Source organism: Myotis yumanensis, unplaced genomic scaffold (genome assembly GCF_028538775.1).
Source record: "Myotis yumanensis isolate MYYU_CA2020_CCGP unplaced genomic scaffold, mMyoYum1.0.hap1 SCAF_6, whole genome shotgun sequence".
NCBI classification, from domain to species: domain Eukaryota; kingdom Metazoa; phylum Chordata; class Mammalia; order Chiroptera; family Vespertilionidae; genus Myotis; species Myotis yumanensis.
This window is the reverse complement of record NW_027223757.1, coordinates 97,500,601-97,622,968: the sequence shown is the minus strand read 5'-3', so window position 1 is coordinate 97,622,968 and position 122,368 is coordinate 97,500,601. Positions and strand designations below refer to the sequence as shown.

The following is a 122,368-nucleotide window of genomic DNA, read 5'->3' as shown; positions in this document are numbered from 1 at the left end:
TCTAAAGTCAATTAAAACAAAATAAAAATAATAAATAAAACTTATACTGACTGAAGGACAGACTGGAGAAGGAGAATAACAGCAGGGCGAGCAGTCAGGAGGCCACTCCTGTAGTCACAGGAAAGAGGTGGCTTGCTTGGGGGCAGAGGTGGAGAGAAGCAGGCAGATTTAGGATGTGTTTTAATGTCTCAAGTGATGAGAACTCATCTTTCTAATTGCTCAGTTTAGAAACCTTAGAGTCATCCTTAATTTGTAATATCTGACATCCAATTCATTCATCAAACCCACAGGCTCTTTTTAAAAAATATATCCAGAAATCAGCCCTGCCCCCACTTCCACTACTATCTTCCTGGTCAGAGTCACCCCTGACGGGTCTCCCTGCTTCTGCCGTCCTGCCTATTCCCTCAGTCTATGCTCAGCACAGCACCCAAAGTCATCCTTTTATTTTGTTTTTTATCTATGCCGGGCTGGGGTCTCTTCTCCGAGTCCAGCACGGAGAGAGAGAGACGCTGGAGGTGCTTTTGGGATTAGAGAAAAATGAAAAGACAGACACAAAAATAGAACAAAAGCTTGGGCTGGGTGTGGCGTCTGCCTTCTAACTCGAGGGACAGGTGCAGAGAGAGCGCCAGCACCGGAAGGAGTTTATTAAATACTCAAATAACAGGAAGTTACATCACATCTGGGTGGGCCCTGAGTTCCTGGTGACATCATGAGATCCATCCCCTTAACACTGGGCGGGAAGGGCAAACTGAGTGACGTCCCAATCTCTTGATTAAGTCCACCCCCAGGGCGTGGTCCTGCCTTCGCTCTGAGTTTCAGCCACGTAATTAAACCGAGTGTTTTTTGCCAGTGGCGCTTAACATTTATCCTCACCCGAGGATATTTTTCCATTGATTTTTAGGGAGAGTGGAAGAGAGAGGGAAACACAAAAAGAAACATTGAAGTGAGAGAAACACATCAATTGGTTGCCTCCTGCATGCACCCTAACCAGAGTCGGGGCCAGGGAGGAGCCTGCAACCAAGGTATGTGCCCTTGACCAGAATCGAACCCTGGACCCTTTGATCCGCAGGCTGATGCTCTATCCACTGAGCCAAACTGGCCAGGGCCAAAGTCATCCTTTTAAAATGTAGGCCAGGTCAGGTGACTTCTCTGCTCAAAACCTTGTAATGACTTCTGTTTTAGTCAAGAGTAGAAGCCAGTTCCTTAAGATGACCTGAAAGATCCTGCCCAATGCAGACCCTCTGTGCTTCGCTGCTCACCTCTCCAGCCCTGGCTGCCTCCCGCCACGCTGGCCTCCGTTCTGTGCTCCTCAGGGACGTCCAGGACCCTCTGTGTGGGAGTCCCAACCGGTCCCTTCTGCCGGGAGGGCTCTTCTGGAAATCCATGGGGCCAAAACCCTTTCTTTCTTCAGGGCTTTGCCTTAATTTCATCTCATCAAGGCCTCATGAACAGTCTCTTTAGAACAGTGGTTCTCAACCTTGGCTGCACATTAGAATCACCTGGGAATCTTTTTAAAAATCCTGATTTCTGGGCCTCATCCTCCGGAAATTCTTTCTTTGTTATGGGGTGGGGCCACAACATTAGTAACAAAGAAACAGAATTTCTGGAGGATGAGGCCCAAAAATCAGGATTTTAAAAAGATTCCCAGGTGATTCTAATGTGCAGCCAAGGTTGAGAACCACTGATTTAGAACTATGACCTGCTCTCCTGATACTTTTTACCTTAATGTCTATTTTCTTTTTTCCATAGCATTATCTCCCCTGCTACCGATACAAGCAGAGGTCCTTGCTTTACTTGGTTCTATCCCAAGACCCTAACTAAGTATAAGGGTACCTTGCACATCCCATGCACTCAAGAAATACATTTTTAAAATAAATGAATGAAAATAAATAAATAGATAAATAAATAAATGAGTGAAACAAACATGGCTTGCTGAGGTGGAGGAGGGATGGAGAGACTCTCTCAGTTTTAGCCCAAGAATAAAAAGATGGTGTGATTTGTTTCTTTCTTTTCAATTTTAGCTATTATTTGTATTTGGTTATTTAAATTTATTTTAAATTATAGTGTAACGCCCAGGACGCAAGCCACTGTCACAAAGAACCAAGAGACGCTTCTCATGCAAAAGGCAAAGGGTTTATTTAGTTTCCAACATGTTGGGGCTTACAGCTTACTCTGAACGCAGCAGAGCAGCGGCTGTCAGCCCCGACTAAGAGTTTAAGCACAGGTTATATACTCCTCTAGCAAACGGGGGGAGCAAACGGGGGAAGCAAACGGGGTCATTCTTCTGGGAATCTTGGCGCCGTTGTGAATTAATGCCTGTCTGGTTTCTTATCAAGTTGTTTTTCAGTTTACTCCCGGGCTGCGGCCATCTCCTGTAACCTCCCTGGCTGCAGCTGTCTCCCATAAAAGTTGATTGTTTCATCTCCCCCTTCTGACCTTCCTGATTGCCCTGGTGCCGTTAAATGTAACGCTCTGGTAACGCTCTGGTGCCGTTTGTTCCTTTTCTGACCTTTCTGACCTGATTATATTGGCGCCTCTCAATAGTTGACATACAATAATATTAGTTTCAGATGCACAACATAGTGATTAGACATTTATATACCTCACGAAGTGGTCACCACAAGTCCAGTACACACCTGACACCACACAGCGTTATCATATTGACTATGTTCCCCATGCTACCCTTTGTATTTTTATTTTTTTAAATATATTTTTATTGATTTCAGAGAGGAAGGGAGGGGGAGAGAGAGATAGAAACATCAGTGATGAGAGAGAATCATTGACTGGCTGCCTTCTGCACGCCCCACACTGGGGATCCAGTCTGCAGCCTAGGCATGTGCTCTTGGCCAGAATCAAACCCGAGTCCCTTCAGTCTCTATCCACTGAGCCAAACTGGCTAGGGCCCCATGCTGCACTTTAAATCTCCCATAACTATTTTTATAACTGGAAGTTTGTATTTCTTTTTTTTATTGATTTTTTTTTCAGAGAAAGACAAACATCGATGTGAAAGAGAAACATCAATTGGCTGCCTCCTACACGTCTCCTACCTGGGGCAAGCCCTGACAGTTTGGTGCACAGGAGACACCCAGCCAACTGAGCCGCACCTACCAGTGCTGGAAGTTTGTATTTCCTAATCCTTTCCCCTTTCCACCCCGCCCCCCTCCAGCCCCTCTGGCAACCATCAGTTTGTTCTCCGAATCTGAATCTGAGTTTGTTTTTGTTTTGTTTGTTCATTTATTTTGTTTTTTACGTTCCATATACAAGTGAAATCATATAGCATTTGTTTTTCTCTGTTTGACTTACTTAATTTAACATAATACTCTCTAGGTTCATCCATGTTGTCACAAATGGCAAGATTTCTTTTTTTTAAATATATTTTTAAAATTGATTTTGAGAGGAAGGGAGAGGTAGAGATAGAAACATCAATGATGAGAGAGAATCATTGATCAGCTGCCTCCTGCACGCCCCCTACCAGGGATCGAGCCTGCAACCTGGGCATGTACCCTTGACTGGGATCGAACCCGGCACCCTTCAGTCTGCAGGCCAACATTCTACCCACTGAGCCAAACCAGCTAGGGCAGTTTTTGTACATATTAATTTGAGATGTTTATCAGAGATCTCAGAGGGAATGTCCAATAAGCAATTGGATTCCTGAGCCTGAAGCTTAAGGAAGTTGAGAGCAACAAGAGACATGTGGGGATCTTCATCAGTTATGGATGGCATTTAAAGTCATGAAACAGCCCGGCCAGTGTGAGTCAGTGGTTGAGCATGGACAGGAGGTCATGGTTGGATTCCCTGTCAGGGCAGGAGGTGGGGTTGCAGGCTGAATCCCCAGTAGGGGCGTGCAGGAGGCAGCCATCAATGATTCTCATCATTGATGTTTCTATTTCTCCCTCTCCCCTCCTCTCTGAAATCAATAAAAATACTTTAAAAATTTTTTAAAATATATTTTATTGATTTTTTACAAGAGGAAGGGAGAAGGATAGAGAGTTAGAAATATCAATCAGCTGCCTCCTGCACACTCCCTACTGGGGATGTGCCCGCAACGAAGGTACATGGCCGGAATTGAACCTGGGACCCTTGAGTCCGCAGGCCGACGCTCTATCCACTGAGCCAAACCGGTTAAGGCTAAAAATTTAAAAATATAAAAATAAAAGACATGAGGCATAGGTAATAGATACAGATAAAGAAGGGTGTCAAATAATGGGCCCCAAAATATTTCAACATCTAGACTTCAGGAGGAGACACCAGGAAGAGAGGGAAAAGGGGAGCCACTGAGATGGAAAGGAAATCTGGGGCGAGCCCTGTCCCTAAAGAAAACGAAGGCAAGAGGGAGTGGCCATTTGTATTACATGCTGCTGGGAGAGAGAAGGGTAAGGACGGACACTGACCTAATCAGTTGACCCTTAGCAAGGGCGACTTCAGGCCATGTGGGGACAAAGGCAGGACCGAGTGGCTTAAGGAGACTGGGAGCGGACGGGCTGGCAGGCACGTGCTCCCACACCTGCTAAGCCTTAGCAGCTAAGGGGTAGGGTTAGAAGTGAACCAAACCTCGATGTGGGTGTATATATGCCAGAACTTACCAACGGGGACGCTCTGCAGTTTGCCTGCCAATTTATTGTATGTGCATTCTATTGTATACTAACCTAGTACAGCTTTTACCAAAAAAGGGGGGCTTAAGCTCCACCGCACCATGTTAGGCTTGGAGTGGACACCTCAACACCAGACCGACAAGCCTTGGAAGGCGGATTGCGCCTTTCTGTCCCTACGCAGACGTAAGGGGCTGGTCGTAAGTAGCAACCACTTTTTTTAAAAAGGTGCGTCCAGGCCTTCCTTCCTGCTAGTCAGAAATTAGTGATGCGGCGTCAGGGAGCCCCGGAGCGTGGCTTGCCAGACCTTCAAAAACGCTCTGCCAAGGTCGGAGCCCGCAGACCACGCCCGCCCCGCAGGCCACGCCCCATAGTCGCAGACACGCCCCCAAGAGGACGCTAAGGCGCGTACGTGCGCCGCCCGGGGGCGGGGTCGGCGTGGAGATCCTCCTCTATTCAGAGGCCCACGCTACCGGAAGCGGAAATAGCACCCGGCGCCGCCAGAGTAACCTTAACTGCTACCGCGATGCCGAAGGGTCCCAAGCAGCAGCCGCCGGAACCCGAGTGGATCGGGGACGGAGAGGGCACGAGCGCCGCAGGTGAGGCTCGTGGGCCGGGAGGCAGCGAGAGGGGAGCAGAGTGTACCTGCTTTAGGAGAGGGCCGCGGCCGCGGGCCCTGCGGGCTACTGCGCGTGCGTGCGTGGGGCGGAGACGTTTGCCCCGGCGGCGGCGGGTTTGGGGTGGAGGCGACGGGAAAGGTGACGCGTGTCGCGCACGAGCTGAAGTGGGACCGGGTAAGAGAGGAGGAGGAGCATATGGAACCGAGGGGCGGAGGGGAGGACTGAGAAAGCCCTGGCACCACACTGTACACCTCGCAGACAGATGAGCTGGCCTGGACCTCCCGCCGCCGCCCGCGCGACCGCAGGCACAGCTCCTTCTCTGGGGGACGGCTCCTTCCTGGCTCTTCCATAGGCGCCCGAGTGAAGGTGCTGGTGTTGGAATGGGGGTTAAGGTTTACTTGGAAACACCGAGTGTTTGTTGAACACCTGCCTTTAATTAAGTTCTATATATACTGTAGTTTGGAGAGGGGAGGAAAAAATATAAAAGACATCCTCCCAGGCTGGAGGACACTTCAAGGCGGAGGTAAAATGGACACAATTCATCGCAGTAGGTACACAGTGATTCGTTTTACAAGCATTATTGGATGCCTACTGTATACCTGGTACTGTGCAGAGGAACTGGGAATGTAGTAATCTATATCTATATCCTATATAATAAAACCCTAATATGAAAATAGACTGAATGGCAGAATGACAGGTCGCTATGATGCACACTGACCACCAGGGGACAGACGCTCAACACAGGAGCTGCCCTCTGCTGGTCAGTGTGCTCCCACAGGGGGAGCACCACTCAGCCAGAAGCCAGGCTCATGGCTGATGGCTTAGGCCCACTCCCCTAAGCCGGTGGACATCCCCCAAGGGGTCCTGGACTGCAAGAGGGCGCAGGCCGGGCTGAGGGATACCCCCGCAGTGCATGAAGTTTCATGTACTGGGCCTCTGGTATATATATAAAAGGCTAATATGCTGAGTGTCAGACTGTTGGACCATTTGACTGGGAGGTATGACGTGCACTGACCACCAGGGGGGCAGACACTCAACACACAGGCATGGAAACATGGAACAGACTGATGAATCTCAGGGGAGGGGGCAGGGCGGGAAGAGATTAACCAAAGTTCTTACATGCATGCTAGAGGCCTGGTGCACCGGTGGGGTCCCTCGACCTGGTCTGCGCCCTCTCACAATCTGGAACCCCTTGGGGGATGTTGGACTGCTGGTTTTGGCCCAATACCCCCAGGCCAGGCTGAGGGACCCCCATAGGGCCGGTTTCAGCGTGATCCCCGCAGGCCACGTGCACTAGGCCTCTAGTAAAAGATAAGCCTTGCTGGCCTGGCTGGTGTGTCTCAGTGATTAGAGCATTGGCCTGTGTAGCGAAAGGTCGCAGGTTCGGTTCCTAACCGGATTGGGGCGCATGTGGAAGGCAACCAATCAATATGCCTGTCTCTCTCTCTCCCCCTCCCTACCTCCTTTCCACTCTCTAAAAATCAATGGGAAAAATATTCTTGTATGAGGATTAACAACAACAAAGACAAGTTAGTGAAGACCTGGGGGGCGGGGTGTAAGGGTTGGGAGGGGGGGAAAAGGAGGGGATGGAGATATCTGTAATACTATCAACAATAAAAAAGTAATAATAATTTTTTAAAAAGAAGCCTTGCTTTGAAGGGGCAGCCAGTCCAGTGGAGGGGACAGAGCATGGATCGGACAGTGGTTGACTGTGAGTGAGCTTGGGAATGCTGCAGGGCTGGGAAGGGAGAAGAGGCACCTACTCAGACGGGTGCTGGGAGTGTCAGCAAGGGCCCCTGGCGTGTGTGAACGAAGTTCCATTCTTAGAGGATCAGTATGAGTTTGTCAGGGGAAGAGTATTTCAAGCAGAGGAAGATGTGTGTGCAAAGCTGGTTCCCACGACTGGGTGAACGATGGGGTTGGAAAGATGTGCAGGATACAAGTAGTGAAAGGCTTTGTTCGCTATTCTGAGGAGTTTAACCCTAAAGACATTAAGAAGGTGGACCTATTGAAGCGCATAAGGAAAGATACAGTCGGTTCACCCTGGCAACGCTGAGCAGTGGAGAATAGCTTGAAGGGGTGGCGAGTGGAGGCAGGGAGACTTTTGTAGCTTCTCGCTATGACCCAGATGAGACGAGGTAAGGAGTGAGCCAAGGTGGTGAAGACTAAAAAGTTATCACAGAAATGGCATTGACCAGAACTGGAAGCTGGCTGATAAGTACCTCAGTGGGGAGGAGAGTATTAATGAAAAGTAGTATGGGCTGTAGGGTGGGGAGTGGTACGAGGTAGGTTTTTTATCCTGAATTGGAACTTTCTGTGGAATTTCTAAGAGAAGATGGCAGGGGAGAGAGATCTATGCTAAAAGGGAAGATACAGGCGAGTGTGGCTGGAGTGTTGGATATGGATGCAGATTGAAGCAAAAAAGGGCAGGGGATGGAGATGGAAAAGAATCTCAACAATGAAGGGAAATAGAAAGGAGGCTGGGGAGATAACAGGCAAACCAGGAGCAAGAAGGATTCCTGTCGTTAAATAATGAGGGGAGAGAAGTAGAAGGTAGGTAGCGTGGAATGGTGCAGAGAAGTCAAGCAAATCCGGACTAAAAATGTACTTTTGGGGTTGAGCAATTAAGGAGACAGTAGCAGCTTTGTCAGAGTCTCATTCGGAGGTGATATCCAAAGCAGATTGCAGTGTTTGAAAAGGAATGGGAGACAAGGAAGTGGTGTGGACTGTGCTTTTCAGGAGACAGGATAGGAAACAGTGATTGGAAGAGGATTGGAAGATTAAGTAGAGTTTTATTTGTGAAGCTAGGAGCATTTGAGTGATGTGTAAAGGGGAGGAGCCTCTAGGCAGAGAGAGGGAAGATAACAGCTTTAGCCACACTTAGCCTTGTTCTGTCCTTGGTGATGTATACTTTCTCACCATTGAACCTGTGCAAGGCTTTTCCTCTCCCTGTAGCCAGGAGGGTCAGAGTGATGTTTACAAGAGATTTAAAAGGAGAGGTGGGACTGTTGGGTTAGTCCTTGGGGAGAAAATAGCATCTGGGATTTGTCACTCCTAGATACTGCCAAAGTGAGCTGATCATGTCTTTCCTTCTCGTGTACCTCAATGGATCCTCCTTCATCATATCTTTAGGATTAGGCTCCTTGGAATCCTATATAATAAAAGCCTAATATGCTAAGTGTCCGGTTGTCTGTTCAACCAATCAAAGCGTAATATGATAATGATATGCTAAGGCTGCTCAACCGCTCGCTATGATGTGCACTGACCACCAGGGGGAAGATACTCCGACCAGTAGGTGAGCTTGCTGCTGGGGTCTGGCCAAACAAGCCCTGGAGCCCTCCCACGGTCCCTCCCCGGCTGGCAACCTCCTATGTTCCTCCCCAGCCCTGATCGTGCACCGGTGGGGTCCCTCAGCCTGGCCTGCGCCCTCTCGCAATCCAGGACCCCTCAGGGGATGTCAGAGAGCCTGTTTCGGTAGGAGAGCCGGTTTTGGCCTGATCCCGCAGGCCAGGTCAAGGAGCCCCACTGGTGCACAAATTTGTGCACTGGGCCTCTAGTAGCATATAAAGCCTTTCATTATTTCTCCTGCGCATCTTTGCAACTCCATCACACTAGTCACCCAGTGCAGAGGCCAGATTGTGAAATGTGTTCTGGATGGAGGACTTCCATGCCTGGGGCTAAATCAAGGAGCCAGGAGAAGCCACTGTCCAGAACATAGGGAAACAGCTATAGCAGAGAAGGTGGGATAGGGCCCTTTTAGTCGGAAGGGATTGTCCTCATCAGTCACCAGTTTTAGGCGTAGTAGATGCACACTAAAATTTTCCTGGTCTGAGCAGTACTTACTGTTATAGCAGAAAGCCATTCGTTTTTTTTTTGTTTGTTTTGGTGGGCTTTTTTTTTTTTTTTTTTTTTAAGCTAAGTGATTACAGGAGTGCTTTTGGATAGGAGGGGATGGTTTGGAGGGAATATGATGGTGGACAGACCTAGACATGAAGAGAAATCATGAAGCTGCTGGTTGCCTTCTGGTCTGATGGTGGAAGGGAATGGAGGGGGTAGACATAGTTCACTGCCTTCAGGGGAACTGGCATGGACAGAAGGGAAGACTGGAAGCCGTTCGGTCAGTAAACCTTTATTGACTTCCCCCTTTGTGCCCTGGGAGCACCGCAGGTGGCGGTGATGAAAGACTGCTGAGTGTAACACAGTGTGATTTGGGCTAGAATGCTCGGAGTTCATTTCCTTAGAGAACCATCTCTGTGTGGCTGCACGTCTCACAGACACCATATCCCAGTTGAATTCATGGCTCTTTGTTCTGCCTTGGGTGGCAGGGGTGGGAAGAGGGGACCTTCTCTTTCATTAAACCTCAAGTTAATGAGTGGCACTAGGAGCCCAGTTTTGCTAGCTACAAATATAGGAGTCATTTCGAACTGCTCTGTCTCCCTTCCCATCTCTACCTTCACCCTCCGAATTCTGCTTTCTCCCTCCCGATGCCGCCCTAGACCAGCCGCCTGTGTCTGTGGTGTGGGACAGTGCACATGTGTAGAGAATGATAAGTGAGCTAGAAACACAGTGAAATGGGGTCGAGGCCATCTGAGGGCTTCGCAGGGGAGCATTCACAATGTCTGCTTCACCTCCTAGACAGAGTGGTGAAGAAAGGGAAGAAGGACAAGAAGAACAAAAAAACGGTGAGGAAATGGGGTTGAGGATGAACTTGGTCAAGTGTTTCCATGTGAAGGTATTGGGAGGTCTGGGGAGAAAGCTTGTCGAGAGAGGAAGCAGGCGTGGGTGGGAGGGAGGCTGGGTCATTGGAGCCCTGCTGACCTGTACCTGAACTCTTGCTAGTTCTTTGAAGAGCTGGCAGTAGAAGATAAACAGGCTGGGGAAGAAGAGAAAGTGCGCAAGGAGAAGGAGCAGCAGCAGCAGCAGCAGGTACAAGTGTTGGGGCCCACCAGACCTCGCCACCACGTGCGTGCAGCCGGTGATGGGACTCTGAGGCAGAGGGACGATAGGGACCTGCACCTCAAACTCTTCTCACTCTCTGCTTTCAGCAGCAAAAAAAAAAACGAGACACCCGAAAAGGCCGGAGGAAGAAGGATGTGGATGATGATGACGAGGAGAAGGAACTGCTGGAGCGTCTGCAAAAGCTCTCAGTGCCTGCCAGTGACGAGGAGGGAGAGGGTAATGATGGGAGTGGGGCCCGCAGCCCTGAGCCAGGGTGAGGGTGTGCCTCATCCCTTCATCTATGAGTTGTTTTAGATTGAAGAGCCAGAGTCATCATTCTCTTTCCTGCCTGATCTTGTTTGTCATTTCAGTACCTGCCCTGAAATCCCGAGGAGGGAAGGAAACCAAGGTGAGCCATCGCATGGTCAACAGGCCTCGGGTGCGCAGTCTTGGTCATCCACTGACTTCTCTGCCCTTTCATTCCCAGGGAGGCAATGCTTTTGCAGCCCTGATTCAGGATCAGAGTGAGGAAGAGGAGGAGGAAGAAAAACACCCTCCTAAGCCTGCCAAGCCGGAGAAAAATCGGATCAATAAGGTGAAAGTGATGGCCCTGCCAGGTGTGCCCACCCCCGCAGCACCTTCTGGCCGTGGTGGGCCAATTCGCTGGCTTGATTTCCTGCTCCTGGGCTAGCTCTTCTAGTCTGTCTTGCTTAAACTATCAAATTCAGCTTTTTAAAATACTCTTTTTATAACTTGGAAGTCTACAGTGATTCTGTTGCTTTCAAAGTCAAGATCTGAAACAAAGGCCTTCAAGTCTTTGCTCTTCCATTTGGGAGTCTTCCGTGTGCGTACCTTTCAGAAGGGCCTGACCGCACTTGGCTTCCAGCCGACTGTGTAGCCTTTGCTCTGTGCCGTGTACTCCATCTTCCCCGGACTCTCCTCCAGCCCCTCCGTCACCTCTCGCGTGTGCCCTCGAGGAAGCCCTCCAGCACAGCTGCCACCGCCCCTGTGGCTCTCGCCTGGCTCACAGGCCAATGCTCTCGTTTTCTCTTTACTCTCTAATCTCCCATTGGAGGTGAGGGCTGTTCTGGGTCTCACTTTCTCCCTAGTCCCACTCAGCGCAGTGAACTCCTCATCCTAGATCCCGAGAAATGCTTGTTAAGCAACAAAGTACCAAATCAGCGTGTGTGTGTGTGTGTGTGTGTGTGTGTGTGTGTGTGTGTCTGTCTGTCTGTCTGTCTGTCTCATCTCCATGTCCTCTCCAGGCTGTATCTGAGGAACAACCAGGACTCAAGGGCACCAGGGGAAAGGAAGAGAAGTCAACAGGGAAAGCCAAGGTGAGGGAGGAAGTCAGCAGGAGAAGGTGCTGGTCTCAAGACTTGTAGCATTTCATCAGCCTGTCTTTTCTCTGCTAGCCTCAGAATAAATTTTCTGCTCTGGACAATGAAGGTGAAGAGGATGGAGAAGAAACACTAACAAAAGAGAAAGAGCCATCCAAGCAAGGGAAGGAGAAGGCCAAGAAGGCAGAGCAGGTGTGTGTTCCCATGTGGAGGCGGCCAGGGTCTGGGTGCTGGCACTACACCCCGCGGGAGTCGGCAGACTTCTGTAAAGGAGTTGGCACATAGCAATATTTCTGGCTTTGCAGGCCACATACAATCTCTGATGTATAGTCTTCTTCCTCTTTTTTTTATTTCTTTTTCTTTTGTTCTTTTTTTAGAAGAGAGAAAAGGGTTATAACACACTATGGCAGGTACCAGCTCCCTAATGAGTATGAGGAAAGATGACAGACAGCCCATTCTATCTAGGAGCTGGGAAGCCTGTGTTTCTGATCTGGGCACTTACTGCCCTCGCCAGTGAACCGAGACCCGCAGGTTCTTCCCAAGAACTCTAGCATGCCAGGACAACAGCTGTCAGGATGGGCCTAGTCTCAGGTTCCTCCTTTTTTTAAAAACAGATATGTGAAAGTATTTTTGAATATGTAAAAGCCATTTTTTTTTTTTTTTACATCATGGGTCAGAAGGCAGAAAGTTTTTATTGGGTAAAGAATACTGCTGGGGTCCAACCCCAGCAGGTCCAGGGGTCCCCAAAGGTGTGGACGGAGTCGGCGAAGAAGGAATGACACGAAGACAGCCTTCAGTTGATCAGCAGCCTAGTCAGGACCTCTAGCCAGGATCTCTGGCCAAAGTTCTGGTCAGGATCTGATCGCCATTCTTTTACATTTTTATTGACTTTCAGAGTGATAGGAAGAGAGAGAGACATTGATCAGCTCCCACCCTGCCCCTGCACAGTTCCCACTGGGACTGAGCCCTCAAGCCGGGCATGTGCCTGACCAGGAATTGAACTGGTGACCTGGTTCATAGGTCAACACTCAACCACTGAGCCACACCGGCTGGGCTAAACCATCCTTACCTCAGGGCCATATAAAAACAGGCCTCAGGTCTGATTGGGCCCATGGGCCACAGATTGCAGCCCCTGATCCAGAGAGGAAGAGACCTGGCACTGGATTCAGATGGTCTGTGTGTGTGGCCTTGAGTACATCTTCCCTCCTCGGTTCTCAGTTACCTCACCCGCATGGGACGCAGGAGTCCATGGTCTCCGCATTCCCCTGCCTCCCGTCCTGGCTTGCTGCACCCTTAGCGCCTGTGGCTAGGGCTTCCGGACCCCTTCTCTGCGTGTCACTCTGTGCGTTCCAGTAACACCTGGTGCGTGAGGAGAGGGACCCCAGTCACGTGGTGTTGGCAGTTCTGGGCGCAGGAGCACAGGCAGTTTCCTGGGTCCTCCGCTGGTGCCGGGTCCCATTCGTGGTGGCAGAAATGGACGAAGGAGACCGGGTGGGTGCGAGAGGGCCACCACAGTATCCGCAGAGGGGAAGAACTGACGGAGACGGCGTAGGTGAGCTCTGGAAGGGGCCCTGGTTTTTTACCACTTCCTGGTTCTCACAGGGTTCCGAAGAGGAAGGGGAGGAGGAAGAAGGGGAGTCTAAGGCCAATGATCCCTATGCCCACCTTAGCAAAAAAGAGAAGAAAAAGCTGAAGAAACAGGTAAGTCCTTGGATTCCTAGTGGGAAAAGGTAGGAACATTTGGTATTTTTAAGCTTCAGCTAGAGGACCTGTGAACGTGGGGACAGGAAGGAGAGCTTTGAGTGCTGCCTCAGGTAGAACCAGCAGAGTGAGGAGAGTGGTGGCTCTCGGGGTGTCTGGGGACGTGGATGCGATCGTGGTGGCGGAGCTGAGCTGGTGACAGTGGTGGCCCCTCCTCCTCAGATGGAGTATGAGCGCCAGGTGGCGTCGTTAAAGGCCGCCAATGCTGCTGAGAATGACTTCTCCGTGTCGCAAGCAGAGGTGTCCTCTCGCCAGGCCATGCTAGAGAATGCGTCTGACATCAAGGTGAGGGTGTCTTTCCCCGCGCGCAGGGAAGTGCCTGTTCTCTGCGGCATGGCCCAGCAGCCAGGGACGTGGGTGTGTGCGTGGGTTTGCGCGGCTCGTCCACAGTGGGAATGCTTGGAGGCTGCATCTTGAGCGAGAAGATAGAAAAATCAGTAGAAGTAGAGGGCCCACCCTTGGAGGGAAGTTGTGGGACAGGCTGGACGCATAGGGTGTGCACGAGCTGTTAGAGGCAGTGGACAGGGAGAGGCCCTGCAAGGTAGGAGGGGCTGTGCTGGAGGCCTCGACTTGCCAGGGGTCCCTCTGCAGGGAGAGGCTGTAGCCACCAGCTGGGGGGAGAGCCTCATTGTGCCCATTCCTTCCCTCTGCACCGCTTCCCTGGTGGCCGCAGCTAGAGAAGTTCAGCATCTCTGCCCACGGCAAGGAGCTGTTCGTCAATGCAGACCTGTACATAGTGGCCGGCCGCCGCTATGGGCTAGTGGGGCCCAACGGGTGAGGAGAGGAGGGGCTGGGCGGTAGAGGGGGCGAGGCTAGAAGGAAGAGAAGGATTTCTCAGTGCAGCCTGGTCCTGATCTCTCATCCCCAGCAAGGGCAAGACCACCCTCCTCAAGCACATTGCCAACCGAGCCTTGAGCATCCCCCCCAACATCGATGTGCTGCTGTGTGAGCAGGGTGAGGCTGTGGGGCTCCGGGGCGCTGGGAGAGGAGCCGTTATGAGGGGGCTTGGAAAAGTCATGTGGGGAGCCTGGGAAGTGATGCTACAGCGGGGGGAGAAGTGTGGGACGCAGGGCGTTTCATTCGGAACAGGCACATAGAGCTGGGCAGGGTCAGGCAAACCAGAAATAGTGCTGAAGGGCAGGGGGCCTAGGACCCTGACCCCGGGGTGGCCTGACTGTCCTCCCCACCCCCAGAGGTGGTAGCGGATGAAACACCCGCAGTGCAGGCTGTTCTTCGAGCCGACACCAAGCGATTAAAGCTGCTGGAGGAGGAGCGACAGCTTCAGGCGCAGCTGGAGCAGGGCGACGACACAGCAGCTGAGCGGCTGGAGAAGGTAGAGGACTCGGCAGGTTCACAGGCTGAGCCCTCAGGGTTCCTGTGACCTCGGCCTGTGACCTCTTCTCCCTCTCCCAGGTGTATGAGGAACTGAGGGCTACTGGCGCGGCAGCTGCAGAGGCCAAAGCCCGGCGGATCCTGGCTGGTCTGGGGTTCGATCCTGAAATGCAGAATCGGCCCACACAGAAGTTCTCGGGAGGCTGGCGCATGCGTGTCTCCCTGGCCAGGTGGGGGCTGCCCACCTACTGCCCTCCCTTCAGCCTCAAACACCAGGCCCTTTCCCTTCTTCCCATCCTGCCAAGGCCAGCAGGGAGGTTCAAGGCTGACTGCTCTCCCCTCCTTGGTGGTGTTGGGCCCCAGGCTCCTCATGTCTCTCCCTGGGAGACATTATTGATGTCTTCTGCACAGGAGCTCCTCTGAGGAGAGATTGGGAAGGAAGTTCATGGTCTTGGGCTCCACCTACTGGGGCTGCTCTGGGGTCCTCTGAGCAAGGTCTCCCACTCTGACCCTGCCCTTGGCTGCCCCCCTCCAGGGCGCTGTTCATGGAGCCTACGCTGCTGCTGCTGGACGAGCCCACCAACCACCTGGACCTCAATGCTGTCATCTGGCTCAACAAGTGCGTCCATCGCCCTGGCCTTCGGCCTCGGCACTGGCAGTGCCGTGCTGCCTCCTTCTCTAGCTCTCCCCATCTGCCCTTGGTGCTTGGTCCAGCCGGCCCTCCCTCCCTAGCCCCCACCTGTCTGCTGCCCAGCTGAACCCTAACGTGACCATTGTGACCTTTCCACACTCTGCTCTAAAACCCAGCTACCTGCAGGGCTGGCGGAAGACGTTGCTCATCGTCTCCCATGACCAGGGCTTCCTGGATGACGTCTGCACTGACATCATCCACCTTGACGCCCAGCGGCTCCACTACTACAGGGGCAATTACAGTAAGTGGGCTCACCATGGTGAGGAGCTGGGCCTCAGAACCTGGGCGCCCTCAGTCCTGATCACCCCTCGGTTGCTGGGAGGGGGGCACCCACTGATGTCCATCCGCTCTGCCCAGTGACCTTCAAGAAGATGTACCAGCAAAAGCAGAAGGAGCTGCTGAAGCAGTATGAGAAGCAGGAGAAGAAGCTGAAGGAGCTGAAGGCGGGCGGCAAGTCCACCAAGCAGGCGGTGAGCACGCGGGGTCTCCTGCGATGGGGGCTCTCCTCAGGAGAGTGGACAAAGAGACACTCGGACACCAACCTGCATTTCAGGGGCCACTGTGCAGGTGAGGGTTTCTCCCTTTCCCCTTTCTCTGCAGGAAAAGCAAACAAAGGAAGCTCTGACTCGGAAGCAGCAGAAATGCCGACGAAAAAACCAGGACGAGGAATCGCAGGAGGCCCCCGAGCTCCTGAAGCGCCCCAAGGAGTACACTGTGCGCTTCACGTTCCCCAACCCCCCGCCGCTCAGCCCTCCTGTGCTGGGCCTGCACGGTGAGCCTCTGAGCCCAGTAGGTGGGTGGAAGCGCGGGCACCCGTCCTCCAGGGCCGGGACACAGGGCCCTGAAGGGTAACAGGAAAGAAAAGAAGCTGCTTCCTTTCCTGGCTCTCAGGTGTGACGTTTGGCTATGAGGGGCAGAAACCACTCTTTAAGAACCTGGATTTTGGCATCGACATGGACTCAAGAAGTGAGTTGGTGTTGGGTGGCCAGAGGCGGCAGAGCAGGGGCCACAGGGAGAGGGTGTGGGGCCTCTTTGACCACCTGCCTTGCTTCCGGCAGTCTGCATCGTGGGTCCTAACGGTGTGGGGAAGAGCACCCTGCTCCTGCTGCTGACGGGCAAGCTGACGCCGGTGGGTCCTGCAGCGCCTTGGAGGACGGTGGGAGCGCTGAGTGGGGCAGCAGTTCCCGAGGCTGGAGCTGGGAGCCTGTAGGGCAGAGGGAAATACAGAACTTGCAGGGGGCTCCTGTCCCTGCGGGGCTGCGGGGAGCGGTTTAGATCCGTTCAGGGAGGAGAGCCAGGAGGATGGGAGCTGGAGCTGGGAGTCCGTGTGCTTTGATTAAACAGGAAATACGTTACTTACAGAATGATTCGAATGGCATGAGCCAAAGAGAAATCTAGAGATAATCAATGTTAACTTTGATAGATAGCTTTCTCCTTTTTACCTTTGCAAATGTGCATACCCTTTTTGTTGTTCTTTGTTTTTAACAAAAATGGACTATCACATGAATTGTTCTGTAGCCAGGTTATTTATTTATATTTTAAAGAATAGCTTATTGCCCTAGCTGGTTTGGCTTAGTGGATAGAGCATTGGCCTGCGGACTGAGGGGTCCCAGGTTTGATTCCGGGCAAGGGCACGTGCCCAAGTTGCAGGCTCAATCCCTAGTAGGGGGTGTGCAGGAAGCAGCCGATCAGTAATTCTCTTTCATCATTGATGTTTCTTAGTGTTTTTTTTTAAGGGATTTTTTTTTTTAATAATTAAATCTTTATTGTTCAGATTATTACATTTGTTCCTCTTTTTTCCCACCATAACTCCCCTCCTCCCAGTTCCCACCCCACCCTCCGCCCTCACTCCCCACCCACTGTCCTCATCCATAGGTGCACGATTTTTGTCCAGTCTCTTCCCACATCTCCCACACCCCTTTCCCCCCAAGCATAGTCAGTCCATTCCCTTTCTATGTCCCTGATTCTATTATAATCACCAGTTCATTCTGTTCATCAGATTATTTATTCACTTGATTCTTAGATTCACTTGTTGATAGATGTGTATTTGTTGTTCATAATTTGTATCTTTACCTTTTTCTTCTTCTTCCTCTTCTTAAAGGATACCTTTCAGCATTTCATATAATACTGGTTTGGTGGTGATGAACTCCTTTAGCTTTTCCTTATCTGTGAAGCTCTTTATCTGACCTTCAATTCTGAATGATAGCTTTGCTGGATAAAGTACTCTTGGTTGTAGGTTCTTGGTATTCATCACTTTGAATATTTCTTGCCACTCCCTTCTGGCCTGCAAAGTTTCTGTTGAGAAATCAGCTGACAGTCGTATGGGTATTCCCTTGTAGGTAACTGACTGTCTTTCTCTTGCTGCTTTTAGGATTCTCTCTTTGTCTTTTGCTCCTGGCATTTTAATTATGATGTGTCTTGGTGTGGTCCTCTTTGGATTCCTTTTGTTTGGGGTTCTCTGCGCTTTCTGGACTTGTAAGTCTATTTCTTTCACCAAATGGGGGAAGTTTTCTGCCATTATTTCTTCAAATAGGTTTTCAATATCTTGCTCTCTCTCATCTTCTGGTACCCCTATTATTCTGATGTTGGTACGCTTGTAGTTGTCCCAGAGGCTCCTTACACTATCTTCACACTTTCGGATTCTTTTTTCATATTGCTTTTCCGGTTGGGTGTTTTTTGCTTTCTCACATTTCAAATCTTTGACTTGATTCTTGCGCTCCTCTGGTCTGCTGTTGGGAGTCTGTATAATATTCTTTATTTCAGTCAGTGTATGCTTACTTTCTAGTTGGTCCTTTATCACACCATCGAGGGTCTCATTAGATTTCCTGTACATCTCATCAAGTTTATCGACAGACTCTAGAAGCCTCTTGAGAGACCTCAAAAGTGTGGTTTTGAATTCTATATCCAGTAGCCTGCTTTCCTCCGGTTCTGTCCTTTGTGGTCTGTTTCTTTGTCTTGGCATTTTTTTATGCTTCACTGTGTCGATAGAGTGGCTTTCCGTGTTAAGTGTCCCAATTACCTGAGGTAGACACTCTTGGTGCACCCCCTTGTGGTCTCTGTGAGCAGTCTTGTTGTAGTCAAGCCTTAATTGTTGTAGGTAATTACTACTTGACCTCCAGGCCAACTGGCTGTGAGAATCAGCTGTGTTTGCAGTGGGAGAACTTCTGTCCTCTAGGGAGGTGCTAATCTAGCCTTTGCCTGAGGCTCTCCGGCAAATGGCTCTGTGCAGGGCTTGGGCGGGGCAGGTCCCACAGGATCAACAGGGCAGAGAAGGGAGCAGTTATGGTTGCTCTCAGTCCGTCCCCAGGGGCTCTGCCTCTCCGTCCCAGCAACCGCTGCAAACCTTGGAGGGACCGAAGCCAAACAGTCCTGCTTCTCCCATTTGAGTCTGGGTCCCTAGAGACTCGCCCGGATCTGGAGCTCAGAGTCTGAAACTCCCTCCCGATTGAATACAACAACCGCGCCCTTAGCCACCAGCCCTCGCTGCGCGCACTCCGCACCTTAGTATTTTACTTCAGCACTGCGCCTCCTCTGATTCTCGGTTGCTCCTAGTTGTAGAACTTCCACTCAGCCAGCCTTCCTGTGGTTCTGGATGATGTCCGTTCCGTCTTTTAGTTGTATTTTTGAAGTGGTTGTTCGAGGCAGCAAACTCTAGCATTAACCTATGCCACCATCTTGGTTTTTTTCCTTAGTTTTTTTTTTTTTTTTTTTTTTTTAATATTTATAATCTTTTATCTATATACAAAAGCCTAAGTAATCATATAACCAGTTGCTGTGATGTGCACTGACCACCAGAGGGCAGACTCTCAATGAAGGAGCTGCCCCCTGGTGGTCAGTATGCTCCCATGGCCCCTCCCCCCAGCGAGCCAACCTTCCTCGGCCCCTTCCCCCAGGCCCCAGGTGGGGGAGGGGGCGGTGACAGGCCAACCTCCCGCAGTCCCTCTCCCTGGCCGGCTGGCCCCCCAATAGGCCTCGATTGCCCAGGCCAAGGGACCCCCCACCCATGCACGAATTTGTGCACCTGGCCTCTAGTTTTTAATATATTTGTATTGCTTTCAGAGAGGAAGGAAGAGGGAGGGAGAGATAGAAGCATCAATGATGACAAAGAATCACTGATTGGCTGCCTCCTGCACACCCCCTACTAGGGATCAAGCCTGCAACCTGGGTATATGCCTTTGACCAGAATCAAACCTGGGACCCTTCAGTCCATAGGCTGATACTCTATCCACTGAGCCAAACCAGCTAGGGCTCATCATTGATGTTTCTCTCTCTCTCTCAACTTCCTCTCTGAAATCAATAAAAATATATTTTTTAAAGAAGAAAAAAGAATAGTTTATTGATTTTTAGAGAGAGGGAGGGAGAGAGAAAAGAGAAACATCAATGTGAGAGCACAACATCTGTGGGCTGCCTCCTGCATGTCCCCCACTCACAATCAAGTCCTCAACCCAGCATGTTCTCTGACTGGGTATCAAACTGGTGATCTCCTTGTGTATGGGATGGTGCTCCAACAAGCTGAGCCATACAGGTGGGCTTGTAGCAGTGTTTCCAGATAATACACATGAAGAATTTTTCTTTACTAGTAATTACATAGATCCCGCCCCCAGGCTATTCCTAGACCAGAGGGAAGGCCCTCCTCAGCATCCCCAGCCCCAGAATTGATTTGATCTCAGTCATAGGGTTATTCCACCTTTCACTGAGGACAGTACTATAGCAAGCATCCTCTTCGTGCATCTCTGTGAATTTAGTTTTCCTAAATGTATTGCCCTTGGGACTTCAGCAGTGCACTACCCTATAGAACTTCAGATGGGTGGTGGCATCTGTCCTCCCTCCAGGAAAGTGTTGCAAGGGCCCTTTCCCCTCAGATCTTCCCGACCTGTCCTTAACCCCTATCTGATCTGGGGCCCTGAGAAGGGGCTGTGTGCGCACCCACTGGGAGGGAAGAGGCACTCCTGAGCTGTGGCCGATTCCCCTGGCCTGAGTCTGGTGTGCCCTCGTCACCCTGGGGAGGACGGCCGTGTTCCCCGTCCCAGGCTCATATTTGTCTCCCCTTCAGAAAGTCACGCTGTGGGTCTGTAGCACCTTTTTCCTTCCTGTCTCACCCCTTGCTCTTTGCTTGCAGACTCGGGGGGAAATGAGAAAGAACCACCGGCTGGTAAGTCGTCTTGGGGAATTAGGGAATGAGAGTCCGATACAGGAAGCAGGACCTTCCCTGACCCCTTCCCTCTCCTTTGGGGCAGAAAATTGGCTTCTTCAACCAGCAGTATGCAGAGCAGCTGCACATGGAGGAGACGCCCACTGAGTACCTGCAGCAGGCCTTCAACCTGCCCTACCAAGATGCCCGCAAGTGCCTGGGCCGCTTCGGCCTCGAGAGCCATGCCCACACCATCCAGATCTGCAAACTCTCTGGTACTGCCATGGGGCCGAGGAGGCCTCAGCACCCCAGCCCAGGCTGTAGCTAGACCAGAGGGAAGGACACCCGAGGCTAGGGGGCTTCAACACGCACCCTAGTGACCTGCAGGAAGGGGAGGTGGCCAAGGTGTGATGGTCTCCTTTCTGTCTGCTGTAGGGGGGCAGAAAGCCCGAGTCGTGTTTGCGGAGCTGGCCTGTCGGGAGCCCGATGTCCTGATCTTGGTGAGTGAGCCGGACTGCAGGGGCGGGCACATTGCAGGCGGGAGTTCTGCCGCTCAGTCCAGGAATGCCTCCTCCACAGGATGAGCCCACCAACAACTTGGACATCGAGTCCATCGACGCTCTGGGGGAGGCCATCAACGAGTACAAGGGCGGTGAGTCCCCTCGGAGCGCTCCCCTCCTTCCCAGGTGCCAGCTGTGGTGCCCTCCGCTCGGGCTCCGTTCTTTCACGCACTGATTGCTGCTCCTTCCTTCACAGCTGTGATCGTCGTCAGCCACGACGCCCGGCTCATCACGGAAACCAGCTGCCAGCTGTGGGTGGTAGAGGAGCAGAGTGTCAGCCAGATCGACGGCGACTTTGAGGACTACAAGCGGGAGGTGTTGGAGGCCCTGGGGGAAGTCATGGTCAACCGCCCCCGAGAGTGACCTTCCTTCCCTCCCCGGTGGGCTCCACAGGCCAGGATGCCACTTGGCTGCCTTTCTGGAAAGACTCGTCCACTTGCTTTTCTTCATATAAATGAGGTGGCCTTGTGCCTGACACCCTCTGCACCAGCAGAGGTGACGTGACCTTGGTTACCGTGGGTTCGTCCAGCCAGACTTCTGTGGCCAGTGGTCCCGAGTCTCCTCGTTCCTCAACTGCCTCTCGTCCACCTGAGGGGCTGTGGCCCTGGGCTCTGGCAGTGCTGCTTTTTCCATGGATTCCATGCTGACCTGGTGACCATGTGAAGGGCTGTGGCAGCTCTGCTGGGGGGAGGGGGACCTGCGTCGTGTCTGCGTGCAGGCTGGGGCAGGAGAGTGCTGCTGACCTTGAATGTCCCTGTGCCATGGGGAAGAATAAAGGAAGGTGTTGCTGCCCATTCGCAGAGTCATGGGGGCTGGGGCTGTGGGTCTTGCTTCACTTTGTTTGTTTCCTGGCAGCATTTAGTATCCTCACTTCCCACCAATACGAACGGCTCTCACGTGCAGTCTCACTGCACCGGGGCGGTGCTGGCTGGGTGAGGAGCCCCCTCCTCCCCCACCCTCAGGACACTCAGGCCTCACTGTCCAAGGTCCCCCAACATGTAGAGTTGAGGGCATGCGGGTGGGGAAGGCATGTCTTCGTGCGGTTAGGGGAAGACGTGAGCACATGTGGTGATGGGCCAGTTGCTGGCGGGCAGCTCTTGATTCGGCTGCTGTGTGCTCCTAGAAGAAAACGCTATCTGGGGCTTGATTATTGGCAGGATCATTTGAGAGTGGACCTTAAAAAAGAATAAGGATTTGAATAATGAGGGAACAGAGCCCTTTTGGAACCTAGGAAAAGAACATATCTAAAGCTTAGAAGGAAGAAAAACAAAACGGAGCTAATGAGAGAAAATGACTAGAATGGCCACTCCTTCTTAGCCTTAGATTGGAGAGGTAGGCTTGGGAAGTAAAATGCAAATGGCAGGTGGTGGGTGTGATTTTTAGATAGTGAGAGAATCACTGATTGGCCACCTCCCACACGCCCCCCTCCAGGGATCTAGCCTGCAACTTTGGCATGTGCCCTGACTGGGAATTGAACCGTGACCTGGTTCAACCACTGAGCCACATCAGCCAGGCCATGTGAAGTTTTTGATCACTGATTTCAGATGTTCCAAAATAACTAATGGACAAGAGCACATATTTTATTTCTCCATATATATATATATATATATCTCATATATATAGTATCTATATATATAAAAGGCTAAGTGTCCATCCGTCGTCCAACCAGTAGCTATGATGTGCACTGACCACCAGGGGCAGATGCTCAATGCAGGAGCTGCTATTATGTGCACTGGTCACTTAAAAATAAATGGCACCAGGGACCTGGCGCCACCAACAAGCCAACACACGGCTTCCCCCAAATGGGACACAGGCCCCACCGCACCACCATGGAGCAACAGCCCACCAAATCGCAGCCATCACTACCAAGACCCCATGGCACAAAATGTGGCCCACAGCCCAGTCCAGAAACAGTCGTGGGCGCCGGGTAAAGACATCACGTAGCAACACCCAGCTTCCTCTCCCTAGTGACTAGCCTTGGAGTTTCTAAAGCGCAGGAACACAACTTCCTTTATAGCCAGGTGCAAACATTTTACAGTTTAACCAAATGTCTGTGAAGTGTTTTCCCATGCCTCATCTCATTTGATCTTCACAGAAGTCCTGGAGTAGGTAGATAGGAGACTTGAGGGAATCCTATTTTCTTTTCATTAGTCGGAAAACGGAGATTTAGAAAGTTTAGAAACTTGACTCAACTGAAAAGAAAAAATGGTGGACCTTGAAAATGACTTCAGTTTTTCTTGCTGCACAGAATATAGTCAGACACTGCTGGAGTTAAATATTTTACCCTTTGTTCTTCCTGTTTGATCTACAATAATAATCTGCTTCATGTTGATATTTACTGCTGTGTGGCTGACAATTACCTAAAAGAGAAGTTGGGGTGCTTCACTGGGCTGGAGAAAGTTTAAGTCAGAAAGCAGGTCTAAGCAAGTTCTATCTACACTGATAAAATACAAACATGCAAATTGACTGTACCTTTGCTACACCTTAAGCCACGCCCACCAGCCAATCAGAGTGACTATATGCAAATTAACCCAACCTAGATGGCAGCTGGCAGCCACGGAGCTGGAGCAAGCAGGAGGCCAGTTCTGAGCTCCACTCAAGGCAACAAAGTTTCAATTATAGAAGATAAATAAACCCCGGATACCTGCTTTCAGCTGGCTATGGCCATGGGGCTGGAGCGAGCAGGAGGCTTGGGTTGCCCCTGGCGATGGAGGAAGCCAAGCTTCCCGCCTGCCCTGGCCAGCTCTGAGCTCCACTCAAGGCTACAAAGTTTCAATTATAGAAGGTAAATAAATTCCAGAATTAAAAAAATATAAAAAGGAGAGGCTGGGAGCTTCCATCGCCGGGGGGCTTGGCCAGCCTGAAAACGGCCCTCAGCCCCTCACCCAGACTGGCCAGGCACCCCAGTGGGGACCGCCCCACCCTAAAGGGGGTGTGGCCAGCCTGAAATCAGCCATCAGCCCCTCACCAAGGCTGGCCAGGCACCCCAGCAGGACCCCTACCCTGATCTGGACACCCTTCAAGGCAAACCAGCCGGCCCCCACCCATGCACCAGGCCTCTATCCTATATAATAAAAGGGTAATATGCAAACTGACCCTAACAGAACGACTGGGAATGACTGGTCACTATGACACACATTGACCACCAGGGGGAAGATGCTCAGTGCAGGATCTGCCCCCTGGTGGTCAGTGCGCTCCCACAGGGGGAGCTCTGCTCAGCCACAAGCCAGGCTGATGGCTGCCAGCACAGCGGTGGCGGCGGGAGCCTCTCCCGCCTCCTCAGCAGCACTAAGGATGTCCGACTGCAGCTTAGGTCTGCTCTCCGCTGGCAAGTGGACATCCCCCGAGGGCTGCCAGAGGGATGTCTAACTGCCAGCTTGGGCCCGATCCCCCAGGGAGTGGGCCTAAGCCAGCAGGTAGACATCCTCCGAGGGGTCCCAGACTGCAAGAGGGCATAGGCCAGGCTGAGGGACCCCCCCCCCAAGTGCACAAATTTTTGTGCAACGGGCCTCTAGTATATACATAATAGACTAAGCTGAAACACACATGTGCGATACATATAACAGTCTTACTGGCGCCAATCACACACGTGTTTCTTTTCTTTTTTCTTTTTCTTTTTTTAATATATCCCATTTATTTTTTACAGAGAGGAAGGGAGAGGGATAGAGAGCTAGAAACATCGATGAGAGAGAAACATCGACCAGCTGCCTCCTGCACACCCCCCACCGGGGATGCGCCAGCAACCAAGGTACATGCCCTTGACCGGAATCGAACCTGGGACCCCTCAGTCCACAGGCCGACGCTCTATCGACTGAGCCAAACCGGTCAGGGCTGCACACGTGTTTCGATCTGTCATTGTCTATCATGAATTTGGTTGACACTTCTATTATCAAGAAAGGGTGAATAGCGATATTAAAATATTTCTTCTAATTAATTTCCTTTCAATGTGCAAGAATTCATGCACTGGGACACTAGTATAATGAAATTAATATACCTAAGTATGGGCAAAAGGATGCCACTCCTCCCGCCAAAAACAACGTTGAACTAGAACAGCTGTGGGCAAACTATGGCCCGCGGGCCGGATCCGGCTGTTTGAAATGAATAAAACTAAAAAAAAAAAAAAAAAAAAAAAAGACCGTACCCTTTTATGTAATGACGTTTACTTTGAATTTATATTAGTTCACACAAACACTCCAACCATGCTTTGGTTCCGGCCCTCCGGTCCAGTGTAAGAACCCATTGTGGCCCTCGAGTCAAAAAGTTTGCCCACCCCTGGGCTAGAACATGGAAAAAATAGCAAACTCACATGGCGCAGTGTATGAGTGACCCAAGCCTGGAAATGCGATTTCATGAGCAGAATTAAATATTTTTATTCACAAACAGCTTCTGTGCCTGCAAAGTTTGCACTAACGTACATAGTGAGCAGCACGATGTTCCCATAAAGTGGTACTTCTCAGCTTCCTAATGCCAGACTGCGGACACCTGCCTGCCTTGTGCAGGGGCTGGTCCTGGAACGATGGCCCCGTTCACCTCACCAGTGCTCTGGGCGTTCTCCCCAACCTGCAGAATGGACAAGGCCATGATGCCCTGGCCCGGTGGCTCCGTTGGAGTGTTGTCTTTTTTTTTTTTTTTTTTTTCAGAGAGGAAGGAAGAGGGAGAGAGAAACATCAATGATGAGAGGGAATCGTGGACCAGCTGCCTCCTGCACACCCCCTATTGGGGACCGAGCCACAATCCAGGCATGTGCCCTTGACCGGAATCGAACCTGGGACCTTTCAGTCCACAGGCTGACCTCTATCCACTGAGCCAACCCTGCTAGGGCTGGAATGTTGTCTTGTACACTGAGGTTGAGAGTTCGATTCCTGGTCAGGGCACATACCCAAGTTGCAGGCTCAATCCCCAGTCAGGAGCATATGCGGGCAGCGGATCAATATTTCTCACATTGATGTCTGTCTCTCCCTCTCCCTTTCTCTGTCTGGAATCCAAAAACATATCCTCTGGGGGCGGGTGGGGGGTGGACAATGGGGCAATAAGAACACATACGTAATGCCTTAATCAATAAAGAAAAAAAAAACACATCCTCAAGTGAGAATTAAAAAAGGATGACTGCCCTGGCTGGTGTGGCTCCGTGGTTAGAGTGCCAGCCTGTGAACTGAAGGGCCACGGGTTCGGTTTCCAGTTGAGGGCATGTCCCTGGGCTGCAGGTTCAATTCCCAGGCTGGTCAGGTGTGTGCGGGAGGGAACACATCGATGTGCCTCTCACAGCAGTGTCTCTCTCCTGCTCCCTTCCACACTAAAAAAATCAATGGGGAAAAATGATCCTTAGCTGAGCATTAACAACAAAAGGTGACCAAAGCTAAGTCCTAGATCGAAGCGCGAGCCAGGATAGGACTGTTTTAGGAACACAAGACATTTTAGGGAAGTCTTGTCGGTGCTACCATGGAAACAGGAAAGCCCTGTGGCCATACAGAACTCAAAGGGGGCCTGAGAACGGAAGAGTGGCCCTGTGGCCAGCGCTGGAGACGCTTGCCTGGCAGTTCTAGGGCAGGGGTTCTCTGTCCCAGCGGCAGCACCTGGAGTCAGCTGTGCAACTGGGAACGGGGGTGCCCCGGAGCATATCTCCGGGAGGAGAGGGTGTCCCCTTGACATGGAGTGATTAGGAGAGACCTCAGAGGAAGTAACATGAAAGCCAAGGCCTGAAGGAGGTGAAGGAGTGAACCAGATGGGTAGGAAGAAGAGCCTTCAGGGAGGCACCAGAATGTGTAGACACCTAGAACCTGTATAGTGTCACTAACCAGTGTCATCCCAATACATTCATAAAGAAGCAAAAAATAAAAACAAGCTGGAGCCCTGGCTAGTGTGGCTCAGCTGGTTGGGTATCAGCCCGTGCACCAAAAGGTTGCCAGTTCAATTCCCGGTCAGGGCACATGCCCAGGTTGCAGCCCGAAACCCAAGAATATCAATAAAAATTTGATCAGTGGATAGAGCATCAGCCTGTGGGCCGAAGCATCCCGGGTTCAATTCCAATCAAGGGCACATACCTCAGCTTCAGGCTCCTCCCCATCCAGGGCCCTGGTCAGAGTGCATGCAGGAGGCAACCAACACATGTGTTTCTCTCACATCGATATTTCTCTTTCACTCTCTCCTAAATATCAGTGGAAACTATCCTCGGGTAAGGATTAAAAAAAAAAAAGGGAGTTTATGCCAGAACCGGTTTGGCTCAGTGGATAGAGCGTCAGCCTGCGGACTGAAAGGTCCCAGGTTCGATTCCGGTCAAGGGCATGTACCTGGGTTGCGGGCACATCCCCAGTGGGGGTCGTGCAGGAGGCAGCTGATCGATGTTTCCCTCTCATTGATGTTTCCGGCTCTCTATCTCTCTCCCTTCCTCTCTGTAAAAAATCAATAAAATATATATATATATATATTTTTAAAGGGAGTTTGCCAAGCAGCAGCAAATACGTTGAGTTAGTACTTAATTGTACTGGGCTGAGGTGGTAGGATTTTGTAATTTTTTTAAGAGAGAAAAGGATAAACAGTTTGTTGTTCCACTTATCTATGCATTCATTGGTTGCTTCTTGTAGGTGCCCCCAGAAATAGAACCCTCAACCCTGATGTATGGGGACAACACCCTGAGCTACCCAGCCAGGGTGGATTTCCCAGGAACAGAAATGGGAGAAATGTAATGCTGACAACTCAGAATTGGAGATGGAAGGGTTGAGAGACATCAGAAGTTGAATAGGATTTGGGGGTTGGGGGTGGAAGCAGAAAGGAAAAGAGCCTAAAGGGGAGAGAAGTGCCTGCAGGGTTTCATGGGTCCATGGGTTTGGTGAAATGGATGAGTTCGGCCTCTCTCCCTGCCCGCATTGTTTTTTTGTTAATCCTCACCCGAGGATATTTTTTCAGCTGATTTTTAGAGAGTGTGAAAGGGAATCGGGGGTGGAGAGACAAACATTGATGTGAAAGAGACACATCACCCTGACCAGGCCCGGGATCGAACCTGTAACCCAAGTACGTGCCCTTAGCCGGAAGTCGAACCCACGCCCTGCGGTTGTGCGGCAGGAAGTTTCTGTGGAGAATCTGAAAGGAAAATGACTGACTCCTCTTTGAATGACCATGGGCACGTGAAGCTCGCTCTGCAGGCTCGGTGGCCGACTGCGGGGCGGGAAGGGGAGAAGCAGGCACTGGACGCACCAGAAGGAAAGAAACTCAAGTTAAGTAGGCCCCTGGGTTGACATGCTCTTTGCTTTTTCACTCAGCTGTGTCCCTTGTTGGTGTTTCACCTTTAGATTACGTCCTCCTCCCAGGCCCTCTCCTGAGTGCACAGAGCAACAGTAGGCTGGCTGCCTGAGCGTCACTCCTGAGCCTGGACAGAAGGAGGGAAAAGGCACCGCTGGCCTCGCTAGATGTACACGAGGCCTGTGACTATGGCCAATCTTGAAAATAACAGCCAAGAAACTTGTAGGGCAGTGACTTCATTTTCCAGATCAGCAACACTAGGGAGCGTGTCAGAAACATTTTGGGGTCCATCCCAGATCTACTGAATCAGAAAATTTGCTGCTCACCCCCCCAACCTTACTTATTTTGAATGTTTTTAAATTTTTATTTTAGAGAGAGAGGGAGAGAAACATCGATTGGCTGCCCCCATGCATCCTGACTGGGGATTGAACCCACAACCTGGGTATATGCTCTGACTGGGAATCCATGGGATGGCACTCAGTTAAGCCAACCAGCGAGGGCTCCAATGTCTTATAACAGGCCCTTCGGTGAACACTAAAAGGTTGAAAACCACTCTTCTCTCTCCCCAAAATGTAATATTCTCCTAATTTCTAGTTCTAAGAATAGCAGATCTAGCCCGGCCAGCGTGGCTAAGTGGGTTGAGTGTCAACCTATGAACCAGGAGTTCATAGGTCACGGTTCACTTCCCGGTTGGTCAGGGCACATGCCTGGGCTGTGGGCTCGATCCCTAGTAGGGGGGCAGGATGTAGGAGGCAGCCAGTCAAGGTCTCTGTCATTGATGCTTCGCTCTCTCTCTGAAATCAATAAAAATGTATTTTAAAAAAATAGCAGACTTAAGTAACTTCTTATTCAAAGTTAATTCTGTCCCTCCATGTTCTAGTCTCCAAAACCTCCCGTCTCCCAGGAATCTTATCCCATCACCTAGGCCCTCGATTTCACACCTCCCTCAAAGAGGCTGGGTCCTAGACCTCCCTGTCCCCTCCAGCAGGCCATTTCCTCCAGCTCCGCAGTTACTCTTTGCGAAGGGCAGTCTACACTTTCCTCTCCCCTGGACTGTTCTCAAAACACTGCTCATGGATTTCTCCTGTAGCCACTCCTGCTCCTTCCTCCCGTCCTCTCAACTCCTTCCTAGAGCACTCCACAGCTGGCAGGCCCAGCCATAGGCTGTCCCGGCCGCACTGCCTTCTCCGAGAATGCTGGTCCTGGGATCTGCTGTGCAGAGTGCATCACATCAGCCTTCTCACTTAAATCAACTATGACTTGAAGGTACAGCTTGCTAGCTCCACGAAGGTTTGTATTCGTGCACCTAAAACTGCTGGTAATGGCTGGGTTTTGTTTTTCAAGGAGTCCAAACACACCAGGGGTTAAATAAGCTGCTTCTCTCTCCACTGTTTATTATTAATGTACAAAATATACAAAACCAAAAGAAAAAATACTCATCCTCAAATCCATGTGGCTCTAACCCAAGACCTTGCACAAAACCCAACCAATCCACTGTTTTCATAGAAAACAACTGATACGAGACGGGTGAAAGAGAGGGCTGTGTAAGGTTCAGTGTGTTGTTGAATGCACCCAGGATGGTGCCCGATGGGGACTCAGAGGTGGCCTCACTCCAAGGTTCCAGGTGGGGACAGGAAGTGTGTGAACTCCCAAGGCGGTGCATGTAGTGTGACTGTCGGGCCGGCGTGCCGGGCTTCAGTTCATGCACAGCTGGTCTCCCCGAAGTGTCTGCTTCCAGCATGAGCTGTGTGTGCAGGGTAGACCGCCACCAGCCGGCTGCGATGCAGATGCAGCCGCAGCGCTCACAGAAGGCTGCCTAGTCTGACCTCGCTGAGAAGGGCTCAGGATGTGTCCCTCCGGTGTGCAGTGGGAGCCCTCAGTGGAGTGGGATATCCCATACCCCCTCTGATCATCTCCCCACCCCGAGGAATGGTGGTCTTGGCTGGGATGGTTGGGAGGGCAGCTGATCCCACGTCAGAGCTCCGTGCACGGGGAGGACTGGCACAGGCCAGGTGCCCCCGGGCATCAGAGGTAACACTGCAAAGGAGCTGGGCTTCCAGGGCAAGTCTCCTCAGAAAGTGAAGCCGCCGAGTCTCCGAGCCTCCTCTTCGCAGGCAGGGCAGAGCGGGTCTAGTCCTCCCGCCTGGAGGAGCGTGTACATGGGGTGCACCAGTGATCAGAAACCCCAGGACTGAGCAGTGGGGACCGAGGAGGCCGGCTCCTCCTCAGCTGGGGAAGGGACAAACGGGCCTCACAGAAGCCATAACAGTGTGGGGGGACAGACGGGGTCCTTAGGGCAGGGGGGGCCCGTTGACCCCCGGGTGGTAGAAGGCACAGCTGTCCTCATAGCGGCAGTTGCCCTTCATCATAAAGTGTCGGCAAACGGGGCGGTTGGACATGTCTGGAAAGAGGGTGGACGGTTAGGGAGGAGATGCGAGGTCACCACCACCCTCACCCCCTCCACAGCCATGAAGCCAGAGAATGTCTTTCAGAGAGAGCCTGGGGTGTGGGGGAAGGGCTAGGGCAGGAACAGCCACACATGCTGGGACAGGCGGCCTCAGGTTCAGCCCAGCACCCCCAGGTAGTGACACTCCCAGCCTGTGGGGGTCCAACAAAAGCCACACAGGGGCAGGGCTCATCCTCACCTCCTCCATGGCTGTGGCCTCCATCGTGCCCTCGGTGGCCCCCTCCTCCGTGGCCAGGGCCATTATGGCCTCGGTGCTCATGAGGAGGTGGACCTCGATGATCATGGCCTCGGTGACCAGGGACATCATGAGGCCGGTGGCCATGGGGCCCCCCATGTCCAGGACCTTCGTGGGGGCGATGTCCACCATTTCCACCCATGCTCCCACCAGGGCCTTCATGAGGACGGTGGCCACTGCCACTGCCCATGCCCCCACCAGGGCCTTCGTGGGGACGGTGTCCTCCACCCATGCCCCCACCAGGGCCCCCTCGTCCGTTTGGGGGTCCTCCTCCAGAGCGACCTCCTCTGGCTCCTCGAAATGGAGGAGGAGGGGGAGGAGGTTCATTTCCCCCTCGACCACCACGGCCTCTATGGTATGGTCCAGGTCCAGGTCCAGGTCCCCCCCGCATCGGGCCACCCCGCATGGGGTCAGCAGGGCCATCCCAGAAGGGATCACCGCCCCGGGGAGGGGGTGGGGGACCCAGGAGACGTGGACCCACTGGCCCCCCAGGGCCTCCAGGGCCTCCATGGGGACCTGTTAGGAAAAAAAGGGAGACAATGTTACATTCAGGGACTGCTCCCTCCCACCCTAAGCCATCTCCCCGCCACCCTACGCCACCTCCCCGCTCCTTCTGGTCAATCCTACACTATTACCAGACCACAGGTTAGCAGATAAGCCCATTATTCCAACACCCCAGTCACCGCCTACCTGGCATAGGTCCCCCAGGGCCAGGGGGGAAGTGCTGCATTCCCTTGGGGCCCCCAGGGCCTCCTTGTGGGAAACCATTGGCTATTGGGCCGGGACCTAAGAGTCCATGTGGCACTGTTAATGAAAAGAGTCAAATAGTCAGCAAGAGGCTTCTAGAAGAGTGACATCCTTCCCGCTTACGTGTGCCCCAGGGATCCTTGAAGACCAGCTGGCAGGGTCTAATCTCCATCCCATCCCCATGTCTGACCACCGACCGCATGCAGCCCAGCCCTGGCTGGCCCTGACCTTACCCAGCATCTGCTTGATCTTGTCTGAGTAGTCTGGTTGCTTCAGCAGTTCCTCTGAGGGGTGACTATTTGGGCTCCCCTAGAGAGCAACAGTCGTCATCAGCAGAGAAAGGGAGAGCCCAGAGGAGGGACGCAGGAAGAGGAGGAGGACTGGGGTACGGGGAGGGGCGTGGCCGACAAAGCAGAAACGAGGATGAGGGCTCATACCATGATGGAGGTGAGGATCTCCTGGACACTGATGCCTCCTCCTCCAGGGCCCTGCGGGCTCTTCCCAGCACCCATGCTTCCCATAAGATTGGCCAGAACAGGAGGCAACTTGGAGCCACCGGCCCCATCAGGTGAGCCGCCGGCCTCCCCAGGCTCCAGGGTCTCAACATATGGAGTGTCATCCATGGAACATTCCTGAGAGCAGAGCAGAGCAGTGAGGACAACCACAGAATGAAGGGGAGTCACGCACAACAGCTGCATCAGCATCCATCACAGCCCCGTCGTCACTTCACACTCACCTCGTCCAGGGGGATGAGCTTCGGGGGGACGGGCTCGTAGGGTTCAGGGTCTGGCTCGTGAGGGCTAGCATGAGTGTGGGGGGGGAAGCAAAAAAAAGAATGATGGTCAAATTATTGATCCAGGCCCTCGAATTTCTTCCTAACCTCCACCTCTCCGTAATCAACCCAGGGCAGGCACCCCATTCTGCTCACCTTTCCTTGTTCAGGAAGAGCTCCTGAAGGATTCCTTTCTCCCGCTCAGCCTGGACATACCGCTCCTGGCTGTTGCTTCCAGGGGTGACGAGAGGTGAGGGCAGAACCAGGGGCCGGGGGCACACCCACGGCACCTTCTCCTCCATGTTGTCATGGCTCAGACGCCGGGCCGTCTCAAATGCATGTCTGTCTGACAGTATCTCTCGCTTAGCTGCCTCGCCAAAGTCCTTGATCTTATTCACATTTACTATTGGCAAGGAGGAAAAAAGCAAGAGAAGAGTAAGCACAACCAGCCCTTTTGAAACGCTCTGTGCCCGCCTATTAGATAGTCAACTCGACTTCTAACCTCGTTCGGTTTCATCCAGTTCAAAATAGAAGTATTCCCTCAGCTTGCCCTCCTCAGGCCACGTCACCGTCTTCCTCTTCCTGCCTTTCCGCGTCAGCTGGCTGGGATCGCCAGGGCTCTCCACTGGTTTTGCATCCAGAGCTCCTGGCTCCAAAGAGGCTGTAAGCAGGAGAGGTTTCAGATGCAGGTCCTTCCCCTTGGGAAACCCCCCAGCCTGGCCCAGCCTCTGGACTGACCTGCGTCCAGCAGCTCTGGGACCTCCACAGGGGGAACTGGGGTCCCTGGACGGTCGGTGTCCATAGCCTCAGGAGGTGCTGGCTCTGGGGAAGAAGGTTTGGCTGTGCTTGGCTCTGTGCTTGTTTTCCCTTCAAATGGGCTTGGCTATTGTGAAAGGAAAAGAAGTTAATGAGCTGACAGAAAATCTAAGGTCAAGGCAAGGCAGTGAGTGCGGGGTCTGGGGCGGGACCCCCAACAGTTCATATAAACGGAGGTCTATGTCAAACACTGCCCACCGTCCGTCACCAGTCTGCACCAGACAAACTCCTTTTGCCCTCCCCAACTCTGAGCTGCTGGGCCCTTCTTTTTTTTTTTTAACTGTTTTTATTGATTTTAAATATGTTTTTTATTGATTTTTTACAGAAAGGGAGAGGGATAGAAACATCGATGAGAGAAACATCGATCAGCTGCCTCCTGCACACCCCCTACTGGGGATGTGCCCGCAACCCAGGTACATGCCCTTGACCAGAATCGAACCTGGGACCCTTCAGTCCACGGGCCGATGCTCTATGCACTTAGCCAAACCGGTTAGGACCGTTTTTATTGATTTTAGAGAGAAACATCGATCAGCTGCTTCCTGCACACCCCCTACTAGGGACTGAGCCCATAGCAAGGTGCCCTGACCAGGAATCGAACCAGCCACCACTGGGTGCATGGGACTACCACCTGAGCCACACTGGCCAGGGCTCCAGGTCCTTCCTTTGACTTTACCTTTACACTCTGCCACGCCTACCACCCAGGGCCCATACCTTGGCAGCTGTAGGCGACAGCACCTTCTTCTTCTTCTTAATTTTGATGCCTGGAACAGGGGCTGAGTTGAGCGCATCCAGGAAGCCCAGGCCCTCCATAGCTACAAAAGGAAGAAGCATAAATGGAACCATCATGCCTCCTTTACAATCCTATTCCTATAGAACCAGTCTGGGCAGAAAAATGGGTCTGGGCAGACCCTGCCTCAATCTGGGACACAGTTAGCTCAAGGTGGCCAGGAAGCATATGGACAGGAAATTCCTGACATTATCCTCTATTTTTTAAAATATATATCTTTATTATTCATTTCAGAGAGGGAGAGAAAGAGAGATAGAAACATCAATGATAAGAGAGAATCACTGATCGGCTGCCTCCTGCACACCCCACATTGGGAAATGAATCGTGACCTCCTGCTTCATAGGTTGACGCTCAACCACTGAGCCACACAAGCCGGGCTATTCTCTTCGTATTAAAGGCAGGCAAGCCGTGGTTTTGGATAGGAACTAGAGTTCAGGCACCTGACAGAGCCAGCCCTGTGACATGACAGATCACCCTGCCAGCTGGGAGTGCCCCTAACCCAGTGATGGCGAACCTATGACACGTGTGTCAGAGGTGACATGCGAACTCATTTTTTTGGTTGATTTTTATTTGTTAAATGGCATTTAAATATATAAAATAAATATCAAAAACATAAGTCTTTGTCTTACTATGGATGCAAATATAAAAAAATTTCTGTATGTGACACAGCACCAGAGTTAAGTTAGGGTTTTTCAAAATTCTGACATGGCCAAAACCAGTTTGTCTCAGTGGACAGAGCGTCGGCCTGGGGACTGAAAGGTCCCAGGTTGATTCCGGTCAAGGGCATGTACCTGGGTTGCGGGCACATCCCCAGTAGGAGATGTGCAGGAGGCAGCTGATCAATGTCTCTCTCTCATCGATGTTTCTAACTGTCTATCTCTCTCCCTTCCTCTCTATAAAAAATCAATAAAATATATTAAAAAAAAAAAAATGCTGACACGCCGAGCTCAAAAGGTTCGCCATCACTGCCCTAACCAGTCAGTGAAGACCACACCTCCCACCTCACCTCTCAGGTCACTCCTAAGTAACCCTATGAAACAAGCTTCAGAGGTGCAAAAATTAAAGGGCACCAAGAAATCAAAGGAAAATGGAAGAAAACATTAAAGAGAAGGACCTCCCTCACCCCCCAATGCATCCCATAAAGAGTTTGCTCCCAAATTCAATACATTCTGACTCACGCTGTGGCGGGATGATCTTCACTTTGATCTCTTTGGTAGCATTGGGTGTTGTGTTGAGTGGCTTGTACTTCTTCTCTGCATGGGGAGCAGTGTCTCCTGGGGCAGCTGCTGAGCTGTTAGAAGAAGAGGAACTGTCAAGAACACTGCCCTTCTTTCTCGTGGCCTCAGACCCAACCCACTCAGAAGTCCAGCACACAGTCCCTACCTCTGACGCTTGAGGGGAATGGGCTTAAGGTTGTATTTGTCAGAAACCATCACTGCACTGGCGTTCTTCTTCACAGGCACCAAAGATGGGGTCTCCAGCTCTAATCCTGGGGAAGAGACATGGGGTGGGGTTGAATTCCCACCCACCCTCTTGACTTTTTTTGTTGTTGTTAAAGATTTTTAATTGATTTTTAGCGAGAGGAAGGGAGAGGAAAAGAGAGAAACATCAATGTGAGAGCAATACATCGATCATGCCCCCTACTGGGGATCCATCCCACAACCTGGGCATGTGCCCTGACCGGAAATCAAACCAGTGACCTTTTGGTGCACAGGACAATACCCAACGAGCCACACTGGCCAGGGCCACCTTCTTGACTTTTCCTCTCGGTTCATCCAGCCTTGTAGAATCCCGAGCTTCTCCCGAGAGTCTTCCTCTTTTCCCACATCATAATCCAGCAATTCCACCAGAAGGCCCTGGGTGTGCACATGCCCACACACCCTCCCCCCGGGGCCTGCCAGCAGCCTCACCAGTGGAGCGGAACTTGGCATGACTGGGCGCTGTGGTTCGCAGAGACTTAGGCTTCTCCTTCTTCTTCTCTGGGGCCTCCTCAGCCCGGGGCTCAGCCTTCACCTCGGTTAAAGGTCGCTCAGGGGGCGTGGTTCGACCCTTTCCCTCTTCTTTTCGCTTTTTCTTATCTTTTTCTGTTGTGGCAAAACAAAGTAGAAAAAGATTTTATTGAGATCAAAGAGAAAGACTGCCAGGTAGTGGTGAAGCAGGCTGAAGACACTGGAGGCCACATCCCATGGGAGATAAATCAATACGGGGACAAAGGACCTGGGAGCTCACCAGCAGGCTGGGCACTGCTCTGGGAGCGGATGACAGCCATCCAGTCGCTGACGAGGACGGAGGCCAACTTCCGGAGCTCTGAGGGGACAGAAAGAGGAAATGCCTAAATAACTTAAAATGTTATCTGTACAGTAACAGAAAATAGAGATATCTGAACATTTATTACATTATAAAAACTACATCACTGTTTCATATATACAGGGTGAGCAAAAATAGGTTTACAGTTGTGAGTACATGAAACAGTTTATTCTTGTATTATTATTTACTTTTTATTATATTATTTATAAACCTTTTACCCACCCCTATATATTTCCCGTAATTGTTACAACTTGAAAATTTTTTTTTAAAGAATGGTGTATTGCCTGACTGGCGTGGCTCAGTGGTTGAGCATCAGCCTATGAACCAGGAGGTCAGGGCACATGACTGGGTTGCAGGCTCAATCCCCAAGTAGGGGGCGTGCAGGAGGCAGCCAACCAATGATCATCACTATTGATGTTTCTATCTCTGTCCCCCTCAATACATTACTACTTTTAAAAATATATTTTTATTGATTTCAGAGAGGATGGGAGAAGAGAGAAATATTGATGTGAGGTCATAACATTGACTCACCTCACATAGAAGCATAGAGATTAGTCACAAAATTAAGAAGTGGCAGAATGAACATATATATACTCTTCCCTTTCTGTTAAAATTAGAGAAAGGAGCCCTAGCCAGTTTGGCACATGGATAAAGAGTCGGCCCTCAGACTGAAGGGTTGCAGGTTTGATTCCAGTCAAGGGCACGTACCTCAGTTGCAGGCTCAATCCCCGGCTCTGGTCAGGGAGCGTGTAGGAGGCAACCAATCGATGTCTCTCTCTCACATCGATATTTCTCTGCCCTCCTCCACCCACTCTCTCTCTAAAAAAAAAGAAATCAATAGAAAAAATATCCTCAAGTGAGGATTAACTAAAAAAAACCCAGAAACTAAAATCAGGAGAAAGGTAGCAGAGTTCAAGTATGTGAAGGGCCACTAGCTTCTAAAATGAACAGCACTGTTTGTGTTGTCCTGAAGGTGAACTTAATGCAAAGGACGCTAACTTAGCTTCATCTTAACAAAAGACCTTCTAGGCAACCTTTTTAGAAAACCAATTAAGTATATCAAGGATGAAAAAAAAGCTGAAAAACAGACCAATTTAGGTTTGCAGTTTATCTAAAGAAAAAAGAGGTCAGAGAATTTTAAAGAATAGAATTTGTTGCTTTTTCTTTTTGTACTCGGCAAATAACATCTCTTATCTATGGCATCTCTCTTCCTGACAACATTTCCACTTTTGGACTCATTTAATACTGAGACTGTCATATTAACATGAAAACCTAACTTTTCAAAATAGTCACACGCTGGCAATTTCTGTACCTAAGGCAAGATGAATCCCAATGTATTCCCAATGCAGGAAAACCCTAAAATCTTTTCAGAGCAATTGATAGTATGGTCCAATGAGACTTCACTATAGTTGATAAGTACTAATTTCTGTATCCAAAGGAAGTGTAAGAATAATTAAATCTATATTCAAAGAAGGCAGAAAAATTTAGCCAGCCAGAAAACAGGGACAATATACCTGACAGAGAAGGAACAATAGATGTGCAATGACTTAATGGGCTTTCTGGGATATATATTATGCTATAAATTATTATTACAGACTAGAGGCCTGGTGCACAAAATTCAAGTGCTTGGTGGGAGGGGGGTCCCTCAGCCCGGCCTGCATGCTCTTGCAGTCCAGGAGCCCTTGGGGGATATCCGACTGCCGGCTTAGGAGTGGGCCTAAGCCGGCAGTCGGACATCCTTAGCGCTGCCATGGAGGCAGGAGAGGCTCCTGCCACTGCTGCTGTGCTCACCAGGCATGAGCCCGGCTCAGGGCTTCTGGCTGAGTGGTGCCCCCCCGTGGGAGTGCACTGAATACCAGGCGGCACTCCTGCATTGAGCACCTGCCCCCTGGTGGTCAGTGTGCATCATGGCAACTGGTTGTTCCACCATTTGGTTGATTTGCATATTAGCCTTTTATTATATAGGTTACTCTGAGATGTCACAAAGATATTGAAATGCTTTGTATCTAAAAGGACCTGAAAACTGGGAATTAATACAACTAAAATAATTGAAAGGTAGGGGCCCTGGCCAGTCTGGGTCAGTTGGTTGAGGGTCAAAAGGTCACTGGCTCGGGGGTACAACCAAGATGGCGGCATAGGTAAACAACTGAACTTGCTGCCGCGCACAACCACATTAAAACTACAACGAAAAGACAAATGAATATCACCCAGAACCACGGGAAGGCCGGCTGAGTGGAAATTCTACAACTAGAAGGAAAGAGAAAAGTGTATTGAAGCGGGTAGGAGGTGCAGAGGCGTGGAAGTGTGGAGGTACAGAGGTGTGCGAAAAGGGCTGGCAGCTGTGTACGCTGTTGTCTTTTTCAACCGGGAGGGAGATACAAGCTCCCGACTGCTCTGAACTCCAGTTCCAGGCGAGAATTTGGGGACCCAGACTCATATGGAGAGAAACTGGACTGTCTGGCATCGGGCCAGAACTTGAGGGTGGCTTTCTCGCAAAGGTGCTTGCAGCGGTCATTGTTTCTGCACGGGGCCGTGAGACACAGAGACCCAGAGACCTATCTGGGGGAGGGCTGATGGCCAACCATTGCTGTTTGCACCGCCCCGTGATTCCCTGAGACCACGACCCACCCAATTCACAACCCTACCCAAGCTGTGCGCAGAGGCTTTTGCATATTAATGGCCTGGCCTTTCTACACCTAAAAACCTGTCAAATTGTAGCTGGGTCAGAGAACCCCAGAGCTTCCAAAAGAAGGCCTAAGGCTCCTCAGCAGCCTGTATTACTTCACAGCTGCATCTCATCTGGTCACCTCCAAACCCCAAACAAAGAGGAGGAATCTGCAGATCTCTCTGTAGTTCCTGCTGGGTGGCCTCAGGCAGTGGCTGACTTTGCACCTCCTTGGAGATCCAAGAGCCAGTCTACCCAGTGGGCAGACTCAGTGAGTGCGAAAGCCCCACTGAAGCAAGTCCTGCCCCAGAAGGGTGTCTCCAGCACAGTTCTCCCACTGTAGACACAGCTGGTCCTCACAGCTGGAGGTCAATTCCTCCCAGTAATACCAACAGCAATCAAGGCTTAACTACAACAAGACTGTGCACACAGCCCACAAAGGGGTGCACCAAGAGTGTCCACCTCAGGTAATTAGGGAGGCTGAGCCACTGGGCCCTATAGGAAACCTAGCACACAAAGCCACTCTATCAACACAGCGAAGCATAAAAAATGCGGAGACAAAGATTCAGGTCACAAATGACAGAAATGGAGGAAAGCAAACTTCTGGATATAGAGTTCAAAACCACACTTATAAGGTTTTTCAAGAATTTTCTAGAAACCGCCGATAAATTTAATGAGACCCTCAAGAAATCTAGTGAGACCCTCAATGTTGTGATAAAGGACCAACTAGAAATTAAGCATACACTGACCGAAAGAAAGAATATTATACAGAGATCCAATAGCAGACTAGAGGATCCCAAGAATCAAGTCAAAGATTTGAAATACGAAGAAGGAAAAGACACCCAACCGGAAAAGCAAAAGGAAAAAAGAATACAAGAATATGAAGACAATGCAAGGAGCCTCTGGGACAACTTCAAGCACACCAACATCCGAATTATGGGGGTGCCAGAAGAAGAGAGAGAACAAGATATTGAAAACCTATTTGAAGAAATAATGACAGAAAACTTCCCCTACCTGGTGAAAGAAATAGACTTACAAGTCCAGGAAGCACAGAGAACCCCAAACAAAAGGAATCCAAAGAGGACCACACCAAGACACATCATAATTAAAATGCCAAGGGCAAAAGACAAAGAGAGAATCTTAAAAGCAGCAAGAGAAAAACAGTCAGTTACCTACAAGGGAATACCCATACGACTGTCAGCTGATTTCTCAACAGAAACTATGCAGGCCAGAAGGGAGTGGCAAGAAATATTCAAAGTGATGAATAGTAAGAACCAACAACCAAGAGTACTCTACCCAGTAAAGCTATCATTTAGAATTGAAGGTCAGATAAAGAGCTTCACAGACAAGAAAAAGCTAAAGGAGTTCATCACCACCAAACCAGTATTATATGAAATGCTTAAGGGTATTCTTTAAGAAGAGGAAGAAGAAGAAAAAGGTAAAGATAAAAATTATGAACAAAGTGACAACAAATACATATCTATCAACAAGTGAATCTAAAAATCAAGTGAATAAAAAATCTGATGAACACAATAAATTGGTGAATAGGATAGAATCAGGGGAATAGAAAGGGAGTAGACTGACAATTCTCAGGGGGGAGTGTGGCGGGTATGGGAAGAGACTAGACAAAAATTGTACACCTATGGACGAGGACAGTGGGAGGGGGGTAAAGGCAGGGGATGGGGTGGGAACCAGGTGGAGGGGAGCTATGGGTGGAGAAAGAGGAACAACTGTAAAAATCTGAACAATAAAGATTTATTAAGAGAGACCAAGATGGCGGCATAGTAAACACCGGAGATTTCTGTCGCAAACAACCACTTCAAAAATACAACTAAAAGACGGAACGGACACCACCCAGAACCACAGGAAGGCTGGCCGAGGAGAGACTCTTCAACTAGAAGGAAAGACAACAGCATACCGAGGCTCAGAGGAGGCGCAGTGTGGAAAATACAAAGGTGCGGAGGTGCGCGCGCAAAGCGGGCTGGTGGCTGAGGGCGCGGTTGTCGTTTTCAATCAGGAGGGAGTCTCAGACTCTGAGCTCCAGATCTAGGTGAGTCTCTAGGGACTCAGACTCAATTGGGAGAAGTGGGATTTTCTGGCATCAGTTGGAAAGTGAGGGCAGCTTTCTCTTTGAGGTTTGCAGCAGTTGCTGGGGTTCTGAGAAGCAGAGCCTCTGGGAACGGGACTGAGAGCAGCCATAACTGTTCCCTCCGCCTGTCCTGTTGATCCCACCCCGCCCAAGCCCTGCACAGAGCCATTTGCCGGATAGCCTCAGGCAAAGGCTAGATTAGCACCTCTCCAGAGGACAGAAGTTTTCCCAGGTCAGACACAGCTGATTCTCACAGCCAGGCGGCCTGGTGGTCAAATCCCTCTAGTATTAACTACAACAAGACTGCGCACAAAGACCACAAAGGGGTGCACCAAGAAAGCATAAAAAATGTGGAGACAAAAAAACATGACAGAAATGGAGGATATAGAGCTAAAAAACGCAATTTTGAGGGCTTGCAATAATGTGCTAGAAGCTGCCAATAAACTTGATGAGATCCTCACGAAATCTAATGAGACCCTCGATGCTGTGATAAAGAACCAACTAGAAATTAAGCTTACACGGACTGAAATAAAGACTTTTATACAGACACCCAATAGCAGACCAGAGGAGCGCAAGAATCAAGCCAAAGATTTGAAATGCGAAGAAACAAAAAACATCGAACCGGAAAAGCAAAATGAAAAAAGAATCCGAAAGTGTGAAGATAGTGTAAGGAGCCTCTGGGACAGCTTCAAGCGTACCAACATCCGAATTATAGGGGTGCCAGAAGAAGAGAGAGAACAAGATATTGAAAACCTATTTGAAGAAATAATGGCAGAAAACTTCCCCCACTTGGTGAAAGAAATAGACTTACAAGTCCAGAAAGCGCAGAGAACCCCAAACAAAAGGAATCCAAAGAGGACCACACCAAGACACATCATAATTAAAATGCCAAGAGCAAAAGACAAAGAGAGAATCTTAAAAGCAGCAAGAGAAAGAGACTCAATTACCTACAAGGGAATACCCATATGACTGTCAGCTGATTTCTCAACAGAAACTTTGCAGGCCAGTAGGGAATGGCAAGAAATATTCAAAGTGATGAATACCAAGAACCTACAACCAAGATTACTTTATCCAGCAAAGCTATCATTCAGAACTGAAGGTCAGATAAAGAGCTTCACAGATAAGGAAAAGCTAAAGGAGTTCATCACCACCAAACCAGTATTATACGAAATGCTGAAAGGTATCCTTTAAGAAGAGGAAGAAGCGGAAACCGGTTTGGCTCAGTGGATGGAGCGTCAGCCTGCGGACTGAAAGGTCCCGGGTTCGATTCCGGTCAAGGGCATGTACCTGGGTTGCGGGCACATCCCCAGTAGGAGATGTGCAGGAGGCAGCTGATCGATGTTTCTCTCTCATCGATGTTTCTGACTCTCTATCTCTCTCCCTTCCTCTCTGTAAAAAATCAATAAAATATATTTAAAAAAAAAAAAAAAAAAAGAAGAGGAAGAAGAAGAAAAAGGTAAAGATACAAATTGTGAACAACAAACATGCATCTATCAACAAGTGAATCTAAGAATCAAGTGAATAAATAATCTGATGTACAGAACAAACTGGTGATTATAATGAATCAGGGACATAGAAAGGGAATGGACTGACTATTCTTGGGGGGGAAAGGGGTGTGGGGGATGCGGGAAGAGACTGGACAAAAATCGTGCACCTATGGATGAGGACAGTGGGGGGGGAGTGAGGGCGGAGGGTGGGGCGGGAACTGGGAGGAGGGGAGTTATGGGGGGGGAAAAAAAGAGGAACAAATGTAATCTGAACAATAAAGATTTAATTAAAAAAAAATAAAGATAAAAATTCCAAAAAAAAAAAAAAAAGATTTATTAAAAAAAAAAAAAAGGTCACTGGCTTGATTATGGGTCAGAGCACATGCCTGTGCTATGGGCTAGAACCCCAGTAGGGGGTGTGCAATAAACAACTGATCAATGTTTATCACTCTCTCCCTTCCTCTCTCTCTCTAGTCAATAAAAACTTATTTTTAAAAGAGGAGAGCTAAAAGAAAGATAAAAAAATAAATAAATAAATAAAAGAGGAGAGCTCAGCTGGCGTGGCTCCATAGTTGATCATTGACTTAAGAACCAGGAGGTCATGGTTCGATTTCCGTCAGGGCAATTTCTACCCAGACCCTGCCCCACCCCCAGCCTTCAACACACTATTATCTGTGTCCCTGAGCTGCCTGAATTGTACATATCCTCTTATATAATAAAAGGCTAATATGCAAATTGTCCCCTTGACCGGGAGTTCGACCAGGGGGTGGGGCCAGCTGGCCAACTGCCTGCAGCCCCCCCTCAGGCCGGTCCCTCTCCCCGGCTGGCCTGGCCCTATCAGATCCCACCCATGCACGAATTTGTGCACCGGGCCTCTAGTAAGCATGTAAGTTCTTTGGTTAATTTAATCTCTTCCCGCCACCCTTCCCCTTTCCTCTGAGATCTGTCAGTCTGTTCCATGCGTCCATGCCTTTGGACCTACTTTATTCATCAGTTTATTTTGTTCATGTGATATTTGTCTTTCTCTGACTGGCTTATTTCACTTAGCCTAATAAATCCTTTATCTTAGAACGTGTTCCCAGCGTTTTCTTCTGTAACTAAAGGAATTTCAGAAAGGCTGGCCCAGGCCTGGATGCTCCCTCTCCACCAAAGGGCCAAAGCCTCTTTCTGAAAGGGCCTCACGCACCGCTCCCTTTAGACCAAGAGCAAACCTTACCAGGGGATCCACTCTGCTAGAATCCCGCTCATTTGCGGGATACTAGGGTCTTGTGTTCCTGATTTATGCTGTGAGTGAAATCTTTGGGCTTGGAACCCTTGGGTACACACCTTTTTTAAAAAAAAAAAAAAAAAAAAAAAGCCTGTGATTTTCTGGAACTAGGTTTTATCTTCAAGCCAGAACTGTATGGCCATGGCCAGGAGCTCCAAAACCCTTTGTCTTAGAAGAGAAGAATCTGTTGCTATGAAATATATGATATACTCCAGGAGTTGGGATTCTGCCCATGCCCTACAGGAAGGTGTCAAATGGCAGTATTATATTATATAGAAAAAGAGAAGTCAATGATGATACTTTTTCCCCCAAAGAATTTTAAGTGTATGACTTTTGCACCATATTTTTTAAAATTTTAGTTATTGACTAGAGAGAGAGAAAAACATTGATCTGTTGTTCCATTTATTTACACATTCATTGGTTGCTTCTTGTATGTGCCTGACCAGAGATAGAACCCACAATCTTGGTGTATCGGGCTAACATTCTAACCAACTGAACTATCTGGCCAGGGTGCACCAAGAGTTCTTAAGAATCAGCTTATAGTCCTGGCTGGTTAGCTCAATTGGTTAGAACATCGTCCTGGTACACCAAGGTTGCCGGTTCTATCCCCAGTCAGGGCACATACTAGACGCATCCAATGAATGCAAAATAAGTAGAACAACAGAACAATATTTCTCTATCTCTAAAATAAAATAAAGATTTAAAAAAAAAGAATCAGCTTCTGGTTAAAACATGGTACCTTATCTTACCCTCAATAGTAGAGAAATTAACAAATTCCATTCGAAATTGAGACCAGTAGACAGGGGACAGGGGCCCAGTTAGAGCAGCAGTTCCCAACCTGTGGGTCTCGACCCCTTTGGGGTTCAAACGACCCTTTCACAGGGGTCACCTAAATACATCCTGCATATCAGATATTTACATGACGATTCATAACAGTAGCAAAATTACAGTTATGAAGTAGCAACGAAAATAATTTTATGGTTGCGGGTCACCACAACATGAGGAACTGTATTAAAGGGTCGCAGCATTAGGAAGGTTGAGAACCACTGGGTTAGAGGAACTAAATTTTCAAAAGGAAGAGAAAAGCAAGAGGAAGTACAAAGAGTAAGGAAGGAAGGTACAGTCCAAGGATGGGGACAGACAGGGAATTGAATGTAAGTAATGGAGGAAGTCCTGGCCCCTACCTTCATCCTCACTTGACTTGCTCAGTTGCTTCACCAGTTTGGCTGTGTTGTTCTATGAGAGACGGGGAACAGCAGAAAGATAAATGCCAGGACAGTTAGGCCACTCAGAGTTAACAAGCCCCCAAAATCACTCACAATCTTTTCATAGTCCCTTAACAGTGACTATGTGGGCATAGTCTTATATAAAAACCTTTGTGGGGCCCTAGCCGGTTTGGCTCAGTGGATAGAGCGTCAGCCTGCGGAACAAAAGGGTCCTGGGTTCGATCCTGATCAAGGGCACGTACCTTGGTTGCAGGCTCTTCCCTGGCCCGGACCCCAGTCAGATGCGTGCAGGAGGCAACCAATTCATGTGTTTCTCTCACATTGCTATTTCTCTGTCTTCCACTCTCCCTAAAAATAAATGGAAAAATATCCTCGGGCGAGGATTAACAACAACAACAAAAAAAAAACACACCTCTGTGGGCAGTTATATTCTTAGAACAATCCAGTTAGGTAGATACAATTATTCCCATTTTATAGATGAAAAAGACTGAGGCTCAGAAATATGGAGTGCCCCAAGGACACACACCATTTGAAGGAGATAAACTGAACCAAGTCTTCTGATTCCAATTTCCTATTTTTCCTACCATTCTACCTCACAGGTCCAAGATACACAGCCTCCTCAGAGTCAGTGTAAGTTTCTCATCTGTCAGGCTCAACCAAAGAAGAGGCACCGAGGTAGGGAAGACGGAAGGTACCTGCTTGAGATGGTCCACGGTGAGTGGTAGGTGCTGCAAGGTCAACAGAATTTGTTGCAACAGGGGAATGTTGTTGGTCGTCTTTGAATATGTCAACCAATTGTTAAGAAGCTTGTAGCCACCAACATCAATAAACCTGTAGGCAGGAAGGAGGAGAATGTGATGCCCTTCCAGGATTTTGGAAGGATAACATCCCACACTCCTTGTTCCCCACCAACCCAGGAACCCCATTGCAGTCACCCAGATCCCCACTTACTTGACCAGTATTTCTGATGACTGGGTCTGCAGGAGAATGTTCAAGTAAGTGCACCGACTCACCATCTTCCGTGCCTCCTTCATCAGGCTGTAGGAAAGGGGCAGGTTAGGAACGGAGCAGCCACAGAGCGCCCCTTCTTCCCACAGCAGAGCCTCTAGCCTGTGAGTGCACCTGCACATCCCGAATCACTTGGGACTCTGCTACAGTGGGAAGATCACATGGCCTCTAGGAGGATGGGATGGATCCGGAGTGAAATGAAACCCACGGGAGGATGGAAGAGAACTTGGGAGACACCGAGTCTCTGATCTGGGGGGGTGAGCATCGCTGCTCCCCTATCACACAGGCCACATCTGATTCTGCTCGCAGGTAAAGCGTCCCAACCCTCAACAACCAGCCTCTAGTGGCCTATTCAGGACGGGCTTAGCCATTTGCTCCCCCTGGGAAACTTAAGGATCCCTGAAGGAAATGACAGTTTGGGGATGTGAAACCTGATCAACCCAAAACAGAACCAAGAATTCCATCACCTGGCTCCCTGCTTCCTTCCTTCCAAAGGGTGACTCCCTTGTGACGGTGGATATCCAAATATCTCATCCATTATAGCCAGGAACCAAGGGCTCACCTTTTCCTATCACTTATTCTAAAATTACTGGATTTCAATCCTATCCCACTGACTTTCCCTTTCCTCTCCAGGAACACCTCGGCCTGTCTGCCTTAATTACAACACACAATATCCTCCACCCGCAACAACTTTGAAAAGGACAGACTCACCTGAAGATCTTGGAAATCCCATCCGCACTCTTGACTTCCCCATCTCGGTTAAGGAAGCTATCCAGGCCCTTGAGAAGCTCTTTGGGGTCTATGGGACCCGAACCCATGATCGAAGTTTCTAGGATGAGAGGACAAAACAAACCAACAGAATAAATGGGCGGCAAGGACAGTGCCAGTATGCCCTCTAATAAATCCCATTTACACATTTGATAAAACATAGTGATGAATTATTCAATTTATGTTCAACTACACTCACCATTTTTAAGAAAAATCAACAGAGACCATTGCCAGCACTGAGCAAACAGCCCTGGCAAGTTAAGCACGACTATGACTAAAGGGAAGACACCCTTCTCTCCCCTCCCAGGTACAGCCTTCCTAGGACAGCTGAACTCCATTAGATAGTATAGAGCTGACACATTCCTCTAACAAAAGGCTCAATTCTGAGGTATTTTTGCTTATTAAGTCCTGTCTCTCCTTCATTGCTGGTAAATCTGGTTTGAAAACAAAACAATACTGTGACTTGGTAAGAACTGGGCCAATCTTGGGTGTCGGGCTAAATGTGCTAAAAGTAATCGATTCCTTTTTATCTTAGCCCACAAGTGGCAGAATATGTGCTGCACCAGTCGACAATCTCAGCTAAAGTGATAGGTGACAGAGGAGAAACAAAACTTGAAAACAGAACCTTTCCTCAGGGGAGGTGTGGGTAGCTCCCAGAAATGGAGACAAATGGATGCAAAGGAAATCAAGCAGGTCCTCCTAAGCTTTAAATAGACTGTCTCTCATTAACCAAACACTGCACAGGTTTTTATTGGTTCAAAGAGCAAGGTTTGTGGTTTCAAACACAAAGATGCAAATCTGACCCCCTATTCCCAACCACCTCAAAATCATATCATTATTCAAGATCTCTAAGAAAGGCCTGAAAGAATAAAGGTAGAAACTGGGAAAATGCCATTAAATTTTAAGTAGCTAGTTTAGACCAGATTAGAAAAGGAGTTAAACTGCTGATATGGGACAGAGAATTGTGAAGCAATTTCTAGGCTAGAAACCAAGTTCCAGAGAGGAAGTTGAGAATCAATATGGTTCTGATTGGTATTTTTATCCCCAAAGCCTTGAAACACGTCTGAGAACCAAAAAAGAAAGCTACCTCAGTAATATCTGCATTTGGGAAATGAAGTTAACACACTGGGTGGGAAGACAGCAAGGGGCAGCCCCCCTCATGCACACTGCTTCTAGTGCAGCTAACAGACCAGCTCCCTGCAGCAGTGTGGGAAAATCAAGGTTCTACAAAGCAACTATATTTTGTGCAGAAAGAGAAGTTTTCTTATAATGCAAATTAGTTCTCAGACAAAAAACACACAACAATCTTAACCTTGAAGTCCTTCCAACAAAAAGGCCCGTACATTTCGAACTGCAGAGGTCCTAACCACCTAGGTAAAAGGCAGAAGCAGGGAGGAGAGGAGGCTGGTTCCTGAGATCATAAACTGTGGGCTGAAGAGAGGAGGGAGGTAAGAAATGCTGAGGGGAGCAAATCTGGGTTAACTGTGCTGTGACTGCCTCCCTGGGACTCTACAAGGACAGCAGGACCTGAAGTCAGAGGGAAAAAACACTGACGTAGCACACCAGGTAAGACTGAAGTGCTCAGGCCAACTCCACTGAACTGTGGTGGTTCTTAGAGAGACAAACACAGGGATAAAGGAATTTTTCCCATGTAGTAATATACTATGTGCTGTATACACTATAAAGATATATAGATACAATAAAGGGAAATAGAAAACAGATTTCCCATCTACTGGAGACCGAAAAAGCAATGAACAATTCTAAATAACATATTATCAGCAACAACATAAATACAATTTGACAAAAAGCCTTCAATTAAACTAACATCACTTAAAACCAGTCCTCCCTGAATATAGCCGACCCCCTTATTTGAGTCAAACCCAGAGTTGAATATACCTCACCATGGAGAACTCCCCTTTACATATTCAACTATCAGTTAAGCCAATAGGCCTGCTACCCTACTTCCTTCAGAAACTATAAAAAAGTTATCACCGGAGCTAAAATGATCCTTCATGTAAGAGGGCGGGAGACAAGAGATCAATTAGTACAGCGCTAAATTCTGTCCAGTGCCTTCTGTTCGGAATGGGACCCAGGAATTTTCCCATTCCCATTCATAAAAAGCAAGAATAGTCAAGAGAAGCTAGAAGACAAAGCAATAAAAATGTTAAATATTCACTTTTCCATTATTTTCCTCTATTATATTTTGGAAATACAATAAAACAAAACTAAATTTTGTATCACAAGCACCAATCTTGTGATTAAAAGATGAGTTTTCTCATAACTTTCCTACAGGAAGATTAGCTTTTACTCATTTAATATTAAGGACCCTGTGTCTGACAACCTAATTTCCCTCTTTTGAATTCAGTACATTTTAAAAGAAGTCCAAGATATTCAAGTGGAAAGGAATAAAGAACCTACATTCTTGGCACAGGCCTCCAGTAGAAAAGGCAATGAGCTGACCAAGGGAGGAGCCGTGACCAAGGTCATCACATTACCTAGTCATATGGAGACTGCAATGGAAGCTTGAGTAAGTTTTCTGGAACCAAAAGTAAGCCAGCACATGATATACTTTAATTTCCGTGAAGGCAGTACAAAAAATGGCGGGGAAGCACGCCCTGGCCTGTCTCCACCTGGTCCTCTGCTGGGCTTTTCTTATGGAGGACGCTGCGGGCAGAGACCTCCACACGCATACAGGCACTGGGGAGAGGTCTACTGTTCTTACCAGAGATAGTTTAAAAGTCCAGAAGTGACACCAATTCCTGCCTCCAAAATGAGGTATATTTGAGGGTTATTTCATTACATAGGGTGAAAAATGTTTAGCTTGGCTGTTATTCCATTCCCATCACCAATAAAACAGAACTTGATTGGTTCAGGACAAAAATTCTATCCAAGTCCTTTTTAAAACAACCACAATACTCTTTCTAGCAAAGGAGGAAGGCCTTTCCCTTATTAGAGGCTTGAGCATTTTTAGAAATGAAAATACTTTGTACTTAATCCCTTACACTCCCCTTCCCTTCTTTGGTGTTTGAGGCATTACAGCATGACTCAGCAGTGGACTGAATGATGTCTCTGGTGATTCCCAAGGTTGTACTTTTTTCCTAAGTAGTAAGCCCCTGTACCTCAGTCATTTTGAAAACCTGGGTACATGAGCTCACCAAAAGCTTATTTATAAAATCACCACCCTACCCCATCCCCACAGGAAAGGATTCCAGAATAGAACTCTGGCCACAATCTACAAGGATCAGGTTCTCTGGAAGGATGTGGCTCCCTAGAAGGCTTTGTTTCCCATCTCCCATGTTAATGAAGATTTTATTCATCTCCTGCTCACTAGAGATGAGGAACCCCAGTGGCAAATGTTCAGCTCCCAAGGAAGGTATGCTGCAGAGGCATATGGCAAACTGCTTAAAAGATAAAAAAACTTGTGGTCAATAGACATGTGGAAGACACATCCCTCCCATCCATTCCAGAAGTTTAATAATTTGAGAATTCACACCCAGTAGAAAATTAGCCCTGAAGTCTCACCCAAGTCACCATGGCAGTTGTACAAAACGACTTTCCAATTCTGCCTAGAACCATGATTCAATGTAGGACTTTAAAAAAGTAAAAGTATATGGAGAGACTGATAAAGATTTGACTTTGAAAAAGTAGAAGGAACAGGACACCAACTACCAACCTCAGGGCATGGTTTTTCAATATGCACCAACTGCTATAGCACTGCATGAGTTGAAAACGAAGACATTATTCTCCCATTTTAAGGAATTTCTTTTACAAAGTAAGGAAAGAAATTTTAAAAGAAGGTGGCTCTTGGGAATAAAAGAAATGAGGCTGTGAAATGTAATACCAGAAAGGTTTTGCTTACCAGAAACCGTAGCTTGAATCCCCCTGCCTTGAGTTTACAACTGCCGCCTCCTTTCCTAAGATTCACTTCTCATCCCAGTACCAACGTACAGGAGCTAAGCAACTGGAGAACCTGATACAGCGCTGGACAGTGCAGCCCCAGGCGGAGGGGCATGAGTGATGGAGAAGAAATGCCTGCAATACCCACTCCCCCAGATGCTCATTATACAAAGCGACCCGACGCAGGAGCCCAAGGACGGGGCCTGCGCAGCAGTGGCATTGCTGTCCTTCGGCCCCATCTGCCTGCTACTTGCACAAGCCCTAGCCTGTCTCCAGGATCCCCCAAGGCTCCCAGTCTAACTCTTCTACCCCTGGCAACTCAGGTGGGGTACTTCCAAGCAGTTGTGATGAGTAAAAGGTGAAAAGCATCAGGCTGTCAGTTAAAGAAACTAGAGCTGCCCGAGGACACGAGCAGCTTGAAGACCTAACTCCTGTGAGCTTCCTTTCCTTTTAAAATAAAGGCTTTAACAGACAATATTCTAAAGAAAGGAAAAGGTCTGCTCCTGGCTCCGCGCCCTGGAGTGCAGAAGGCACAGGCTCGGGGGAGGGGCTCCGGGGCGGGGGAGCCGATTGCATCAGCGCCCAGGACGCCCCTCCCCGGCGTTTCCGGGCGCGGCCGGCGGGCGGGAGGAGCAGGAGCAGCAGCAGGAGCAGGAGGCAGGGCGCCATCTTGTCACGGAGCCTCAACAGGCCCCGCGCCGCCGCTGGTCACAGGAAAAAACACTTTCGGGGGGAAGGGGGGTAAAAAAACAATAATAATCCTATCCCAGTCCCCCATCCTGAAGTCTTTGACCTATTTTGAATAAGAGCGTTGTGAAAGTAAAAGCAATTAAAATATTAACAATTTTATGCGGGGAAGAACTAACTTGCATTTGAGGTTCAACCTACCATCGACCACCCCCACCCTCCGAACAAAAGGAGGGGGGACTTGGACCCTCAACAGACAGGGTTGAGGACAAAATGGGAGACACAACCTGCAACACTGCTTGGAAGACAAAAGGACAAGGAAAGTCGCCATATTGAAGCAGGGAAGGAAAGAAATCCTTTAACGACACAAATCTAGAAAGCTAGCATTCAAGTGCACTAAATGGCTTTAAAAATTATACTCCTGAATTCCACATTTCCCAACCTCCCCACCCTCTAGTCCCATCAAAAAGTATCGTTAAAATGTTAACCTTTTGCTTTTAAATAACTTATGCAATCTCCAACAATTACAAAACATTTAAACTATCATCTTGTATGTACTGGCACTAAGATTATATTTTGTCCTGAATTAAGTGTCTTGCAATCTTTATTTCTAGATTGCCACCTACTTTAACCACAAATATACCCCAAGCACATTACATTAAATTGAGAGGATTCAACAATCTAAGTCACAGCCAGCTAGGACTTGTGCCCATCTCCTTACCCTGCAATCTTTATGTACAGATTGCTTATTAATCTGGCAAATTGAAAGGCGCCCTGCTCGTCTCACACACAAAGAAGTGGGCCTCCGGAGCACAAGATCCCCCATTTTTGTATGTGAGCTCATTAACCCTTTGGAGACTGCTGCCGAGGGAGGGCACCCTCCGTACAGCGCACTTGGCGCGGGCAGTCTGGCAATGGCTGGATTGCGAAGGGTTAACCGTCAAATCCTCGCTGGCCTCCCGCCTGCAGGGCAGGGAGCGCAGGTGGCAGAGAACGAGACTTGGAGCCCAAGGCCCCTCTTAGTGGAGACGGACCGGCTCGGTCCTTCCTCCAGTTCTCTATTTTGTTCTATGGTCTCATTTCTTCCTCTCATTATTTTTGGTTTCACCAAGGGAAACGTTGATTTCTTGTTGCAAGGCTCGTTTTTCAAAATTCGACACTTACTATCCAATTTTTTTGCGACGTCAGCACCTCGGGCTCAGGGGGAAGGGGGTTAAAATTTTGGAGAAAAAAAATAAAACCACCAACCAGAACCCAAAACTCTATTTGGGGGGCCTCATTGGATCAAAAAGTCTTTAAAAAAAAACAGAGGCCAACTCAGCATTCACGCCCCCCCCCACCCAACTCCATTTAGGGAGGGGGGGGGTCATAAAAAAAAGTTCTGAGTTGATTAAAAAAAAAATAAACGCTGGATAAGTGGACTTGGGTGGGTTTGGGGAGGGAGGGTGGTGGATTATTTTTGCAGTTATGTGGTGACGGTCCTTCGGCCACAGATTTCAAGTCCCAAGCAGCGTGGGCTGGTGGGTGGGCAGAGGTGGGAGAGGGCAGAAGACACAGTGGTTGGGCTGGTGGCTGCGGTTCCCCTTTCCCCCCGCTCAGGATCCTCTCAAGGGCTTAGATGTGGACGCGGCTCGTTTCTTTTTTCCTGGTGGCCGGCCTGTCTTTCTCCGTGAAAAGTCAAACCTGGGATAGAAAGAACACAAGGGGAGGAAGAGGTAATCAGTACGGGCTGCTTTTTAAACACACCCCAGACGACCGCTTTCCCGGTCTCAAACACCTCCGTGTCCAGTCCGGAACTTTATATAAGCCGAAGCTCGTAAGTAAACGCATGCCAAATCCGTTTCCCAGGCCAACGCTCTCAGTAAAATCTTAACCCCCCAACCGACAACACACAAGAACTTACCTCTAAACGAACCCCAGAATGGCGGCTGTCCGCGCGGGCGGAGCCTTTTATACCCGGACACCACCCAATGCGCCCAAATGTGTTAGTGCGTTTCCCTTGTCGCGAGACATTGTGCGCGAGGCGTAAATTCATTGGGTAACCCGAAAGACAACGCGCTAGCTGATTGGCTATCCTTCCTTCACCTTCGCTCAGCCCACTACCCACTTCCCGTCACTCTCGGCACATTTTCCCGCCTCCTCCTGAGGAGGTGGGACGCGCGTGCGCATAACCGGAGAGACTAGCACCTCCCTTTCCTCTGCCTTCACCACTTCCGCCCCCGAAAACATTTCTAATCCTCGGTTGGCGGAACTGGGCAGGCGCATGCGTACTGTGGGAACCTCGGCCAAAATCGCCTTCAAAATTGCTTAAAAGGCTAGCTCTAAGTATGAGACCCAAGAATCGTCGTGACTGGTTCATCAAAAACTCAGTTTTGAGGCCGAATTCCACTGTGACGCAGTTGAAATTAGCGTCTCTCCATGACCCGCCCCCTTCTCGCTTCCGTCCTGACGCAAGTGCGTGGCTGCCGGCCACACTGCGGCGGGTCTTTGCCCCCGCCCTATCCAGTTTCCGGGAGCATGCGCAGTAGCTTTGCCGGCCATTCCTGGTTTGGGCGTGGGTCAAGATGGCGGCCTCCGTGGTGAATAAACTGCTGAGGCGCCTTCCTAAGCTTTCGTCCTTCAGGAGTGCCTACGGAGTTCAGGTAACTCCTTGGAGCACATTTTGTACAACCACTTTTTAGTTATGCCTTCTAGGTCGTCGCTCCACTTCTGGGGACCCGGGAGCGGAGACTTCCCCTAGTGCTTATGCCTCCGCTGTCTAGGCAATACTTTGCCTCCACCACTCTCCCTTGCTCCTCCGTAAATCTCCGGGCATTTTTAGAAAACCCTCACCGGAGGGTAAGTTTATTGACTTTTTTAAAGGAAGGGACAGAGAGAAACATCGATCAGTTGCCTCCCGTGCGCGCCCCCGACCAGGGGTCGAACTGGCAACCTAGGTATGTGCCCTGACGGAGAAGCCAATCCGTAACCTTTGGTGTATGGAGGACGCTCCAACCCATTGAGCCATCCGGCCAAGGCAAAGAGCCAGGTTTAGATCCCATCCTCTTCCCAAATGGGCATCTTGGCTAAGCAACTAGATAAGGAATGCCCCCTCCGACCCCAGCACGCACAGCCAACTCAGCTACAGACGGTGTCTAATCTGATGCCCTGGGGTCCCCGCACCGACTTGCCCAGCCCTGCTGTCTCCCAGGATGTGTCACCTCCACCTGGTGACGGTTTCTCAGCCCCCCATCTCACTAGATCAGCTGGTGATCAGAGCCTTCGTGAAGGGTTAACGCAGTCCTTTGGACCGAGGGTTCCCTCCAGCCTCATGGACTCACCGTTCTGACGGTCCTTGGTGGGCCGGTGGGGTTGGAAGGCTTGCCCAGCTGCCACTCCCAGGGGGACTGAAGAGTGGCCACAGGGTCACTGCGGAGCTAATGACAGGCCTGGTAGCTTTACAGCTGGCGTTAGGACTCAAGTTTGCTCTTGCCTGTGGAATGTTGACCTTCAGCTTCTGTAAAGCTGGAAAACGCAGTGATCCCGGACTGGACTGAGCTGGAGACGCACCTGCCCTCCCATCCCTTCCCTGCCATACATCTTGCTTCCAAGGAGATAGACACCCCCACTTTTCCTTTCTTCGTCCTTTCCATCCACTAGACTCAATTCAACCCCAAAAGCATGAATACCTGATATGTGCCAGGTTTTTAAGTTGCCCTCCCCAATAAGATGGCCTCTCAGTCACCTGTACTTGTTATCCTCTAATATTAGCATCTTTCAGGACCCAGTTGGAGATTGGGAGAGTGGTTGTTGATAATGTCAGTTTAACCCCAACAAATATGCTACCTTCCGTGTGTGTGTGTGTGTGTGTGTGTATACATACAATGCTATATTCCATTAACACAATGGATGTGCGTGCCCCTTCTCCCTGAAGTGTTGGGAGCAAAACAATCGGGTTTCTGCTTTGAGTTCATTTTTTTGTTGTCCCTCTTTTATAGGTTCCCCTCCAAACTCTTAGCACTGAAGTCCCCCTTGAGGAAGATTCTTTGCCCATTTCCCCTTATGAGAATGAGCCCTGGAAATACCTGGACTCAGAAGGTAACTCTAAGTGGGGAAGGGAGGGTCCTGTGGGGTGTGAAATAAATGGACAGAGACACTTCCTTCACCCTAACATTTGTGGTCTTTCAATTCAGAATACCAGACCCGCTACGGTTCTCGCCCCGTCTGGGCTGACTACCGACGCAACCACAAAGGTGGAGTACCCCCACAGAAGACTCGAAAGACCTGTATTGTGAGTTTCTGAGAGTGGCACATGGATGGGCTGGGAAGTGGGGGTGGAGACCACAGAGACAGTGGCAGCGGCATTTCTTCTGGCAGGGCTTGGAACATCGTCACCTCCCAATTTCTTCTCTCTACAGCGTAAAGATAAAGTTGCTGGGAATCCCTGCCCTATCTGTCGGGATCACAAGTTGCACATCGACTTTAGGGTAAGGAGAATCTTTTTTCCAGGATGAGGATTTGGAGCCTTTATATGTTGCTAAAGAGATTGCCTGGCACCCCTACACTCCATTTTGCACTGGTTTCCTGGAACTATACAAATATCTTCCCTCTAGTCATTTGCCCTCCACTATGGACTATAGTAAAAAGCTTTATCCCTATGAAATTGACAGTCTAAATTGGCAGGCAAGAAAAGTGCTCACTTCTAATGGGAGAACAATGCCCCAAAATTCGTTTTATCCATCACAATTATTAGCAAGTAGATTGGACTGTTTTTTCCTGAGGTTTTATTTCCTTGTTATGTTGATGGTTGGTGGCAGCCTGAGACTTGCAGCTGGAGGGCAGGTACATAAGGCACTTTTTGGAAAAGCCTTCGTTATGAGGAGGACAGGACTTGCTCCTTAAAGAATTAAAACCTTATAAAACTGGTCATGGGAACGTGCTCTTCTGAGCTTGCAGTGAAGTAGTAGATCAGAAGCTGAGTGGCTGGTTACTACAGAAGTCGGAGGGCATTTGTGTGTCAGTGGATGAGGGCAAGTGACTGTTCTCAGCCCCCGTCTGACACAAGTTATAGAGGAGTCCAATAGGTAACTTCTCAATTTCAACTGTGTACAATCTAGAATAATAAAAACATAATATGCTAATTAGACCGGATGACCTTCCAGACAAAGCTGGGGCTGTGAGGGAAGCCGGGGTCCCTGGTGCCAGAGGGAAGCCGGTGCCGGCAGCCAGGGGAAGGAAGGCTTACTCTTGCACGAATTTTGTGCATCGGGCCTCTAGTTGATTAATAAAAAGGTATTGTAACCAATTTTATACAGTTTATAATCACATAACAAGGGAGAGAGAAAAGTTACAAATTTAATGGTGTGGATGATTCTACCTGCCATTCCAACTCCACATGTACCTGCATTTTCCTTGGGTCTCATTTCCTTTGATTAACTTGCTAGCTGAGAGTCATTCTATATCATTAACTTTAAAATTGATTGGAGTCATTCATACATGCACAGTACAACATATACTATTTTTCTGGGTGATTTCAGAGAATGCCAACTGTCCCCAGTTTTTTGCATGAGGGTTGATTTCAGAGCCTAACCCCCGGCGAGGAGCATTCTCTATGAGTCTCAGTGACAAAGTGTAGGGTGTGCATGTGAAGTGGGTGAAAGACCAGGAAAGGGGAACTGTTTGCTGGAGTTTTCATGAATGTGTCCAGTAAACTGATGGGACTAAAACTGGGACATGGAGGAGGGCAGCATCTGGAGAGGCAATGAGGGGTTCAGGTCATCTGTGTGGTGTGTAGGGATTGTGCACTGCCAGTCTCTCAAGGTCCTGCTCTCCCCCCACTCCTTTCTCCACCACTTTCCCCCAGAACGTGAAGCTCCTGGAGCAGTTTGTCTGTGCCCACACAGGCATCATCTTCCATGCGCCATACACAGGTGAGCCCTTCTTCCTTGTCCCCACCAGAATAGCTTTTCCTGGGAGCACTTTATTCAGTCAGACAACAGGTATGTAGCTCCTACCATGGCATAAAAAGTGCGATCGAACTTTTGGAAATCCTGGCTTACTGGGGATACTCACATGCTAAGAACAGTTACATGTGGACAAAAGATGCAGGCTAGTGTCATTGTAAGCAAACCTTCTAAAGGTAGATCTTGAAACGTAAGTGGTGGTGATTTTCTTTCTTTAGGGCTTTTTGTGTGTGTGTGTGTGTGTGTGTGTGTGGTAGTGGGGGGGGGGGGGTTTTGTTTTTTGTTTTTTTTTAGAAAGTGGGAGAAAGAGAAATATTCACAGGAGAGTGAAACATCAATCAGCTGCCTCTCACATGCCCAATCCTGGGAATTGAGCCCGAAACCTGGGCATATACCTTAACCAGGAATCAAACCAGCAACCAGCCACACTGGCAGGGGCAGGGCTCTTCACTTCTACAGAAAGCTCTTGCCCTAGCTGGCTTCACTCAGTGGATAGAGCGTTGACCTGCGGACTGAAAGGTCCCAGGTTCGATTCTGGTCAAGGGCACATGCCTAGGTTGCAGGCTTGATCCCCAGTGTGGGGCATGCGGGAGGCAGCAATCCATGATTCTCTCTCATCATTGATGTTTCTATCTCTCTCTCCTTCTCCCTCTCTGAAATCAATAAAAATATATTTTAAAAAAAAGCTTTCCTATAAATTTACCATCCTGTAAGTTCTTTTATACTGTTGACAATTCAATTAGATTTCCCAAGTTTGGAATTGTAAACTTAATAATTCAAGATTACATCTAGAAAACCAAGATGGCGGCATAGGTAAACACCGGAGATTGCTGCTTAGCACAACCAATTCAAGAATACAACTAAAAGACGGAATGGACATCATCCAGAACCACAGGAAGGCTGGCTGAGTGGAAATTCTACAGCTAGTAGGAAAGAGAAAAGCATACCGAGACTCAGAGGAGCTGTGGTGCGGAAGTAAAGTACAGAGGTACGAAGGCGCACGCAGAGAGGGCTGGCGGCTGAGGACACGGTTATCTTTTTCAATCAGGAGGGAGTCTCAAGCTCTGAGCTCCAGTTCCGGGCGAGTCTCTGGGGACCTAGACTCCTGTCTGGCATCGGTCGGAACTCGAGGGCAGCTTTCTCTTGGAGGTGCTTGCAGCGATTGCCAGGACACTGAGAAGTGGAGCCTCTGAGGCCAGCTATAGTTGCTTGCTCTGCCCTGTTGATCTCCTGGAACCCCCACCCCGCTCCGCCCAAGCTGTGTGCTGGCTTTTGCATATGAAAGGCCTGGCCCTTTGCAATCTGAAAATTACCTAACCAGCTGCAGCTGGCCCAAGGCCCCTAGGCAACTCGCATTGCTTGACAGCTGAGCTCCTGCTGGGTTGCCTCAGGCAGAGGCTAGATTAGCACCTCCTTAGAGATGCAGGAGCCAGTGTGCCCGGTGGTCAGAGTGGGACCATCCAGATTGCAGCTACTCGGATACATAAAGGACACACTCAGGGGGCAGACTCAGTGAGCACCAAAGCCCCACTGCAGCAAGTCTTGCCCTGGAGGGGTGTCTCTAGCACAGAAGTTCTCCCACTGCAGACACAGCTGATTCTCAGCCAATTGGCCTGGAGGTCAATTCCTCCCAGTGTTACCTACAACAATCAAGGCTTAACTACAACAAGACTGTACACAAAACCCACAAGGGGGTGCACCAAGAGTGTCCACCTCAGGTAATTGGGGAGGCTGAGTCACTGGGCCCTATAGGACACCTAGCACAGAAAGCCACTTTATCAACACAGGGAAGCATAAAAAATGCGGAGACAAAGAAACAGGACACAAGTGACAGAAATGGAGGAAAGCGAACTACTGGATATAGAGTTCAAAACCACACTTATAAGGTTTTTCAAGAACTTTCTAGAAATCGCCGATAAATTTAGTAAGCCCCTCAAAAAGTCTGGTGAGACGGCTGATAAATGTAGTGAGACCCTCAAGAAATCTAGTGAGACCCTCCAGGTTATGAAAAAGCACCAACTAGAAATTAAGCATACACTGACTGAAATAAAGGATATTATGCAGAATTCCAACAGCAGACTAGAGGATCGCAAGAATCAAGTCAAAGATTTGAAATACGAAGAAGGAAAAAACACCCAACCGAAAAAGAAAAAAGAAAAAAGAATCCAAAAATACGAAGATAGTGTAAGGAGCCTCTGGGACAGCTTCAAGCGTACCAACATCCGAATTATAGGGGTGCCAGAAGAAGAGAGAGAACAAGATATTGAAAACCTATTTGAAGAAATAATGACAGAAAACTTCCCCTTCCTGGTGAAAGAAATGGACTTACAAGTCCAGGAAGCGCAGAGAACCCCAAACAAAAGGAATCCAAAGATGACCACACCAAGACACATCATAATTAAAATGCCAAGAGCAAAAGACAAAGAGAGAATCTTAAAAGCAGCAAGAGAAAGAGAATCAATTACCTACAAGGGAATACCCATACGACTGTCAGCTGATTTCTCAACAGAAACTTTGCAGGCCAGAAGGGAGTGGCAAGAAATATTCAAAGTGATGAATGCCAAGAACCTACAACCAAGATTACTTTATCCAGCAAAGCTATCATTCAGAATTGAAGGTCAGATAAAGAGCTTCACAGATAAGGAAAAGCTAAAGGAGTTCATCACCACCAAACCAGTATTTTATGAAATGCTGAAAGGTACCCTTTAAGAATAGGAAGAAGAAAAAGGTAAAGATACAAATTATGAACAACAAATACACATCTATCAACAAGTGAATCTAAAAATCAAGTGAATAAAAAAATCTGATGAACAGAATAAACTGGTGAATATAATAGAATCAGGGCCATAGAAAGGGAGTGGACTGACTATTCTTGGGGGGGGAAAGGGGTGTGGGGGATGCGGGAAGAGACTGGACAAAAATCGTGCACCTATGGATGAGGACAGTGGGGGGCGGTGAGGGCGGAGGGTGGGGGGGGAACCGGGTGGAGGGGAGCTATTGGGGGGAAAAAAGGAATAACTGTAATAATCTGAACAATAAAGATATAATTTTTAAAAAAAAAGATTACATATAGGCCCTGGCCGGTTTGGCTTAGTGGATAAACCGTTGGCCTGTGGACTGAAGGGTCCTGGGTTCGATTCCAGTCAAGGGCATGTACCTTGGTGTGGGCACATCCCCAGTAGGGAGTGTGCAAGAGGCAGCTGAATTGATGTTTCTAACTCTCCCTCTCTCTCTCCCTTCTTCTCTGTAAAAAATCCATAAAATATGTTAAAAAAAAAAAAAAAAAAAAGATTACATCTATTCCCTAACTACAGCCATGGCTAAAGCTGACTTCCTGCAGTGTCCATTGGTTTTCAGTATCTATAACTGCTTCCAGGCTACAGTGGCAAAGTTGAGTAGTTGAGACAAAGACTCTAGGACAGGGGTGGGCAAACTTTTTGACTCGAGGGCCACAATGGGTTCTTAAACTGGACCGGAGGGCCGGAACAAAAGCATGGATGGAGTGTTTGTGTGAACTAATATAAATTCAAAGTAAACCTCATTACATAAAAGGGTACGGTCCTTTTTTTTTTTTTTTTTTTTTAGTTTTATTCATTTCAAACGGGCAGGATCCGGCCCACGGGCCGTAGTTTGCCCACGGCTGCTCTAGGACCTACAATGCCTAAAATATATACAGAAACATTTTGCCAGGGCCTGCTAATATAAGATAATTTTGCAAAGAATAATCTGAACTTACCATTTTGTAGATGGTAGCATGATTAGTGGAATTCTGTTTGTCAGGGAGTTTTTTTTAAAAAATATATTTTACTGATTTTTTACAGAGAGGAAGGGAGAGAGATAGAGAGCTAGAAACATCGATGAGAGAGAAACATCGATCAGCTGCCTCCTGCACATCTCCTACTGGGGATATGCCCGCAACCAAGGCACATGCCCTTGCCAGAATCGAACCTGGGACCCCTCAGTCCGCAGGCCGACGCTCCATCCACTGAGCCAAACCGGTTTCGGCTGTCAGGGAGTTTTAAAAAGTAGTTTGAAACTCCTGTCAGACTGTAAAAAACTGAAGAAACTTTTTGCTACTCTCTCAGATTGCCTTCCCTAGACCTGAAATCCTTTCTTCCTTTACTGAATTTTCTCTGTGGATTGACCTACCCAGTTAAGCACACTTGCCTTTTGAATTGTGTTCTGTTCCCTGTGTTGCAGCCTTTGCCATTAAATGGCTTCTCTGTAGTAGCTAGGCACTCCTGAGTGTTGATCCCAGCTCTCAGAGAGAGGAGGGTTTCTTCCCATTGGGCAGGTGGGGAATTAGGCCATGGAGGGGTCAGGAGAATGGGTAGCCAGGTCTTCCAAAGCCAGCCCTCTCTCACCTCGTAGAAGTGGTATATATTCTTTACTTACTGTGCCTGATAGGATGAGCAGAGTTACCTTTCTGTTCTGCAGGAGTCTGTATGAAGCAGCACAAGAAGTTGACGCAGGCCATCCAGAAAGCCAGGGAGCATGGTGAGTGTGAGGAGGGGTCCTGAGAAGTTTTGTTAGACACCAAGAAGGTGACTTCGGGCTAGAGAATAGACATAAATGTTCCCACCTATCTGAGAAGTTAGTAGCCATCATGTTCTTCCAAATCTTTTTCATCACTGATGTCCCTATTCCCTCTCCTGAGTCTGTTACCTTGTCCTTGTCCCCTTGTTCCTCCTCTTTCCTTTTTCTTCCCTCTTTTTTAGTCCCAATGCCATAAGATGGTCTTTGTATAAATTTCTGGCCCTGGCTCCATAATTCCTTTCTATAAATTAGAAAAGGTGCCCCTCCATTATGGCAGATGCAGCGTCACAGTCCTGGCACAGGGCTACACAGCTTGGTGGGCGAGAGCCAGGCAGTGTGTTGGCTCCCACTGTGCCCCTGGCCACCTGGCCTTTGTGCAACGTACCCAGTGGCTGTGACTGCTTCCTTCTTCCTCTCTAGGTTGTTCTCCTTCCTGGCTCTTAATCTGAACGGTCCCACCTTGCTCCCTTCCCTCACTTTCTCTTTTTTTAAATCCCCTAGGTCTCCTTAGTTACCACATTCCCCAGGTTGAACCTCGGGACCTTGACTTCAGTAACTCGCATGGAGCTGTGAATGCTACTCCACCAGCTCCCACTCTGGTTTCAGGTGACCCCTGGTACCCTTGGTACAGCTGGAAACAGCCACCAGAGAGAGAGCTGTCCCGCCTTCGTCGACTGTATCAAGGCCATCTCCGGGAAGAAAGTGGTCCCCCCCCTGAGTCAATGCCCGAGGTGGCACTCACAACAGGAGCTGAAGCCTCCACTGAGCACGCGGGCTCCCAGAATCCTCTGTAGGAGCTGTGGACTGGGCAGGGTGCGAGGGGTTGGGAGATAATGCCTAGGAATTACATGCTGGGGTGCACCCTGAAGAGTTGGGTCTGTTTTATGGCCCACGCCAGGTCCAGGCTCAGTGAAAGGAAATGATGGTTGTTGAAGAGGATAAACATATCTGAGGCTGAGGGAGAGCAGCAGAGTGCATGTGGGAAACCCTAATCCCCCCGCAGTGCAACTAGGTGGGCTCAACCTTACGTTGCTGCCAGCTTGGCTTTTCCACAATAAAGCTCTTCTGTCTGCGGATGAGTCTCTGCAAATGGGTGCTGCTGTGGGAGGGGACTGGTCAGGCGGGAGCCCGCCCAGCCTGGGACTCAGGACCAGAAGCCCCCTCGAATGGGCGCTGGTGTCCTTCTGCCCCAGCACGTTTGTGGGCCCCGTGCCTGAGGCAGTGCTCCACGGCGCACCCCACCCAGCTGTTCCCTGGGGCCGGCGGCGGGGTGGGCCGGGGCTGGTGAGGAGAGGAGGGCTCCGGGGCGGGGATTGCGGCCCTCCCAGCAAAGGAAATAGACCCCAAGGGGCGGGGCGTCGCTGCGGGACGGAAGTGACGCTACGCGGGCGGGGTTGGCCCTGCACAATGGGCCATGGAGTTCCCGTTTGATGTGGACGTGCTGCTCCCAGAGCGGATCACGGTGCTGGACCAGCATCTGCGGCCCCCGGCCCGCCGACCCGGAACCACAACGCCAGCCCGGTGACATCTCAAACCCACCCCGAGGCCCTGCTCTCCCGGTTCCCCTAGAAACCTGGTCCCGGCACCACGCCCCCTTCTCACTGACGATGACCCTCCTTTTGATGTCCTGGCTCGACCTGTTGGTGCCCTTTCGCCCTACACTTAGAGGGATTGAGCTGCACTTGGACCTAAGACATTCCACCCCTCGGCCAAAGGATGTGGTTGACCCGCCCTCCCTGCTTCCCCACAGCATCCTCAGGGGAGGAGGGGGTGTGGCAGAAGTGCAGGTTCCAGAGGGTGGGATGGGAAAGTCAGACTGGAAGGCAGCAAGGTCAAGTCCTGGTCTTCAGTGCTGAGCCTGGGTGGGAGCTGTGGCCAGGGTCCTGGGAATGACTGTCAGAGCCCTCGGCAGTGACTCTCCCTCTGTCCTCTCTATAGTGTTGACGTGCAGCAGCAACTTATGACCATCGTAGATGAACTGGGCAAGGCTTCTGCCAAGGTACTGGACGCCCGGGGAAGTAGATAAGGGAGGCCTGGTCCTTTGGAAGGGACTTGCAAAATGCCTGTCGTCTCCCTGGCAGGCCCAGCATCTTCCTGCACCCATCACCAGTGCATCGAGGATGCAGAGTAACCGCCATGTTATGTATGTGCTCAAAGACAGCTCCGCTCGACCGTGAGTGCCTCACGCTTTCCATCGCGCACCCTTCCTCCCCAGCCCCTTTCATGTGGACTCTCAGAGAGCTGCTACTCCTTTGTTCATTATCCTCCCCATCCCATAGGGCTGGAAAAGGAGCTATTATTGGTTTCCTCAAAGTTGGCTACAAGAAACTTTTTGTACTGGTGAGTGCTATTGGAGGCTGAGAGTTCATATGCCTTGATTCCCGAAAACAACAGTTCTGAAGTGTGGGAGGTGGCAGCAATGTCTTGGTCCTGAAAAGATACTTGTTGTTCTTTACCTCTTAGGATGATCGTGAGGCTCACAATGAGGTGGAACCACTTTGCATCCTGGACTTTTACATCCACGAGACACTTCAACGCCATGGCCACGGGCGAGAACTCTTCCAGTACATGTTACAGGTATCACTTCTCTCCACCGTCTGTCCGAAGGGGGAATAAGGCCCCTTTGCTGGGAGCCCTACTGGAGCCTCTGCCTCCCCTCCCCAATGGCCCCATGTCCGATTCCCTTCCCAGGCTCCAGAGTTCTGTTGGCATGTTCTCCCCACACCTTCTCCTACCTTGAGTCTCCTGTTCCCTGCAGAAGGAGCGAGTTGAACCACACCAACTAGCCATTGACCGACCCTCACAGAAGCTGCTGAAGTTCCTAAATAAACACTACAACCTGGAGACCACAGTCCCACAGGTTAGAGGATTCAGAGGGTAGATCCCCACTGAGCATTCACATTGAATTTATTATTTGGGGGCAAGGAATTTGCACCTTCCAAGCACATTCCCCATCATATAGGATTCATTTTATACAACTAAGTGTGTATTGTTGTTTTCTACCATGTCTCATTTTGCAGTTATTTTACTCTCATCTATTTTGGTTCTTCATCATCGTGCCCCAAATATAGCCAACTCATTTTCACCTCCTTGTTTTTACAAAGGCCATTACTTACTAAATCAACATTTATTAAGGGCCGATAATAATATACATTTTCTGTCTTTGGGGAGCTTTGGTCTAAACTGAGGAAGGTGGTTGGTTTATAAGTAAATGCAATATAATGTTAGTAATACTATCCATTCACTTAACAAATATTTATTGAGCATCTGACACTAGGAATATTTTACTCAACAAAACAGGTAAAAGTTTCTGCCCTTGTGGAGCTCATATTTTATTTTATTATTTTTTCCATGTGATTTTATTTTATTTTTTCTTAAGAACAGGAATTTATTTCATACCATTGAGACTCCAAAAATCATTATTGGCTTTTACCTGAGAGGGTTTGTCTATTTTTTTAGTTACACCTAATTTTTTTTTTTACTCTTTATTGTAGAAAGTATTATATATTCCCCCCCGCCCCCGTTGACTTATAGCCCGCTCCCACCCAAGCCTTCACCACCCTATTGTCTGTGTCCTTGGGCTACGCATATATGCACACAAGTCCTTTGGTTGGTTATGGAGTACACCCTCCGCCCCACCCACCCACCCTCCCCTATCTTCCCACTGACATTCTGCACTCTGTTCTATGCTTCCATGTGTCTGGATCCACTCTGTTCATCATTTTATTTTGTTAGATTCCACATATGAGTGAGATCATGTGATACTTGTCTTTCTCTGACTGACTTATTTCACTTAGCATGATACTCTCCAGGTCCCTCCATGCTGTCTCCAAGGGTAAGAGATCCTTCTTTTTATTGCTGCAGAGCAACCCATCGTATAAATGTACCACAGCTTTTTATCCACTCATATACTGATGGGCACATGGGCTGTTTCCAGATCTTAGCTATTATAAATAGTGCTGCTAGGAGCATAGGGGTGTATACATTCTTTCTGATTGGTGCTTCAGGTTTCTTAGGATATATTCCTAGAAGTGGGATCACTGGGTTAAATGGCAGTTCCATGTTTAATTTTTTTCCATATTTAATATTTTGAGGAAACTCCATACTGTTTTCCACAGTGGCTGGACCAGTCTGCATTCCCACCAGCAGTGCACTAGGGTTCCCTTTTCTCCACATCCTCGACAGCACTTGTCATTTGTTGATTTGTTGATGATAGCCGTTCTGACAGGTGTGAGGTGATAACTCAGTGTTGTTTTAATTTGCATCTCTCTGATGATCAGTGACTGTGAGCATTTTTTCATGTCTTGGCCATCTGGTCCACTTTGGAGAAGTGTCTATTAGGTCCTTTGCCCATTATTTAATTGGATGGTTTGTCTTCTTTCTGTTAACTTGTATGAGTTCTTTATATGTTTCGGATATTAACCCTTTATCAGATGTATCATTGCCAAATATGTTCTCCCATGTAGTGGGCTCCCTTTTCATTTTGTTGATGGTTTCTTTTGCTGTGCAGAAGCCATTTATTTTGACGTAGTCCCATTTTTTAATTTTCTGTTTAGTTTCCTTTGCCCCAGGAGATGTATCCATAAACATATTGCTATGAGAGATGTCTGAGATTATGCTGCCTATGGTTTCTTTTAGAATTTTTATGGTTTCACGACTTACATTTAAGCCTTTTATCTGTTTTGTGTTTATTTTTGTCTATGTTGTAAGTTGATGGCCTAGTTTCATTTTTTTGCATGTATCTGTCCAATTTTCCCAACACCATTTATTGAAGAGACTGTCTTGACTCCATTGTATGTCCTTGCCTCCTTTGTCAAATATTAATTGAGCATAGGGGCTTGAGTCGATTTCTGTGGTCTCTGTTCTGTTCCATTGATCTATATGCCTGTTCTTGTGCCAGTACCAGGCTGTTTTGATTACTGTGGCTTTGTAGTATAACTTGAAATCTGGTATTGTGATTCCTCCAATTTTGTTTTTCTTTTTCAAGATTGCTGCAGCTATTTGGGGTCTTTTTGGGTTCTATATAAATTTTTAGAGTATTTATTCCAGATCTGTGAAATATGCTGTTGGTATTTTAATGGGATGCATTGAATCTATAGATTGCCTGGGTAGTATGGACATTTTAATGATGTTGATTCTACCAATCCATGAACACATATGTTCCTCCATTTGTTTATATCTTCCTCTGTCTCTTTTTTCAATGTCCTGTAGTTTTCTGAGTACAAGTCTTTTACCTTCTTGGTTAAATTTATTCCTAAATATCTTAAATTTTTTGTTACAATGGTAAATGGGGTTGTTTGTTTAGTTTCTCTTTCTGAGAATTCACTATTGGTGTATAAAAAAGCCATCAACTTCTGGGTGTTGATTTTGTATCTTGCTACATTGCCAAATTCATTGATTAAATCTAGTAGTTTTTTGATGGAGTCTTTAGGGGTTTTTTTTATGTGCAATATTATGTCAGCTGAAAATAATGAGAGTTTTAATTTCTCCTTTCCAATTTGGATACCTTTTATTTCTTCTTCTTTTCTGATTGCTGTGGCTAGGACTTCAGTATTATGTTGAATAAGAGTGGTGAAAGTGACATCCTTGTCTTATTCCTGTTCTTAGGGGAAATGGTTTTAGTTTTTGTCCATTGAGTATGATGTTGGCTGTAGGTTGTCATACATGGCCTTTATCATGTTGAGATATGCTCTCTCTATTCCCACGTTGCTGAGAGTTTTTATCAAAAATGGGTGTTGGATTTTGTCAAATGCTTTTTCTTTTTTTTATTGTGGCATGCATTTAATTAACTTATAAAATGTTAAAGAGAAATATGTCACATGAGTAACTTTTATAAAGTTTTATTATGGTACTAGAGGCCCGGTGCATGAAATCATGCATGGGGGGGAGCCCTCAGCCTGGCTTTCACCCTCTCCAATCTGGGACCCTTCAGATATCCCTCTCGCAATCCGGGACCACTGGCTCCTAACTGCTCACCTGCCTGCCTGCCTGATAGCCCCTAACTGCCCTCCCCTGCCGGCCTGATCGCCCCTAACTGCTTCTGCCTCGGCCCCCACCACCGTGGCTTTGTCCGAAAGGAAGGCAGGCAGGACAACCGAAAGATGTCCAGTTGACCCAGTCTAATTAGCATATTATCCTTCTATTAGTATAGATAGCTTGTGAAAATAAAAATAAATTACAAAAAGAAAAAAATTACTCATTTCTGGGAAAAATATCAAGTCGTAAAAAAGTAAAAATCTGTATCAAAGGCATAAATTTAAGTTCCAATAAATCCACTAATAACCTAGATCCTGTCCCCAGCTAGTTTTTGTTTGTTTTTAAATATTTGTATCGCCCTAACCGGTTTGGCTCAGCGGATAGAGCATCGGCCTTCGTTCGGACTGAAGGGTCCCAGGTTCAATTCCGGTCAAGGGCATGTACCTGGTTGCGGGCACATCCCCAGTAGGGGGTGTGCAAGAGGCAGCTGAATTGATGTTTCTCTCTCTTCGATGTTTCTAACTCTGTATCCCTCTCCCTCTCCCTTCCTCTCTGTAAAAAAAATAAAATATATTTAAAAAATAAATAAATAAAAATAAATATTTGTATTGATTTTTAGAGAGAGAGGAAGGGAGATGGAGAAAGGGAAACATGATGTGAGGGCAGAACATCAATCAGTTGCCTCCTGCACGCGCCCTACTGGGGATAGAGCGGTAACCAAGGTAGATGCCCTTGACCGGAATCAAACCCAGGACCCTTCAGTCCATGGCCAATACTCTCTCCATTGAGCCAAGCCGGTTAGGGCTAAGACAGGGGTGGGCAAACTTTTTGACTCCAGGGCCACAATGGGTTCTTAAACTGGACCGGAGGGCCGGAACAAAAGCATGGATGGAGTGTTTGTGTGAACTAATATAAATTCAAAGTAAACATCATTACATAAAAGGGTACGGTCTTTTTTTTTTTTTTTAGTTTTATTTATTTCAAACGGGCCAGATTCGGCCCTCGGGCCGTAGTTTGCCCACGGCTGGGCTAAGATATACTTCTTAAGTCATTTAAAAGACTGAGAAGGCAATATTAAACTTTTCATTATAATTAAATATTCAGAATAAACTTCGATTAAATGTTTTCATTTAACAGTTAAATATTTAAGAACTAAATAAGTTGCCGAAACCGGTTTGGCTCAGTGGCTAGAGCGTTGGCCTGCAGACTGAAAGGTCCCAGGTTCGATTCCGGTCAAGGGCATGTACCTGGGTTGCAGGCACATCCCCAGTGGGAGATGTGCAGGAGGCAGCTGATCGATGTTTCTCTCTCATCGATGTTTCTAACTCTCTGCCCCTCTCCCTTCCTCTCTGTAAAAAATCAATAAAAATATATTTAAAAAAAAAAAAAAGAACTAAATAAGTTGTACTTCTTTAGTTATGCAAACAATAGAAATATTTAAGAGCGTTGGTGGTTGCTAAAAGAATGTCAGTAGCCCAATAAATGTGAAAGATGAATGAACAGGAAATTAAACAGAGTATAATTAGTTGTGGATAATCTTTCCCCCACACAAAGTCTCCCTGGACATTAATGAGTTCATCCAGTGATTGGCAGATGGGCTATCCATCATCTGACACCCTGGCCAACAACCCTGAAATTGTTAACTTTCTGCCACACCAGCAAAGACCCTCAGGATACAAGTGCTCCCTCCTAGCTGAGAATCCACTCTGGGGAATAAGGTACAGACACGAAGGCAGCTGGGCCAGCCTGGCCCAAGTCTCTCTAGCGGTGTCCACGCTGAGCATCGCAGCTCTTGTAGAAGGTGATCATTGGCACATCTGCAATGCGGGTCTGAAGCTGCGTAAAATACGCACAGGATGTTCACATTTGGGACATGGCTCGGCAGCAGAGAACACGTTCTCCCAGCAGCTGCTCCACCAGGCACGTCATCTATTTCTTTCACCTTTCAATGCTTCCGATTTGTTACCTTGCGGGTGATGTTGTGCACGTAGGGGCAGCACTGTCCCTCTTCCACGATGAGCCCATTCTCCCAGCCCATACAGCTTGACAGCCCACCCTTAGGCTCCCACTGGTTCCTGCAGCTCCAGTGGCCACCTCTCCAATGCTTTTTCTGCGTCTGTTGATATGATCATGTGATTTTTGTCTTTCAATTTGTTTATGTGATGTATCACATTTATTGATTTGCAAATATTGTACCAGTCTTGCATCCCTGGGATAAATCCCACTTGGTCATGCTTTATGATCTTTTTCAAAATTACTGGATCCGATTTGCTAATATTTTGTTGAGGATTTTAGCATCTACGTTCATCAGGGATAATGGCCTTTAATTCTCTTTCTTTGTAGTGTCGTTACCTGGTTTGGAATTAGGGTAATGCTGGCCTCATAAAAAGAGCTTGGAAGTGCTCCTTCCTCTTGGATGTTTTGGAATAGTTTGAGGAGTATAGATGTTAGTTCTTTTTTGAATGTTTGGTAAAACTCCCCTATGAAGCCATCCAGACCAAGGCTTTTGTTTGCTGGGAGTTTGTTTATTTATTTATTTTATTTATTTATTTATTTATTTTTAAATTAAATCTTTATTGTTCAGATTATTACAGTTGTTCCTCTTTTTCCCCCCCATAGCTCCCCTCCACCCGGTTCCCGCCCCACCCTCTGCCCTCACCCCGCCCTCCACTGTCCTCATCCATAGGTGTACGATGTTTGTTCAGTCTCTTCCTGCATCCCCCACTCCCCGTTCCCCCCCAAGAATAGTCAGTCCACTCCCTTTCTATGCCCCTGATTCTATTATAATCACCAGTTTATTCTGTTCATCAGATTATTTATTCACTTGATTTTTAGATTTACTTGTTGATAGATGTGTATTTGTTGTTCATAGTTTGTATCTTTAGCATTTTCTTCTTCTTCCTCTTCTTAAAGGATACCTTTCAGCATTTCATATAATACTGGTTTGGTGGTGATGAACTCCTTTAGCTTTTTCTTATCTGTGAAGCTCTTTATCTGACCTTCAATTCTGAATGATAGCTTTGCTGGATAAAGTAATCTTGGTTGTAGGTTCTTGGTACTCATCACTTTGAATATTTCTTGCCACTCCCTTCTGGCCTGCAAAGTCTCTGTTGAGAAATCAGCTGACAGTCTAATGGGTACTCCCTTGTAGGTAACTGACTGTCTTTCTCTTGCTACTTTTAAGATTCTCTCTTTGTCTTTTGCTCTTGGCATTTTATTTTTATTTTTTATTTTTTATTTTTTTAAATATTTTATTGATTTTTTTACAGAGAAGAAGGAAGAGGGATAGAGAGTCAGAAACATCGATGAGAGAGATCGATTAGCTGCCTCCTGCACACCCCCCACTGGGGATGCGCCCGCAACCAAGGTACATGCCCCTGACCGGAATCGAACCCGGGACCCCTCAGTCTGCAGGCCAACGCTCTATCCACTGAGCCAAACCGGTTCGGCTGCTGTTGGCATTTTAATTATGATGTGTCTTGGTGTGGTCCTCTTTGGATTCCTTTTGTTTGGGGTTCTCTGCGCTTCCTGGACTTGTAAGTCTATATCTTTCACCAAGTAGGGGAAGTTTTCTGTCATTATTTCTTCAAATAGGTTTTCAATATCTTGCTCTCTTCTTCTGGCACCCCCATAATTCGGATGTTGGTACGCTTGAAGCAGTTCCAGAGGCTCCTTACACTATCTTCATATTTTTGGATTCTTTTTTCATTTTGCTTTTCCGGTTGGGTGTTTTTTGCTTCTTCGTATTTCAAATCTTTGACTTGATTCTTGCGATCCTCTAGTCTGCTGTTGGGAGTCTGTATAATATTCTTTCTTTCAGTCAGTGTATGCTTAATTTCTAGTTGGTCCTTTATCACAACATTGAGGGTCTCACTAGATTTCTTGAGGGTCTCATTAAGTTTATCGGCGGTTTCTAGAAAATTCTTGAAAAACCTTAAAAGTGTGGTTTTGAACTCTATATCCAGTAGTTCGCTTTCCTCATTTCTGTCATTTGTGTCCTGTTTCCTTGTCTCCACATTTTTTTATGCTTCGCTGTGTCGACAGAGTGGCTTTCTGTACTAGGTGTCCTATAGGGCCCAGTGGCTCAGCCTCCCCAATTACCTGAGGTAGACACTCTTGGTGCACCCCTTTGTGGGCTTTGTGCACAGTCTTGTTGTAGTTAAGCCTTGATTGTTGTAGGTAACACTAGGAGGGATTGACCTCCAGGCCAATTGGCTGTGAGAATAAGCTATGTCTGCAGTGGGAGAACTTCTGTGCTAGAGACACCCCTCTGGGGCAAGACTTGCTTCAATGGGCTTTGGTGCTCACTGAGTCTTCCCCCTGATTGTGTCCTTTATGAATCTGAGGAGCTGCAATCTGGATGGTCCCATTCTGAGGAGCTGCAATCTGGATGGTCCCACTCTGACCACCAGGCACACTGGCTCCTGGATCTCTAAGGAGGTGCTAATTTAGCCTCTGTCTGAGGCTATCCAGCAGGAGCCAGCTGTGACTTAATGCAAGCTGCCCTGGGGCCTTGGGCCAGCTGCAGTTTGTTAGGTAATTATCAGATTGCAAAGGGCCAGCCCTTTCATATGCAAAAGCCTCTGTGGCTTGGGCAGGGGAGGGGTTCCAGGGGATCAACAGTGCAGAGAGAGTAGTTATGGTTGCTCTCAGTCCTGCCCTCAGATGCCCTGCTTCTCAGTGTCCCGGCAATCACTGCAAGCACCCCCCGAGAAAAAGGTGTCCTCGAGTTCCGACCGATGCCAGACAGTTCAGTTTCTCCCTTATGAGTCTGGGTCCCCAGAGACTCGCCCGGAACTGGAGCTCAGAGCTTGAGACTCCCTCCTGATTGAAAAAGACAACTGTGTCCTCAGCTGCCAACCCTTTCCGCATGGGCCTCTGTACCTCTGTATTTTACTTCTGCACTGCACCTCCTCTGAGTCTCAGTGTGCTTTTCTCTTTCCTTCTAGGTGTAGAATTTCCACTCAGCCAGCCTTCCTGTGGTTCTGGATGATGTCCGTTCCATCTTTTAGTTGTATTTTTGAAGTGGTTGTGCGAGGCAGCAGTCTCCGGTATTTACCTATGCCGCCATCTTGGTTCTGGGAGTTTTTTTTTATTACTGTTTTTATTTCATCAGCTATTATTGGCCTATTCAGTTTTCTGATTCTTCCTGATTCAGTTTTGAGATACTGTATTTTTCTAGGAATTTGTTCATTTCATCCACATTATCTAGCTTGTTGGCATATAGTTGTTCATAGTATTTTCTTACAATCCTTTGTGTTTCTGTGGTGTCAGTGGTTACTTCTCCACTTTTGTTTCTGATTTTCTTATTTGGGTCCTCTCTCTTTGTTTTTGTTTTTTTTTTAAATATATTTTTATTGGCCGAAACCGGTTTGGCTCAGTGGATAGAGCGTCGGCCTGCGGACTGAAAGGTCCCATGTTCGATTCTGGTCAAGGGCATGTACCTGGGTTGCGGGCACATCCCCAAGTAGGAGATGTGCAGGAGGCAGCTGATCGATGTTTCTCTCTCATCGATGTTTCTAACTCTCTATGTCTCTCCCTTCCTCTCTGTAAAAAATCAATAAAATATATTTAAAAAAATATATATATATATATTTTTATTGACTTCAGAGAGGAAGGGAGAGAAAGATAGAAACACAAATGATGAGAGAGAACAACTGATCCGCTGTCTTCTGCATGCCCCCTACTGGGGAATCAAAGCCACAACCCAGGCATGTGCCCTTAACCAGAATAAAATCAGGGACCTTTCAGTCCGCAGTCTGACGCTCTATCCGCTGAGCCAAACCAGCTAGGGCTCTCTTTGTTTCTTTTTTTTAAAAAATATATTTTATTGATTTTTTACAGAGAGGAAAGGAGAGGGATAGAGAGTTAGAAACATCAATGAGAGAGAAACATCGATCAGCTGCCTCCTGCACACCCCCTACTGGTACATGCAACCAAGGTACATGCCCTTGACTGGAATCGAACCTGGGACCCTTGAGTCTGCAGGCCGATGCTCTATCCACTGAGCAAAACCGGTTAGAGCTCTCTTTGTTTCTTGTTGAGTCTGCCTAATGGTTCATAAATCTTGTTTATCCTTCAAAGAACCAGCTCTTGGTGTCATTGATCATATATATATATATATATATATATATATATATATATATTAGTCTCTGTCATTTATTTCTGCTCTAATATTTATTTCCTTCCCTCTACTTACTTTGGGCTTTTCTTGTTCTCTTTCTAATTCTTTAAGTTGTAGGTTTAAGTCATTATTAATTTTTCTTGTTTTTTGAAGTAGGCCTGTAGTGCTATGAAATTCCCTCTCAGGACTGCTTTTGCTGCGTTCCTGAGATTTTGGGTGGTTGTGTGTTCATTTACATTTGTTTCTAGGAAGTTTTTTTATTTCTTTCTTGATCTCATTGGTAACCCATTGATCCTATATAATAAAACCCTAATATGCAAATTGACTGAACAGCAGAATGACCGGTAGCTATGATGCACACTGACCGCTCAATGCAGGAGCTGCCCCCCCGGTGGTAGTGTGCTCCAGAGGGAAACAGTGCTAAGGAGTAGCGAGCCTGGCTTCTGGCTGAGCGGCACTCCCACAGGGGGAGCGCTACTCAGCCAGAAGCTGGGCTCATGGCTGGTGAGTGCAGTGGCAGTGGTGCGAACCTCACCCGCCTCCGCCATAGTGCTAAGGATGCCTCTGGGGATGTCCGACTGCCAGCTTAGGAGAGTGGGCCTAAGCCAGCAGTTGGACATCCCCTGAGGGGTCCCGGACTGTGAGAGGACAGGCTGGGCTGAGGGACCCTCCCAACCCCACCCCAGTGCATGAATGTCATGCACCGGGCCTCTAGTTGTTTAATAACATGCTATTTAGCCTCCATGTATTTGAATGTTTTGGGGTATTTTTACTGTAGTTGATTTCTAATTTTATTCTACTGTGCTCTGAGAAGATGCTTGATATGATTTTAATCTTGAACTTGTAGAGATTTGTTTTGTGTCCTAACATGTGGTCTATCTTTGTGAATGACCCATGTGCACTTGAAAAGACTGTATATTCTGCAGCTGTGGGGTGAAATGTTCTATAAATGTCCATTAAATCCATCTGATCTAGTGTGTCCTTTAGAGTGACTGTTTTCCTTGTTAAGTTTTTGTCTGGAAGAGATATCCAGTGAAGTCAGTGGGGTGTTAAAGTCCCCTACTATGATTGTATTTTTGTCGATTTCCCCTTAAAGTCCTCCAGAACTTTTTAAAAATATATTCAGGTGCTCCTATATTGGGTACATATATGTTTACCAGGGTTATATCCTCTTGTTGGATTGATCCCTTTGGTATTATGCAGTGACTTTTGTTGTCTCTTTGTGATGGCCTTCATTTCGAAGTCTATTTTGTCAGATGTGAGTATTGCTACCCCAGCTTTTTTTTTCATTTCCATTTGCATAGAAAACTTTTTTTCCATCCCTTCACTCTCATCCTGTGTGAGTCTTTTGTTCTGAGGTGGGTCTCTTGTAGACAGCATATAGTTGGGTCATATTTTTGTATCCATTTAGCTACGCTATGTCTTTTTTTTTATTTTTATTACAGGTGTTTTTGCTTATTGCAATAGTGCATGCCTAATGTTTGAAAAATTAGCCTTTCTTCAAGCTAGCTAAGAGAACTGAGAAAGAATCTATTATGGAAACAATTCATTTCAAAATTAACTGTCATAGTATAAGACATTTGCAGAATAATCTTCAAAGATCAACTTACTTCAATGTCCTGGGCTTGGTGAGTTGTAAGATGAGGAAGCCAATATGCCCCCTTTCAGACTTTTATTTGTCCTTTTTGGAAAGTCACCTACCATCTAAAGTCTTAGATTCTTTGGATTTAATTTTCCATCTACAGCAGGTTTTGGCAGCAGAGACATTTTCTCAGGGCTCTTTGAAGCATGGCAACTTGAGTGTAAGGGTCTTCCCAGGCATTTCCTTGTTTTGACTCTTGGAGGAGAGGTCTTATAGTTACAGAGGTTGAGAGCATTGCTCACAGTCCCAGTAGCACTGGAAGAGTCTTGATAGAGCAAACAAAAACGATATAATCCAGAGCACATCAAAGCTTTCCCTACCCTCTTTTAAAAACTGAACCTCTATACACTACCTGAAGCACAATTAGTGGGTCACAGATGATGAAAACCTAATTATGAAAATTGCTCAGGGCCATTATTAGGATTGACTTTTACTATTTGGATTTTGTTGACATATAGATTGACTGTTAATTAAAACACAAGCAATTCCTCCCCTACCTTACCCCTTCTTTGGAAATTTAGTCAATGTATTTCTGACTTTTTGAAAGAATTAATTCAGAAGAAATCTTTGGAGGTACATTTTACATTTTCTAACATTTGATCAATTTCAGCCATTGTTATCCCTGGTGCTAACTGCCCGTTGTTGAAAGAGCTATAGGCAAACAAGCTGGGTATGGATGTGAGGTCATAGATGGGTTCTTGCTTTATCTGTTTGATTCCAGTCATGTCAAGTCTTGACCGATCAGGGGACGGCTGGCCGGAATCCACGTTGTAATAACCCTTGCACTGGGCAGGTCAATGACATGTCCTTTGGCATAAGTGCTGCTAGCTTTGTTACTCAGGCTACTGAAGCTGTTATTGCTGCTGCTGCTGCTGCTTCCGCCTCCCCGCTCTGCTGCTGCTACTGCTCCTGCAGCTGTGGCTGGCGCTTCTGCACCTTGGCATACAGGCTGTCCTTCTGCTTCTTGGACATCCTCCCACACTTCACAGCATCTCTTGACATCCCTGGGGCAAGACACTTCTGCAGTCAGCCCAGTTGGCAACGGTTTCTGTTGCTTCTATCAAGTAAACAGTTTCTCTGCCTTGGGCAGGAGTGAGAGGCATTGTTCTGCTGGTCTTCCTAAAGAATCCCTTGCAGCCTTCACACATGATGACTCCATAGTGGGTCCCAGGCAACTTATTGCCACAAATTTTGCATGGTATCACTTCAATTTGTGCTGTGGCTGAGGTGCAGGTGGCATTGTGGACTTGAGTCTGGGGAGAGGCTGTGGAGGAGAGCGGGTCGGGGAGAGGTGACCGAGAGTCCAGCACTGGGACATTCCTGACTCTCTGGACCTACGCAGCCATTTTTCTCCTGAAGAGCCAGCCCCTCCCAGCAGTCTCAAGACAGCTCTACCCTATGTCTTTTGATTAGAGCATTTAATCCATTTATATTTGATAGGTACTTATTTATCGCGATTTTAATTCTCTATGCCTAGGTTTCTCTCTTTCTTCTTCCAGTTACAGAAGTCCCTTTAGCAATTCTTAAAATGCTGGCTTGGTGGTGATGTTTCCTTTAGTGTTTTTTGGTTTTTTGTTTTTTTTCTGGGAAGCTCTTTATTTCATCATCTATTTTGATTGATAGCCTTGTTGGATATACAGTGGGGCCTTGACTTACGAGTTTAATTTGTTCCGAGACTGAGCTCGTTAAGGAGCTTGTTAACTCAAATTACTCTGTCAACTCAATGCAAAAAATCAGCCAAGAGACAGCTGGTATCTCAAAAAACTCGTTAGTTGGGACACTCGTAAGTCAAGGCCCCACTGTAGTAATATTGGTTTCAGGTCTTTGCTTTCCATTGCCTTGAGTACTTCATGCCATTCCCTTCTGGCCTATGCAGTTTCTGATGAGAAATCAGACGCCAGCCTTATGGAAGCTCCATTGTAGGTAACAGTTTGGTTTTCTCTTGCTGCCTTTAAGATTCTCTCTTTGTCTTTAATTTTTGGCATTTTAATTAAGATGTGTCTGGGCATGGGTCTGTTTGGGTTCTTCTTGCTTGGGACTCTCTGTGCCTCCTGAACTTGTGTGACTTTTTCCTTCACCAGGTTAGGGAAGTTTTCTGCCATTATTTCTTCAAACACATTCTGTATCCCTTTCTCCCTTTTTGCCTCTTCTAGCACACCTGCTATTCTAATATTGTTACATTTCATGTTGTCCCATAGTTCCCTTAAGCTGTTCTCCTTTTTTTAATTGTTTTTTTTCTTTTTGGTTCTCTGATTGTGTGATTTTTTTTTTTCAATTCTGTCTTCTAATTCTCTATTCCAATCTTCATCTTCCCCTAATCTACTGTGTATTTCTTTCAGTGTGTTCTTTATTTGTGCTATGTCATTCTTTATTTCAGTTTTCATATTTACTATATTTTTTCGCATCATTATTCTTAACTCTATCCTATATAATAAAACCCTAATATGCAAATTGACTGAACGGCCGAATGATTGGTCACTATGACGTGTACTGTCCACCAGGGGGCAGACCCTCAACACAGGAGCTGCTCCCTGGTGGTCAGTGCACTCCCACAGGGAGAGTGCCACTCATCCAGAAGCTGGTTCACAGCTGGCAAGTGCAGCAGTGGTGGCAGGAGCTTCTCCTGCCTCTGCTGCAGGTGGGCGGTAAGGAGGGAGGGGTCCTGGACTGCGAGAGGTCACAGGCCGGGCTGAGAGACCCCTCCCCACCAGTGCACGAAATTTCTAGTGCAGCTAGTATCAGATAAATTTCTTATTTCTTTTCATTTATCTCTTCTTCTGAAAAATTCTCTTGTTCTTTCATTTCAGGCTTGTTTTTTTTGTCTCCTCATTTTGCATATTAGGTAGATCTGCTACGCCTCTCAAATGTGTTTCTGACTATGTAGATCAGGGAAAGACTCAAAGCCTCCAGAGCAGCAGTCACCAACCTTTTGGACCTCACGGACCACTGGTTAGTGACCACTGCTCTAGAGACCACCTGTGCCTGAAGAAGGATTGGATTCAGTCTTGAGTAGTCCTCAGGCTATGGTCCACAGGTGTGGTGAGTTTTTCCAACAGGGTGGGGCAATTGCTTCTGCCTGGAGGCTAATTGTTATTCTTAGTCTCTTAATGTGCCTCAGGAACTCCACAGGGAGGGGAAAGGTGTTTTCCAATAGGGTGGGTCAAATTTCCCCCAGGCAAAACCACCTGGGTAGCAAATGTCTGCCTGAGAAAGACGCCCTCCGCATGGTGACAGAATGACTCAGCACAGGAAACCAGGGTGTGTGTCTTCTGAGCTCTAACCTAGAGCCCCCAACTCTGGCTTCTGCTCCAGTTCACTCTGCCCTCCCTCTGCCGGAGCACAAGAAATTTTGTATGTTGGCCCTTTAAGAGGATGCCTGTATTTCTAGCTGTCTCTCCCTGGCTGACAGCAACCCTGCTGCTTTTCAGAGCCGGATGGTATGCTGGCACTCTTCTCAGTTCTGGTGCTCTCTGCTAGTGTGCTTAGCTTGGGATTAGACCCCAGAGTTCTCAGTAGAACCCCCCACAGCCGAGACGTCTCTCTGGAACTTCAGCTGCTGTCTGTGAGTGCCCGGTGAGCCCTTTCATGTCTCCGCCCTTTCTACCAGTCCCTACATGGTCTCCATTTTTCATCCTTGGTTATGAAGGTTCTCTCCAGCGAGTCTTCAGTTGATTATTCAGGATTGTTTTTGTATTTTAGTTGTAATTCCAGTTTGGTTCTGGGAGCATGTCTGTGTAGCATCCATTTACTCTGCTCCCCTTTAATCTCCTGGAGTTTATATTTTAGTTGAGGATACAGACAAACAAGTTTATCCTGTGCTTGATTATAAGTGCTCTGGAGAGATTAGAGCCAGTGAGAGGGCTTGGGTGTGCGTGATGGGGATGGGATTGTGTGGGATTACAAGTTTAAATGTTATAGGCAGGGAAGTCTCACTGAGGAAGTGTCAGTGTAGGGATAAGTTAAAGAAGGTGAGAAGAAGAGCCAAGTAGTATCTGGAGGGAAGGGCTAGCAGAGCCCCTGAGAGGAGACTGTGCCTGGAAGAGTGACCTGGCTGGTGTGACTGGAGCACTGTCAGTGATGGGCTGGGGCGGCGACTGATGCAATCAGCTGTAATGGCAGGAAGGACATTTGAGCCTTATGGCCATTTCAGTCTTTGGCTTTTACTCTGTGTGAAAAAAGGAGCCATCATAGGGGTTTGAGCAGAGGGATGACATTATCTGACTTAATCAGATCACTTTGGCTGTTAAAAATAAGCAGCAGCTGCCCTGGCCGGTGTGGCTCAGTGGTTAGAATGTTGACCCATGCACCCGAGAGTTGTGGGTTCAATTCCTGGACAAGGGTGCAAACTTGGGTTGCAGGTTTGATCCCTATTCCAGTCAGGGCATGTGTGGGAGGCAACCAATCGATGTGTGCTCTCTCATCTATGTTTCTCACTCTTTGAGAGAGGGTTCAAACAAACCCAGCAGGGTCCCTGCTGCTGAGGCTCTGTTGGTTGGAGCACCATCCTGTATACCAAAAGCTTTCGGGTTTGATTCCTGGTCAGGGCACATGCGTGGGCTGCCAGTTCGACACCCAGTTGGGATGCCTACAGGGGGTAACCAATCGATGTTTCTCTTTCTCCCTCTCCCTTCCTCTCTCTTAAAAAAAAAAAAAGTAAACTGAAAATAAGCAGAAGGGGAGCAAAGGCAGAAGCAAGCGACCAGTTAGGAGCCAACGATCCTGATGAAAGCTGGTGGTGGCTCAGACCAAGACGGTGACAGGAGAGAAGCAGGAGTGGTCAAATTTCAAACATTGTGAAGTTAAAGCAAGTAAGATTTCCTGATAGATTCTCGATGGAGAGAGAGGGAGTTAAGGATGATTTCCCAAGTTGTTGGCCTGAGGAGTTGGAAGGATGGAGTTACATTCACTGAGATGATAGGTGGAACAGATTTGGGAGAAATAGGACTTCATTTTGAACATGTTAATTGGAGATGTCTATGCTAAGTTCCGGTTAAGTAGACAGTTGGGTGTTTCCCTGGAGTTGAGAGAGGTTTTGGATGGAGAGTTTTCAGTATACATAGAGTATTGAAAGCAGTGTGACAGGATGACATCACCAGGAGGTGATAGAGAAGGTGTCCAAAGACTTGAGCCTTTGGGCACTCTTAAAAAGTCATGGAGGCCCTGGCCAGTGCCACTCAGTGGTTGGGCATTGTCCCATGCACCAAGAGTTGCCAGTTTGATTTTAGGTCAAGAGCACATGCCCAGCCCTGACTGGTTTGGCTCAGTGGATAGAGCGTTGGCCTGTGGACTGAAGGGTCCCAGGTTCGATTACAGTCAAGGGCACATGCCTAGGTTGCTGGCTCGATCCCCAGTAGGGGATGTGCAGGAGGCAGCCAATCAATGATTCTCTCTCATCATTGATGTTTCTATCTCTCCCACTCCCTTCCTCTCTGAAATCAATAAAAAATACATTAAAAAAAAAAAAGCACATGCCCAGGTTTTAGGCCCAATCCCCGATAGGGGGTGTGCAAGAGGGAGCCAATTGATGTTGCACTCTCACATCAATGTTTCTCTCTCCCTTTCTCTAAAAATCAATAAACTATTCTTTTTTTAAATAGTCAAGGAGGCCCTAGCTGGTTTGGTTCAGTGGATAGAGCATTGGCCTGCATATTGAAGGATCCCCGGTTTGATTCCAGTCAAGGGCACATGCCCGGGCTGCAGGCTCGATGCCCAGTAGGGGGCCTGCAGGAGCGGCCGATCATGATTCTCATCATTGATGTTTCTATCTTTCTCTCCCTCTCCCTTCTTCTCTCAAATCAATAAAAGCATATTTTTTTAAAAAAAAAAGGGAGGAGAGGAAGAACCAGCAAATGTGACCAAGGAGTAACTAGTGAAGTTGATGAAAACTTACAAGTAAGTTGACCTGGAAGCCAATAAGGAAAGTGCTTCCAGGAGGAAGGAATGGCTTACTGACTCAAATGGCACTGATCAGTGAGGTAAGAGATCTGGGAAGTGAGTGCCTGAGGTCACGATGACCCTGAGGAGCATGGTGCAGTGGTGGGTACAAGTCGGATGGGCAGTGGGTTTAGGAGATTGAGAAACTAGGAACTGGAGATAGCAAGAATAGGCTACTCTTTTATTTTTTTACTAGAGGCCTGGTGCATAAAATTCGTACACTCGGGGGGGGGGGGCGCGTATCCCCCAGCCTGGCCTGTGCCCTCTCTCAGTGTGGGAGCCCCGCAATCGCCCCAAAGAGCTAGGCCCCGCCCAACCATCTGGGGCTCCTCAATGGATTGCCCCAAAGAGGTAGGCCGGAGCCACTGCCCCTGCCTCTGCGTCACGCCCCCGCCCATCCGCATACGCATGCAGCCCCACCCACCTGCGAATGCCCACTGCGCTCACAGCCTCCTGGGGATTGCTCATTGTGGCATGAGGGCGTCATGGTGTGAGGGGGTCACTGGGTGAGGGTGTGATGACCACATAGACTTTTATTAGTATAGATTTGTTATTGATTTTAGAGAGAGAAAGAGAGAAACATAGATTTGTTGTTCCACTTATTTATGCATCATTGGTAGATTCTTGTATGTGCCCTGACCGGGGATTGAACCTGCAACCTTGGTCTATCACAGTGATGGCGAACCTTTTGAGCTCGGCATGTCAGCATTTTGAAAAACCCTAACTTAACTCTGGTGCCGTGTCACATATAGAAATTTTTTGATATTTGCAACCATAGTAAAACAAAGACTTATATTTTTGATATTTATTTTATATATTTAAATGCCATTTAACAAAGAAAAATCAACCAAAAAAATGAGTTTGCGTGTCACCTCTGTCACACGTGTCATAGGTTCGCCATCACTGGTCTATCAGGACAATGCTCTAACCAACTGAGCTACCTGGCCAGGGCCAAGGCCACTCTTTTAAATGCTGCTTTAAGGGGAACAGAGAAGTAGAGCAAGAGCTGGAGAAGGAGGTGGATCAAGAGCAGGTTGATTCTTTTCAGTTGGAAGAACTAACAGCATAAGGATGTCTCCATAAAGAGAAAATCTGCTGATGTCAAAGCACGTGGGGGGATTGCTGCAGCAGTGTAAGTGGGTGGTGGGGCTGGGATTGGGCTCCTTGGGTAGGAGCATGAACGGTTACCTATTGTAACATGATTGGATGGATATGCTTACAGAGGAAGCATAAGGACATGGTGGTGTGTGCTACCTTGGAGTTGAGTTTGGGTAAAGAAAGGTTTGATATATGTTTAATCTTGAAAGATGGGTATTTGTCAAGAGACAGAAGTAGGTGGGTTAAAGTACTTCTCATGTGGAAGAACCAGCATGAACAAAGGCAGAGAGGAACTAAGTGCCTGTCAGGGACTGCAAGCAGTTTGGTGTGGCTGGAATGCTGGGTATGTGTTTGGGGGAGGATGAGGGTGTGTTGGCACACATTACCGCAGGATCAAAGCAGGAGATAGACAGGGTCTACTTAAAGCAGGGGTGGGGAACGTCCGGCCTGTGGGACATAGCAGGCCCTTGCAATCATTTGGTCTGGCCCTGCCAAGGCATTAGGGGTGAGTTAATTAATTGTTTGACCAAATATAGCAGGGTAATTTTTTAAAATTCTTTATTAGTTAAGGTGTGCAGGAGGCAGCTGATGAGTGTCCTTATCCCCCCCATTAACCCCCGTCCTCCCCCCACCCCCCACTCATGCTCTCATCCCCCTGTTGTCCATGTCCATTGGTTTGGCTTATATGCATGCAAGCAAGTCCTTTGGTTGATCTCTAGCAGGGTAATTTTTAAGTTGATAATTTTGTATGGCCCATGAATTATGGTATAAATATCCAAATGGCTCTTGGCAGAAAAAAGATTCCCCACATCTGATTTAGAGTGTACAGCCACATGTATTTTTATTTAAATATATTTTTATTAATTTCAGAGAGGAAGGGAGAGGGAGAGAGATAGAAACATCAATGATGAGAGAGAATCATTGATTGGCTGCCTCCTGCACACACCCTACTGGGGATCGAGCCCACAACCCTAGCATATGCCCTTGACCGGAATCGAACCCAGGACCCTTCAGTCTGCTGGCTGACACTCTACCCACTGAACAAAACTGGCTAGGTCCCACATGTATTTTTACATTAAGAGGCAACACAGTCAGTCGATCATGACTCTCTCTTTGATGTTTCTATCCCTTTTCCTTCCTCTCTGAAATCAATAAAAATATATATATTTAAAAAAAAAAAAAAGGCAGCAGAGAACAGTGGAAGGAACACAACATTTGGCATCAAACACATGACCCAAGTGATGTGTAACACCAGAGCAGGATAGGTATAAATAACAGTGGCTCATGTTTCATGAGCTCTGCATGCTATCTACACGCATCATCTCAGTGGATGGTTTGGCCCTCGGACTGAAGGGTCCTGCATTTGATTTTGGTGGTCAAGGGGCACGCACCTCGGTTGCTGGCCTGATCCCCGCTCCAAGTCCAGGGGCACCTGCGGGAGGCAACTGATCAATGTGTCTCTCTCACATCGATGTTTCTCTCTCTGTATCTCTGCCCATCAAACTCTCCCTAAAAATCGATGGAAAAATATCCTTGGGTAAGGAGTAACAAAAAATCACAGTCTGGCTTGAGGCCCAGCTCTGCCGTTTGCAGCTTTTGTCTTTTTCCATGTATAAGACGCTATTTTTGTCTAAAATCGTTAGACTGAAAATCCAGTGGTGTCTTATACACAGAAGTCAGCGGAGGAGGGAGCCGCATGGGTGCGTAGCTGCCCATACCTTGCCAAACAGGCTTCCTCCAATCATGAGCCTTATTGTTACTGACGTCAGCTGATGCCGTAATTGGAGGTGGAGGTGGAGAGTGTGCAGATGCAACAGGGACCTGAGCGTTCGGAGCCCATAAAGATGACAAAAAATAAAAAGATAAATACCCGTAAGCAGTTATCTTACTCTGCAAAATTGAAACTGAATGTAAACGGCTATGCAAAAGAGCATGGAAATAGAGCTGCAGAGAGACAGTTCGGACCTCCCCCCACTGAATATATGATCAGACAGTGGAGAAAACAGGCAGAACAACTCCTTAAGATGCCAAAAAAGAAGAAGGCCTTAGAGGAAAACCAGCAATGTTTTGTTTTTTTTAAAAAAATATATTTTATTGATTTTTTTACAGAGAGGAAGGGAGAGGGATAGAGAGTTAGAAACATCAATGAGAGAGAAACACTCATCAGCTGCCTCCTGCACACCTTCTACTGGGGATGTGCCCGCAACCAAGGTACATGCCCTTCACCGGAATCGAACCTGGGACCCTTTAGTCCACAGGCTGACGCTCTATCCACTGAGCCAAACCGGTTAGGGCTGTTTATTGATTCCTTAATTTTGGGTTGGAAAAGTGGTGGGTGTCTTATACCTGGAAAAATACGGTACTTGGCTTTGGGCAAACCATGTCTCCAAGTCTTTGTTGTTGTTCTTAATCCTCACCCAAGGATATATTTTTTAGAGAGAATGGAAGGGAGGGGAGGAGGGAAAGAGAGAGGAAACATTGATGTGAGAAAGACACATCAACAGGTTGCCTCCAGCGCGCACCCCTACTGGGGATTGAACCTGCAACCCTTTGATGCGTGGGCCGATGCTCTAACCACTGAGTTATACCAGCCAGGTCTCCAAGTCATTTTTACTATTCTTTAAAATAGGGTTGTTGTGAAGGCCAAATTGAATGTGATAATATAATAAGTAATTCTAAAGTGATCAATTATTAGATATCAGAGTGGTACCCTGATCTCCAGCATGTCTTCCCCCGATAGCTCCACCTACTTGAGCCCTACTTACTAGTAAATCTTCCTTTTCTCAGTGTTGGAGCCTGAGACCCTGTGCTCTTGTCAGTGGGCTTTGTTTGGACAGTTCTGGATGCCTGCCTTGGCATTTTGTTAGAGTGGATCCTGGGAGAACCTAAAAGGGTCTGGGCTTTTTGTTTTTGAGATAAAATTCACTATTTTAACTATTATTTAAAACAAACAACTCAGTGGTTTCTAGTATATTCACATAATTGTGCAATTACCACCACTGTCTAATTTCAGAACATTTCCATTTCCCAAAACGAAACCTGGAAGTCATTAAGCACTCCCCACTCCCTGTCCCCGTTCCCTCACACTAACCTGCTCATTCTGGACACTTTATGTGAATGGGTCACACAAGATGTGGCTTCTGTGACCGTTGTGTTTTAAGGGGGCTCATTCATGTTGTAGTTTGTAGAAATACTTCATTCCTTTTTATGGCCAAAAATATTCCATTATGTGGCTCTACCACATTTTTGTTTATTTTTTAATCCTCACTGGAGGACATTTTTCCATTGATTTTTCAGAGAGAGTGGAAGAGAGAGGGAAAGACAAAGAGAAATATTGATGTGTGAGAAACATCAATTGGTTGCCTCCTGCACGCGCCCGGACCAGGACCGGGGCCAGGAAGAGCCTGCAACCTATGTACCCTGGGGGCTGGGCTGCTTAGGAACCTGGACTGAAGGGTCCCAGGGCACTGAGGGGAGGATGACATGGTGTGAGGCTCTTTCCACTGAGCCAAACCGGCTAGGGTGGCTGATTGATATTCGGTTGTTTCCACTTTTTGTCCATTATGAATATTGTGTACAAGATTTTGTTTGCATTTGTATTTTCAATTCTCTTGGGTGTATACCTAAGAGTGGACTTGCTGGTCATACAGTAATTCTTTGTTTACCTTTTTGAAGAACCGACAAACTGTTTTTCCAATGACGACAATATTTCACCTCTCCACCAGCAATGGATGAGTGTTTCAATTTCTCTTCAGCGGTTCTCAACCTGTGGGTCGCCAACAATGAAAATACATCCTGCATATCAGATATTTACATTACGATTCATAACAGTAGCAACATTACAGTTATGAAGTAGCAACGAAAATAATTTTATGGTTGGGGTCACCACAACATGAGGAACTGTATTAAAGCCTCGCGGCATTAGGAAGGTTGAGAACCACTGCCATCCTCACCAACATTTGTTATTTGTTAAAAAATAGTGGTCGTCCTCATGGGTGTGAGTGTATCTCTGTGGGTTTGCCTCGCATCTCCCTATGACCAATGATACTGAGCACCTTTTCCAGGGCTCACCAGCCCTTTTAGTATTTTCTTCAGAGAAATGTTTATTCAAGTCCCATGCCCATTTGTAAATTGTGTTCTTTTTTCTCAAGTTTAAGAGTTTTTTTGATATATTGTAGATACCACATCCTTATCAGATAGATGATTTGCAAATATTTTGTCCTATTTTGTTTGTGGGTTGTCTTTTCATTTTCTTGAAAGTGTCTTTTGAAACACAAAAGATTTTACTTTTGATGATTGTTATTTGTGCTTTTGATGTCATATTTAAGAAATTGTCTAATCCAAAGTGATAATTTTCCACAATGTTTCCTTCTAAGGTTTTCATAGTTTTAGCTCTTAGATCCAATTTTATTTGTGTTTGGTTTTTTTGCCTGTGGTGTGAAATAGAGGTCCAAATTCATTCTCTCGCATGTGGAGTTCAGTTGTCTAAGCGCCATTTGCTGGAGAGACTGCTCTCCCCGGGGATGGCTTGGCACCGTGTTGAAAGTCGGTTGACCACAGACACACGTGTGCACTTCGGGACTCGGTCACTCCGTCGGCCTGTCTGTCCTTAGGCTTCCACTGCATCACGTTGATGACCGTGGCTTTGTAGTATTGAAGTCAGGAAGTGTGATTCCTGCAACTTTGTTCTTCTTTTCCAAGACGTTTCTGGCTCTTTGCGGTCCTGTGCCTTCCTTATCAGTGGGGGGCTCACTGTCAGAGCCTGCGAGTTTGAGGGGCTGTGGGACAGAGGGCGGGCTTCTCCTCTTCCCACGGGGCTTTCCTAGCACAGGGTCTGAGTGGCTGAAGGGACGACCGTATTTTGCTTGTTTTGTCTTATAGGTGAACAACTTTGTGATCTTTGAAGGCTTCTTTGCCCATCAGCATCGTAAGTGTTGTCACCTGTGTGTGCTGGTCAACTAGTCGGGGCGAGGGAAAGAAAAGAGGTGGATTCTTGGTCCCACTGGTCCCCTCACTGAGGGGCACCGCCGCTTCCTTCCTCACAGGGCCCCCTGCTCCCCCTCTGAGGGCAACTGGACACGCGCGTGCTGCCGACCCTGTGCCCCCTGGTAAAGCTGCGCTGCTAGGCAGCTGTGGTGCCGTGAGAGCTGGTTCTCGGAGGCCACAGCAGCAGGGGTGGGCGGTGGAGGGGGTGGGAAAGGGGACATTCCTAAGCAGCCCAGCCCCCAGCAGCCTTACTCACTTGCCTTTCCCACCTGGGAGCGCAGTGCGTTGGAACTGTCAAGACTTCACTAAGCAAGCTTAGGGGGGAGGGGGACACGCGGGGGCTGTTTGACTGTTAGTGCTGATGGAGCCTTTGTGGCTTCAGGTCCACGGGAGTAGGCGAGTCGGGTTCCTTTGTAACCCTCGGCCTGTCCGTCCGTGAGGGGCAGGCAAGTGCAGTCGGCCCTTCCGTGTGCAGCCATAGAATACTGACACGAAAGGCACAAAGAATGAAATTGACCTGGAGAAACCAGACCGAGGAGGCACTGAAATGAAATGCTCGGTTTCCCCAGCCATCCTCAGGCTCCCTGCCAGCCAGCCCCCTCCTCACTGCCTCCCACAGGGAGGAGCAGCGGGCCCTCTCCTGAGCCGGCTGTGACCAGCGCTGGCTCCTCCTTGGCCAGGAAAGGGAGTAACTGTCACTCAGAGAACAGGCTGGTCCAGTTATCGGGGTCAGCCAGTGTCTGGCCCTGAGAGGGACTTGTGCCCATGCCTCGCTGTGGTTGCCAAGGCTTCCCGTGCCCGCCCGGCTGGTGCCCAGGCCGAGAGGGGATGAGAGCCTGTGAGGTCCACAGTGGGGGCCGTGGGGAAGGCTCTCCTGGCTCCTGAGGGAGACCCTCTTGAGAGGGGAAGGGAGGGAGCAAGGGAAGAAGTGAGGGCGGAGGCAGAGCCTCACACCATGTCATCCTCCCCTCTGCTCCGGTAACTCCTTTCCAGATACGCTTTCTCTCTGTCCTTCTTTTCCTATAAAACTTCAATCTCTTCCCGTCTTGGCTCTGGAGGGGGAGGTTCTGCCCCCGTCTCCTGGCCTCTCCAGAGCCATCCCTGACTCACCGAGGCCTCTGTCCGGCTCGTCTACCAGTAGAGGGACCTGTCCCCCTCCGCCCAGAACCCCAGGGGCCTCCCTGACTGCCTTCTCCTGCACCCCAGGCCCCAGCGGCTCCCTGGGTCTTTCCCCCCACGCTGCATTCGGCCTCTCCCCCTGGCTCTCCTCAGCAGTGCTCCAGCACCCCGCGTTCCCTCTTCTGTGGGGGTGCGGACTCTTCCCCAGGAGGAGCTGTGGTGCCAGGGAGCAGAGGTGGGGTCGTGGCCGGGAGGAAGGCTACAAAGTGTGTGTCTTGGTGTTCCCCTGCCTGTCTTCTCACCGCCAGCTCCAGCAAGGAAGCTGCCCCCCAAGAGAGCAGAGGGAGACATTAAGCCGTACTCCTCGAGTGACCGAGAATGTAAGGCGGTCGGGTGCCCGGCGTGGGGTGGGGGGGGTGCCCCACCTCAGGGGAAGGATCCATTCTCTCTAAAGGCTCTGATTTCTCTTTTCTACCCTGATCTCTACTGTCATGACTCTCTTCCTCTCCCTATTTTTTTTCTTTCTCTGTCTTGCTCTTCTCTCTTCCCAGTTCTGAAGGTAGCTGTGGAGCCTCCTTGGCCCCTAAACAGGGCCCCTCGCCGAGCTACACCTCCAGTCCACCCCCCACGCTCCAGCAGCCTGGGAAACTCGCCCGAACGAGGTCCCCTCCGCCCCTTTGTGCCAGAGCAGGAGCTGCTGCGTTCCCTGCGCCTCTGCCCCCCTCACCCTACTGCCCGCCTTCTGCTGGCCACCGACCCTGCAGCCAGCCCAGCTCAGCGCCGCCGCACCAGGTAATGGGAGTCGGAGGGTCAGGGAGCCCCCCGACTGTCAGTGTTAGAAATGGAAAGGGTGGTTTGAGCCCAGGCGTGACGTAGCAGGACAGCAGGCGGAGGAGACACTGGAGATGTGTGGGAGGTCTGGGAGTGCATGGCAGTGAGGCGGCAGAACAGGACTGTCTGTGGCACAGGGGCCCCGTTTTACAGTGAGAGTGGGAGGAAGAACCCAGATCCATGGGGGGGGTGAGCCTCTAAGTTGGGGGAAATGCTGGTGTGGTCCTCGCTGGGAAGGAGCAGTGGCGTGTCTGACACAGGTGGGGCCCTGGCCCACGAGTGCCTGTGCGGCAGGAGCCATCCCGCAGCCTGAGGGGCATCTCCTGTGTCTTCCCAGCTCTCTCTTCACCTCTGACTTCGTTTTTCTCTCTTCCCCCTTTTCCCTCTCCCTACCTCCTGTCCATACCATCCTCCCACAGCTCCCTTCCCCGCTCTGAGGAGAGTCGCTACTGACAGTTAACCCTCTGCCCCCCGGGAGCCTCGGTGGCAGAGACCCCGTCCCCGAGAACCCACCCCTTCTCGTCCAGTGCGTCCCCCAGGACCCCGAGGAGCCTGACGGAGCCCATGAGACTCCCTCTTCTCCTTTCTGGGTTGTCAAGGCCCCGGATGGCCCACTGCTTTGTAGCTTTCCTTGCCCTGGAAGCACCTCCTCTCCCAACGCGGTCACTGAGCACTCCCCACAGACAGCGGAGCTGCTGCCTCTCTGGCCATGCAGCTCCTCCACGTTGTCCAGAGCAGCACACCCTGGCTCGCTGTCAGACTCTCGACCACCATGGAGGCCCGATGGCCTTCGCTGCAGGGACTTGTCCCTGGAATAAATCCGTAGCTCACTCTCCAGTCCAGTGATGGCCCTCGTGCTACCACCTACACTGCCTTTCTGCCCGCTCATGCCAGCCAGCGAGGTCACTTCGGAGTAGTCCAGGTGGCTAGGACAGGGACTTACAGCTCCTTAAAGGACCCCCAACATTGCTAAGCTCTTCATTACATGTGTGTATGTCAGGGACCCCTGAGCTGTTGTCTGCTTTGGGGCTAGACTCACACTTCTGAAGACAGCACTACCCCCCAGGCCAGATTCTGTGAGGGACTTCGTTTCTTGGCAGCAGATCTCAGCGAGCACCTGGGGTCAAAGAGGGGTCACCTTTGCCAGGTTTCACAAGAGAAGCCTGAGTCTCAAGGGCCTGTTAGCTCCCGGATCCGTCCTCCCCCAGCAGCTAGATGCTGATCTATTCCTTGTTGCGTGATTGTCGTGATGATGGGAACTTCTCTCTGGTCTTCCTTTCTTCCCTGCTCCACACCCAGGAATAAAACCTCCTCCCTCCTCCTTCCTCTGAGTGTGTGGTAGATCAGGTACCCCCTGTGCTCCCTCAAATCCTTGGGAGCAGGATCTCCCTTTCTCCCTACTCATTCCTCCTTTTTCTTCTCCCGCTCAGTGTTGTTTGAATAAAGTGTGAATTCCTCTGTGTTTTTTAAATGGACATTTTCAATGAAAAAAGCACACCCCAAAAAGCAACTTAAAGCCTTGGCCTCCTTTGTGTGTCACCCCTTATTTTCCTGGGGCCTGGGGACTCTGTCCCGTGTGTCATCCTTATTGCTGAGATCTGCACGTCTTCTAGCACGGAGGCTCCGAGCTCCCTGCAGGGTGTAGTGTCCACCCTCCCCATGGCATTGCTGGATCTTCTCCTGCCTGTCTGCCTCCCCTCATGCAGCTGCTGGATCCCTCTGCGGAGGCTTCTGTGTGTACTTCCCCACTCCCCCCAGAGCCCTCGGGCTCTCCCCCGTGACCCTACCCTTCGCCCCAGGCCAGCCCTTGCTGAGATGTCAAGGTTCACCATTATCCCTGGGACCCTCGAGTTGCATCCCTATAGCAATCCCCTAATGGTCCTGGGTTCCTCTTCCATTCTGGTTTCCTTCTCCCCCACCAAACCCTGGCACCTCTCCCAACACAGTCCCTTACCTCCGCTGAGTGCCCAACACAGTCTGTCACCTCTCTTCAAAGGCTCCCTCCCTTTTCTTCCTAAATCACGTTGCCACTCCCTGTAAGTAAGGTAACTGTTTTCCAAACCAAACACCCGGGCACTGGGTCCCACAGATTGGTTTACCTATGTGTAAGTCTGTTTTTGAGAGATGATTTGCATCACAAATATTAACACATTACTCCAACTAGAAACAGAAAAGCAATAAATCAGGATTGCTCCAGAAAATCTTTGGGGTATAAAATGAGCTCCCTCCCCTTTTCTGGGGCCCTGCTTAGGTGAAAACTCCTAGAAGTCTAATTGCCCCTCTCTGCACTCCTGTGCTATTCCGTGTATTCCCCTCCTCTGATTCCTCCACACCCACTCATCTTGCCCCCTGCAGCCTCTTCCCCATCGCCTGCCATTTCTCCTACAGGGGGGCTCCCCGAGGGCTGGTAGCCCAGAGCTGCTGCTACAGCCGCTATGGGGGGCTGAATTCCTCATCCCCCAGCACAGGTAAGTATTCTTCCCTCCTTGCCCTCAAATCAAGCAGGTCATGCTCATCGCCTGCTCCAGCCTTCCCATGCACATGCCTGGTATTTCCACAGGCAACCAAGAATGGAAGCAGGGGGAACAGGAAACAGAGAATAGGTGAGGCCTGATCCCCTCCCCTCCTGGCCTGCCCGCACCTCTGTCTCTTTTCCTAACATCACTCTCAGCTCCTTCCTCTGAAATCTTATCCGTCCAACTGGACTCCCCCCCACCCCCCAAAAAATCCTTCTACCTAACATCCTACAGACCTGTTTCCCTATAAATTCAACTCTGGTACTTCCCTTGGGCACTTTCTGAGGTTTCCAGTTTGGACATAGCACCAGTGGTTCCATCATGGTCGTCCTCTACAGAAGGGCCAGAAAGACCCTGAGAGTCTGATCTTCCTTCCCCCTCAGAGCCTCTGCAACCCACTCTGCATCTCCCTCCCACCCACCAGGGCCGCCAGCCAGGAGACCTTGTCACAGGACGGGAGTGGGGAGGCCCCCATGCACACGGTGCCTCCACAGGCCCAGGCCCCCCCAGCCCAGCACTGCACAGTGGCGGGGGACATGTTCAACGCCAGGTTCATTCGCCACTTGCAGGAACGGCGCAGCACCAGGCCGTGGTGACTGCAGCGCCGCCGCACCTGCAGGCCTCCTCTCACTGCGGGAGCAGCCACCGCAGCCTTCCCGTGCCTGTGTCCATTCAGTCGTTCATTCATTCAACAGGCCTTCTTAGCAGTGCCCAACCATTTCTGTCCTCACCAGAGCAATAAAGTATTTTCATCACGAGAGCTACTGAGAAACCTGTTATTTCAATCTCATCCCCTTCGCCCAGCATCTTGCGCAAGCGCCCGGGGTGGCGCGAAGCCGGCGGCCGCTGGCTTACTGCGCAGGCGCTCTAAGGCAGGCTCCGGCCGCTGGCGCAGGCGCACTGACGGCAGACCGGCGCCTCGCCGCTTCGCCAGACCTGCCGCAGTGCGCAGGCGCGCATCGTCTCCGTTTCCCTCTCCGCCGCCCTGACCCCCTCCTTTCCCCTTCAAGGAGCCGGCGGCGGGGCGCGCTCACCCCACGAGGAGGGGCAGCCGCACTCGGGAGGCGCGCTCCCCGCTCCCGGAAGACCATGTACCAACCCAGCAGGGGGGCGGCCAGGCGTCTGGGCCCGTGCCTCCGCGCCTACCAGGCTCGGCCCCAGGTGAGGAGGGGGCGCCCGGGAGGGAGGCGGGGCGGGGCGACCCTCCAGCCGTGCGAGGGCGGAGCGCGCCGTCTGCGCAGGCGCAGTGATGCCCACCGCCCTCCCTGTGTCGGCTGTGCGTGGAGGGCGAGGGTCGCGGACGCGGGAGGGGCGCTACCGGCCCTGGTCGTTCCTCCGGGTCTTGGGGGGCTGGGGGGCGTCCGTGTCTCCGCCACGGTCTGTGCATGGAGGTGATTTGAAGGGCGGGGGGCGGAGAGGTTCGCACGCACCCGCACCCGGCGCGGCGCCGCCCCGAGTTACCGGTCCCCACCAGACAGACCTTGCACCCGGATAGCGGTCCCGGCAGGAAGGCGGCCTCGGACCCGGTGGACCCGGTGGACCCGGCGGACCCGGCTCGGGCCCTGCGCCCAGGTGGGCAGGATAGCCACGCCCCGGAGTGATGGAGTGACGCGGGACTTGGTCAGCCAGACTTTGGGTGACCTCCTTCCTCCGCATCAGTTTCAAGGTCATTGAGCAGGAGTGGAGTCCAGCCTTTCCTGGTCTCCTGGGCTGTGTCATCAGTGGGGCCCGAGCGACAGCTTACCTTTGTGCTCTACTTTACAAGTCGCAAGGCTCGACATTGACTGTGGTCTGGAGCCTCGCCATGACTCGTGGGCTTCCTCCCCGACTGTGAGAGGATTTACAGGGAATGGGAGTGCTGAAGGGTGCCCGGTGGGCTGGGTGCTCATTGGCTCCTGTTCCCTTGGACGCACATGGTTGTGGAGTCTGCAGGCCACGCCTTTCACCCACAGCGCAATAAAACGCGATTCCTTCCTTGTTCTCTTCAAACATGGATGTGAGCCTTGCTCCAGGAGCCGTGGAACTGCCCCCAAAGTATTGGAATCTTAAACGTAAAGGCATTTGCTAACCGTTTGGGGGAGGTGCTTGTCGTAGAAACTGTTTCCTCCTGGAGGTGGAGGTGAATCCACCCCTTTTCCTTGAGCAATTCCCCCTTCTGCCCGAGGAGCCGGTGGGAGTGGAAGTGTTCGTGAGAGTTTGGATGAAGGGCCATGGGCAGCTGGGTTATTGCCTTTCCTTTTGTTCTTCCTCCTTAGGACCAGCTTTCTCCACGGGCGCTGCCATTCCCACCCCTGTGGCCCCACTCCACGACGGCCACTTCTCCCTCTTCCCCCCTTTTCCGGTCTCCCGCACTCCCGTGCCCTCCTCCTGGGCTGCTCCCCGGAGCTCCCCCGTTACCTCTCCCTCAAGTCCCCGCCCGCAGCTCACCATGGGCAAGTCTCCCTCCAGGAAAGGGGGAGGAGGGACCAGGACCTGAGTTGCATAGTGGCTGTCTGGATGGGCTTAGGAGCCTATTTGAGGGACCTTCCTGCCCCTATGTTGGGGCTGTGCTATCTTTCCAAGCCCCTGTGACGGCCCGCCCTTCCCCTGCCACTCCGTCAGGAGACCCCAGTATGGAGGAGCACCTGGCTGTCATGTATGAGAGACTGAGACAAGAGGTAAGTCAATTCAAAAGGGACCTTCATCCACCTGGTGGGAATGCAGGTGACCTTGGAAATAGAGGATTAGTCAACTGGATTCTTTCTTGGAACCACAAGGCAAGCATAGAAACATGTTACAGACATTTCCCAAGTAGAAGATAATCCTCGGTTTGGATTAAGGGAAGTTATACATGGCATGGAAATGACCTTTCACTCAGAGGGAAGGAGGCACTAAAAATAGAAAATGGAGAAATAGGATCATCGCTCCTTTCCCACTGGTGATGCCTTCTTCTTCCACCAGCTCCCCACTCTCTTCCTTCACTCCCATGACTATTCTCTCTACTCCTCGGATGTGGAGTTCATCAACGAGATCCTGCGCATACGTACCAAGTGAGTCCGTGCTAGGGAAGGTGCCAGGCTGCTGCTCTACATCCGCTTCCCATTTCTCATGCGGCTTGGCTTTCTGGTTCTGCATGAGATTTCTTTCCCATCCCTTCTTCTCAGGGGCCGGACGTGGTATATCCTGTCGCTGACCCTCTGCCGCTTCCTGGCCTGGAACTATTTTGCACAAGTTCAGTTGGAGGTTCTGCAGTTGACCCGCCACCCTGAGAACTGGACCCTGCAAGCCCGCTGGCGGCTGGTGGGGCTGCCCATCCACATGCTCTTTCTGCGTTTCTACAAGCGTGACAAGGAAGAGCTTTACCGGTAAGGGGCTGAGGAGGGACCCCACGCCACCACCCACTTTCCACACGTTCGTTTCAGGACTGGTGGTCTGGTCGCCTGGATAACCCTTCCTCTCCCTGCCTTCACTGAGGTTCCTTGAGGGCAGGGGTCTTGGTTTAGTCTCCTTTACTGTAACAGAACTGGGACGGAGTACATGAGAGAACCTCTGAACTCAGCTTGTTCATGTATATCACCTGGCACATAGGTAGGAATTCAAATACTTACTGAACAAATGAAAACTCCTGCCTTGTAAGTTGAGCCTCACACCCTTAGGTAAAGTACTTGGTAAATTTCTGGCAAAGTAGGATCCCAAGAAATTGTTAGGCTTGCCCCAAATCAGCAGTTTGTAGACTGCGGCACAGTGGGATCATCTTGGCGCCAGACATTCTGCTTTAATTGTGACGGGGTGCAACCTGGGCATCAGGGTTTTCCAAGTCCCCAGGTGATGTAATGCTAGTATGTAGCACAGTTAGGGACTAGGAGTTTGAGCAAATGCTTGTATTAATCTTTGGGATCAGCCACCTTCCCCTTCAGCTTCTCTTCTTTCACCAGGACCTATGATGCCTATTCCACTTTCTACCTGAATTCCAGCGGCCTCATTTATCGCCATCGCCTAGACAAAGTGAGTCCCAGGGTGGATGGGGTGGGTGGAGGGGCAGCACCCCTGCTAATGCAGTAACTTCCTCCCAGCAGCTGATGCCCTCACACTCACCCCCAGTGCCTGTGAAGAAGCTGCTTGTGGGAGCCCTGGTGATGCTGGGGCTGTCAGAGCCAGAACCCAACTTACACCTGTGACCCAAGGCCTCATCCAGGAACTGGGGTGGGGCAGCACTGAGAACTGCTACACACAAGAGGTGGGGTTGGCCAGTTTCTTCCCGCTCCTCCCCCTCCCTCCCTCCTTGCCATCTCATGCTGTGTAAAGCTGCTGTGTAATTTAACTTGTAAATAATAAAGTCTAAATGAAAATATGAGATGGAATCTCCACATCACTTTCTCTAGCTTACAAAAGTTCTCACAAGCTTTATTCCAAAACTACTTTATTAATGGATATAAATAACATGGAGAAGATGGAGCTGATGTCGTGTTGTGTTTATGTTTCTTTTCTTTACCCTAGCTCTTCACGTGTCTTTCCTGTTTTTTTGGGCATTTTCTTGGCATGGGGATCTTCTAGCTCCTTGGCTTTATAATAGTGAGGTGCCACCTCCAGAAGCCAACTGCTCTCAATCTCCAATACCTAGAGGGGGGGAGAAGCCAGCAGTGATCCCATCTTCCCTAGATTCTCACGTGTGAGCTCAAAAAGGTTTTGCCCTGGCCGGCTTGGCTCAGTGGGGAGAGCGTCCGCCTGCGGACTGAAGGGTCCCGGGTTCGATTCTGATCAAGGGCACTTGCCTGGGTTGCAGGCTTGATCCCCAGTGGGGGGCGTGCAGGAGGCAGCTGATCAGTGATTCTCTCTCATCAAGGTTTCTCTCTCTCCCTTCCTCTTTGAAATCAATAAAAAATATATTTAAAAAAGGTTCTTTCCCCTGTGGCTGCAGGAAGGTGCAGAGCTCTGCACTGCCTCCACGTGTCACTCAGGCTCCCGAGTGGGCTCTCCCTGAAGGCCTGCATGGGAACCGTACGTACACTTGGGGCCGAGACCACACCTGCTTTGCTCACCACCATCCCCAGCACCGGCATCCGGACAACAGCCTTTCAAAAGCTCACGGTGCGATGGTCAGATCTCAGAGGCCTGAGCCAGCGTTAGGAAGGGCGTCTTTCTAGCCTACCCTTCCTTAAACCAGTTGGTTTCCCTGTTCCTCTGCCAGGCCCAGCGACTCGAACCTGGGTTTCGCTGGCCAGAGTACCACTCGTCTCTACAACCTCCACCTGCCAGGGCAGGGGGTGGAACCCTCACCTGTCGCATGAACTCCTTGGTGGTCAACACAAGTTCATGGTAGAGCAGCCAGCGAGGCTGTTCCTCAAAGAGGGAGGAGTTGGGGTGAATGAACACTGTCTGCTGCTGTTTCACTGTGCGGTAGCCGCTGCGAGTCAACCGTGCTGTGTGGTAAAAGTAACCGGCAGTGACGGCCTAAGGAGCAGCCAGGAGAGACCCTCAATGGGAAGGCCAGACCCCAGGGACCCTCAGCCCTCGCCACCTTTTCAGTTTTAGTTCAGGCTTCTGGAGAACTAGGAAGGGAAGGGTGCGTGAAGAGCCCCCGGGAGGAAACGGACCTTCCCCAGCTCAGGCGGGAGGGCTGCCCAGGCCTGGGGAAGCTGGCCCCTCGGAGCCCGGGGGCCGTGGGAGGAACGCTGACCTTGCGGACACGGATATAGTCCCCCTGGCAGGAACTGAGGCCAACTTCCACCCGCTCCAAGAGCCCCTCCAGCTGCTCTCGCACATCCCGGGCTCGGCGCATCGATCTGAACTGGACAAAGTTCTCATAGCACCACTGGGAAGAGTAACCACTCTCAGCCCACTGTGGAGAGGGTTAAGAAGGGGGTGAGTGTATATAGGACCGGAGTCTCCCATGTCCCCTCCTTCCCACTCTCCTGAGCCCAGCGACCTGTGTGTACACGTTTAGCAGAACCAGGTGGTCCCCCCCAGGGAGGAAGAAGTTGACACGGGCGTTGTCCGCGTGGACGACTTTGTCCTTGGGCCGGTAGAAGATGGAGTTGTTGACGGACAGCATGGCGGCCACTGTCAGGATCTCCTCTGAGCAGCTGTACCTGGGCAGAAAGGGAAAAAGCTTGTGAGCTCAAAGTGAGACGTAGGGACAGACGCATGGCGGGAGTGACCATTGTGTGGGCTGTGTCCTCATGTGGGGACCGCCCGTCGGCACAGGGCTAAGCACTCAGAGTAGCTAGATTTGGGGGCAGTGCCAGTAGCTCAGGGCTGTGATGACAGTTGCAGGACATCTGCAGAAGCAGGACAGGCCGCTGAGGAGGCAGAGGCAAGGTGTGCACTATGCATCGGGGAAAGACCGCTTCCTTTAGGCTCATGTGCTGACCTCTGACCCAACCACGACATTTAAAGGTGGTCCCTCCACAGCCACATCTAAATGCTCCAGTCTGAGCCTTAGGATGAGCAAGTCCCCAAACCAACCCTCACTCAGCACTCCTCACAGATGGAAAGTCTTCCACTTCCCTTCATGCCCCCAAACTTCCTATGTGTGTGTCAATCTTCCCCATTTCACATAATGACCAAGGACAGCAGTGTCTTACTGGCCCTTGTGGGCCTCACGGGGCAGGAAGAGTTCTCTAATAACTTGTTATTTGTTACAGAAGAATATGGTAGAGAGAAAAGGAGCAAAATAACAAAGATGGTCGGTGTGGCCAGTTTGTGGGTGTGGGCCTGGCCGATGGGGGGACTCACTTCTCAGAAGCCAGGATCATTTTAGATAGCATGGGGTCCACTGGCAGCTCTGCCATCTTTCTACCAGACTAAGGAGAGGAAAGAGAGAGGGTTGAGCCGGTCCTCCCTCAGGTGTGCCTGTCCTCCTGCCCAGCCCACGGCCTCCCCCTCACCGTGGTGAGCTCCCCAAGGTGGTTGAGGGCTCCCAGAGCATACAGCTGCTCCAACGCCAGCAGCAGGGTCTCATACGGGGGAGGGTCCAGAAAGTCAAAGTGCATGAGGTCATGGATCCCTGCAGAGAAGTGAGGGCAGAATAGAGTCCCTTTACTAGGACCAGTGACTCCAGCCCGGCCTCTCGGGAGGCCCAGGGACCCCAATCACCTAGGCCCGTGATCAGCAAACCGCGGCTTGCGAGCCACATGTGGCTCTTTGGCCCCTTGAGTGTGGCTCCTCCACAAAATACCACGTGCAGGCGGCCACGTACAGTGCGATTGAAACTTCGTGGCCCATGCGCAGAAGTCGGTATTTTGTGGAAGAGCCGCACTAGGGGCCAAAGAGCCGCATGTGGCTCGCGAGCCACGGTTTGCCGAGCCGCAGTTTGCCGACCACTGACCTAGGCTCTTGAGCAGCAACACCACGTTGCCCAGGCTGGTCCTCTGGATCTCGGGCACCGTGGTTTCCTCCAGCTCGTGCTGATAGGCCCAGGCGGTGTACAGGCGGAAGCACTTCCCGGCCGCCACCCGGCCAGCCCGGCCCGCTCGCTGATTGGCTGAGGCCTGGAAGGAAGGAAAGACAGGCCGGCTGACAACTGGGTGAGGGAAAGAGAAAGCGCAGTGTTTATGCAAGGAATCTAGGAGGCTGTGGTTCCGTCCTCTAAGCACCCCCGGCTTCTGAGTAGGGCCTGCCTGTGGGTCCATTCTGCTGCCCGCTCCACCATGGAGACCCCCTGGAGCCCGGGCTGACCTTGCTGCAGGGTGTGACCGTGAGTGACTCCATGCCTGTGCGAGGGTTGTAGCTCTTCTGCTTACAGAACCCTGGATCCAGCACGTAAATGATGCCCTCGATGGTGAGTGAAGTCTCGGCGATGTTGGTTGCCACAACCACCTGAGTGAGAGGCTGTGGGTCACTCAGAGACCCCAACCTCCCAGCTATGTAGGAAGAGGAATCCGGGGAGATTTGGAGTAGACAGCAGGGGCAGATAAGGGCAGGAGCTGAGGGAATTCGTGTCCAGTCCCAGGGGGACAGGCTGGGAGGACGGTGAGGGGCAGCGGGGCTCAGCAAGGGCATGACATGGAAAGGAAGTGGAGAAGAGGTTGAGGTTTCAGAGCTGGGAGATGGGGCCGCCCGGTCCGTGGCATCTGGAAGGGTCCTTTTAAAACGCACCTCCCATCACTCCCCTGGCCACCGCTTCCCAACCTGCTGGAGAGTTACAGCCACACCCGCTCGGCGCGAGCCCTCGTGACCTTGTCTCCTCTCAGGGTCCCAGCCTGGCTCCCTCCTCATCCAGTTCAAGCCTCTGCCTCACTTTCACTTGACTGGAGAGGGGAGGCCTTCCCTACACGCCCAGGAAAGTTCCTGCCGAGCCTCACGCCCCTGCTGCGCCGTGTCTCCTCCCGGCACTGTCTCCTAACTTACCCCACTGGGAGCTCTCGAGGCCAGGACTCTGTCTCACCGTATCCCACCCCAGAACAGAACCTGCGAGAACCCGTTCAATATTTGATGAAAGTTACACTTTGTTCAAAATCCTGTGGCTGCCATTCAGTCAAAGTCCAAACTCGTGCACCTGCCACCCGAGGCCCTCCCTAACCTAATCCAGATGTGGTTTCGCCCTGTCTCCCACTGCTTCTCACGAACCTTCCACTGAACCTTGCACTCTGACCTCAATCGCACCTTAAGCCTTCCTCGGACATCCCTGCATTCTTACAGGTGCAAATTCCCACTCCCGCCTGCGTCTGTGTCCTCTCTCCAGAGCCGGCACTGGAGCCCCCAGCACCACAGGGTGGAGCGCAGGTTTCTGCAGCTCTCACCTTGCGTGCCCCTGGGGGCGTGGGCTGGAAGATGCGGGCCTGCATGTCGGAGGGCAGGTTGGCGTAGATGGGCAGCACCAGCAGCTCCCGGATCTTGGAGCCCAGGCGGCGGCAGCGGTCCTGGAGCATCTCGCAGGCAGCCTCGATCTCCTCCTGGATTTGGGGGGAGAGCAGCAGGGACCAATCACAGAGGCCGCCCTGGATCTGCTGGCCCCGTCTTCTCTGGGACCCCCTTACCTGTCCCGTCAGGAACACCAGGACGTCCCCGGGGGGCTGCGTCACGTGGATCTGCAGCACAGACACCACACAGGCTTCCAGGTAGTCGGCCTCCGGAGCCTGGCGAGGAGAGGGCACAGGGAGGCACTTGCTCAGGCAGCCTCGTCCTCCCCGCTCCACTCGCTCGGCCCCGTCCCGTGGACTCTCCATCCACCCTGCCCTCCCCCGCCTCATGCCTCACACTTCAGCCCATCCTCAGGGAGCACCTTGGTATAGAAGATGTCAACTGGAAACCTGCGTCCAGGGATCCGGAAGACGGGGGCGTCATCAAAGAAGGTGGAAAAACGGGCAGTGTCCAGTGTGGCCGAAGCCACCAGGACCTTGAGCTCAGGTCGGAAGCGAGCCACATCTTTGATCAATCCAAAGAGAATGTCCGTGTGCAAGGTCCGCTCGTGAGCCTCGTCCACCATCACCACGCTGGGGGAACAGGGAGCAGTGAGCGAGAAGAGCAGGCCATGCAGGCGTGGACGTGGGGTCCCCCAGATGAAGGGCAGCTAGAGACAGAGTCCAAGGGTGAATGTGGGATGAGGGGCTCCAGGAAAGGGAATCGCCGTGAAGTAAGACCAGCAGAGAGTGGGGGAGACCAGGCTCTATGGCCCACAGCCTCTCAGTGGGAAAACGGCAGCTTCCAAGACCTGGGGTTGGAGGGCGGAGCCAAGATGAGCCAGACCTCCCTGTGGGTCTGAGTCAAAAGTCTGCTGCAGTCACAGAAGCGGGAAGTGAGGGCAAGGCCTCTTCCGGTCAGGCTGGCTGGGCGGGCGGCGGACTGTGCCATCACGATGCCCAAAGCCAGCAGCTCCCAGACTCCTGGGACTGGCGAGCCTTCCAGCCCGACCTAGCGGCTCTGCAGACGTGTAGGCCTCCTCCTGAACCAGCTATTTTGTGCACTTTCTTTCTCCTTGTTCTGGTCTTTGGGTTTCTGGTGGCAACCAAGCCTGTAGGAGCTCATGCCCCACCTCAACTCTTTGCATGAACCCTGGCCGGATGGGGAAGCCCCGGCCATTTCCCGCTGGGGTTGATGGGAAAGTCCTGCACCCCAAACGCTCTGGCACCGGCTGGCCTTCCGTGGGCTCTGAGAGCACTTTGGAAGGGGTGTAAAATGTCAAGTCTTATTTGTCCTATGGCTGCACTCTGACCTTCTAGGACCAGAACTTCGCACCCTCTTGCTCAGCTGGCCTGACCCCACCCGCAACCCACGCGGGAGCCTTCTGCCCTCAGCACGTTACCACCCGCCCCTGCGGGTCAGCGCAGCACTGAGACCCACTCATGAGCAACCTGCGGTCTCGCCTCCACGGCACCTTGGTCCTGATCTGAGTCTCCTCTCCTGTGACACCCCGTGGCTCCTGGATGTGCTCTCTGGGGTCCCCTAAGACAAGGGTGGCCCTGGCCGGTTTGGCTCAGTGGATAGAGCATTGGCCTGTGGACTGAAGGGTCCCAGGTTCGATTCCAGTCAAGGGCATGTACATGCCTGGGTTGTGGGCTCGGTCCAACGTGCAGGAGGCAGCCAATCAATGATTCCCTCTCATCATTGATATTTCTCTCTCTCTCTTCCTCTCCCTTCCTCTCTGAAATCAATAAAAATATACTAAAAAAAAAAAAAAGGCCAAGTCTGGCCCCTCTCCCATGTGGCAGCGGGACCAGGGTGTCTCCTTGAGTGTCTCCCCTGGAAGCTGAAACCCTAAGTTCCTTCGAGTGGTCTTCAGCCTTCCAACGCCCCCCGCACTCCACCCTCCAGCCCCGTTTCTAACCTCTGGGAGCAGCTGCAGCCGGAGGGAGGGGCTTTCTCTGCAGTTCCTCTAACCTCCAGCCCATCACTATGGAACCCGGAGGTCAGCTCTGGGCTGCCGGGGTCACCAAGGTTCAAGGACTGGCCATGGCCAGGGGGACGGGTGAGAAGAAAGGAGAGAAAGGCCAGAGCTAAGGACGCCCAGGAAGGCACCGAGGGGAGGAGGGCGCAGAGCGGGGGAGGGAAGGCGCTGGCTCTCCTGTGGGAGACAGGCCAGCCTACCTGTAGCTCGCCAGGTCGGGCTCCGAGAGGAACTCGCGGAGCAGCATGCCGTCGGTCATGTAGCGGAGGACCGTCCGCTCTGACGTGCAGTCCTCAAAGCGGATGCTGTAGCCCACCTGCGAGGCCATCAGCGTGCAAAGTGGGCTGGTGCTCTCTGAAGGGAGTGTCGGGCCAGGCAACGAGGCCGGCGCCCAGACATGCGGTGCGGGGCCCTCAGGGCCGTGTGGGTTGAATCCCAGACCCCTGGGCTCCCCTCACCCGTCGGTCCCTCCAGAGCTCACCTCATTCCCCAGCTTCACGCCCATCTCCCGAGCGACTCGGGCGGCCACACTCATGGCGGCCACTCTCCTGGGCTGGGTGCAGGCGATCTTCAGACCCTTCTTTGTATAACCCTGAACGACAGAGAACGGTGAGCTCCTCCCTGGCCAGTAACTCAGCTTGGTGGGAGTATTGCTCTGACACACCCAGGCTGTGGGTTTGATCCCCGGTCAGGGCACATACAAGAATCAACCAATGATGCAGAAATAAGTGGAACAACAAATCAGTGTTTCTCTCTCTCTAAGCAATAAACAAAAAAGGAAAAGAAGAGGTCCTCCCTTTGTTAAATATAGCACTGGCACCTAAGACAATTCAGAGAAAACAGTTGTAAATGCAGGGTAAAGGCGGTGGGAGGGCGGGGGGAGTCGGAGGGAGCAGACAGACAGAAGATGAAGCCCAGACAGGGAGGGCAAATGGATGGAATGGCAGACCCAGGCCATCCACGGCTCTCAGCCAGCCCTGGCAGTCCCAGCCCTTTGCGGATCATGTTCTGGGCTCAGTGGACTGAGTGTCGACCCACGCACCAAGAGGTCACCAGTTTGATTCCCAGTCCGGGCAGGTCGGGCTTGATCCCCAGTAGGAGGTGTGCAGGAGGCAACTGGTCAATGTTCCTCTCTCTCTCTCCCTCCCCTTTCCTCTCCCCCAAAAAATCATTAAAAAACATTAAAGAAATGGTTCTGCGTTCAGTGAGATTTGAGCTGGGAAAGGACAGAGCAGGTGGGGCAGACTCAGGAGCAGGGATGCAGGCTCTCCACTCCGTGGAAGAGCAGAGGCCTCGCTGGACTGGAGTGAGGGCCCCTCTCACACCACCCCGACCCCATACACTGCCTTCCAATGGGGACAGAGAACGCCCCGCAGCCAGGCACTGTGGCGGGAAGTGAGAACAGAGACAGACCCTCCCCACTGAGGGGGAAAGGGAATGGCTAGCGTGGGGAGGTGAGCAGCTCCCGAGCTCAGGTCAAGGGCTCTGACAGGAGCCTGCTCAGCGAGGGGCGGGCTGGCCCCGGCGTGGGGATGCCGCACCTCCTCAAAGAGATACTGCGGGATCTGGGTGGTCTTCCCCGAGCCGGTCTCGCCCTCGATGATGAGGACCTGGTGACTCGCAATGGCAGCCAGGAGCTCCTCGCGGAAGGGGAACACGGGGAGGCTGCGGCGCACCGCCTGGATGCACTCCTGCTGCTGGGCCTGGGTGGGCGAGGGCGGAGCTGCCGGCTCCTGGGAAGGAGAGAGGGGCGTGAGCGTCAGGGCCCGCTCCCCGTCCTCCTCACGAGGTCCGGGGCTCTCCCTTACCTCATCGCCCTGCAGCTGAGTGGCCCGGACAAACTCGATGGTCTCCTCTTCCTCGAGTACCAGCTGGTACTTGGGCTCCTGGGAGGCAGCATCTCGGGCCCCAAATTTCAGGGCGGCGGCCCCCAGCCGGGCCTCCTCCCAGCGCCGCTGCTCCTCCCCGGGGGCGCCCGATTCCTCCTCCACCAGATCCACAGCTCGAGCTGGCTGCAGGGCGGGCACAGAGGGCACAGAGGGCAGTGAGCAGGGCGGGCACAGAGGGCACAGAGGGCAGTGAGCAGGGCGGGCACTGAGGGCACAGAGGGCAGTGAGCAGGGCAGGCACTGAGGGCAGTGAGCAGGGCGGGCACAGAGGGCAGTGAGCAGGCGGACACAGAGGGCAGTGAGCAGGGCAGGCACAGAGGGCACTGAGGGCAGTGAGCAGGGCGGGCACTGAGGGCACAGAGGGCAGTGAGCAGGGCGGGCACTGAGGGCAGTAAGCAGGCGGACACAGCGGGCAGTGAGCAGGGTGGGCACAGAGGGCACAGAGGGCAGTGAGCAGGGCGGGCACAGAGGGCAGTGAGCAGGGCGGGCACAGAGGGCACAGCGGGCAGTGAGCAGGGCGGGCACAGAGGGCAGTGAGCAGGGCGGGCACAGAGGGCAGTGAGCAGGGCGGGCACAGAGGGCACAGAGGGCAGTGAGCAGGGCGGGCACTGAGGGCAGTGAGCAGGCGGGCACAGAGGGCAGTGAGCAGGGCGGGCACTGAGGGCAGTGAGCAGGGCGGGCACAGAGGGCAGTGAGCAGGCCTGTCCTCCGCCCAGCTTCCTCCTCCCCGTCCCGACCGGGCCCACTGGGAAAGGGAGACAAGGCAGGGGCTAGCCCCCACCGAACCAAGGCCGGACCCGCGGCTGCGCCTTCACCTCACCTGTCCTCGGGTCTCCTCGGGCATGTGGTAGCGATTGGTGGCCTCCAGCTTCTCCTGCTCGCCGGCTGCCCGGTACTCCCGCGCCAGGTCCCGCACTCGCCGCTTGTACCTGAGCTCTCGCCGCTCATGCTGGCTCAGCTCCACGTCCCCAAAAAGGAACTCCTCATCCGCCAGCTCGGCCTCCAGGTCCTCCAGCTTCTCTCGCTCCCGCTTGGCCAGGTACTCGCGGCGGGACTTCTTCCGCAGCTCAGGGACCTGGGTCAGCACAGGGCAGCTGAGGCCTCATCCTGTCGGATGGTAACCCCGCCTCCTTCGACAGGGCGAGACAAGAACCTCAAGATGAGCCTCCCGTTCCTCTGTGAGCACCTGTGAGCGGCGAGCACAGGCCTGGAGGCCGCAGCGGACCCATGGACCCGCTGCCGCTGGAAGGCCCCGAAGCAGCCTTGCCATCGCCAATACAAAGGCACCAGGGCGATTATCTGATTGTCTGCGAGGCTGCTCCCCCGTTTCCTCTTCGAGGGAGTGAAGAGGGGAGCCAAGGGCGGACACCAGCACTGCGGAGCAGTCTCCGCCTGAAAACGGAGACAACGGACACCCTGCAGGCGCCACGCAGGCGACCTGACCGCTCAGACACTCGCTGCCAGACGCCCTGTCCACACGGCATGACTGTGCTCTGGGGAGGGAGCCACGCACACAGCAGGCCCAGGACCGCAGGAGGGTGCCTCTGGGAACAACTCCCGCACACCGTGTGTCGCTGGCTTCTACATGTTTCCTTAGATACACGCTTTTCAGGACACACGGAAGGTGACAGAAGACCGGCCACCTCCTTAAGTCTTCCTGGCTCTCACCACCCGTCTCCCCATGACCCAGGCGCCCACCCCTGGGGGCTCCGATTTGATTTAATTGCTTGGCTTTTCTTGTTTGTTCTGTGAAGACTTCAAAGGGAGTTTATGCTCATGACCTAATCTGAGTACCACAATCAAACACTCCTTCATCTGAAGGAGGCAGATGGCTGAGCGTGGACCTATGAACCAGGAGGTCACGGTTCGATCCCCAGTATGGGGCGTGCGGGAGGCAGCCGATCAGTGATTCTCTCTCATCACTGACGTTTCTCTCTCTCTCTCTCCCTCTCCCTTCCTCTCTGAAATCAATATATATATATATAGAGAGAGAGAGAGAGAGAGAGAGAGAAAGAGAGAGAGAGAGAGAGAAATTCATGCCCCAACCGGTTTGGCTCAGTGGATAGAGCGTCCGCCTGCGGACTGAAGGGTCCCAGGTTCGATTCCGGTCAAGGGCATGTACGTTGGTTGCAGGTACATCCCCAGTAGGGGGTGTGCAGGAGGCAGCTGATTGATGTTTCTCTCTCATCGATGTTTCCAACTCTCTATCCCTTTCCCTTCCTCTCTGTAAAAAATCAATAAAATATATTTTTAAAAAAGAAAAAAGAAATTCATGAGAGAGGGATAAAGAAATAGAAACATTGAGGAGAGAGAAACATCATCAATCGGCTGCCTCCTGCACGCCCCCCACAGGGGATCGAGCCCGCAACCCAATCATGTGCCCTCAGTGGGAATCGAACCGGTGGCCTCTTGGTTCCTGGCTTGACGCTCAACCTTTGAGGTACACTGGCCAGTTAAATGCTTTTAAATGATTCAAAAAGAAAACAAGGCCACGTGTGCACAGACATTGCAATTTTTGAACCCAAATAGCCTGTGTGAGTGTCCATTATACTATTCATTCAACTTTCCTATTTGTTTGAAAGTTTTCACAATTGAAAAAGACTAAACAAGTTCAGGCAAATAAAAACACTGGACTATTGACACATCTGAGAGTCCCTGGCCACAGCCCGTTGTGGTGAGACCTGAGATGGACGGGCCAGGAGGGGCCTGAGGCCGCCAGGCCGTTCTCAGACACCCCGAGTCTCTTCCGGGAAACCTAAGTGTGACCTTACTTGGGGGGACCAGGCCTTAGAAAAGCTGCCTACCCTCCCCAGACTCACGTCAGAGCAAGCCCAGCTCATCCCACACTCACAGCACTCTGTCCCGGGCAGTGAGCAGACCAACCAGGAAACCAGAGGAGGCCACAGGCCACCGGGGATGGAGCTTAGGGAGGAAAGCGTTGGACACGGTGTGCGGAGCTGAATGGCCAGCACATCCCTGGGGGATAGCTGCCCTGCCCCTACCTGCCAACTGCCTTCTGACGACACGTCCAGCCGCACGTTTCTCACTCACACAGTACGATTTGATCCAAGAGCCAGGCGGGTTTTTGGGTAGCTTCCTCCCTCTACAACGAAGCCCCCCTCAGCGGCTCCTGTCAGGCAGGCCCCTCCTCCAGAGGCACCATCAGCAACCCTGCTGCACTGCCTCGCTGGCTCCTCCCGACCACTGACCACGCCACCAAAGTCGCTCCTTCGGCCTTCTGACCGTGGCTTCCTGGGCACTGGGACTCACCATGGCCTTCCGGTCTTCCTCAGCCATCTTGAGGCGCTTCTGCGCCTCTTCATAAGCCTAGGAGAAGAAACCGAGAGTGAGGGTGTGAGGCTGCACCCCTGCAGCCACAGCCGCCCTCCTCCAGGGTCACAAGGACAAGTCAGACGCGCCCGGGCACAGGGAACGTTCTGCTCACTGAGGAATCTGCCACCACGGCGTCAGCAGAGGGGGGCCTCAGCCAGAGGACCAGGGGGTCCCTCTCCAGAGGTAAACTCCCCACTACAGGCCCCTCTTGTCTTCCCAGAGACCCCGTCTCTGCATCACGCCACCCTCAGATCTGACCCAGGGGTCTTCCTGGGGGTGGCGGAGGGTGCCGCTCCCACGCACCTTCTTGTCTGACCGCTCCAGGACATTGCGGGTCCGGTCCTTGTCCCGCTGCCGAACCCGCTCCGCGAAGGCGTCGCGCTCCTCCAGGTCCTGGAGGCGCTCTCGCTCCGTCCGCTCCCATTCATCCTCCGACTCCGGCTTTTCTGCCTGCTGTCGGCTCCCCCTGCAGCCCAGCCCAGAGCATTACATCAAGGCATCCAGAAGGCTTACAGTCCTATCAGCCAGGGCCCATCCTCGCTCATCCTGCTTCTGACTCACCCCGTCTTCTTCCCTCTCGCAGAATCCTCCTCTTCTTCCTCTTCCTCCTCCTCCTGGCGTTTCTTCCTGAGGTGTTTCCGCCTTTTACGCTTCTTCTGGAGATGGCTCCCAGCCCTACCCACACTCTCCTCACTGCTCTCCTCACTGTCTTCCAGCAACTTATACGATCGGTTCTTCTCCAGCAGGGCTCGGGCCTCTCGCTCGGCTGCCCGGGCTGGCTTCTCCACCACCGCCTCCCGAGGCACCTGTCCACAGGAGAGAGAAGGGAGTGAGCGACTCCTGGTCGGCCCCCGCCCTGCCCTGGTCCTGCTGTAAGGAACGGCCTGATCTTAAACGAGTCTTCCTTCACCCCACGTTCATCAGCCTCAGCCGCTACCTTCATGCGCTGTCACGTGTTTAACAAGCACTTACTGAAGCTGTTCCAGGCACCTGCCAGGCACCAGGGATAGAGGAATAAACGAAAGAGAAAACACCTCTGCCCTCGTGGAGTTTACATTCTCAAACCCAGTTCTCAACTGCTCAGCCTGCGTTCTCCCCAAGGTCCAGGTGAGTCCTGCCCAAGGACCGACCTCTGCAGGCCTGTGACGGGCTGGCACTGTACCAGCTCCAGGGGCGCCTGGTGAACACACTGACCTGAAGCTCTCCCTCCTGTCACTTTCGCTCCAACCTCACCTCTCGCCAAGCACCATGGGACAGCCACAGGCTCCGGACACGCTGACCCTTGCGCTCCCACTGTGCGCTTTCTGAGCCCCTGTTCTGTGAGGTGCTCTACTAGGTGGTAGGAGTGCCTTTTATTTTACTCATCGTTTTTGTTAATCCTCACCCAAGGATATTTTTTCCATTTAGAGAGTGGAAGGGAGTGAGAGGGGGAGAGGAAAAACATTGATGTGAGAGAAATACCGATGGTTGCCTCCTGCATGGGGCTCCGAAGAGGCCGGGGATGGAACCTGCAGCCCAGGTACATGCCCTTGGCTGGGAATTGAACCCGAGGCCCTCTGGTGCACAGGCCGAACCTCTATCTACTGAGCCACCAGCCAGGGCTTTAGTTCATTTATTATTATTTATTGATTAGAGAGAGAGAAACACCGATTTGTTGTTCCACTTAATTTATGCATCATTGGTTGGTTCTTGTATGTGCCCTGACGGGATCAAACCTGCAACCCTGGTGTATGGGGACGATGCTCCAACCAACCGAGCCGCCCGGCCAGGGCTAGAAGCTCGCCTTTTATACCTTCACTCCTCCCCCTTCGCTACCTGACAACTGCAGGGACTCCGGACCGCTTCGCCTGGTCACTACCCCCACCTCTCTTCCATTGCCTCCGGAAAACTCGTTAGATTTGTTAGAAATGCAGAAACGAAGACCCCCACCCAGACCTCCGGGTCGGAATCTGCACTTTAACTGGGGCCTGGATGGATGGGTGCCTGTTCACGTCCGAGAAGCTGCCATGGAAGACTGAACCCGACACACTGACCCTGCTGATCTTCCCGGGCTGGACGTGCGGCACCAGGGCAGCGCCCGGGCGGCCGCGGGCAGGGCCAGCGCCTGCGCACGGAGCTTACGGATTCGCGGGAGGACGGCTAGCCAGCCACACCCGCACGAGCGGCCAGGCCCGCCCCTCGCCGCCGCCCCGCCCCGCCCCGCCGCGGCCACCTTGCTCCAGAGTCGCAGGGCGAAGTCCCGCGCAGGCCCGCCGAGGTCCAGGGTGTCGGTGTCGCGCAGGCGCTGCACGAACTCCTCGGCCGAGCTGCAGCGCCGCGCCGTGCCGATCAGGAACTGCGCCACGTGCCGCTCGCTCAGCCCCAGCACCGCGTGCAGCTCGTCCTGCACCCAGCGCTCCAGCGCCGCCGGCGTCGCCATGGCGACCCGCTCCCCGAGCCGCGCGGGCGCCTGGCGGGGCGGAGGCCTGGAGTGGACGGGCCCAGCGGCCGCGCGGGCACCGGGCGGCTCGAAGGCCTGGAGCCCGGAGGGGCCCAGCCGCCGCGCAGGAACCGCCCGGGGCCCCGACGTTCGGTTTCCAACAGCCCAAAGCCGCCCTCTCGGAGCCCGGAGCTTCCGGCGGCGCTTTTCCGGTCTGAGCACGACGGTGGTCGATAGAGTCCAAGTCTCGCGGAACCGTACATTTTCTTCTCCGCCCCGCAGAATCTCTGTCGCCCCCAGGTGGTCAGCCCGCGGATGCTTCACTCACCCATTCATTCAACAAACGCGGGCGCCTAAGGTGCTAGACACAATTTTAGTCGCTAGGGATATAGCAAAGAACAAATCAGACAAAAATCCCTTACCGAATTACATTTAAGGGGGAGGGGGGAAGAAAAAATACATAATAAATAAAGCATGTAAGTTCTATGGAGCCCCCCCACCCCCCCCAAAAAAAGCAAGGTGTATTTGGGGATTCCATTTCAAATTAGCCCATACTGATGAGGAGTGAGCTTGCTCGGAGCCCTGTCTGCAGCAGCAGCGAACACAGGTTAGGCCTGAGCGAGGACCTCCAGGCAGGAAGGAAGGTGGGACCTGGGGGGAGAACAGGTGCTTTGCTTTTCTTGATGCTATCTCAGAAAGCACTTTTAAAGGCTCTCCGAACTAGTCTGGCGGCTATGGCTCCGTGGTTGAGTGTCAGCCTATGAACCGAGAGGTCAGGATTCCCAGTTGCGGGCTTGATCTCCAGTAGGGGGCCTGCAGGAAGCAGCCGATCAATGATTCTCTCATCACCGATGTTTCTCTCTCTCGCTCCCTCTCCCTTCCTCTCTGAAATCAGTAAAAATAAAAGATCTCTGAATAAGGCGTGCCCGAGCTGTGCTCTGCATGTTTGCTAACAGCTTGCGAAGTGCACTGTGGCTGCATATTCACAAGTGAGCAGACCTTGTTAGTTGACTGCTGTGGGACCTGTTTGACCCTGCTTCATACTTCATGATTAATGGGACTTACCAGACACTACTGCCGAGAAACAAAACATGGTTATTCCAATTAACAGCCACTGGTAATTCCTATCATTGACTTCTTGGACGCACTGCTTTTGGTTTCTGAGATGGACTGTGGGCACCCCTGGCATCTCTCGGCCTCCTGCCTCTACTTTCTTGGGTCAAAACACATGAGGGTCTTTACCTAATGAGCTACTACCTTAAGGATTCTGTTACCCTCCATACCCACAGCCTCTCTGAACTGGTCCCCCTGCTAGTAAATTAGACGCTGTTGGCATATGTTTAGATCAATTTGTCTAGTACATCCAAGCATGTCTTCCTACCCCGGAGAACTAAACACTGACCTGGTAAGGAGAGTGCAGACCTCCCACGTTTGTAGAAGACAGAATTCTTCGAAATGGGAAAATCTCCCAGCTAGATACTTGGGCAACAAAGCCATGAAGTAGCCATGGATTTTTTTAAAAATCCTCGCCTGTGGGCATGTTTTTATTGATTTTAGAGAGAGAGGAAAGAAGGGGGAGAGAAACATCTATCAATTGCCTCCCATACAAACCCTCACCAGGGACTGAACCCACAACCTGTTCGTGCACGGGGTGATGCTCCAGCTAACCGAGCCCCTGGCCAGGGCAGCGTGGATCTTAACACTACGGTGTCGGGTGAATTTCCCGCCAAAATATAAGATGGCGCGGGCAATTATTTAGGTTTCCCGCGCAAAATCAGAGTTAGTTTAAAATGCCTATATCTTTTGAAGTATGGGTTCGATTGAAATGAAATTTTCGGTTTCTTGTGTAAAAAATGAAAATTTATTCAATCACAGACATTTTTTTATCTATTCAGTACATAAATAATTCGATATATATAAACTAAATACGAAAAACCCAAAAAATACTTATTACCTAAAAATATACACATATTTTTAAAGTTTAAAATAAAATTTTCATAATAAATCAAAACAAATAGAAATTAATAGTTTTTTAGCGTATGATATTTTTCAAAACACGCCCCTTTATGTAGAGGTATATTGCAAAATTTGCACATGTAGCGTGTCTCACTGCGCAATTTATGAACGGAACATACGCGACACCTTCTCAAAATGTTTTTTTTTTTTTCCACTTCCGACAATTGCCTGTAACGTATGCTTTCTCATGTCCATCGATAGCCTGCATGGTGGATCAGATGTAGGTGGTTTAGCCCGCATTCCAGAAGTAGACGGTACTGGTTGAAGGTCTGGAACAATGTCCATGTCCTCTGGAATATCATCCGTCAACCAGTGGATAGCTGTTTGTTTCAAAAACATTTTAAAACCCATTTTTCTTTGCCTCACTGATTTGTAAACTGCATAAGAATTAAATAATGCGCAATTTATCATATGCATTGCCAACCTTTTTGTCCATTTGACCGTCCTCCGAAATATCGAATAATATGAAAGGTATTGGTCGGCCCGGTCAACACCTTTCATATGTTTATTGTAGTCAATGAGTGCATTCGGTTTGACAATTTTCTTTTTTGATGTTCTGTCAATATTCTGACTTTCTTCCATCTCCGCAGAATGAATCGAAGAAATCAGGTATACAGGCTTTTTTGATTGCCACACTTGTAACAATATATCATTTTTCCTTATAAATTTTGTTTCACCTTTTTTCAAAGAAATTGTTTGAAAATCTTTAGGTATACCTCGATTTTTCCGGATTGTTCCACATATTCTGAATTTGTTTTTCATAAGTGCTTCACAATTTGCGACGCTATTATAATAATTGTCCATATATATATGGTACCACGAATCAGTGTATGGAGACACTACTGTTTGTATCGTTTCCAATAATCGCTTTCCTTCGCCGCAATAAATTTCCATGTTACAGATATATCCTGTATCACTTTCGCACAACAAACGAACCAATATTCCATATTTAACGATCTTGCCAGCATTATATACCCTAAAGAATAATCTTCCCCTCCAAGGTACGATCCCTTCATCTAGTGATAATTGCTGATGAGGTTTGTAAATATTTATAAATTTAGGCACAAAATAATCTAGTACTGGTCTCACTTTGCAAAGTCTATCTGATTCATTTACGATATCCGCATTATTATTGAAGTGCCAAGCTTTCCATATCTGTCGGAACCTGTCTCTCGTCATCGTTTTACCAAAATATGGCGTCTCCGTCCATGGCTCCATGGTCCAATAGTCATCTCTTCTATCTTTGCGCACCTGTCCCATGAGAACAATTAACCCTAAAAACTTCTTCATCTTTTGAGGGGTTATATCTTTCCACTTTAGGCTTTTTTTTGAAAGTTTGAAATTATTCCTATTTTGATTATAATACCTGTTTGACTCCTCTACAAGAAATTCAAAAAAATCATCTCCGATAAATAATTTCACGGCATCTTCTATATTATTTATAACAGCATCTGTGTTTAATCCTTGATGCCCTAAAAAATCTTCTAAGACCGGTGGATTATCAACATGCGACCATTCTTCTCTCCCGCCTTCTATATCTGACTCTGAGTCAGAGCTGGAGCTCGAAATTCTTTGTCGCCTCAATGTCCTGGGACGCACCATTACTTCATCATCACTAGAATCTTCATCACTTGTACTCGCATTTTCAAGATCGCTATCACAAGAATAATTGGACAACTTGTCTGCACAAAACTCATCATCACTATAGTCTGAATGCTGCGACATTCTAGGTTAAAGCAAATAAAAATAATACTAACTGAAAATAGCGGTACTCCGATAGATATCTGATATAAAAAAATAATTATTATGCGAACACTTTGCGGAACGATTTTATTTTATTTGGTTAAAAAATTCTATATGAATGTCTTTATCACAATATATTTAAATATTTAAACACGTAATAATATTCACAAAACTCAAAACTAAAGACGTCCGGACACAAGAAGTATTTCTCAATAACTATTCTCTTTGCATGGTGAGATATCCAGGGATATCGGTTATAAAATGAGAAAACAATACATTGGTACCCTAACGGTATTGTACTCGACCAGCGCCATAAAGTGTTCTCTACTTACAAGGGATTTTTATGATACCTATTACCCCAATGGGTATGAAACGGTTCGCATACGCAGGTAGGTATCTTTGTGAACGGCAAACAAACAAATATTTGGTAATACGCAGTTACAATCGGCCCGAGTTTACACGTTTCCCGCACTCCACCGCAAATCTATATGAACCGAGTTAAGACGGCTCCCGCGGAGTACGCGCAATTCACGCGAGCCGACTTAACTCGTTTCCCGCAATCCAAGTGTTAAACCTTTGAGGACACCTGTTTCCATCAGAGGAGACCCTTTCAGGACCCTGCACTGTTGATGCGCTGTGTTTTTCAGATTGGTTATTGGTGCCGAGTCTTGGGGTGAAGGACTCGGGTTAGCCACTGGCACACTGCCTGCTGCTTGCGTTGCCGTCGGCCTCTGAATACTGGCCCCTCCAATTCAGAGCATCCTCTGCTTCCAGTTCCTTCGCTCTTTTCATCTGCCGATTTACTCATTGAATCATTCATTCTAGAAATAACTTTTTTCTCTACGAGGTGCCAGGCGTGGGGTTGAACCTAACCAGCCTAGTCTGCCCTCATTGCACAGGCCATGTCTGGCAGATACTTCCACTGCCCTTCCTCAAACCAGCCCTTCGAGAAGACACTGGGGGCTCTCCCAAAGCTTCCTACCGCAGTGCTGAGCTCCTCCCACCCGCACCCACAGCCACGGCCACTTCCCCTTCTTGGCCAATAGGAAGATGGCAGAGGCTTGGAAGAACCAGAGCAGCCTCCACATACACTTTTTTTTCTAAAGAAGGAGAAGCAACAGGAGAGTTGGAAAGAGCTCCACTTTATTATGAAAAATTGTTTTTGTCTTTTTAAAAACAGGCAATTGATAAGGAAGGAGAAGTAGGGGAGAATTGAGGTGCTTCGTTAGTCACACCAAACCCTTGTAGTTCAATTCATTTGTGAACCATGAGGAGGAACAGAATTAAATAACCAGATTGGGGTACAGAGCTAAGATTCCCAGCCTTCCCTCTTGGGGAAAACTGCGGAGTAATACTGAGCAAAAGTGGAGGGAGACACCCCCAGGTCATCCCAATGAGGTGACTTGGGGACAGGGAAGAGGGTCCACATGGACATGGGAAACAGACGTGGCTTATAAACCTGGGACCTTGGGAGGGGAGCTAGGGGTGTTTGTAAACCAGGTTATGGTCAAGAGAGGAGGCAGGAGCCCAGCCTATGGGGCTCAGTGGTTGAGCATCAGCCTGTGAACCAGGAGGTCACGGTTCGATTCCCCCGGTTGCCGGCTTGATCCCTAGTCGGGGCGTGCAGGAGGCAGCCGATTGATGGTTCTCTCTCATCATTGATGTTTTTATCTCTCTCCCTCTCCCTCTCTGAAATCAATAAAAAAATATTTTTAAAAAGAGAGAGGAAGCAGGAGCTGTAAACGAAGGGCAGTGCCTAAGGAACAGGAGAAAGAGGTGCCTATAAAAGGACTGGGCCGGCCTCCCAAGGAAGGCTGCCGGGAGGTGTGCTGTGCCCACAGATGGAGGGGTCCTCCCCCTACCCCATCCCGTGAGCTCGGCCTCCGCCTGGGACTGGGCCGCCCAGGGAGCGTGAGCACAGCTGGCACTCACTCTGGGGACTGGGGGTGAGGTGGCATTTGGGCTCTGTCCTCAGAGACAGGGCGGGGACAGCAAGATGGCGGCGATATAGGCAGATGCGCCCCAGGTCTTGTCCCGGAGCAAACGGAGTAAGCAGCTGAAACTTTCAGGGGCGTCTGTTCTGAACCTTCCGGGACCCAGGATCTGCATTTCGGGAAGGAGGAAGGTAGGTCCCTGTGTTGGAACAGGGTCACCTCCGGCAGGACTCATCTGTGGGAGAGGAGGCAATAACGGGGGAATGAGTGCAAGCCTCTGTCTCCGCGCCCCCCCCCCCCCGCCCCCCGAGGGCCAGGAGCACGGGGAAGTGTCCAACATTGTCCACAACTTGAGTGCTTGCTCCTACCAGGACAGCAGCAGCCACACTCATTCCCTCATACTCTGTGCCAGGCATTCTTATAACAGCCTCACAACAACCCCAGGGGAGGTGAAGTGATGTGATGCCCAGCCATGGTTCTAGGGCAGCGGTTCTCAACCCGTGGGTCGCGACCCCTTTGGCGGTCGAACGACCCTTTCACAGGGGCCGCCTAAGACCATCCTGCATATCAGATATTTACATGACGATTCATAACAGTAGCAACATTACAGTTATTAAGTAGCAACGAAAATAATTTTATGGTTGGGTCACAACGTGAGGAACTGTATTTAAAGGGCCAGAAGGTTGAGAACCACTATTCTAGGTGCTTCATTAAAATTATTTAACCCTCTCAGTGACTCCAGGAGGCAATTTTTTTAAACTCCTTTTCAGTAATAAATTGAACTCTGGCCAGTGTGCTCAGTGGTTTTATTTATTTATTTATATTGATTTCAGAGAGGAAGGGAGAGGGAGAGATAGAAACATCAATGATGAGAGGGAATCATTGATTGGCTTCCTCCCGCACGTTGGACTGAGCCTGCAACCCAGGCATGTGCCCTTGACCAGAATCGAACCTGGGACCCTTCGGTCCACAGGCCGACGCTCTATCCACTGAGCCAAACCAGCCAGGCTGCTCAGTTGTTTTAGTGCGTTGGCCTGCAAATTAAAGGGCCCTGGGTTCAATTCCGGTCAAGGATATGTACCTGTGTTGCAGGCTCAATCCCCGGCTGCAGTCAGGGTACGTGTAGGAAGCAACCACTCGATGTGTCTCTCTCACATCACTCTTTCATTCTCTTTCCCTTCTATTCTCTCTAAAATAAAAGAAATAATAATAAAAATTTGCCCTGGCCAGCTTGGCTCAGTGGATAGAGCATCAGCCTGCGGACTGAAGGGTCCCAGGTTTGATTCTGGCCAAGGGCACATGCCTGGGTTATGGGCTCGATTCCCAGTAGGGGGCATGCAGGAGGCAGCTGATCAATGATTCTCTCTCGTCATCGATGTTTCTATCTCTCTCTCCCTCTCCCTTCCTCTCTGAAATAAATAAAATATATTTAAAAATTTTTTAAAAATAATAATAAATTGAGGACAACCGTCAGGTTATTTCCCTGAGGCCACAACCGTAAGAGAAGATAAAATTCACACTCAGGCCTGACTGACCCAAACCCCGCGCTCTAACCCACACGGGGAGCCCGGGGAAAGCCCTGGTTTCACACTCCGGAGACCCGATGCTTCCCCATCTGTTAAAGGACCTGGGGAGCCCTTCCAGCGCCAACGTTTTCCTCCAGGACCGCAGTGTCCGCTCTGGACGCCAGGCGGCGCCCTCGCGCCAGCGGCGGTCCACTCACCCACTAGCAGCGCCTTGGAGCGCAGGCCGCCCGGGGGCTCCGCCTGCAGCTCCTCCTCCTCCTCTTCCTCGTCGTCGGGCTGGGCCGCGGGGGCGCCGGGGGCCTCGGGCTCCGGGCCCAGCTCCCGCAGCACCGAGCTCTCGGAGGGGTACTGGTACGTAGTCTCTAGGGCTGTCTCGCTGAAGGAGATCTTGAGCTGGGGGTGGGGGCGAAGGAGGCAGGTCACCCACCTCAGCCCCGCGCAAGGTGGGCGTGGGGCGGGATCTGGGCACCCGCTGCCTTTGCCCTCCCGTCCCCTCCGGGACCCAGTTTTCCTTCGATCAGTTTCAAAAACATGAGACTTGGGCCTGCGTTTGGCAGGGGCAGAGGTGGGTAACGCAGGACCAGGGTTCCCAACTCGTAGCGGGCGGGAGGCAGAAGGGTAAGGACACATTAAAAACGCGGGCATAGTCCTGCGATCAGAAGGGAAGCCTCCCCGAGGTGAGCTTGGAGCTGGCTGGGAGGGGGTCCCAGGGAAAAGCAAGGCAACCCACAGCAGGGCCCCGAGGAGCACTCTTCCCTCAACACAGGGGCGTCCCCAGAGGTGCCGCCGGGAAGGTGACAGGGCAGAGGGGAGAGTCCGGGCAGATGGGGGGGGCGGGGGGCGTGGAGAGTGCTCAGACGGGACAGGCTCCCCATAAACAGCCCGCCCCCGGCAGCCCTGGGCCTTCCTCAGAAGCTCAGGGGAAGGGAAGGGGCAGCGTGGGGTTAACCCGGAGCAAAAAGCAGGAGGTTGCCCTGACCAGTTTGGCTCAGTGGGTAGAGCGTTGGCCTGGGGACTGAAGGGTCCCAGGTTCGATTCCGGTCAAGGGCATGTGCCTTGATTGCAGCACATTCCCAGTGGGAGATGTGCTGGAGGCAGCTGATCCATGTTTCTCTCTCATCGATGTTTCTAACTCTCTATCCCTCTCCCTTCCTCTCTGTAAAAAATCAATAAAACATATATATATCAGGAGGTTCCTGTGAACTCCCTGGAAAGGTCCAGACCTATCGGGCCTTCCCAGCATCTGTTTTGGGACACTTGGGGCTGGCTCCCCGCACCCCCGAGCCTCAGCGGACTGGGATGTGAGCAAAGCCTGGAAGGTGGCTGGACAGGAAGTTGCTAACATGGGTGCCCACCGGAGCCTGAAACTCAGGAACTGTCACTCTTGCACTGGCTCCCCATCTCACCGGGACAAAAGCTAGAGCCTGACCAAAGTCTAAGTCTAGAGCAGTGATGGCGAACCTATGACACGTGTCAGAGGTGACACGCGAACTCATTTTTTTGGTTGATTTTTCTTTTTAAATGGCATTTAAATATATAAAATAAATATCAAAAATATAAGTCTTTGCTTTACTATGGTTGCAAAGATAAAAAAAATTTCTATATGAGACACGGCACCAGAGTTAAGTTAGGGTTTTTCAAAATGCTGACACGGCCAAAACCAGTTTGGCTCAGTGGATAGAGCATCGGCCTGGGGACTGAAAGGTCCCAGGTTGATTCCGGTCAAGGGCACGTACCTGGGTTGCGGGCACATCCCCAGTAGGAGATGTGCAGGAGGCAGCTGATCGATGTCTCTCTCTCATTGATGTTTCTAACTCTCTATCTCTCTCCCTTCCTCTCTATAAAAAATCAATAAAATATATTTAAAAAAAAATGCTGACACGCCGAGCTCAAAAGGTTCGCCATCACTGGTCTAGAGGATGCTGCCATGGCCACGCCCTCACCTCTGGGCATCCTCCCTCCAGCCACAGGCCCAGGCACTCCCGGCAGGCCTGGCACCGGCTGCCCCCTCTGCCTGGAACACTCTCCTCCAAAACATACCCAATGCCCCTCTCCCAGCCACACACTATAGTCACACCCACTCCCGCTCCTGCCTCCAGCTTCCACTCACCCTGCGCTTTACTGCCCTGTGTCTCTGTCCACAGGAGACTGGGAGATGCTTTACTGGGTAAGGAGGGGTTCATGCAGACCCCAGACGAGGTCCCAGCAGAGGACCAAGGCTGGGGGAGCCCAGCCTGTACACAGTTGACCCGTCTGTGAAATGGCTGATAGAATTGGTGACAGCAACCAGACCCTTTGCATCCAAACTTCTTAAAGGGGCCACCTCTGGTTCTGTGACTGACAGATTTACCCAAACTTCCGGGAACCCATGTCTCTTTTCTTTTCATGTCCCCCTTCGGGGACAAGCTCTGCAGTGTTAGACACGCAAAAAAGGGCTCATTTTATTTGCTTTCAGTCCATGTTTGACTCTCTCCACACTGCTCCCCTCCCCCAACCCCAACTTCTGACTGGGCTTCCCAGGAATGTACAGCCTGCACCAGAGGGGGTGCAGAGGGGTGACTCACAGGCTCCTCATCAGCTATATAAGGTCCGGAGGGGGCTGGAGAGGGAGGGGCTCTGGGCCCGGGGCAAGCCTGGGGTTCCTCTGAATAAGGCTGATGGAATTGGCCTGCAGATGTTACTTAGGGAAGGAGGCGGGCGGTGGGGTGCTCCTAGGCAGTGGGGTGCTCCTATCCCTGAACTAGGGGGCAGAGCTGGGACAGGGATGCTAGCCCCTCATGAGCCTGAAAGGGCGAGGGGGAGGCCTGTGGTCCGCAGAGCGCTGCTCCGCCCCACCCCCACCCCGCTCTGCTTCCTCCTCTCACCACATCCTGAGTGGTGCTGGCAGGCAGGGCAGCGTCCCCACTCGGCCCCACCGCCTTCCGGCCCCCACCCCAGGCTTCCTGTTTGGGTGATCTGCTTCCGGCTCCCAGATCCCTGACCCAGGTATGGTCACCACCACAGGTCCTGCCCTGCACCCGGACGGCCCTGGACTTTGGGTCCCAAACTTCATGCTCCCTCTGCTCTTTCCACCCCAAAAGCAAAGCCAGCTGACTCCGTAGGAAGTGACTTTTCTGACCACTTCGCCCTGGCCTTCCTGACCTACCTCACTGCATGGTCGCGGGCGCTTACGCTCCTTGTGATGATGAGCGGGGGACAAATGACCCCCAAGCTGAACCTAGCCTGTGGTCCCTGTGGACACAGAAACCACGTCTGAGGGTGCCACATGTGGGATGAGGACTGGAGTCCAGGAAGGGCTTCCGTCTCGGGGGACTGCGGAAGGGGTGGGACCAGGGCCAGGCCAGGGAGCCCTTAGCCTGGCTTCTCCCACTTTCCTGCACACCCTGATTCCAGTCTGACCTTTGACCCTCCGCTGGCCTTGGCCCCACCCCTGTCCTCAACTCCCATTGGACTCCCTGCTCTCAGCAGTGCCTCCACGTTCACTTCTCTTTTTCTACCCCAAGGGGAGGGAGAGGCCACCAAGAGGGGAACCCCAGTGTGAGCCAGTCCTGAGAAGGGAGGGCGAGGCCGGGAGGAAGGCAGAGGCGGCACTGTCCGAAGCAGAGGCCGGCTGGGGGTGCAGCCTGAGGTCGCCCACTCTAACGGCCTCAGTGTGCGTCTCTCCCAGGGGCAGACTTGCTCTTTGGCCAGCCCTGTCCCATTCCCCACGCCCTCCAGCCCAGGCCGTGGCCACTCAGCTGTCCTCTCTTCCTTGGGGTTCTGAGGCCTCCCTCCACTCACTTCTTCCTTCAGTTTCTCTCTAGAACCCCAAAGCCACCCCCGCCGCCCCCATCCCCCCTGGACACTGTGAGGGCTGTCATCCTGGTGACCCTGCTTGTCACAGAGTCAAGGCTGTTGGCCTGTCTCCCACCAGATGGGCTGGGTTGGGTCACAGACTCAGAGGAAAGGAAGGAAAGAAATGGGGGGGCCTTAGAGCCCGAGGGAGCAGAGAGGGAACAGTCGGGGCACACCCTGCGACACCCCAGGGACAGCATGGTTGTGGGCAGACCCTCGAGGCTTGGCCATGGACAAGGGGCTGTGAGAAGGAAGGGGTGTTTGCAGAGGAGGGCAGGGGAGGCTGACCAGAGGACCAGGAGCAGGGTCAGAGAGAAAGGTGGAGTTCAGAGCCCAGAGGGCACGGCGAGTGGGCTGCTACGAAGTCTGGCTTGGCTGCTCCCCCTACCTGTTTGTGGTGCCTTTCAGGGGACCCCTTGACAAGGCAGCTGCGGCTGAGGCGGAGGTAGCCCCCCAGAACCGAGATCTCCTCCGCAGTCGGGTACCGCTTCTTCCCGGCCCCGGGGGCCGCAGCATCAGCGTGGGCAGGAGCGGCCGGGGCTGCGTGGGGCGCAGACCGCCTGGGGTTGACGGTGAAGGTGTGCCCGCTGCGGCGGGGTGGCCCCAGCCCTGGCCCTGCCTTCACCCCATAGAACAGCCGGCTCATGAGGGGATCCCCAGGGGACTGGGGGGCCGGTGGTGGGGGAGACAGAGGGGCGGGTGGGGGCCGCGGCTGCTCCGCTTCCTCTTCCTGCTGCCTAGAGC

The 122,368-nt window shown here is 50.3% G+C and overlaps 7 protein-coding genes across 24 annotated transcripts in view; 4 read left to right on the top strand and 3 right to left on the bottom strand.

The window, feature by feature from the left end:
- Positions 1–5,052: 5,052 nt before the first annotated feature.
- On the top strand, positions 5,053–21,756 carry ABCF1 (ATP binding cassette subfamily F member 1). Of its 2 annotated transcripts, none has more exons than XM_070419024.1 (25): positions 5,053–5,188; positions 9,845–9,891; positions 10,049–10,135; positions 10,258–10,384; positions 10,519–10,556; positions 10,635–10,742; positions 11,413–11,484; positions 11,563–11,679; positions 13,090–13,188; positions 13,411–13,533; positions 13,922–14,022; positions 14,117–14,202; positions 14,442–14,581; positions 14,662–14,810; positions 15,116–15,199; positions 15,388–15,512; positions 15,629–15,741; positions 15,872–16,043; positions 16,163–16,237; positions 16,330–16,400; positions 20,391–20,423; positions 20,509–20,677; positions 20,838–20,902; positions 20,982–21,054; positions 21,159–21,756. In XM_070419024.1, exons 1-25 carry the CDS (start codon positions 5,116–5,118, stop codon positions 21,323–21,325), a joined length of 2,514 nt encoding a protein of 837 aa, XP_070275125.1. In that variant the 5' UTR covers positions 5,053–5,115; the 3' UTR covers positions 21,326–21,756. The 2 variants fall into 2 exon arrangements, with proteins under 2 accessions (XP_070275125.1, XP_070275124.1); XM_070419023.1 differs by having other exon boundaries at positions 5,054–5,188; positions 10,255–10,384.
- Positions 21,757–29,562: 7,806 nt separating this feature from the next.
- On the bottom strand, positions 29,563–54,767 carry PPP1R10 (protein phosphatase 1 regulatory subunit 10). Of its 3 annotated transcripts, none has more exons than XM_070419006.1 (20): positions 54,744–54,767; positions 52,588–53,106; positions 46,783–46,900; positions 46,015–46,101; positions 45,759–45,894; positions 45,022–45,073; positions 36,240–36,329; positions 35,933–36,106; positions 35,406–35,511; positions 35,201–35,313; positions 33,947–34,047; positions 33,158–33,302; positions 32,922–33,080; positions 32,576–32,822; positions 32,384–32,447; positions 32,085–32,279; positions 31,881–31,956; positions 31,591–31,704; positions 30,844–31,416; positions 29,563–30,599 (listed from the first exon to the last, which is right to left on the bottom strand). In XM_070419006.1, exons 3-20 carry the CDS (start codon positions 46,887–46,889, stop codon positions 30,490–30,492), a joined length of 2,649 nt encoding a protein of 882 aa, XP_070275107.1. In that variant the 5' UTR covers positions 46,890–46,900; positions 52,588–53,106; positions 54,744–54,767; the 3' UTR covers positions 29,563–30,489. The 3 variants fall into 3 exon arrangements, with proteins under 3 accessions (XP_070275107.1, XP_070275106.1, XP_070275108.1); XM_070419005.1 differs by lacking the exon at positions 54,744–54,767 and adding an exon at positions 53,327–53,416; XM_070419007.1 differs by lacking the exon at positions 54,744–54,767 and adding an exon at positions 53,327–53,416 and having other exon boundaries at positions 36,252–36,329.
- On the top strand, positions 53,964–62,975 carry MRPS18B (mitochondrial ribosomal protein S18B). 2 transcript variants are annotated; one of them, XM_070419022.1, is made up of 7 exons: positions 53,964–54,065; positions 55,401–55,500; positions 55,596–55,693; positions 55,821–55,889; positions 57,266–57,332; positions 61,803–61,862; positions 62,508–62,975. In XM_070419022.1, exons 1-7 carry the CDS (start codon positions 53,988–53,990, stop codon positions 62,693–62,695), a joined length of 660 nt encoding a protein of 219 aa, XP_070275123.1. In that variant the 5' UTR covers positions 53,964–53,987; the 3' UTR covers positions 62,696–62,975. The 2 variants fall into 2 exon arrangements, with proteins under 2 accessions (XP_070275123.1, XP_070275122.1); XM_070419021.1 differs by having other exon boundaries at positions 62,403–62,975.
- Positions 62,976–63,248: 273 nt separating this feature from the next.
- ATAT1 (alpha tubulin acetyltransferase 1) lies at positions 63,249–92,907 on the top strand. 8 transcript variants are annotated; one of them, XM_070419011.1, is made up of 13 exons: positions 63,253–63,422; positions 63,840–63,900; positions 63,983–64,074; positions 64,181–64,241; positions 64,365–64,478; positions 64,660–64,761; positions 87,557–87,602; positions 87,721–87,783; positions 89,089–89,160; positions 89,332–89,572; positions 91,967–92,079; positions 92,172–92,214; positions 92,552–92,819. In XM_070419011.1, the coding sequence occupies exons 1-13, from the start codon at positions 63,316–63,318 to the stop codon at positions 92,721–92,723; spliced, it is 1,287 nt and encodes a 428-aa protein (XP_070275112.1). In that variant the 5' UTR covers positions 63,253–63,315; the 3' UTR covers positions 92,724–92,819. The 8 variants fall into 8 exon arrangements, with proteins under 8 accessions (XP_070275109.1, XP_070275110.1, XP_070275111.1 ...); XM_070419012.1 differs by having other exon boundaries at positions 63,254–63,422; positions 92,000–92,079; XM_070419008.1 differs by having other exon boundaries at positions 63,249–63,422; positions 92,000–92,214; positions 92,511–92,907.
- A 161-nt stretch (positions 92,908–93,068) lies between these two features.
- On the top strand, positions 93,069–96,455 carry CUNH6orf136 (chromosome unknown C6orf136 homolog). Of its 4 annotated transcripts, none has more exons than XM_070419017.1 (6): positions 93,069–93,288; positions 94,383–94,784; positions 95,068–95,156; positions 95,271–95,471; positions 96,042–96,111; positions 96,180–96,455. In XM_070419017.1, exons 1-6 carry the CDS (start codon positions 93,217–93,219, stop codon positions 96,282–96,284), a joined length of 939 nt encoding a protein of 312 aa, XP_070275118.1. In that variant the 5' UTR covers positions 93,069–93,216; the 3' UTR covers positions 96,285–96,455. The 4 variants fall into 4 exon arrangements, with proteins under 4 accessions (XP_070275118.1, XP_070275120.1, XP_070275121.1 ...); XM_070419019.1 differs by having other exon boundaries at positions 96,208–96,295; XM_070419020.1 differs by having other exon boundaries at positions 96,166–96,232.
- A 55-nt stretch (positions 96,456–96,510) lies between these two features.
- Positions 96,511–110,746, bottom strand: DHX16 (DEAH-box helicase 16). 3 transcript variants are annotated; one of them, XM_070419002.1, is made up of 20 exons: positions 110,365–110,746; positions 108,714–108,958; positions 108,456–108,618; positions 108,090–108,146; positions 105,640–105,894; positions 104,740–104,943; positions 104,473–104,664; positions 103,413–103,523; positions 103,132–103,247; positions 101,330–101,540; positions 101,085–101,183; positions 100,848–101,000; positions 99,784–99,924; positions 99,434–99,596; positions 98,994–99,112; positions 98,842–98,909; positions 98,033–98,195; positions 97,784–97,945; positions 97,384–97,557; positions 96,511–96,723 (listed from the first exon to the last, which is right to left on the bottom strand). In XM_070419002.1, exons 1-20 carry the CDS (start codon positions 110,569–110,571, stop codon positions 96,595–96,597), a joined length of 3,132 nt encoding a protein of 1,043 aa, XP_070275103.1. In that variant the 5' UTR covers positions 110,572–110,746; the 3' UTR covers positions 96,511–96,594. The 3 variants fall into 3 exon arrangements, with proteins under 3 accessions (XP_070275103.1, XP_070275105.1, XP_070275104.1); XM_070419003.1 differs by lacking the exon at positions 96,511–96,723 and having other exon boundaries at positions 97,439–97,526; XM_070419004.1 differs by lacking the exons at positions 108,090–108,146; positions 108,456–108,618; positions 108,714–108,958; positions 110,365–110,746 and adding an exon at positions 106,006–106,104.
- A 4,710-nt stretch (positions 110,747–115,456) lies between these two features.
- The window catches only part of PPP1R18 (protein phosphatase 1 regulatory subunit 18), a 9,223-nt gene continuing 2,311 nt past the window's right edge, over positions 115,457–122,368 (bottom strand). For both annotated transcript variants that reach the window (XM_070419000.1, XM_070418999.1), the window contains 3 exons: positions 122,013–122,368; positions 117,988–118,183; positions 115,457–116,499 (listed from right to left, as the gene is read on the bottom strand). The exon at positions 122,013–122,368 is cut by the window's right edge. In XM_070419000.1, the coding sequence (XP_070275101.1) occupies positions 116,480–116,499; positions 117,988–118,183; positions 122,013–122,368 (572 nt within the window). In that variant the 3' untranslated portion in view covers positions 115,457–116,479. The remainder of the gene's footprint in view (positions 116,500–117,987; positions 118,184–122,012) is intronic.

Excerpts from the sequence above, each read along its gene's own strand:
- ABCF1 (XM_070419023.1), top strand. The coding sequence starts at position 5,116 with ATGCCGAAGGGTCCCAAGCAGCAGCCGCCGGAACCCGAGTGGATCGGG. Across the intron at positions 13,534-13,921 it reads AGAATGCGTCTGACATCAAG|CTAGAGAAGTTCAGCATCTC; the intron begins GTGAGGGTGTCT and ends TGGTGGCCGCAG. Across the intron at positions 16,238-16,329 it reads CATCGACATGGACTCAAGAA|TCTGCATCGTGGGTCCTAAC; the intron begins GTGAGTTGGTGT and ends TGCTTCCGGCAG.
- PPP1R10 (XM_070419006.1), bottom strand. The coding sequence starts at position 46,889 with ATGGGTTCGGGTCCCATAGACCCCAAAGAGCTTCTCAAGGGCCTGGAT. Across the intron at positions 46,102-46,782 it reads GGGATTTCCAAGATCTTCAG|CCTGATGAAGGAGGCACGGA; the intron begins GTGAGTCTGTCC and ends CCTTTCCTACAG. Across the intron at positions 35,512-35,932 it reads TGCCAAGTTCCGCTCCACTG|GATTAGAGCTGGAGACCCCA; the intron begins GTGAGGCTGCTG and ends TCTCTTCCCCAG.
- MRPS18B (XM_070419021.1), top strand. The coding sequence starts at position 53,988 with ATGGCGGCCTCCGTGGTGAATAAACTGCTGAGGCGCCTTCCTAAGCTT. Across the intron at positions 55,694-55,820 it reads AGACTCGAAAGACCTGTATT|CGTAAAGATAAAGTTGCTGG; the intron begins GTGAGTTTCTGA and ends TTCTCTCTACAG. Across the intron at positions 57,333-61,802 it reads CTTCCATGCGCCATACACAG|GAGTCTGTATGAAGCAGCAC; the intron begins GTGAGCCCTTCT and ends TCTGTTCTGCAG.
- ATAT1 (XM_070419008.1), top strand. The coding sequence starts at position 63,316 with ATGGAGTTCCCGTTTGATGTGGACGTGCTGCTCCCAGAGCGGATCACG. Across the intron at positions 63,901-63,982 it reads TGGGCAAGGCTTCTGCCAAG|GCCCAGCATCTTCCTGCACC; the intron begins GTACTGGACGCC and ends TCTCCCTGGCAG. Across the intron at positions 64,479-64,659 it reads TCTTCCAGTACATGTTACAG|AAGGAGCGAGTTGAACCACA; the intron begins GTATCACTTCTC and ends TGTTCCCTGCAG.
- CUNH6orf136 (XM_070419017.1), top strand. The coding sequence starts at position 93,217 with ATGTACCAACCCAGCAGGGGGGCGGCCAGGCGTCTGGGCCCGTGCCTC. Across the intron at positions 94,785-95,067 it reads ATGAGAGACTGAGACAAGAG|CTCCCCACTCTCTTCCTTCA; the intron begins GTAAGTCAATTC and ends TTCTTCCACCAG. Across the intron at positions 96,112-96,179 it reads ATCGCCATCGCCTAGACAAA|CAGCTGATGCCCTCACACTC; the intron begins GTGAGTCCCAGG and ends ACTTCCTCCCAG.
- DHX16 (XM_070419002.1), bottom strand. The coding sequence starts at position 110,571 with ATGGCGACGCCGGCGGCGCTGGAGCGCTGGGTGCAGGACGAGCTGCAC. Across the intron at positions 108,959-110,364 it reads CCCTGCGACTCTGGAGCAAG|GTGCCTCGGGAGGCGGTGGT; the intron begins GTGGCCGCGGCG and ends TCCTGTGGACAG. Across the intron at positions 101,184-101,329 it reads TTGACATCTTCTATACCAAG|GCTCCGGAGGCCGACTACCT; the intron begins GTGCTCCCTGAG and ends TCTCCTCGCCAG.